This window comes from Indicator indicator, chromosome 1, assembly GCF_027791375.1.
Source record: "Indicator indicator isolate 239-I01 chromosome 1, UM_Iind_1.1, whole genome shotgun sequence".
Taxonomy (NCBI): Eukaryota; Metazoa; Chordata; class Aves; order Piciformes; family Indicatoridae; genus Indicator; species Indicator indicator.
In genome coordinates this window covers 31,438,577-31,582,755 of record NC_072010.1, presented here as the reverse complement: position 1 = coordinate 31,582,755, position 144,179 = coordinate 31,438,577, and the positions used below count along the sequence as shown (strand labels likewise).

At 37.3% G+C, this 144,179-nt stretch overlaps 1 protein-coding gene across 1 annotated transcript; it reads left to right on the top strand.

Annotated features, from left to right (window-relative positions):
* Positions 1-23,262: 23,262 nt before the first annotated feature.
* Positions 23,263-131,746, top strand: LRCH1 (leucine rich repeats and calponin homology domain containing 1). Its single transcript, XM_054399551.1, is given in 20 exon segments — positions 23,263-23,509; positions 80,203-80,347; positions 83,401-83,527; positions 87,838-87,943; positions 88,439-88,575; positions 89,742-89,869; positions 92,470-92,533; positions 96,941-97,046; positions 98,263-98,375; positions 100,833-100,900; positions 101,981-102,067; positions 105,301-105,390; positions 105,501-105,549; positions 107,833-107,880; positions 109,074-109,146; positions 113,724-113,828; positions 117,670-117,779; positions 121,066-121,203; positions 123,452-123,529; positions 131,540-131,746. Coding segments are annotated over 20 exon segments (2,226 nt in total).
* Positions 131,747-144,179: the final 12,433 nt, after the last annotated feature.

The window sequence follows — 144,179 nt, the reverse complement described above, 5'->3', positions numbered from 1 at the left end:
GCACCAGGGAGCTGTGAGCCTCTGGGAGCATGCAGTACAGGGAGAAGCAGCTCAAGTGGGAGCATATAGCCAATGGAGAATAAGAGCAGAAGGAGCAGGGGAAGTGCCCTGGTTTAAGTGACTGCTTTGAGGGCAAGCCTGGCCTCTGTGATGCTTGATATATTAGCTCCAAGCTGCACAAGCTCAGGATGGCTGTGTAGAGGTGCCTATTGTGGTAAAAGCCTGATGAGGTGCTCTAGCCAGTGGCATTATCCTACTAAATCAGTACCCTGCCAGTATGGGATGGGGCATGACCACAGGGCTGGTTCTGAAAAGTCCCTGGGAAGGGGCACATCACCCACTCCTTGCCATGGAATATCTGTGGTGTTCAAGTACACACAAGCCCCACACCATTGCCTCAACAAAGACCACAGCTCTTGCAATAAATTTGCAGTCACTTCTGTAAAAGGCACTTTTTCAACCCAATCCAAGAGGGAAAGATAAAAAGTTTAAATAGTTCTGAGGAGCTGAATAAAATTTTGGCCCTGCTGAGGAAAGAGCCTTCTCACAGCTTTTCACCTCCCTGCTCTCCTCCTGGGCTGGCTGTGGTGGGCAGTGAGCACTAATCCCTGAGAACTGTATGAGGAGGGTGAGCAGAGACCCACTGGAAGCCCAAAGCAGTCTTCATCCCTGTCCTTGCTAGTCCTCTTCCCCTTTATCACCTGGTTTGGGAAGGAGAAAAGCTGAAAATGCCTCTTAGATGCTTGCTTCAGCTTGGAAGAGGGAGCAGCTGGCTATAACACTGTGCTTGCCACCTTCTCTCTTTGCCAGCTGTGGGGTGGAGGATGCAGAGCCCCAGAAGCCATGAGCTGGATGATATGGGCTCAATGGAATGTGGAGTTCATGTTGGGACAAAAACATTGCACACTTGGTGGCTGTGTGGGAGCCACAGTTTGGACTGGGGTGGAGATGGTGGGTGCACAGCACAGGGAAGTGGGACAGTGGATTGGGGAGGGTTCAGAGAGTAAAGCACATATTGGGGCAAGTGTATTAGTGTCATAGAGTCATAGAATGGTCTAGGTTGGAAGGGACCTCCAAAGGTGATCTAGTCCAACCCCCTCTGCAGTAAGCAGGGGTATCCTCAACTAGATCATGTTGACCAGATCTCTTCTGAGCCTCACCTTGAATATCTCCAGGGATGGAGCCTCAACTACCTTCCTGGGCAACCAGGAAAACAGGCTCCTTTTGGGCTTTGTGTCATTTCCTTAATGGGCTTTTAAAATTAATTAACAGATAGAAGAATGAGACAATGCAGGGACAGCAAATTGCCAAGCCCTTCATGCACGTGCACACGTACCACTTTCAGAGTAGCCTGGCAGTACCTTGGTCTTCAGACAGCACCAAATTTCCCTCATCTCTCATTTCTCATTTCTAAGTGACACTCAATAGATGTAGTGGGCTTAAAAGGCAAAGACTAAAATTTATCTTGAAATTTCATCCAATACATCGCTCACAATGGGCAACATAAATGTAAGGTGGAGAGGGATAATCTGGGAAGGGAGTGACAAAAGACACTGTCACAAGATGAAGAACAGGTTGTCAGCAACACCTCAAAACACAGCTCTTTTCTTACTGCAGCTGCAGAAGGGACAAAATCCACCGAGATAAAAAATGGCAAAGGGTGAAGGGATGTCTGAGAAAAGAATGGTGGGGTGGGATAAGTGGCACTGGGAGCTACCAGTGAATACTTGAACCTTTCTAATAAGCATCAGGCAAGGAGGTTGTTTCAGAATGTATTTCATGATCTTGCTGTGATCAGTATTGGATCCTACATGCAAGAAGGGAAACCTTGAGACTCTGGATACCATGCTTAGTCAGAGCTAACAGGATGGTGAGAGCTAGAGGCATAGAGAGAGAACTGGGACAAGGCAGATGGCAGCATATAAAATGAGATCATCTACATCTTACAAGTGCCTTATTTCCCCTTTGCTTATAGACACGTCACTTCAGATACAGGCATCCCTCTGTAAAGATGTCAAATCAGATGACACTGATTTGTCCCCAGTTTCTTGCACACTCCCAAGCACAGAGGTAGATGTGGCCCTTGTCTTGCAACAAAGCCCCATGAAAAGCTTCTGCCTTCTGCCTCGCTGCCGCTGTGTCCCTGACATGTCCCTTTAATCCCTGGACAGTAGGTTTCATTGCTTGTGCATTCATTCCCAAACCCCTTTCAGGTGAAGTGTGTCAGACTTTAATAGAAAAGGTCTATTTTTTATATTTATAAAGCTAATGCAGCTAATTTTAGGGAACAATCTCATGGGCAGTTCACCCATCTGGTGTTTGCACTGGGCAGAGAGAATAGAGAGGAATTGCAGTGAGGTAAGTGGTCACTCAGGGTCCAGTTCAATAAATGACCTGGAATACTTCACCAGGTTTTAAAGAAAGTGGCATCTCCACTACACTTAGAATGGAAGGCCACCTCGCATGCTCATGCCAACAACAGTGCAAGGACTTCCAGCCCGAGCTGCTCATAGAGCTCAGGGGAAGTCCCTGATCCAGGATGCTGGGTGTATGCTGCTCACATACAGCTGCAACACTTCAGTCAGCCAGGAGGATTTGAAACTGAGGACAGCCTCTAACAGCTGGGATCCTCCCAGCATGAGTGGTCACTGACCAGTTGTTTCCAGCATTGTTGCTCTGGGTTTGGGTGACAAAGGCCAGTTTTAGACATCTGTCACTCCACTGAACCTGCCACTTGGTCCAACAATAATGATGCCATATAAAGGAGTCCAGCCTTTGTGTTCTGCTCCTACTCTGCAGCAATAGCCTAGTTTTCCCTGTCTGTGTGTTTTCCAAGTAGATGAGAATATGTTTCTGCAGTAGCTTGCAAAATTTAGAGGTTTTCAACAAGCAAATTTTAATTTGTACTGAGCTAAGATTAGATGAGATTAGATCTGTGCTGTTTTGCCACTTGATGAATGTAAATAAAGACCCAAATTCTTGGGCTTTAGCTCAAGATATGCAGCTAACAGTAGGCAAATAAAAAAAAAAAAAAAAAGGAGATCATGCTGACTGAACTTAGGAGGAACATTTTAGTACAAATTAAACTAGTATTTAAGTAGAACATCCCGAAGCACCAGGATTTAAAAGAAGGGCTTGTACAATAATTAGCTTTATCATTTATGATTTACCATTTTTTATGTAATTTTTCATTGTTTCTCATAGACTGCAGGTATGTTTTCAGTGGCCTCTAAACTTACACCCTCAGTGGCAGAGCATTTGAGGGTGAAGAACTGATGATGAGCAATGCTGGCAATCAGAAAGGTGACTTTTACTGGATGAGCTGGACCATGACCTGTTGTAACCAATAGACCTCTCTGCTAAAATGATTGTATATCCAGTTTCGTTTACACTTATAATGTACACTTATGGAGATCAGTAGAGTTGAGTTAAGGAAAGTGAAGGAGTATCCTACATCTAGATAACTCTTTTATGTGACAGAGGCATAATAATATCATGGCACTTCCTCAATTTTTGTGTTTCTTGAGCAGATGATAATATGTTCCCATAGCAGCCTGCATGGGAAATTTAGGTATGAATCCTTGATTCAGCTTCAGCTGTGACTGAAGTTGTTTTGAGACAGGTATGTAATGATTTAATAAGCAGATCTGCACATCTCAGCTTGTTGGATTAACTTGTGGTTGGCGTTAGAGAGGCAGGGCAAAGGGTGAGGAAAACACAAAAATATCTATCATACCACATCATTGTTTACTGAACCACTGCTTTGAACCAATATCTAGATATGAGTTTTTAGCTGTAGTTTAAAAAAAAAAAGAAAAAAAAAAGAAAAAGGAAAAAATCATTAAAAAATCAGGTTCAAATGAAGCTTGAGAAAAGTTTAAGTTTTTATTTTCTCTAATCAAGCTACAGCTCAAGTTTCACTGTTCTGAGATTTTACTGCAATGTAGTATATAAATACATTTATATATATATGCACAATATTATAATACATAAAATCACATTTATATGTCAAACAGTGCAAGAAGTATCCTCTTTTGAGCAATGCCCACACATTACAAGGAACCACTTTTGATTTCCAAGCTAATGCATTGTCTGTGAGGGACAACTTGCTGCTGAAGGGTCCCAGTGCTTGGAGCTGGAAGCATCCAGATTCCTGTGGTTGTAGTATAGCCCTGCCTCCATGCATCCCTTCTAACCCCCTCCATCCCCACCAAGCACTGTGGGAGCTGTAGTGGAGTCACTCCTGGAATGGGCACCAGGCCCTGGAGAAAAGCTAGAGCTGCTGGCTGGCAGCAGTCCCCTTGTGGAATCATGAACCTCCTAGAGTTCAGAAATGTTTCAATAAAACAAAGTAACTAGTTCTCTCGTGCTACTTTCTGCGTGTTTCTTTAAAAAAAAAAAAAATGGTGAAGGAGGCGCAGAAAGCCTTTCGCAGCCTGTCTGGGCACCCTCGCTTCAGGGGAGGTTGATGCTTCCTCCTGTTTGCTTCCAAGTGTTTACAGGGCAGCATTCAGAGACAGTCCTGAGCCAAAATTCAGCCAGATGAAGCTATTCTAAACAGAGTAATTTTAACTTAGTCATAAAAGCTGAAAATTGCTTGGAAAACTGAAACCAAATGAAAAAACAACAACCCAAAGGATTAGATATATTTGAGGTGGTGATCAGGAATATAAATAGGTTACTAACAGACATAATTTCCTTATGGCACAAACGTACACAACAAACTAAAAACAGTGAGAGTAAAGAATCAGTTTACCAGAAAACAACCTAAACAAAACATGGTACCATATGGAAACTTACAGCCAAGACACCAAATTAATCCCACCTCTGTCCTCGGAGTGGGACTTGGCTCTCCCTGTGCTTATAAATTATAAATGAAGCAATGTTTATGACAGATCAATGCCTGTGGTCCAAGAAACATTAAACTAGTTGTTAATCAAAACAGACTGTTCCTCTCTTTCTTTGTGTCCTGTATATAGAATGCTATGCTAAAGTAGTTTTAACTACTCATTTGGAGGTTTTAATGTGTTATGAAAATCCAGACAAAAAAATAATCCCATACTTGCTGATAAAATGAGTCTGTTAGGGGGCCTGCAAAGTATCCCAGTCAGCAGCGTTGGTCTCTCACATGGCATCAGCATGTGTGGAGGTGCTAAGCCAGCAGCAGTGTCCTCTCTCATCCTGCTAGCTCCTTATTCTTTTCTAAATGATTTTTGATATCTTCTCTGCTGGTCCAAACAGCCAATCTGACTTCCTTACCTCAAAAATTACAGGAAGAAAAAAAAAAAAAAGAAAGAAAGGGGGCATAAAAGGTAAGATTACTATAAACATCAATCTATTTATCAGTCTATTTCCTGGTGTGGCCCACTGCATGGATGCACAGATAACTCTGGGGGAAGGCAGAATAAATAGGACTGAGAAAGCTGTCACTAACACTGGAAGGAGCTGCTCTTCGAGTCACTCTGTCACTGTAATGGCTCTTTTCATCACTGCAGCTAAAAGCAATCATTACAGGCTTTTAAGGCTGGAAAGGAACTGGCATTCCCCTGTCCCTCGGTGATGCTTGCTGTGCCTTGCATCAAATACAGGAGCAAATCATACTGTGTGGCTGCAGCCTTGCTGTATGTCTGCTTGAGGATTGAACTTTTCCACTCTTTCTCCTCATAAAGTATCAAATAGCCTTGAAAGGCTGTAGATGAGTAATACCTGGGGATACGATTTTGAAAACTTCATTTGAACTCCATCTGCCCCTAGTATTGCTACAGCCCTGCAACAGTTGCTGTAAAGATGAATTTGGGCAAGACCCATCCTCACGAGAACATCTTATTTGCTTCTCAGTCCTGTAGCTCCTGCCTTGAGAGCTGCCCTGAGCACCCTAAGCCCCAGAAGACAGTGGCCCAGCATGACTTCAGGCTTAGCTCTACAGCAGGCAAAGCATCCTGCTTTCCTTATAGCTGACTTGCATTACATCACTTGAAAGGAAATAAAAATGCCAATCTGTTGCTGCCCATTGGGGATGTGCAAGGTTGGAATGTGGTACTGGTGTAAGAATGATAAAGAGTTAGTGAGCTCTATGCAGCTGAAAGATTTCTTTTTTTAAAGGTTATTATGCATGTAATATACAAAAACTTCCCTCTCAGGAAATAGAATATTATTGACAAGAAATACAATTTATGTTTCCCCTATTCTTATGTTTTCTCCCAAGTGACAGACATTGGTGGAGGTGTGATGGTGGCCTAGATGGGCTTGAGGCCAATAGAGCTTTCTCCTCTCATGGTCTGAAACATCCATTAATATAGATCTAGACTGGCTATTCAGAACTATCAGATTCTGTGCACGTTATTGTGCCTCCCTTGTAAAATTACTTTATAAATTAAATACAAATCCAGGGACAGACCTGAAGCATCTTCTTAAGCAGCCATAATCTCAAGAATACCAAACAGGTTACTTTTGTCCTGATTGTACTTACTATATTTTTCTGCTTTAAGAATTCAGCTTCCTTTCCCCTTTTACTTCACACCATAACATTCGAGTTCTTGTTAGCAACCCAGCGAGGATGGGAAGCCTCATGTTATGGACAGGAATCTGGAAGAGCAAGAGTAACATACTCTAGTAGGCAGCCTTGAGCAGGAATTAAGTAATAATTTCTGTATTTTGTTCCTTCTGTCCAGAAATGACTCACCCAGCGACACAGAATAAGTGGCATAACCCAGCTCTGGGATGTCCCACTCTAACACTGTAGTGGCCCCCTTCTCTTAAAGCACATGCAATTGGTGCCACCTTGACATGGGATTTCTACGTAGACTGACAGTGTTTCACAGTGCTCAGCCTGAGGAAGGTTTGGGAAGAAACCTGTTATGAAAGAGTATCAATTTGTTGAAACCGATTTTTTTTCCCCTGGGGAAAGGAAAAGAAAGGATTGGAGCAAGAAGAAAATTTGCAATACAGACTACTTAAGAGGAAAAGCTGCACCAAATAACTCAGCCTGGAACAACAGTTGGGACTGTGCTGTGCTTGAGTCAGAGGCAAGACATCTAGCCCTGTCTCCCACATCGCCACTGAGGAGATGTCCTGTGTTGATGATCACCTTATATTGATGTAGATATGTTAGAAATTAAGTTCTCTCTTTCATGCAAGGAAAAAGCTTTTCCATACCCCACTCCAGTGCGGCAACTCAGCAGGATCCACAAATTTCTTTCAAGGACTGAAGTCATTTGGCTTGGGCTGACTGTTGCTGTAGCTGGGTGATTGCAGGCACCTAAGCTATTCTTAGTACTTCAGCACTGCTGTTCAAGGTCAGTCTGATGCATCTGCATTGCACTTATGGCTCTGGATGCAGTGTAGGCATATGCTCCAAAAATGGGTCATAGTGAGATGATGAAAGCTAAATCACACAGCAATTACCCCCAGGATCTAATCTGTTGCACTAAGAATCTTAGTGCACTTTTAGACACAAAATGAGAATCTTTAAATGCCAATAGAAGGTATTAAAGTACAATAGCAAAGCCTGTGCAATACTAGTTCAAAGAGATTTGTGCTTTGTGTAGTCCCAGAGCAATTATTTTTACAAAAAACTTTAGGAAACCATTCAATAAGCAGCTATTAGCAAAGGGCAAGTGCCTGGTTTGGAATAAAAAATTAAAGCAAAATTGGGACAAGTCTGTAGTGACAGTCTGTTTTGTCAAAGATGTCTATGCAGAGCTGCTGCTTACCAGTACTGTGAGAGAATCCCCAGTATCAGGTGATGCTCTTCCACTCTTTGGCTACCCCAGCAACACAAGGACATCATAGCCCACAAGATCTGTCCTTCTACAACAAATCCTTTCTCATGACATTTCCACCTCTGGAGATCCTAAGGTCAGTGATATCCCACTTGTCCCAGCAGTGTGGATGTTCATGGGCTGAACGTCCACATCCACCTTCTGCTGAAGAGAGAGGTTGGAAAGCAGGACTTTTAACACAGCAGAACTGCAGGGCACAGTGTATAGCACACAAACAGGGAGACATCTACAGACAGCAGTTTAGCTCTGAGTCATTACTGCCAAAACACATGGAAACAATGTTTAATGTTGGTATTTCCATGTTTAATTCCACTGTCTGGGCCTTTTATCAGTAATGTAGATTATGAATACAGATAGGTTCAGAACAATAGAAATGTGAGACTGGGTACTGATAATCTCTTGTTAATTTTTAACAAAGACAGCAACATAGCATTTAATTTCTCAATGAAAATGACTCAGAAACCATTTGTTTCCAACGAGGCAGTTTAAAAGATGAAATAGAAATAGATGTTCCAACATTCAGCATCTTGCAAAAGCTGGGTTATGCACATGCTTGGTTATATTGGCATGCATTAGAATTTGAAAAGAATGGCAGGGATTTGGCAATTTACAAGCAGTCAACTTCCATCATACTTTGAATGCATGGACCTATATATTTTTAATGAGTGCTGTTATTACAGAGTTACATGGTAAATAATTAAGCTCTTCTTTACGCATTACTACTCATAAAAATTTCCTTAAAGTACTAGCTGCCAGGTGCTTTGAGGTAAATACCTGATTTTCATTTGCCTCCAGTGAAAATGTGTGGTAGACACAAGCAAGAAATAAAGACAGAAAATAATTTTGATGCTGTTGTTGGCCATAATCAACAACATCGTTTTCAGCTCTGAGACCTAGACCATCATTTCCATATTCCTGTCTATGCAAAAGATAATAGTGGTTCAATAGCCCTCACTAATAAAGAATATAATTCCTTTGGTTTTTGTACAGCAGTCTGTAGGATGGATAAAGGCCATTAAAGGGTTATTTTTATTATTATTCAGCACATTTTCCAAGGTCCAAGATAGCAATAAACTTGGTTTTTGTGATTACCTCTATGTTGTACAAAAAGATTAATTTGAAACTTGAGCTAAAGGCATTCCACAAGAAATAGTTTTGATGGTTCGTGAATCTTCAAAACCTTAAGCATCGCAAACAGGCAAGCAGCACAAAATACTTCCTCACTAGGATCAGATGCAAGAACTAAAGAGCTTTAGGGAAGGAAATTATAAATGTAAAGTGGTCTGAAGGGCTTAGTCATGAAGTAGAAATTTTGGTGAGGTTCTTCTACAATACAATGCACCCATGGAAAATTTGCCACACTCCACATGAATCAAGTACTGCCAGAAAGGAAAAGAGTAGCTTTGCATCCTTCTGACTCCCTGTTGATGGATTTCTCTTTCATTCAGCCATTTTCAGACAAAAATGCAACAAAGAGCTTGATCAATACCCATGTACAGATTTTTATGTTGAAAAAGATCTGATAAAAGTCCTTTATCTCTTCTGGAAGAATAACAGCTTCTAAGAGGAGAAAAGGTTTTTAAAAAGGAAAAAGGGGGGTGGGGAGGGGTGAAGGGAGGTGGAAAGCAGATACTTGTGCTCAGTGTGCACAAAATGAAGGGACCAGGGTTGCACTTGGCCATGATTGGTGCAAGTCTCAGACTCCCAGTTGTCTGTAGAAGCCCAATTCCAATGCACTTGAGCATGTAAGAGAACCGTATTGGTGCACATCTGCTGCAACTTAATAGCCTTATTATTTAGTGATTACTGGAACACAGAAAGTGAACTTCCCATTCCTTTTTTTCTTCTCACTGCTGGACTTATGTCCATCTGTGTGATTAATAGAAATCTTAGGGTACAATGTTTTCTCCCAAGTTTAAAATTTCTACAAGTTTCTCTTGTCTCCTGTTCCCCACTTGCTCTTTTTGTTCATAACCTTATACAATTCTCATTGATATTAATTTTCTTCTATCTGTTACAAATAGATTCTTGGTTACTAAAGTGGGGATCGATGTATAAAATCATCTAAACGGTATTGTGGTTTTACTTCCCTTAGATTTTTTGTGCATTTTATTTTTAAGTATTTTTAAATCAGTAAGTTCCATTTCATAACATCCTATCCTTTATTAGAAAGTTACCCCCAAAAGCTCCTCAGCTTGCATTCATCTCAGCAGTTGGTTTGTGCTTCATTGGTGCTCTTAGCTCTTGTCAGTTCCCCGGAGCTTCCAGTCCAATGTCCATGTAAATGCAGTGGAAAATAGAAATAAATAAAATCCTTTTCATACTTAATAAAAATTTTATGGGAAATCTAAAAATAAAAATATGTATATTAATAGTGGCACTGTCTATTGTTGTTTGTCCAAAGTTTCCCATGGTGAGCTCCTGTTTTCTCTTGCTTATAGCTTTGCCAAATGGTGACAATTGGAAATAAAAGTTTTCCTGCTGGGCATCTGCTCATTTAGCTGAAATTTAAGTGCATAAATAAAACAGTTCAGTCACTTCCAAGAATGTGGCTAGAAAATATGTATTGTTTTGATGATGTTAATTTCTGTCTTTCATTTGGAAACTCTAGTTGGGCCCCACGCATTACAGGAGGAACATGAAACTAACAGTAGATGACTTTTGTATATTGTGTATATCCAGAAAAACAAGCCCAAACACAGTCAACTTACAACCTTTTAGGGGAAAAAAATGCAGTTACTACATACATTCTTTGCCACAGCTGTGAGCTAAATACCTTGGAGAGTCTGTCTGACCTGGACATAATTCCTTCTGGACTGTGTAATTGAAACTCCAGGCTACCATGGCCTTGGGTCCTGTTTTTCCTGGCCTTTCCATGTCCCTCTTTTTCTGGCTTGTTGTGATGGTTTAAAACTGATACACTCGTGGTAGTGAGAAGAAATAATTTGTTTGGTTTAAATATAGGAAAGATGGGAACAATTGGAAATGGGAACGATTCTGGACAAAGATGGAAGTGAAGAATGGGGAAATGAGGGGAGATTTGGGCTGGTTGAGAAAATACAGGAGGCTGGAACTGCACAAGGAGTCAGGAATGGGCTGGGAGTGTAAGAGGTCAAATGTGAGTGTGGCTGGGGAGGAAAACATGTGGCCACTTACATGCAATATCCTGCAAAGCCCGGTGGAAATCTATGAGAGGGCCCTTTCTAGGGCAGGACTACTCAGAAGACAACCATCTTCCAAACACATGCAATGTCCTACAGACCTCTGGCACTTGGTGAGCCAGTCAGCTCTAGCCCTGGTGCTGACACTTCCTGGGGAAGGCAGGGAGCAGGGAATCAGTATTTTCAGGGTTTCTAAAAAAGTAAAAATAGAGAAGCACTTTCTCTGCTCTCCTACCTCCTTCCCCAAGCATTATGTTAGGAGAACATGCATTTTTTTTTGCTTCAAAATCAGATCTTTGAAAGGTAGGTATTTCTGGGATTCATACAATCTTTGTGACTTTAATTTATCTGCTCGCTCAGGCTTTATGTTACAGTCTCTGTTCATAAAAAAGAATTAATGGCTACACTGGAAAGCTTTGGTTGCCTGAGGGCAAATAATTATGATCTGATTATGTTCAGTATGGGCAAGCAGTGCATGCTGGCCCCCAATAGTGTATGTGTTTTCATTATTTTGTAAATTAAATTCCTGGAGGAGGGTTCAGTTGTGAGAAAAGTATCTGGAAGGTAAAACATAGAGGGAGAAATGAAAATAAGTACAGGAATTTGTTTCAGAAAAGTTTATTTAGTTGGTAAAATGTCAAGTTTTCCCCTTTGTCAACGAGGAACTAAACACCAGTCATGATACAGCAACAGAAGGAAATCAGCAGTTGAAAAGACATAATTTCTATAGTGAACAAAAAAGAAGAATCCATATAAGTAAGAAAGTATTAAGTATGGAAAATGGTAAATAAAGATTTCAGAAAATATCTACCAATGATGGCCAAGGACAGTATTCAATTATTAGGAACAATGACAATGTTTTAGGCCCATCGCTAGAAGCAGCATACAAAAATTATACCGGTGATGCAGAGCAGGCAGAAATACGAAGGAAAAAGGTTTTATTCAGAAGAGAGCATGATTTGTGTTTGCATCCTAGCAGAGTCATACACAACTTTCAAGACATCAGCAATTAAAGATATTCAGAAAACGCCTTGGAGCTGACAGTAAGTTCTAGAAGACTGGGAAAATACAGAGGCTGTGCCAGAATTCAGAGGGTGTGACGAGCCACTAATTATAAGCTTGTTAGCCTGACACCAGTTGTAGACAAAATGGCAGAAAAATGACACAGGGCTTCAAAGGAACTGGCATCTACTAATGTAATTGTTACCCATCAATATAGATTAATGAAAGTGAGTAATTGTAGAACAAGCCTCGTTCTACGCTTGAGGGATTTAGATAGTTGACTTAATACTGGATGGTGTTTTGTTAAAAACATGAGTGCTAGCCAATTTTCAGAGTTTTTATTGCAGATGTGTTGCAAATATGAGGCACACCTGGTAATTAACCTTCAAATATAGGCTTGTCTTAAAGTCAGTCCTCTTCACTTATCTGCTTAAACATGGCCTCACCAAAGCCAGTGGGATTGTGTAATTTAGAGATGCCGTGAATGAAAGATGCAGTATTGCTGTGATCAAGTGCCTAGCACATATAAATAAATACATCCAACACAGCTTGGGAAAGGCACTTCAAGATTTTTGTGTATTTTTCCCCCTCTCTGAATGTCAGTTTTAACAAACTGCAGTGACCAAAGTGAAGCACACTTGGCACAATCATGCACAAGAAGGCAGTCTGAGGCATGTAGAAGTTTACCCCATACAAGCCAAACTCATACAGGGATGGGGCCAAAAGCTCCCCATGCTCCAGTCCTGATGGGCAGTGCTTGCTGAGAGAGATATGAAAGCCATGTAACTTGTCACGTAAGAGATGTTGTTGCAGTAGGACTTGCTGGCTTGAAGGACAGTTAAGTGGCCACAGATAAAGGATGGTGTGAGGAGCTTGCTGCTCGTTTATCTGAGCTGGAGCTGTGTTGTATATACACAAATAAAGGTGATTTATCACTTCAGAACAAAACTTCTGAAACAGTTTATGAAATGTGCCTCATTGGTGTAACTACAGAGAGGGATTCTCCTCAGAACAAAAATTATTTGCATTATGGTTGCAATAACGTAACAAATTCCCAGCTTAGTATGTGGAAAAAAATATTGCTTCTCTGAAAGCATGGAAAACACAGATTTATTTTTTTTTTCCGGAGAAAAAAAATCAGTAAAGTGTTGATCACACTCTGAAATATCTCTTTCCTTTTTTTTTTAGGTAAAAATAACTTCTATTCCCTGTATTCCTTGCCTATTGGTCATGTGAGGGTTTGAATGCTTTCCCTGACCAGAACTTTCTTCTGATTTTTCCTTTTCTTTTTTTTTTTTTTCCCCCCAGAGTTCTGAGAACATTACTTACTAGCTTACTAGCTGTTTTCATCTTTTCTAAATAACTCTCTAGGCTCCTATAAAACAGAAAAGAGATATACCTTTGCCATCTATATGCCCAAATGAATTCAGGAAAAGGTAGGTCCCTGAAGGGTTTTTCTCAGGGACTTCTGCTATTTCTCTTTCATTTATTAGCACCACTGAGGATTAGTAATCTACATTACTGTTTGAGTGTTTTACTAGTAAGTGTTTTCAGTGCTATAGACAACACATGGAAAAAGCATCCTTATTCTAACTGCTCCATGCAGTGTAGGCTGTCCAGCCTGTTCTGTCTTTTACATATTAACACAGGTGTACAAATCACAGATGGCGGGGGGATGGGTGGAAAATTGCTTTTCCTTCCCCTTCTCTCCAAGTACACTTCACTTAGCTCTCAGTGTTCAGCTCCTATTGTTAAAAATAGTATGAGACATTAATCCTAAGAAAGCACTTGATGATGCCAAGGTGAGGGAGATGGCTCAAATAAAAGAGAGAGAGAATAGAAAAGGACATTATGGTGTCCTTAAATGGATGCACATTAAGAATATAATGATGAGTGCCCTTATGGATGGATTCTGAGTAAAGGTGAACATTCTCCACTCTCATTAGCTTCTGCAGTGAGGAGCACTTGTCCCTGGACACATTCCTGGCCTCTGCTACATGCAGGATATGAAGTTCTGGAGCTAACAGGTTCACCTTTATTTTGCCATGCCCAACAAGCAGGCTGCAATTCCACCTGCCAGTGAAAAGGAAAGCTGTCTCTTTGGGTGTGCAGAGAGGAGTGCTGCTTGCCCAGCACTGCAAGAACTGTATTTGCCCCATGTCAAGAATTTTCTATCTGTCTTTCACAGTCAGTCTTACTAGGAACATCACATACTGTTTCTTCCCAAGAACATTCTATTATTTCCATTGTCCTTCTTGACATTATGCCTCTTACTTCACCATATACACTCAGTTGCCATACATGCAAGTCTCTGTGTGTATGAAATATGATTTGATAGTTATAATGCAGAGATTCAGGCCAATATCTGTCTTTTTGAACAGCAGTGTGCTACAAGGTCTTCATTTGATGGGACTCTCCAGCATTTTTTTTTTGTTTTAAATAAAATATAATAATAAAAATAAATTTTAAAAAAAGAAAAAAAGAAATTACCCTAAATAACAATCAATTACTTTGACACCTGCAAAAAAATGCTCCATATAATGGTATGGTTTGGAAAAGGACAGGGAAAAGGGACAAGTCTCATGGTGTTTGGAGGGAGGCTGCTGAGTACCACTTTCCTAGCAGAGTTCACCTGACCACAAGTCCTGTCTGTGGCTGCCACCCAGCTCCTGTTGTGTCTAGTCAGTGGTACTTAACACACGAGATTTTGGAGTGATGTAAAGCTCACAGTCCTGTATTCTAATTGCAGAATACAGGCCTCACTGGAAGGCAGCAGGAATCTGCTGTGTGAGCATCTTACCTTCCAGATGCTGCAAGCCTGTGATGCACTGTTGGGAAGTGCTTTCTAGTGCAGGTGAAGCAGCAAAGTCACACCTGGAAGAGCAGTTCTCATCTCTTCCCAAGTCACGCACTCAGCATACCCTCTGCATTCTAGCCCACCTTATGCTGGTCTCCAGTGGTTCATTTCACAAGCTGGGAACTAATTGTTAAGTGACTGTTCACAGGACAGAGGTTTTGTTATATGCTGGAAGAAGACAGGACTGCTCTAAACCAAGTGGTATCATCTGTAGCTAATCGGGCGTAAAATGCCTCTAAAATTACGCTTATAAGCTTAATTGGTATAGAGTTACAGTAGTTATTGTAGATGTCCTAGAGGCTTATGATGAAACATGCTGAGTCTTTGTTTTTCTCTCAAATACACCAACAAGTGCTCTGTTTCTTGGTAACTATGCTCTTAGTCATGCATTTTCTTTGCAAGTCATTCAGAACATATTTCTTGAAATAGTGTGCAGGGCATCGTCGTCCTACTCCAGCTCTTCTCTTTGCTGTGTACCAAGGCAACATTACTTCATGGGCCTAAACATGTCTGTCTGTAACACACACAGCTTCTCTTTCATGAAAAATGTCCAAAAAGCAGTGGTTAAAACTGAGGGTCTATGTGACTTGCTCTTGAACAAAATGTTGCATATTGCCATCCTTGCTGATGTTTAGGGGCCATTAGGATATTCAAGGGGGAGGTTACTCTTTGCTAGTAAAAGCCTTATTCTGCCTGTGCTGTTGTTATGAATAACCTTTGCTTCAGTAGGTCTTGATGCCTGTTGGAAGGCAAAATTACCCCTTGGAGGTAAAATATCTAGTTGAAGAGGTGCTGGTGGTTGCAGGGATCCATATTTGTGTGCATTATCAAAGTATTATATCTGGCTATGGTCATGTTGTGGATAAAATTAGCCATTCAGGGGTTGCATGCAGTTTTTTTTTCCCCCAGTGACAGGTAACTGAGCAACCTCTTTGCAATTTTTACTCCCACACTTCCTGCTGCCAGTCAACTGGTATCAGCAATATGGCTGAACTCAATGCAGAAAAGGCGTAAACACAACACTGGTCGACTAAGATTAGTTACCTGACTCAAGACAGGTGAGTGGTTTGCAACCACCAGGCCATTGCTGATTCACAGCTCTCACTAAGTTCCCAGATGTCTCAAGAATTTGTTTATACTAGAGAGGGTGGTTTGTATGGTTTGAAGGGAAAATACTCGGGCTTGCATTCAGGTAGAGCTGTTCTTTTATCTTCGCTGTTGCTTTTGGAATTTAGGCCTTCACTTTCTCTTTATATGTCACAACTGTTCATCAGGGAGTGATTCCCCTTGGTTCCAGTGTTTTTGCTGTTAATAACATGGATACAAAGCATTTTACCTGCTGTCTTTCCCATAACCATCAACATGGGTCTTAAAAAGTCTTTGGCTAGTATGCTCCAACTAGAAACCAGAGTTCAACTGCTTGGCCAATGTCTTCTATTTTCTTGCATTTTCTGGATTTTGCAACAGAGTGAGGACTCTATTTCTGTTTGAGTTCCATGTATCTGTGCTCAAAGTCTGCCCTGTGCGAGAAATCAGGTTTGCACAGTTTTTTGTTTTGGTTTGGCTTGGTTTTGTGTGTGTGTCAGACATACAAACTGTAGTATTTCAACAGCATACACTGGAGGCATTGTGAGACAGTGTCTGTCAATGCTGCCTGATTTCTAGTGACAGTAGTCAGTTTTCTCTCTTTTTTAATTTATTTTTTAATTATTATTATTATAAGACAGGTTGCTTTTTACACTGATGGCTTCTTCCTCTACCAGACACTGCTTCAAATTTTTGCCAAAGCAAAAGACATTCCTTTCCCAGCTTAGGTATGTCTTTGTTCTACTGACCATGATGCAAACAGCTACCAGCTCTTCCTGTTTCAAGAGCAAGGCTCCCAACCCTGTTACAGTCCCCTGGATTTCTGCTGAAGTTGTGCTTCAGCAGGAGATCTAAGGTAAGCTTGGACATAATTACTGCTGTATCACATTGCATGTTGCAAGGCCATCTGAGAAACTTGGAAGAAATTCTGGCGGTTTGCAATTGCTAATAGTCTTTGAACTGAATTACTATTTCAGGCATGGGCATGTTACTATGCTGCCTTTAAATGTTTAGTCATGTGAAGTGTTTCAGGGATACTAAGTTTCATTTTGGTTTTAGTTTACCCTTAGGTCTATTTCCATGACAGTTTAGAGCTGATGATCTCTTGCAGCTTCTCTCTGGTTGCATCCATGTCTGGACAGCAGCATTGATACTGTGAGAGTGAGCCTTGTAAATGTGTCTAGTGCACATGGTGCTGTTCTGGACTGATCTTGCAGCAGTTGACCCCAAACACCTATCACTTAGTTTGTGTTTGAGCCTGTCCATCCATCAGCTCTCAGGACATGCCCAGGGAGATGCATTCCTGAGCTCCCAATGCTTGGCACTATTAGTCACTGGGACCAAGAGGTGCTTCTTTGTTTGTAGGAATTAAACAATACTGTCCTCTTATGTAGTAAACTTACTCAGATCTATGTGAGGATCAACTCTGCGTATCTTCTGAGCAGTGACTGTGCTTCTTACCCACCTTCTGAGCTGTTGGTTTATATATGTTTCCCCTCATCTCCTGCCTTCTATCAATTAATTCCTTCCCTCAGCCCCTCTCCCCCCCCCCCTTTTTTTTTTTTTTTTTCCCTCCCTGAGTATTCTGTGAGGCAGGTGCTGTATAGATGGATTTTTCTGAGCTATTCCTGGATATAACTTCCCCCCCTTCAAGCTCTCTTCACCAGATTTGCTGAAAGGGAGCTACAGTGCATTGTCTTCTCTGCTTAGGCTACTCATTCTGTTGGCATGTGCTACAAACTGCTTGTCCTAGCCACAGCGTAAGGCTTAGGAGCTTGTGCTTTAATTGAAAGGGACATCTTTTAATCTGTGCCACCTGAAGCTTCAGTCTGCAGGCTTTTTCTTTCCTTGTCTTGGTGCCATTACAGTCATGCTACCAAGGATTTATAATAGGGTCTTTCTCAGTGGTAACTGCTGTTTTGTGCAGCACCAAATGGAAGTAGCCTTGCAAGTTGAGTGACTCTCACTTTTTGTTTAGCATGAGATTTAATCTTTGTGTGTTATTTCTGTTGTCATGCAGGACAGATTGTCCACCTGGGATATTCATGTTAAGAACGCCCTGGTGTACCCTGACTGTGTAGGAGCTGCTCCATGCTACTGTCTTTTCAAGATTGCTCTAGAACATGTGGAGCATAAGGTAAACTTCTGCATGTCGAAGTAAATTGAGGCTCTTCCATTCCACACTCCAAAAATCCTTTATCCAGTGACAGGTACTCCACACTGAAGTCATGTACTACCTGCATGTAAGCCCTTACCTAACTCAAATCTTCAAAAAGTCATGTGAGCCTTGTTATTTGCCTCTTTTCTTCCAATTTAGAATAATAGAAATTCACTTTCAGACTCTAAAGCTCATGTTCTCCCCCAGCTATGGTACTTTCTGTACATCTCTGACGGAATTTTTCTTGTCACAGCCATTATGTGTGACTGAATTTACAGAACGGTTGACTCTGCAATCTTTTCCTTCTGCTACACCCGTAAGTCTTCCTTTTGCACTCCTTCACTCCTCTGCTACACTCTCCTTGTGGATGAGCATTCACTGTTTTCTTTTCCTTCTAGAGTTAGTTGTCAAGCTGCTGTAAGTCTCGCTGAAGAGTGAGACAAGTGCAAATACCATCACATAGGAACTGGAGATATCATATAGCTGGGAGCAAGGAATGGAAGAGCTGTGTGCAATGACAGCTTGCACTGCCTTAACTTAGCAGCCATGCCAGACTATGGACACTTTGCAATCCAAGAAAAGTCAGTATATGGAGTGTGGCCTTTTATAACCATCTGCTGGACAGGAAATCAGTGCTGCTGTGATTGATCTTTTCTTTTTCTGTAGTGTTTTGGGTTTCTAATTGTTTTGTATCTATAGGAACAGAGTTAGATCTGGCACAGCTCTCAGGCAGAGATGAGAGAAAATCAAGGCTATACAGCTTCAGCGATATTTTTTTTCGCTCCACAATCTTGAAAATGTTGGCAGCCTTCAAAGTGCCACTTCCAGGAGTTTCTACACAGTATCTGATAAGCACAGGTCATGGCCACATTACACCTCAGCCACTCAGATCAAAAAGCAGTTTAAAACAGACCTGCTTCCTGATTATTGGTGTGTGCCCTTGCTTTGCTCTGAGCAGGACTCTAAAGCTTTAACCCCTGCTATACTGTGTACCAGGCTAGCCCCAACCTCACTATATCCTAGCTGTCCTGATCTTAGGTGCCTTAAGGGTGAATGCTGTGCTGACTTGTCTGTGTGCACCAGCCAGGGGTCCTTCTTCCAAGCCCTGTGGTGCAGCCAAGGTGGACATGCCATGCTTCCCTGCGAGCAGGGGAAGCCTGATGGCTCCTTGACACTTTGAATACCTCCTAAAAGGGAGAACAAGCTGTCCTTAAAACGAGGCCAAATCATAGCTAGAAATCATTTTGTCTTATCAGAAGTGGGGGAGGAAGGAACATGGTGTCCCACTGGTGAGAAAACCTACCAAATCTCACCAAAATACAGGTCTGCTACCTGAATGCAGAGAGCTGATGCTGAAAGATGATTTTTGCAGAAAAGCTATCTGAATGTTTAGTTCTATACCACTAATTTTCAGGTAAAGTTCCATGATGTTGGATAATTAAATCCACAGGAAATCTTCTGTGCAAAGTAATTCACTGAGTTATAAAAATCAACAATATTTCATATTTCTCTAAGCATGAAAGAATATGGTATGTATTACTAAACTTGCATTTTTAAAAATGCCTATTATAGGAGTGTAATAAGCATGTATATTTTTATATATTTTATAAGTAACATTTCCTGATGGTGGAATCTTTAAACACCAAACTAACTTATTTACAAAATGCCATAACACAAAATGTATTCTCAGGTTCAATTATTCAGTTGTGGGTTTTACACTGCACATATAAAGACAGTTAAATGATTTAAGCACAGATCTAACATTTCCAATACAGCAGTTCGAGTTGGAAATACAGGTGCTGTGGTCTGTGGTTTTCCCACAAATGGGATTCTGAGTTCTCACGACTTGCTCCTCTGTCTGGTATCTTACCAGATGCTGTGGCTATAATTCAAGCAATCCTTGGCTCAGAGAGGGCTAAGGGGCCTCTCTCTTGTGCCCAGTCTCTGTGCTGTAGCCTCTTCTGGGATTCAATTCCCTTGGCACTTTCCCCCCTTCTGCCTTGGTCCAGGTGCAAGAAGTTGGGTGAAGTTGTTGGTCTGCTAGAGCAGGTTCTTCAGCTGCTACTTGGGCAGCATTTGGCTCTTGTTGCTTTCTGGGTGAGAACAAGGCAAGTTGCCCGACTTCTTGGCTGGTTTGAATACTGTCCCAAGACAATTAACACCCTTTGGTAAGGCAGAACCCTGATAACTGGACCTATGGGATGGGGCATATCCAATCATGGCCTATGGGATGGGGCATATCCAATTATGGCCAGGGGCACACAGAGTTCACAGCTGTGTTACAAAGTTAATTACAGGTGGTGCATGTTTATCTGGACCCCAGGGAGTGTCCAGGTTTGCACATTCACAAGTGCTTACAATGTTAATCACATGTGCTATACGTTTACCTTGGCCATCAGGAACTGTCCAGGTCAGCACATTTGCAGGTGCTTAGCCCATTGTCTGGGCTAGGGCATGCTTGGGGGTTTGACCCTTCAGGACAAGGCGAAGCCTGGCAGTTGCTCTTATTCACAGTTTACTCAACCTGAACTAATGTTCATCAACATTTTTCTTTAAACCAAGGAGAAAATGTAGCTGTTCTGTTTCTTTGTTTCCCAGCAGCAATACAAAGACTGCATGCAATCTGGAATTAAGCCTTTTAACAAATCCAAACCATGCGTTGACTAATGGAAATTTGTGGGGAAATTATCTTTAAACCCACCAAGATTTGTCAAAAGTAATGTGATAGCTGATCACAATTGTTGTGGTAACCGTTATTTTCCTCTTTGACTAGGGGCTGTTCCAAGGAATGGTGATGATACTCCAATCGCTCTCTGGAGCGCCCAAAATTTTCTCAAACTGGTAGAACACTGAATTTCTCATCCTGAAACCAAATATCACCAGATCAAATATGAAGAACTGGCATTTTAAATGTAAGGGGAGTTTGGACTGGAGTTTAGACTCAGGGCCTATATTTTAGGTGTGGTAGAAATATATTTACAGTAAAATAATTCTCTTCCAACCCATTTAACTTTTCAACTTTCCTTAATACAGGCAGTCTCTTTAAAATATCTGCTACAGTACCTGCAACATTTCCACAGTGATGCAATGGGTATAAAATTTAAATTAAAACTGCTGGTACTGAGAATATATCTTTGTTGTAAAGATCAAGTTTTTATTGGATATTATGATACTACTATGTGAAAAGATCTTCCTCTACTACCCTTTCTGCCTTTTAACCAGTGCTGTTTCTCATTGTGATTCCCAAACCTGCTATGATTTCTCTTGGTTTTCAGAAACTGAAAGGTATTTCCTTGTGGCAATTGTCTCTGTGTCCCCATAGCACTCAGTGGTCGAACTTCCAGAAGAGACAGAAAAGCCTTGGTTTAAGTCAGCCATTGATCACAACATGGTAACTGAGTGAAATGTAATGGCCTGTAAAATACAGATCATGGGTGGTGGTGTCCAAGTAGTTTTTTAGCTTTGAACTCTGTAAATCCTGTAGAAATATGAGACCTTGCTCCTCTCCTACTGCTGGGTTCAGCTTTGCAAAACTGCCAAAAGAGAAGGGGAAATAAACTGAAACTGATACCCCTGCCCACTCAGAAGGGTTGTTTCACTGAAGACTGAGCTGATTATGGTTTCTGTGCTTTGTCACTCCAAATGACAACTTTGAGTGTCACTCTTTGGCAAGTTGTTCCTGGGGGCCATGCATATGTGTGAACGAGTCCCTGCAGGAGAAGCAAGTCACAGAAAAGTCTTCTGCAGGGCAGATGCTCCTCAGGCCTAGTTCAGTGTCAACAGCCACTGCAGCTTTTAATTTCCAAATGACACCTGCAGCCTGGGCACAGGCATGCTTGCCTGCACGCCTGCATCGTGGTTTCACACCACCCAACCACAAATTGCCGCTCATCCAGTCACTTAGCCTGGTGAGAGATGGGAGAAGGAGTCAAAGCAAGACATCCTAGTCTCCAAACTGGTAAAATATGGGTTTGATGGATGGAAAACTCAGGGGCTAAAAAAATGATTTGAAAGCCACACCCAAAGAGTGGCTGTCAATGGGTCCCTGTCGAAGTGGAGGCCAGTGACAAGTGGAGTCCCTCTGGGATCAGTACTGGGACCAGTCTGGTTTAACATCTTTGTCAGCAAGATGGGCAGTAGCATTGAGTGCAAGGTTCTGCATCAGGGTCGGGGCAATCCCAAGTACCGATATAGGCTGGGCAGTGAGTGGCTTGAGAGCAGTTCTGAAGAAAAGGACTTGGGGTACTGGTGGATGAGAAGCTCAACATGAGCCAGCAGTGTGCACTTGCAGTCCATAAAGCCATCCAGATACTGGGCTGCAACAAGAGAAGAGTAGCCAGCAGGTCAAGGGAGGTGATTCTTCCCCTCTACTCCACTCTGATGAGACCCCACTTGGAGTACCACATCCAGTTCTGGAACCCCTATTACAAGGATCTGGACATGCTGGAACATGTCCAAAGAAGGGCCATGAAGATGATCAGAGGGCTGGAGCACCTTTCCTATGGAGACAGGCTGAGAGAATTGGGGCTGTTCAGTCTGGAGAAGAGAAGGCTCTGAGGAAACCTTATTCTGGCTTTCCATATCTTAAGAGGGCCTACAAGAAAGCTGGTGAGGGACTTCTTAGGGTGTCAGTGATGGGACTAAGGGGAATGGAACAAAACTAGAAATGGGTAAATTCAGATTGGATGTTAGGAAGAAATTCTTCACCATGAAGGTGGTGAGACACTGGAACAGGTTGTCCAGGGAGGTGGTAGAAGCCCCATCCCTGGAGGTTTTTAAGGCCAGGCTGGATGTGGCTCTGAGCAACCTGATCTAGTGGAGGTGTCCCTGCCCGTGGCAGAGGGGTTGGAACTTTTGAATCTTTGAAGTCCCTTCAAAACCTGAAAATTCTATGATTCTATGAAGTGGTGGGCAAAGCTCTCGGGCGGTGGTCAGCAGCAGCACAGCAGCAGGGTGCGCTGCCGCTAGGTGGCGCCGCAATGCCCCACCCTGCGCGCACGGCGGCGGGGGAAGAGGGCGGTGGTGCAGCGGGGCATGCGCAGTGGGTGCGCCTCGCCCGGGTCGTTCGCCGCCTCCTCTTGCGGTGCCGCTCTCCCTCCCTCTCACGGCGGCGGGGCCGCCACCACAGCCAGCGGGAGGAGGAGGAGGAAGGGAGAGAGGGAGCAGGTCCGGCTGCTCTCTTGGGTACCCCCAGCGGCGAGGCGGGCGAGGGGAAAGATGGCGACGCTGGGAAGCGAGTCGCAGCCCTTCCCCGCCGCTGCTCTGGCCGCGGCAACGGCCGGAGTGGGCGGCGGCGGCGGCAGCGGGTCGCTGGGTTTGCAGGCGCCGCTGAACCGCGGTCTGGAGCGGGCGTTGGAGGAGGCAGCGCACTCTGGGGGGCTCAACCTGAGCGGCAGGAAGCTGAAGGAGTTCCCGCGTAGCGCCGCCACCCTCAGTCACGACCTTTCCGATACGGTGCGGGCAGGTGAGAAAGCGGGGGCCCGGAGGGGAAGGGGCGGCCGGCGCCGGTATCTGCATGAAGAGGCGAGGAGAAGGTGGATTTCCTAGTGATTTAATCGCGGGGACCCAGCTTTCCATCCTCCTCCTCCCGCCCTCTCTCATCCTAGTGCCCCACAACCTCCCTTGGAGATTTTATTCATGCTTTTTATTCAGCCGCTGTGGCATGAGGCATTCGCCCTCCCCTGAGCCCGTCCCCACACGGAAACTGAGCCCTCTCCTAGCTCTCCGTGTACCCTATGCTTTCTTTATTCCGCGCCGCCTTGGTGTATGAGGTAGGTGTTTGTTCCCATATGGCTGGATCGCTACGCACTCTCCTCGCCCCCCCGCCCGCATTTGGTGAGGCAGAGCTGGCTCTCCCGTGGCACACTGAGGGAGTTTGTGTGTGGGATACTTGCTCGCACCTGTCTTCTTCTCCCTCTGGGCAATGTGCATCTCTGTGCCACCCTTCCCTGACCGCTGAGGCTTGACGTGGCAGATAGCCCACCTTTGAATCGGTTTCATGAGGAATGCGTATCGCTCGCCAGGTTGGATACCTGCTCCTTCCGTCCCACTGCATGTAGGTGGGCCCACCTGGTGTGGAGGGGGTGTGTGACTGTATGTAACCACATTAGGGCACTCATGTGCTGCTGAACATTTCACCTGCTTGTATGCCACAAATAGAGACATGTCCATAGGAACACTTGCTCTGCAGCTAACCCAGAGAGCATGCTGCCTTTCACAGACGCCACTTGTCTGACACTGGAGTTGACACCCACTGTTCTTCCATTACCGTCATGTAGCCATAGTTCCAGCTCTGTATGCAATGCTGTTTTCCAAGGTGAATGTGGAGAGAAATCCTCGTCTTCACAGGCACTGTACATGTTCTACAGTGAGGGACACTGTCAATGCAGAAATCTGTAGAGGGGACAGGCCTGACAGCCCTGCAGGCAGGAGTGGTGAAGGGAGGTGTATCCAGTCTGCATTTACTAGTTTGCGTTTCCCTTGCCCTCACATGCTCCTTTGAACATGAAATAAGACACACTTGTTTCTCACCTTAGGTGGCAGACTGCTACAAAAGGTCATGTCTGTTTTACTACCCTTATGTGTGCCAGGGGTTGGAGCCTAGCATGTTCTTTACATAGTGTCGCTAAGTAGAATAGCACAAATCCACAGTAGAAGAATATATTAGTGTATTCCTAAGATTTTTAGTGTACTGCCTCCGCATGCCCTTTTGTGTCCCCGTTTGCCTGCTGAAGATAGTTGTGTTGGGGCAGCAAAGAAGCGGACACGTAGTCGCTTGTTCTTGTCCACCAAACAGCAGGTGCTATACCTGCATGCAAACCTGTGATAACATGAACCCAAATTCTCAGTTACTCCAGCACATTTATGCCTTTCTGTATGTGCAGATGTGCTGACTGCATACTTAAATCTGTCCCAGCTACAAAAAAACAGTAATGTTTCAGATGTGCGGTAGGTGTCATATGTAATTGTTACTTAGCTTTGTCATTTGTTTGCTGCTGCTGAATGGATTTCACTGTGATCATATGAACACCTACATCCTCGTAATAATAAAAGATAAATATGAAGGAAACTTGATGAATGAAACTACCATGAATTGGTAGCAAGAATTGCCATGCTAAACCAGTAGCAGATGTGATAGTGAGAGGGATAAGGCATGACAGTGGAACTGGATGCAGTTAGAAAAATGATTTGCAGGTGGTTTTCCCAAGCAAAATGCTTTGTCACTTTCTTTTTTTAACTCTGTTGAAGATATGCCCTGATAAGTAGTTTGGAAATCCAGAAAGTTGCTTTGTTTGGCTTGACTTGATATTGATCCAGACTGTTAGTTGTGATTACATGTTAGTATTTGTGTATTAGGTAAGTATGTTTTGTACAAGCATGAGCTGTGCCTCCTATATATTAGTACTACATGCTTGTTACTTGCTTAAGTTTCATGCTTAAATTTTCTGTTCAGAGGAGAGCTTGGGAAAAAAGTAATCTTTGCCTTCAAGTGTTAATGTGCGTTTGTCAAAGTTTACATAGAAGACATTCAATGTGAAATTTAATGTAGAGTGAGATTTTAATTTTCATTTTGTTTGATATAAACAGTGGTGTAGAGCAGCTTATGTCTTAGTGTTGTAACAGCAGCAGCCTGTTTTTTCATTGTCTCCTTTTAGAAGAACTGTGTCTTGATCTATACTTACTTTACGTTTTTGTTTGTAACAGCATGTCATAAGTGTTTAGTGGGAATTGTTTGACTTGTGAATTGAGTCTTATGTTGATATATTTCCTAAATATCTGTGTTCCTTTTCACTTGTTATATTACATAAGTAGGATATATAAACAAAAGACATGCTGGCTTAAACTCAGATTTCTGAAGCTCTTGGGGCAAACTCTTGATGGGAATTTTCTCTCTTGCTTCCTCTCCATAAATGTTCATAGCATTAAAATGGTACTTCTGCTTCTTGGAATATGTCATTGCAATGAGTGACTTTTGCTTTTGGATTTGATGTGCTGATGTCTCTGAAGCCCTGAAACTTTGATGTTTGGGGTAAGGGTAGCCTTATAATGTTAAAGCTTCTTTTTGCTAAAGGGGGCTAATCTCACTGAAAAATAGTCAGTCCCTGATTTAGAGAAGACTAATTTGGAGATACAAGGATGGAAGCTCCTATCAAATAAAGCTTGCTTTCTAGAGAAGTTCTGAGTACTTTTAAGTAGGTCTGAGGAAGACAGAAATGTTAAACTTTACATTCTCTCTTCTCTCTATTCATTTTTTTCCCTGAAGTTAAAAGTGAAATTTTATATAGTAATTAGTACACTTATGAAAGGGATGTACCTTGATGGTTTTTAATGGCTGGAACTGAATTGTTTGACTTTTCAAGTTCTTATTGCAGTTGTATTCCATAGTAATCGTAGCAGCTTAACTATACCTGTCACTTTTAACTTGTGCAGTTTAGGTGACTTTTCTTTGCATTGAAGGCATCTTGCTTGTAGAGATATGATAGAACATTTCTTCTTCAGTCTTTGGAAGTTCTGCTAAAGAGCTGAATGACCTGATCAGATGAACTTTCAGGAGTAGCTTTGTGCAGAAGGAAATTTACATGGTCCTTTAGTGACAGACTGAAAGAGTTGGGGCTATTCAGTCTGGAGAAGAGAAGGCTCTGAGGAAACCTTCTTGTGGCCTTCCAGTATCTTAAGGGGGCCTACAAGAAAGCTGGGGAGAGACTTTTTAGGATGTCAGGTAGCGACAGGACTAGGGGGACTGGAGCAAAACTAGAAGTGGGGAGATTCAGATTGGATGTTAGGAAGAAGTTTTACACCATGAGGGTGGTGAGACACTGGAACAGGTTGCCCAGGGAGGTGGTAGAAGCCCCATCCCTGGAGGTTTTTAAGGCCAGGCTGGATGTGGCTCTGAGCAACCTGATCTAGTGTGAGGTGTCCTTGTCCATGGCAGGGGGGTTGGAACTTTTGAATCCTTGAGGTCCCTTCCAGCCCTAACAATTCTATGATTCTATGGTGTACTGTTAGAAGAAAAGACTTCTACATAAAGTATCTTGAGTTTAGTCAGATGTTTTAAACCACATCAGTGTCAATGCATTGCAAAGATGATTTCAAAAATAATAAATGCTATTCTTATCACTTTTATTACAGGCCGGGTTATGCAGAAGACAGTGGCACACTAATCACATAGTTCTTAGGTAATAGCATGCAATTATATTCCTCAAAACCACAGGGAATGCTGGAAGCATGTTAGTTTATAGAAGGGGAAGAAAAAGCCCCAGAGCTGTTACTTAAATTTGTTACTATGGCTGCCTGTATCACTTCAACCTCTTTCTGTAGGCTTTGGCTCTATTTCTGAAGACAAATCCTCTGAACCTTTTCTGGGCAACACCTGTTTCATACATTTCTATTGTGTGAGTTAGGCACATGGGGAAGGATGACTTGCTGCTGCTTATGATGATGTGGGAGGGAAGCAGATAGATTTTTTTTTGATCAAGTGTTAGATTGAAAATAAATACCCATTGAGGTATTTGAATGCTGGCTTGGACAGTATGAAATTCTGGAGAGAATATATAACTTTTTTTTGTACTCAAATTCTAGACTACTAGACAAAAGAACTCCTACCTGCAGTTAAAAAAGAAAAAAAGCTCTTAAATGGACTGTGCTCTCTGGACAATATTGTTGAAGACATCTTAGCCTGCCTGAGAGTATCTTTGAAGTAGTTGTTCGGAGTGTATAACTAAGGATTTGTTTTCAAGATGGTCCTAAACTCACAGTAGCACCTGAAGAGCTGTCTTGAGAACCTGTAGGGTTTTAATTTTAGATTTTGGGGCAATTTAACTTAAAGTTTTGACATCTAAGTGTTTCCTTTGGGGTTATGTAAAGGAGAAAAAACCCCAACAACCAAACCAAAACAAATTTATAAGTTGTCTTCCATCACAGTTAAGTCCAGGAACACCTTTACTTGTACCCAACAGTTGGAAGTTCTTTCTGCTTGACTTTCTGAGAAATTTGTTTCTTCTTTTAGGGATTGAATGTACTTCATTTGAGCCAGTATCCTTTCAGTCCTCTTTGCTAATAAAGAATTCTTTTTTTTTTTTAAAGCAACAATATATATTAGAGTGCCATAATTAGTTCTCACTAATTTTCTCCAACTCCTTTACTAATGTAGCTTTTCCTTCACTTTTGGAAATTCTCCTAATTTTAGCAGTAGATGTACAGTTGGTTCCATTTACTGAGAAAGATGTCACAGATACAGTCTAGTTTGTGCTGCTGCATGCTTTCGTGAACCAGAAATGGCCACCAAATGGACTGTTCTTTAGAATTTGGTTATTATTTGATCACAAGGGAAGAAAAGACATTTGGTATGCCCCTCTCATTTTAAGAATTCTCTTTGACAATTACTGCTTTGAATAATTATAATTCATCATCTCAGATTAATATTTTTATTACATTGTGGCTTTTTTGGGTGAGGCTTCTTGAGAACCTTTCATTTTGCTCATTGTATTCAAATTTACATCACTAAAAAGAACATCTTTAATTATAAATCTAAAACCAAAACAAAACAACACCACCAAAACAAAAAAAACCTACCCCAAACCCAAACCAAAACTGTTTATTCTTTATGTTCAATAGTCAGTCCTTTCCTACAGCCTTCCTGTGTTTATTTTAAGATTTTGAACCTTTCTTATTCTTACATAGATAATATCCTAAGTGTATGAGGAGAGGGAGGGAGGAGGAAGCATGTTTGTTTATTCTCACAAATGAATTAAATGTTGCCCTGCAGTCAAACTTATGGGATGTAAGTCTTTTTGAGATTACTATGTAACGTGTCTTTATGTCAAGGCTGAAAAAAAAAGATAAATCCACTTTGTATTCACTAGTATGTATCCAACAGTGTAAATGCAGTTTTGGACTGTAACTTCATAATGTGGTTTGTCTGGGCATTTCTATTAGCATTCTGATTTTTTTTTTTTCTCTAATTAGCAATGCTTTGTGAAAGAGCTTTACAAACACTAAATGACATTGTAAAAGCAGTGATGTGCTTAGCAACTTCTAACTACAAAATACCCTTTAAAGTCTTTAGGTCCTTTTTCCTTCCTGTTTTTCTTTGTCCTTTATTGCGTGTCATATAAAGGCCCTTGACTCCTGTTGAAAAGTCTATTAGTTCTTTTGTTTATAGAGCCCAGTCAATTGTGCTTTTGAAAGTTACCTCTTTTGTCTGGAGATTTATTCCTCCATAGCTGAAATCTAGTCAGTGACTTTGCAGGTGCTGCTAGTGCCACAAAATAAAGTGAATGTTACATGAAACAAATTAACAAATTAGGAGTACTCAATTGCTTGGTTACTATGTCAGAATGTGGCTTGAGCAGATTAATAGCTTTCTACCACCTAGTCTCTCTCTCTGTGGATGTGTGTCTATCTCCCTCCATTGTGTTTTTTTTTTTTTTCCCCCCTCAAAACTGGTGCAAGGTCTGAGAGTTAGGAGAGTTGACGGCCTAGAACTCTCATGAAACCTTAATTTCAGCAGGAGTAGGCCTTGCTGTTTATTGACTCTTTGCTCTTAAAGTTTAGGGTGGCTGTTTTTTTAAATAGCTCTACTTAGAATTGCCGAAGCCACGTTTGGCCGTGTTGTGCACTTAAATGGATGAAAAATGATTACTTCTGTAGAAATGTTGTTGCTTTGTGTGCCCTTGTTCCATCTGCTTTGGAAAAGATGGACATGGAGCTCCAAAAGTGGTGTTGTGGTAGTAAAGGTGCTGCAGGTTGCTTTTTAAATGTTTCTCATTGAACAACTGTAGTTCAGATGCTTGTAAAACAGGGAGAGTCTTAATACAGTTGCTATACATAGACTTTTGAAAACACCTAATGCTTTTGTGAGGGTAATAGACTACAGTAGAACTGGCTATGACAAAGTGCCTAGTAGAACTGTGACTTTGAAGAGGAAGGAGGCAAATACCAGTGTAATACAGGTCAGAACAAGAAAATGAGTAGAAAGAAAATACTACTTAAGGGTAGAATTGTCATACAAAGTGAATGAAAATTTATGAAGTACTGAGTGAAAGCATATGAAGTGGTGAAAGTGAAAGAAGGGAAAAGATTATAAGCAGGGAGGTGACCTGTATGGTCTTAATTGAGTGTAATAGGTTGGGATACATTTCTGGTTTCTAAAACACTGAGATAAAAATGGATTTTGTGAGCAGTTACATTAATAATTAAAATTTTGTGGAGAGAGATAAACATGGAGAAAATTATTTGACTGTAATATGCATGATGTTTATGGTTACAAATAATCATTTAAAGTGCATACTTTAAAAGGTTAACTGTTGAGTTTGTTTTAGAAGCTTACTATCTATTTGCCTGTAGAAGGAAAAGCTGATGACATTTTTTGCTGCTTACATAGTTACAAGAGCAACCAGGAGGGAGGGACTGGTGTTTTGCATATCAGAATGACCATTCAAGGAGGGTTGAGTGAGGCCACAGACTATTCATTCTGCCTGCTGTGTTCTTGCTGGCTCTGTTAGTGAGTGAGAATCGTGAACATTGCTTAGGCTGGTTAGATCCCTAAATCACAGTTCAAGTCAATCTGTTTTAGATAATTTGAATGGCACTTCAGAAACCAGAGGAATGTCCTTAGGGTGTTGTGTCAAGACCAGAATGATGAAATTACCTTATGCATTTATTGTTTTCCCATGTGTAAAACTGAAAATGCCAGAAATGTTGTCACCGTGTAGATCAGATCACTGTCCGAAGTGGAAATGGGTGTTACATCTCCCGACTTCCGACTACTGACCATATTTTGCAAGGTATAATGCACACATCATAGTAGTTCTTTGGCAATTAAGCTAAGCTTCTGGAGGAGTGATTTACTTTCCACTAAATCTGTCTTTGTCCATGGAATTCAGTTCTACAATTCTAGTGCTTCTCCCCAGCCTCTTTCCCCTAAAAGTATCTTGCTGGCCAGCTTGCCTTTTTATCACTTTCTTTCCTTGTATGGTGCAGAACACCATAATATCTGTAAGCCTCCTAACTATTTAAAAATAGAAGTAACAATAACAGTCTTTCATCCTTGTATCCCAGTCTGTAGGGGAAATATTTTTCAGGGACAGAAATAAAAAAGGGGGCAAAAACATGTGAGCGAGGCAATCTTGGCAGAGCCAAATGAGGGCTAGTTTTGCATTTAATTTGGAGCCTGAGGTTTGCAGCTCTGAAGCCGCATGAAACGTTTCATGTTCAGTCTGCTTGTGGGAATTCTGACTTTTTAGTTAAATGCTAGCTGATGGCTTCATGAAACCAATAGGAGGTAGGTTTTCTGGGTATGGTCAAAGCAGATACTGGGAAGTAGCTGAAGGTTTTGAATTGGCCTTTATGAGAAGCATTACAAGAACGAAACACCTGACCACCATGTTAACAGCGACCTGTGCTGCTGAATGGATAGGAATTTCATGTTGGTTTTCTGTAGCTGGGTGATTCCTTGGTGCAAGTACCAGTAACTCTAATATCGAGTGCAGGATGTGAACTTGTACAGGTGATTTCCTTGGTTTGGAAATACTGTCTTTACAATGGAGGGAATTATTTGTACTGAACAAATATAAAAATATGTTAGAAGATACTTGTCTGTTACCTTTTGTGTTTTTCAGTAGGTTACTTTATTGAAATACACCAAATGCTTGCTTATAAAAATTACAAATGTAGTAGAGATTATAAATATTTTGTATCTCCCTATAACTGTTCCTGCACTTTGCTGGATAAGCCTTTCTTTTTGAAATTGGTATTGCCAATATCAAGGTAGACTCGATACACTTGCTTTAAAAAAAAAAAACAAAACAACAACAAAACCCAAAACCTTTCTTTCTTTCCTTCCAAAACTACAGTACTGTAAAATGCAAGATGGGTAACATATGATTTCTATATGTTTTGATTTATCTGTATAGACTAGTTAGGTGTTTTCTACTAAAGCAGCCCTTCTGAGTATAAGGAGACAATCTTGGGAGAGCTGTTATTAATATGTGGGTGGGGGATTTAAGGTAAATAGTTTTTTCAATTAAACTAAATTCAGAAAAAAAAAGTTGGAAGTATATTTAAGCATGGCATGTGCCTTGATTTTATTATGCTGTAGATTATAACAGAAAGTAGCGTTCCAAAAATAGCCAAGTAACTACAAATGACAATTTAACTTTGATTTATTTTGTGTGTACGGGCATGCCAGGTTTTTTAACATCTGAAGTCTGCATCTTTGGTTTCATTATTTGCAGTGGCATCGCTCCTTTATAGAACTACATTAGACAGGCAAAAGGTAAAAGTGTAAAGAAAAAATCAGATGAGAAATAAACCCCCCTCTACATTTAAATAATTTAAATATGAGGAGAAAAGCATGAATGATAAGTTGGATCTGTTATTTGGTGAACAGAAAGAAACAGCATCATAAAAAGTGTGCTCAGAGATAAATTGGTCGTCATTGAAACTGATGGAGAAGTTTTGGAAAATGGGCAAGAAAGGGGGTAGAAGAAAAGTGAATCAGACATGGATCCATGGAAAGAAGTGGAGCAGAATGCAACCTTGGATGAGGTTTCTATGAAGTAAGGCAAGATACTCAAAATATGAATACAAAGTTGATATATAGTAAGAACCTTGTGCCAGAACTGAAAGATAGTAGAATTGCTAACATAGTAAACAAAGTTATTAAAATTACTTTTTTTTTTTTTTTTTTTTACTTTTTGAACTTTTAACTGTTTATACATTTAGTGACAGGAGAAGTAGGGAATAAAGCTAGTGAATATGTGACAGGTTGTGCTATTGCTCTGTAACTGTATTTTGAGAATAGTGAAGTCTAGTCTTTTTAAGACACTGCTTAGTAACAAACAAAGCTGTTTATTTGTTGGGGATTAGTGTCATTGATATGTAATTAAAAAATACAGTGATGAAGACTTCTGGGATGAGATTTCCAAAAAAAGATGAAAGGGAACTTCTCATTGGTTGGGAGGGGCTGGGGGAAGATGCCATGGTTATTAAACAGCATCTGTGATTGGTTAATGGGAGAAGCTTGAACCCAGGTTTCCCATGCTTGTTCTATGTTGTGTTGCTAGGGTTTATTTTTAAATGTTTTTAGAGTTCATCTCAGTTCAAGAAAATGTTTAGCCTTCCCCTATGTACGATGCCGTTTCCCTGCTCAGTAGTTTTTGCCTGCGATCCCTGTTCCAAGATTTGAATTTGTCTGGCCAAATGCCTACTCTCTGCCTGTGTTTCATTTACCAGCCAGTTCAGATGACTTTTGTTAGTGACTTTTTTTTTCTCCCTTGTACTGTCACTTGCAAGTTTTACCAAATGTGGCATTTTCCCCTGCTTAGTAATGTTTTTGAAGAAGGATGTATGATACAGAATTTGTGGGATCCATCTAAAATGTTTTATGTTTTCCATACTTTGTTTTATTTTAAGATCTATAAGTACTGTTACCTTGCTTGTATAAAACATCAACATACTTTGGCATTACACATAGTTTTTGATTTTTTTCTTTTTTAATCTTTCATGGGAAGTTGGTTTCATTTATTAGTCAAAATGTGAACAAACTAGTAGTGTTATACCAATTATAGCCAAATTATGGATGTTTCAGTTAATTACCTGAGTTTTCAAATCTGATGGAAAATTATCCTGGTGCTTTGACAATATGTAGTTTTCATCCATTATTTTTCTGAGGTAGTTTAGAGGATGAGAGAGGCTACTGAGTCTAAAATTTCTTAAAAATAAATTGGCACATTTCTTTCTCATCTTTGGAACTGCCTTTTTTTTTTCTTTTTTTCCCCCCATATGTATACTCAATTTCATTCATCAACTTCAATTTGCTAAAATTTTTGTAGAGGAATTTAAACAGCCTCTCTCTTCTAGTCTACGTTCAGGTGTGCTGTGTGTAACTTTGACATTTAGCCAGCCAGTCAGAAAATTCTAAAGATAAAGTAGTCTTTTCAATTTATTGTATTTTGATTAATGTCAAAGATTTTTATATAATTATGTTTAATATAATGACTTTAAGAGCTAATTTCTACTTCTAATTGGTCCTAATGTAGACCTTGTTCCATGTTTCTATTTAAAAGCTACCTTGTAAACTTTGCTCTTCTCAGTGAGTTATTTAATTTTTCAGTGATGATGCAGATTGGTTTTACAGTTTGGAAAAACTGAGGAACAGATATTCTGAATGGCTTAATCTAGATGTCAGAAGAGATTAAGGACAAAACTGTGAAAGGAATCTGACTTTAGTTTCCTGGCTTTTATTTTTATGTCCTAATTAAGACAGTGTAAGATTATCTTGAAGAATGACTGTTGAGGCATTTGAACCAAAGCTTTGTTCTGGAAGACATTGGGATAGTAGTAAACTTTGAAGCCTTCATTATGGTCTTAAGTCCTGGGAGTGATTTTTGTGTGCATTAGCACAATGCAGAAATGAAGAGCTCACTATATAAGCATCTGCCACAGAGGCATGATAGAATGATTCAGAAATATTCAGTCTCTAAGAGAATATCACTACAGATTTACAATCAGTTAAAAATAAGGTAATCTGAAAGAGTATTAACTTTAGACAAATAAAAAATCATTTTTTTTAACAAGAAGTACTGTACTTCCTCTGTCAGTTTTTGTATCTTGGTACATTTGGCTTCCCAGAGAACTGAAAAGGTTATTCTTGGCCTAGTGCCCAAGGCTAAAAATGGCTTCTGGAATCTTAGCACTCAGTTTGGTGTTGAACAGTTCTGTGCGGTAGTAACATAACTGCAGTAATTGGTAGCCTCACTGAAGCATTTTAGTTATGCACTTAAATGTTAAGCTGTGGGAGATGTGGCCATGTGATCCTTCCAACATCCAGTTTATCAGAAAAATTTAAGCCATGTTTATCTATGAAGCAATGGTAGCCTGAAAAAAATGGACTTTTGTATAAGTACTTGTTAAAGGGATGAGTGTAAGGTTTAGCCTCTACAGGAAAAAGCCTCAAAATGAAGAAATAAGTAATTGTACTGCTGTGGGAATAGAAAAGCATGAATATTGCATTTGAGACTAGATATGTGAGGAATGGAACATGTCTTTGTGTTTCTAGACAGTGGAGCAGGAATTACCTTTAAAAGTGTGTTACAAAGAGCCCCTCGCTTCCTCCCTTCCCCCCTTAAGATACAAATAAAAAATTTTCTTTCCTTGTCTTTGGGAAAATGACTTTATTTTTCAATGGTCTTGTCATAGAAGTATAAAAATATGTGCAGTTAGAAGATATTCTGTTCTAACTGCATATTCTGCTTGTAATTTATTTACGTTGGAAAAAAAACCCAAACAGATATATTTTGTGCTCAGTCTTAGTGCATTTACATATGTTATTAAATACATTGAATGATTTTATATATAAAAAAGGTTTCATCTATTCTGCATTTTGCATGCTGCTTTTTCATAAGTTTCTAAATCTTTCCTTGGTGCATGCAATAGGTGTAGCCTAAGGATAGGTCAATCAAGATATGTGAAATCTCAGGACGTAGAGAAAAATACATTTCTTTACTGGTAATTATTATTACTAAATTATTAAATTAAGATTATATGACTATAACCACTATATATCTTCCTTGTGGAACAGTATAATTAAATCCATGGGAAGCAGTGTTCCAAAAAGGATTTTTTTTTTGTTTTGTTTTATTAACAGAAGTTTTATTTTAAAGAAATTTCTCTAATGCTTCAAGAATATTTAATTGCTTCTGTTGTTCTGTAGCAGATATGTCTCAACTTATTTTATGCTGCTGTTTTCATTCTGGGGCTAGTGGCCTATGCTTGAAGCAGAGAATAATTCATGTGCCCTAAAAGAGACTTTTATGTTGATACAGTTTGACCCTTTGCCTGATACTGGCCATAAATTTGAGTCTTTGGATCTAGATCAGAAATTTATGGCTTGTATGTTCTCTGTCGATTTTAAAGTATGCCAGTGATAACAGCATGATGAATTACACATTTCCTTTGGAAATAAATAAAATGGCCTACTATTTCGTATTTTATCTTTTAACTTCTGGTCTTTTATCCTATTTTCTTCAACTGCGAGATCAGCTGATCCACTGTATGAGACATTCACTCTTTTGGAGTTGTTTATAAATTAATTTTGTCTTTTGCCCTTAATAAACTAAGAGCTCTGATTGATGAGGGGTAATTCCTGTTACTCTAATTTAAGATGCTATTTGCATTTGTCCATCTAGCTTCCTGCTACAAGGTACTGCCCTTTCAGCTAGCAAGGGCAGCAAGACTAAATGCTGATGAAAGTCAGTTTAAAGGAACAGGATAAGCTCTGAATTGTGGTGTTGAGGAACTGGTACAGGACTGTACCTGCTGTCCCTCTTCTAGGGAAGATTACCACAAACAGAGGAGGGGAGGGCAGAGTTGAGGCTGCTAATATCATGCATTTCTGCAGTGAATGTTGCAGTGGCTTGTGAGTCATTACTAACGGGAGGAACTTTTGGTTTTGTTCTAAAGTTCCTAAAACTTGTAATTTTATGAAACCTCTTAGGTCTTTGACTTAGTTATGGACTCAACAGCTGGACACAGTTGGGTTGGGATGAAATACATCTAAAACTTTTCTTGTATGAGATGCTTACTGTCTTCCTTGAGGATATTTTTCAGCTTCTCTGAATAGATGTTGGATTAATGCTCTACAAATGAAATAAAAATTATTGGTGTTCTGGTATGAACAAGTCAAAAAGGCTCTTATGGTGGTTCGGTATAGAAGTGTCATCAGTGTACAAACTTCAGCCTCTGATGGTGTTTTGTTTTTAAGGTATCAAAGTACTTTATCCCCTTGCAATAATTTTACACTTATCTCCTTTGGTTTTCTATGTGAACCTAAAAATGAAGGTGATTTCTAATGTTAAGGTTTTAAATCAAATACAGGAAAAGTTGCTTTTAATTAGGAATTCCTTTTTGAGTATCTGTTCTAGAATGGAGTGCTCAACAATTCTGTTTATAGAAACAGGATGTTTTGGTTTTGTGAAATGTGGATTTCTTGGGAACTCATTTTGAGAAACTGTTTGTCTGCCTCCACCCTTGGTGGAATGCAGATGACATCAGATTTTTTTATGTAGTGTTGTTACAACTAGTACATAAAGATCAGCTTTAGAAGCATCAATGACACAAAGGAATTGCATGCTAAGCAGTCGTAGTATTTAAGGTGAACTGGTGATCATATCTAAGGAAATAAAAATAGAGTAGATAGTGGTTTGGACTTTTACCTATACCATTTTAGAAATTCTAAATTATTGCAGAGTAGATTCCATTTTAGTTAATTTTGTCATCTTTCTAAACCATACGCCTTCAATTGTCTTTCTTGGGTGCAAAGCTGTGTAGTTGACCTCTTTTTGATCTCTTATCTGCAGTTTTCTGTTACTTGTGATAATTTTGGTTCAGCTGGCATTTGATTTTAATGGTACCTTTTCCCCGTGGAAACTTTTGGTTAAGGTCTAATTACAATTGCATAAAACCAGCTTCTTTCAACAGAATATTTGTTTGTAAATAACCCCCATCCTCCCCAAATAATGAAAAACCCCAAGCACTGAAGCATATTTCATTTGGTTGAGACAATCCCAAGTATCTTTAATTCCCAGGTATTCCTCTTGTTGTGAATTCCCAACATTTTCTCGGTGAAAGAATACTGAAGGTGATTAAATTTTGTTTATAACCTTGCCTGGAATCTATGCAAAATATAATACTCAAACACTGCTTTCTAATGACTTATTTACCCATAAACCTACTTGTAGAGTTTTGTTCCAGTCTCTCGTTGTTAGTCTGTCTAGGGAATGTGAAAGAAAGGACTTAAGTTAAAGTACTTTGGAAGTGTTTTTACAACACTTTAAAAGAAACCCTGATGGTCTTGGTTATTGTTTTCAAACCCTATTCTGGGTACATTTAGGCTTCTACCTATGGAAGACATTAATGAGGAACTTATAGTGCTCAAAACTGAAATGCTTAGAATATTAGGAGACACAGATTTGTTTAGGTTGATGTAGTGGAGTTTAATTTTTTTTTTCAAGTTTTGATGGTAACTGTGGAATGTCTGTGTTTAACATTATTAAGCTGTTTAAGTGGGTATGTCAGTAAATTTGACTGACTTGTTCGGGGTTAACCCCAACAGACAGCAAAGCTCCACACAGCTCACTCAATTTTCCATCAGGAGGTGGAGAAGAGAATTGGAAGGGTAAAAGTGTGAAAATTCATGAGTTGAGATAAAGACATTTTGATAGGCATTCTGAATCTAGTTGGTTCAAAGGGAGCTGGAGTATATCTTGGTCACTGTGACTGTAGCAGTAGAGATGTCTGTGTACAACGTGACTTTGCAATTATAGCTGATTTTGCTCACTATCTGGTATGAATGGTCTTGCATGTGATTCCTTGGTTTTAATTTGGACTGTCTTGGGGAAATTGTAGTGCTATATCAGCAGCAATGTAAATAAGAAAATATTAGGAGAATTTGTTCTTATGTTTCAGTATCTGAATGTTAGAAAATTATCTTCTGATATTTATACTAACTGCAATGCATCTACATTGTATGCCGTGTATTACTATATCATTTCATTAAATGTGGTTGTGGTATGTGAAAGTTCTCCACTTCTTCCTCCCAATCTGAGGACAAACACTTCCTTAGGTTTCTTCTCTTCAGTATCTTTAACGAATTACCAGAAACCGTGGCTATTAAAACAGTTAAAACCTGTTTTCTCAATCACATTAAAATCTGTGAGAGAACTCATCTGTACAAGACTACTTTTATGGATTCATCATATAGATAATGAAATACACTGAGGGCTGTTTTATTCAGCATCACTATTATTATGTGGGATTTTGTTTCATTTTGTCCCATATTATTAGGTGGAAGAGCAGTAACATATTTAATCAAGTGATGTCTTAAAATGTAATTCTCAGAAAACTACCTTCCATTAATGAAGTTTTCTATTCTGAAATGTGGTTACCAATATGTTTTCTACCCCATTAATGCAACATTTAGCAGTATTTCTGATGTTTTTTTAATTTATTCCCATAACACCCATCAAAGGCTATAAACTTTCTCAATGGTAGACTTCAACTAGCAAGAACTTTCATGTTACAACTGGAGAAGTTGATGAGGAACAGAACAGGCATCAGGTGTGTTGAGAAGTGACAGATTTGTAAATAATGTTTAAACGATGATAGTCCTCCAAGCACAATTTTTTTTGTACTTTCTATTGGCCTTTATGGAAGCAAGGAGCAACTCGGTATATGGCCACTGGTGAAACAGTGTAGCAAATGGTTATGGATTTACTCTCTTTAGCTCCATTGAATGGTTTTGAACATGGGTGTGGTTGGATCTCCTTTAACTGTCTCTTGTATTGACCTCATAATAAGCAGTAAGTTTTAAACAAAAAGGAAGTACAGTGGGGATAGTGATTTAGTTTATATCCTACTATATTTATAGAGTTTGATAGCATGTGTGCATTTTCCTTGGATGATTGCTCTGTGTTCTTTTATTTTCCTTTAAAATGTCAGTCAGTGTACCCGGCAGTAAATTAACCGCCGGATGTCAGTGTTCAAATAATATAATTTGAGTACATCATCTGAAATATTTGCAGGGACTTTGACTGGATTTTTACTGTGCTACTAGGTAGGTTTTAGACAGGATTTTTTTTGTTTTGTCTTTTGGTTTTTAATAATAAAGCTTTGGCTCTTGGTCACTCATAAAACCATTATATAAACCCTGAACTGAAAATACACCTTTAGCCATTTTTATTGCAGTTTACTAATTTGGAGCAAAATTTATAATTTACATACCACAAATCTGTTGTTTTGCACAATGTTTTAGTAGTTACCATGAAATGGCATGGTGACTATTATATTTGTACTGTATGTGAGACTAAAATGGCCAGGCTAAATCTTAGGATACCTGTTAGAGATTTGTTTCTCCCCTCTTGTTTTAACCTCTATTTCAAAGTAATGAAACTGTTTAATTCAATCAAGAGTTTGGTGCAAATACCTACTGCCCTCCCTCTGAGACTGAGGAGAAATGAAGGGAGCAGAAGATTGAGCCTGCCTTCTTTCTGCAGAAAAACCTCTTGAAGAGGAGGTTCTCCAAGAACTTTGCTTTCTTTTTTGGTTGTGCAAGAAAGTGGATCTATAATTCAGTATGAATTAGTTATTTAGTGAAGGAAAGCTTAGTTATTTAGTAAAGGAAAGCTTATGAAAACGAAAGTCTAATTACCTTGTTTTTGTCAGTTTTCAGTAACCTATGTCACTTGAAAGTGAAACTTAGAAAACCATTTTTTAATGCCAAACAATAACTTTCAGCTCCTAACAGGAGGACATTGCATTGCACTCAAATGCCTTTCTATTTGTGATTATTAATTTATGTCTGTATGGAAAGATATTTTTGCCTTTTTTTTGTGTGCCTTTTTTGTGTGAAGACAACCAAATGATCTGTAGTTATGTACCTGGCATCTTGTGTAACTGTATTTCCCAGAATGCTAATTTTTGTTTCAGAATATGTTAATTGGCCTGTTTGTGCCTTATTTTTTTTTTTTTTTTTTTACTATGGTGAAAGCTTACTTTGCAAGGGCTAGTCCAGTTGACATTTCTTAAGATTACCAGATCAGTATTCCTTGTTTTGGTGAGACTACCTGACCAATGCTTGTGCTTGTGAGGCTTCAAGGAACGTTTGGTTTATAGGTCAGTGTTACTTTTTTTTCCCCCCTTGTTTATGTATGTATGTAATTTTAAATCCATATGCTTGAAGTGTGTGTATGTACATAAATAATTCTCATCTGTATGGACATATGCTTGTGTGTGCCTGCAAATAGTTATCTTGCTCAAGTATAGGCCTCTCAAAGCCTTTGTAAGGGAGATAGGATTCTTGTTTGCCAAATGAAGCCACATTTAAGCAATGAGAATGTGTTTTCTTAGCAGACTATTCCTTGGGGTAACTATTGACATAAAAACCCATTTATTTTTAGTTTCATAATTATATGCAAGCAGAATATTTCAAATTATACCAGCTATTGAAATTACTGCTTACCAGAGTTTTGTATACAGCAGTTTCTCAAACCGTACTCTCTCATTTGCAGGGATGTGCAAGCACGTGTCCATAGGCACGTGAGAGAATTATGTATGCACATATACACACTGCAGACATATGGACTTAAAATTTGGATTTTCATTTTCCTGTAACTGATGGAAATAAGGCACATTTTAATGTTCGTAGTTTGAGAATTAGAGGTCTTTATGGTGTAGTCATGGGAGCTTTTCAGAATCAGTTTTAGAGCAAAGTTTGTAATTTACACAAATTATTTCTGTAAGTAATGTATATATTTCATTCTGAACTTAGTTGCTACTTGGAATACATACACATGGAAGTATGTGATTTTTACAGCAATTTCAGTGTGGTAACACTTCTACATGTTTAAGTAATAAACATATATATATGTATAAAAATAGCATTAGCTATTTTGCTCTGTAGTTAGGTATGTTATAGATTAATCTAATGTAAAGTACACAGTTGACTACTGAATTAAAATCCCTGTTCTCTTTACATAAAATACCAACAGAGTATGAGCACCTTCAAATTCTAACCTAGTCTGGGTTTTTTTTGTTTGTATCCTTGTGCAATTGTTTTTCTAAGTATGTCTGGCTACAGGTCAGACTTTGACACAGTCCCCAACAACATCCTTCTCTCCAAAATGGAGAGATATGGGTTTGATAGGTGGACTGTTCAGTGGATAAGGAATTGGTTGGGTGACAGCATACAAAGATCAATGGTTCGATGTCCAGATAGAGATGGGTGACAATTGGTGTGCTTTAAGGGTCTATATGGGGACCAGTGTTGTTCAGTATCTTCAGTGATAGAGATGGTGAGATTAAGTGCACCCTCAGCAAGCTTGCAGATGATACCAAGCAGCTGATAAGTCTGAAGGATGGGATGCCATCCAGAGGGACCTGCACAGTCTGGGGAAGTGGGCTGAGGAGAATCTCATGAGTCAAAGTGCAAGGTCCTGCACCTAGGTTGGGGCAATCCTTAATATCAATGCAGGCTGGGAGATGATGACATTGAAAGCAGCCCTGCGGAAAAGGACTTGGGGGTACTCGTGGATGAAGAGCTGGACATGAGCCAGCAATGTGCACTTGCATCCCAGAAGGCCAATTGCATCCTGGGCTGCATCAAAATAAGAGTGGCCAGCAGATTGAGACACATGGTTCTGCCACTCTGCTCTGGTGAGACTTCACTTGGAAGTACTGTGTCCAGCTGTGGGATTCCCAATGCAGGGGAGACATGGACCAACTGGAGCAGGTCCAGATGAGGGCCATGAAGATTAGCAGAGGGCTGGAGCATCTCTCCTGTGAAGACAACCTGAGAGAGTTGGGGTTCTTCAGCCTGGAGAAGAGAAGGCTTAGGGGAGACCTTACAGTGGCATTTCAGTATCTGAAGGGCATCTACAGGAAGATTGGGGAAGGAGTATTTAGAAGGGCTTGTAGTGATAGGAATGGGGGCAATGGTTTTAAACTGGAGTAGGGCAGATTTAGCTTGGAAATTAGGAGGAAGTTCTTTACAATGGGGTGGTAAAATACTGCAACAGTTTACCCAGGGATTTGGTTGACATCCTGTCGTGGCCGTGGGAAGCATGATCTAACTGGAGGTGTCCCTGCTAACAGCAGTTGGGCTTGGCAAGGGTCCCTTCCAACCCGATGCAATCTGTGAACTGATCTGTGAAAAGAAAAAAAAATTGCTTTTCTCTTCACTTAAAATTTCATTGGTTTTATGGATATTTCCATGTAAGTTTCAATATTGTGTATATCATTATTTCTAAGACTGGCTAGAGTCAGAGAGGAGTTACCTGACTTAAACACATGGACTGAGATGTTTATGACTGTCTTGTCCATTTTCTGTTTTTTTTTTTGGTTAGTTTTATATTATCATATTTTGCCTTTCTTAGGCAAAGGAAATGCTTTTATATTTGAGATACTTGATTGATTTCTGTTACTCTGTGTGTTGAGTCGTCCTAAAAGACAGTATTTTAAGTGATCTAATGCACTTGAGTATTTTTAATAAACAGTTTTTGTTCCTTCCCTAGGCTGTTTTGTATCATAATGACATTCCTTAAAAATCAGTCTCCAGCCACTAACTCTTGCTCTTGGATATCAGTTGATTAGTGTCACTATGTTACTTGAAGCAAGATGTGTTAATCCCTTACTCAAAGTTTAAATCTATGAATCTTACAGAAAAACTGCTTAGAAGCTGAAGCAATTTTTGTTTTTGTGGGTTTGTTTTGTTTTGTTTTTTAAAGCATTTATCCCTGAGGCAGATGTAATGGATGAAATTGGCAGTGAAAGTTGAGTTAGTTATACATCTATTGATATTTTTTTTTAAATTTATTTTAAAAATTTCGACAGAACTGTATCCAGAGAGAGATTTGTCTTTGTATACATTGGCATTTAGCACAATTTGTAAAAGTGGATCATGAAAGCAGAATACTTGCTGCTGGGGCCCCAGTCACCATATCGTTATAAATGTACAGGGATTTTATTTTTCACTTGTCCTGATTTAATTGACTGACTGCCCTTTTAGGAGTGTATTTTCAAACCTAGTTGCCTTTAAAAGTTGATGTGCCCCCTGCTGTGCATTAGAATGGGGTAAATGATCTTTTGGATTCTTGATCTGAACTAAAATGCTGCTTAGATTCACTCATTGTATTTTCAACAACATGTTTTTTTTGTTTTTTCCCAGGGACTCTAGTTAGAATAACAGGAGGATGTCCATAAAAGATGCTGTCGTTGAAGTATTGTGTCAAGCATAAATAAAAAAGCACTTCCTATGCTGCTAAAACAGGAAATTGGTATCTCTGTCATTTCTTTGAGGGAGAGAATACAGAGAGAAATTCTGATCTCTTTGAAAGATGAGTGGTTCTAATGCTTACAGAGCTGCTCTTACCTGGCTCACATTTGGCCATTGTTCAAATATTGTTTTAATAACTCATGCTGTTTGGAGTCAATTTCTCTCCTTGTATGTAAATTTGCAAAGAGGTAATAAAATCAGGTTTTCCCAGTTCAGAATACTTTAAATATGGCTGACTACGTTTTGAAAGTTGACAGGAGAAATGAACATTTGATTGTTTAATGATTCCCATAATTCTGTATTGGCTAGAACAGAAAATTGGATTTTAAAAAATTTAATATTTATTTTATGAACTGGAAACAGGTAAAGAGCTGATTTACATTAGCAAAGTTATCATGCAAAATTTAACTGTATCATAATCATGTTTTAAAAAGGTAGTATTTGGAGCATCATTGTTGCTAAAAAGATGGACGTACTTCTAAGTTCTGTCATTTTGGAGGTGTAAATTTTTGGTCTGTGGAAGGCAACGTGGAAACCAATGTTATGAGTTAGTTGATATGTCCTAAGAACGTTGTAATTAACATCTTTTAGCATAGCTGTGCTTCTTTTTTTTTCAGAGGACCACAGAGAGATAGTGCAAGAGGGGGAGCCCAAACAATATCCTGTTCCTGACTAGTGCAGGCCCATTACAGAAACTATCAGCCCATCAAAGGCCCATCTGTCTCCACAACGGTAGAGAAACCTAGAGGCACAAAGACAGGTGAGGAACTCAGATTAAGGACTTCAGAAGAAGCAATGCTGTCCCAGGAACTCTCAGCCCTGCCTTTTGGACTTATGTCCTGCCTTTGTTTTCAGCGAGCGCTGTGAGCTGCAGGGGAAAGAGCATTTTGGCACTGCACAGGATTTATTATGGCATTCTTTGGTGAGGAACCAAAGATGGAGAAAGGGAGTGATTTGAGGAGGAACATTTATGGGAGAATAGTGGTATTTAGGGGATAAAAAGGGCCAGTCACTTGTAAATGATTTACTGGTCAGTACCCTTGTCTGACTGTGCCTTGTACCTGTACCAATCTGGTTTATCTTACTAAATTACTATGTAACTCGTTTCCTGGGTGAGGAACTATTCTGTGCCTTTATGGGTGTGTGGGAGCCTGAGTTTTAGCACCTGGAGTTGCACTGTGAATTGGAGGACCTGTCTGTCTGTGTTGCCAGCAAATGGAGAGAATGAAAGAGAACTTGAGTGCCAGCAACCAGAGTGGGTCTGCAGGTTATAGAGTATATGGTGCCAATGACTGGAGTGAGGTAAACCGAATGCTGGCCACTGGCATGGGACCAGCCTTCAGCGGTCCGTGTGGTGCCAGTGCCTGGAGCGAGTGTGAAGTGTTCTGGCAAAGATCTAGCTAGACTAGGCAGTGAGAGAGTGAAGTGGTAAGGGAGCTCTGTGTGTGTATATATCCCTAAGAGCAAGTCCACAGGAGCAGCTGGTGGTTGAAGGATCATGGAAGTCCTAGCCAGATGCCCAAGAGACTGTAGTGTCAGGGTGTCCCTAGGGATGAGACCAGTGTATGTATGTACCTCTTCCAACATTGAGACCACAGTGGAGTTGGCTGTTGGGAAACTGGGGAATCTGATGAAAGAAGTCTGTCTCACAAAAATGAAATTCTTGTTAATGTTTGGTTCTGCAGTGGTGGTTAACAAATGCTTCAAGCCCCTGGTACTATAAGCTTCAAAAAAATATGGAACAATTTTTGCTGCAGTGAGTGTCTTTGCAGTTATCCTAACAATAACTGAATGTAATTTGTGCATAAGTGATGAAGCTACACGAATTTTATCTGGAATACTAGTGGGAGTATTTGTCCCTCCTAGAGTGTTGTATCTTCCTTTAAGTTCCTAAATAATAGCTAAGAATGAGTGTATATATAGCTACCTTTTGTATATGTGGAGTTTGAGGATTCCATTTGTATTTTAGCTGAACTGTGATCAGCACTGAGAGAACTTCTCATTAACCTCAGAACTGTTTATTATTCCTTGTAACAGAAGAGGATAAATTCAGGAGTAATTTTCTCAGAATTGTTTATATAGCAGTAAGCAAGCTTAAGGGAACAAAGAAAATTGAGGATGGCACATGGCTTTTGTGACAGAAGCAAGGGGAACTTGGGAGGACATTAGTATTTTTTTTTTTTGTTGTTCTTTAAGTAGGGATAAATACGTTATGTTTTTAAAATGGAGATTAATAAATAGATTGGTCCAACTCTTCTGTGTTAGAGGTTTAACTTGTTATCTAGGACTGTGAGATGGAGCTCTAGAGTTGTGACTAGCTTTTGAATTGTGTGAATGATCATTTTTATATGTGTATTTATACATATTGGAAGCAGCTTCATCTTGCACTGTGAGACACTATTGTTTTTTAAGAAAAAAGCAGTTGTAATTTTGAATATTTTCTTTTCTGAAACGTTTTTATTAGTGTGGTTAAATATTCATACATTTGGGGTTTTTTTGTTGTCATGGAGTCTTGTCCAACAAATTCTCTGCACATGTGTAAAAGCAATGAATTATTATAAATCTTACACTGTTTTGGTGTATTTGCAGATCGTTTATTTCGTTTTATTTTATCACTTTGGACAAAACTCAGAATATTTGTTAGAATGTTTGCCTGGAATGATCTCCTATGGGATCTTCTTGTGCTTACAGAGTGGTAAACCATTTTACTATTGGCTTGACTTTCTATAATCTAAGCATATTAAAATTTCTGTGGCACCTTCTCAGTTAATTTAAATTTTAAAGTGGTTTTAAAAGTCTATTCATCTTGTTCTCACCATGGAATTTGTCATTAATGCTCCATAAATTTAGTAGTGAACTGTGGTATATTTTTTTAAAAATAGCATTAAGGTGACAAAGCTTAGATAAATAGGCTCGATTTCAAAACTTTGTAGAACTTTTTATGGCTGGTGGTAACAATTGAAGCATGTTGAGCAGATATTTACCTAAAAGGTTCAGTTAGTTTGTTTTACTAAAGGTATTTTATTTATAGTGAAAAAGTCTTCATTTGACTGGACAGAGGAGTGTCTTGGTACCAGAGCATGGTTAATAACATCTTTATCTGTTTGGGTAATTGTTTTACTCTCCATATGAATACTCTAGAGTCAGAAAAGTTACTTGATTTCAATATCTGATTTATATTCAGGTTCAGAATTACTCTGTTAATTTGGATGTAAAGTGTATGTTTCCAGTATTTTGGAAATACTTCAGGTGGACTTTTTATTTGAGTTTAAAACCCTTTCTTAGTGCACTTGCACCAGTACCAACTAGTAATGTAAGTGTGTTTTCCGTATCTTAACATTTACATTTAGTAAGTGCTGGACAGTGTAACTCTTTCTGCCTGCAGCAAAGCCAAAAGTAAACCGAAAGTGTCTTGGATTCTTCAGGCAAAAGCTGGCTTCCTATCCTGGAGTTTAGACCTGTTTGTGTATGGTAAAGACAGGGAGATTCTGTCTCTTTCACCCCTTCCCTGCCACTTTCAGCAGTGTTACTGTGCACTGTGTGCTTCTACGGCCTGATATTTTTCCCTTAGAAAACTAAGATTTCCTCTTAGAGCATATTTCTGCAGGAAGACAGACAAATTTGACTTTGACCCTATTGATCTGGCTTGGCTGGCTTGTATTAAATATTAAATTTGGTTAATAAAACTCCCTGTGCACTTGAAGCAAATGTGTGGTACCTTTTGAAAAACTCATTTCAAGTTAGTCAGATAGTCACTGTGTTTCCAATCCCTGTCTTGTAAAACAGATACAAGAGCAATTTTTACCTGACAGAAGTATGATAAGAGCCAGTGTGACAAAGGAGGGTGGGGGATACACCAGTATCATGGTACTCAAGGTGATGTCATCAAGATATAAGACCAGGTGCTGGAATGAATGGCGTAAGATGAGAGAAAGGCTAGAACTAGGAATGAGAAAAGATGGGTTATCTTACAGCAGGAAAGGAGCAGTGTTGTCCCTCAACACCAGCTGTTTTAACAATTATGTATTATTTGCAATATTAAGCTACCATTAAGTTTTTCTTCTTGCCTCTTATTATCTTTTCCATGACCATAGTGTAGGGAAATTATTTAATTACGCTTGAATGCTTAAAAAAACCCCAAAACAACCAAAGCACAAACCAATATAAATTCTAAAATGCTGGTGAAATAATAGTTAAGCTGTCTCAAAAGCTTGCTGTTTTTTTTTGAGATCATATGTGTAAGGATTTCTGGCTAATGGCTATTAAGATAGGCAGAAAATGACCAGAGGAATAGTGACGAAGTGGAGAACTGAGTCAGCTTAATTTGTCTCAATCAACTGCCTCTAAAACCAGCAAAGATGACCAATGAAGCCATTATCTCTATTGCAAAACCTGCTGAGATGATTCAGTGGAAGAGATTCTCTGGAATGCTAGGCAAATTTGGGAGGGGGAGCTGTTGAATAAAGGCAGGTAGGATATATTGGACTGCTGAAAGGATGGAATAGGGGACTGAACAAAAGACTTTGGGGATTCTATGGATCTTTTATGTGTTGTTTCAGGCAAGGACCTTAGGTGGAAAAGAGAAAGAAGAGAAGGGTCAAAGTGAAATGCAGGGGAACAAGTATGTGAAAAAGAATAGAAGGGGAAAAAAGAGGCCAGTTGCATTTAAATGCTCAGCTGGTTAGTATGTGGGTTTTTTTTCTTCTTCTGTGAATGTCTTTCTGGGATGTGTGTGTGACTTGCTACCAAACTTCAGGCCAACTAGCAGGATAAAGTTCTGAGAGAAAGATGGTAGAGGAACTGAAGTTTTGTGAGGTAGTTATTAGAGATGCTAATGAAGACTTTTCTGCCTCTAAGAATTGACCTTTGGGAACAAGATGGACTTACCTGCTGTCTGTGTTTGTGTGGGTATTCAATGCAGCACTGTCCCCTTCTATTCATGTATGTCTTGTGCCATATTATCTACAATGTGTATCTCTGTCCATTTGAAATTACTGGAAAGGTGATAGGAAGCAGCAGCTCTTCTTGATCAGTCCAGGAGAGGAGGGAATCTTTGGATCTCTCAGTATTTCAAGTTTGGCTGCATCTAAGAAAAAGCTCTTTTGCTTCTTCAGTTAGTTATCTGGGAGGGATCCATTACAGTGTTTGCTGCTCTCAAGGCAAGTTTTCTGTGTCAGAATTGTACCAAACAGTGCTGAACGAAATTTTCTATGTTGGAGGCCTGGTGTTAAAAAAATGGTTAACACCCTGAACTGTTGGAATTTGATATGCCCTCTGGGTCATTATCACCTCTGAATGTTGGGGTGCTTTCACTTTTGGATCTTAATGTGCAGAGTCCTAAAGTTTCTCTCTGTAACAGTGACTAAACATTGTTACTGATTTAAGTGTATGGGATATATTTTACACAACAGCTTAGCATTCTGAGAGCTGTAACTGCAGTAAAATGACTTAATAGAAAAAAAATAGAAAATTATCAAGAAGTGAGACAGTATTTTTTTTTTAAGGCAAGAGCATATAAGAAACTGTTGCAAAAGTGCTTTAACAATAACACTGGTAAATGTGTACATATGAGTAGGTAAGAACTATGTTTTAGGATTGCTCTCATTCCTAGTCCTATCTCCCAACTGCTTCCAGAAGTCCTGGTAATATAAAACTTGTTTTCTGCTGAAAACTGCAGGAAATAAGTATTCTGTCAGGTGTGTTTGTCTTCCTTGCAATCCCAATTCAGTTGTCCCTTCAACCTAAGAAGGCCAACTGAGAAAGGAACTCAGCCATCCAAAGGGACAACTGATTTATGAAGCACCATGTATGTCAGGGGAAATAAAATCTGCAAGATGTAATTGGATATTATTTTATTTTATTTTAATCAGTTTTATGATTGGATTCTTTAGGGGAAGCTTTGAAAATCAGTTTTCTCTGAGGTGGAAATTTTGTATCATTTTATATTCTCACATTTATTTCATTGTAAACATTTCTGCAGTTAAGGTAAATTCTTTAGGAAAAACTTGCCTCCACACTACCAGATGTGATTAAAAGTAGTGTAGTATGAATTCCAGAAGCTTATGTTCTGGTTTTATTTATTGTATTTTATTTATATTAATGGTAGATTTATGGTCAGGATTAGTTTTGTTAGTGAACACAGAGTCTGAAGTAGAGAGCTTCTATAACGTGATTTTTATCTTAGAAGCCCTGACAGTTTGTTACATACCAGCTTTATGGAAACCAGTAATTCTTAGAAAGCTGATTCTGAATTCTTAGAATACTTAGTTCTTAGTCATCTGTTCCTTTTCCAGCTTAAAATGTAATGCTTTCCTGCTCCATTTCACTGTTTACTTTCTCTTTGACTGAGTGTTGAACTATCATGCAATAATGAAGAGAGATTAACTCATTTGTCATCTCCAGATTCATTAAATAACATTTTTTTTTTTTTTAATACCCTGGCTGGATAGTATGTGTGGCACCAGGTTGCTTCCTCTGCTTTTAGACACTCCTTAAACAAAGCCATCAGGGTTTGCCAAGTACTATTTCGAGTTTACCAGGTCTAGTTAAGAAATAAAATGTTTGCTATGGATTTGACAGAGTAAACGTGTTCTGTAAACACTGTAGAACTATGACTGCCAAGATACATAGCCTTGTTCTTGCACCTTATTGATTTAAGGCAACTGCTTCTAACAGTGATGGCATGTTGTACAGTAATGTGTGATGTGTTGCTTTGCAGCTCAAAGCAAAGATTTTCAAAGACCTTATTTGGAACCACTCTGGGTGGATGGTTGTGTTCTATTCCATACCTATGGGAAGGTCCTTCTGTAGTCTCGAAGCAATTTTAAGAGGTTGGTTTGTAAGAAGTTTAAAGAAAGGCAATAAAAAACTTGGTGTTAGTAGGTTGAAATGATCAGTGTTCCTGCAGCTCTGTATGAGATGTCTCTTTGATGTTTGGGCACATTTTGCCAGCAATAAACATAATAGTTATTGAGGCCTGTATTGCATACTGTCCTGATTCCTGCATTATGAAGAAAAGGATGTGTTACCCTGTGCTAGTAATTTGAAAGACTCTGTGTGTGACTGTAAGTAAAAAAATCAACCAAATAAAAAAGGGTGGGGGATTTGTATAACCTACTCCTTGTGCAGTTGTCAAAATATTTCTCCTGTGTGACAGGTGGACCATTTGAAGTTGTTGGGTTGAGAAGTTCAATCACTTTCTCTTGATATGTTTTAAAAAGGATGTGAAAATTTCCTACTAGTAAAAGATACAAAATGTTTTGGTCTTAAAAAGACCAATATATAAGCCTATATAGGATAATCAATGAAACAGTAGATGCAGCTGTTTTTACAAGAAACATGGTGGAAGACAAACTGTGGTGGTTCAGTTACCCTGGAAGTGACTGCTGTCCAACCAGCTGGCTGGGAAAAAACAGGGCCTTGAGAGACAATGAGGGGTTAAAAAAAGTAATATTTAAGTCAAGCTAGCATTTGTTGTTGTATTTAGAAAAAAGCCTCTGTATCAAAAATGAAATGGGCTTTTGACCAGGTGCTCACAGAGCTGCCTTAGTTGTTGACGCTGACAGCAATGGACAAATCTAGCTGTTCCTTTTCTCTTCCCAAAGCATGTGTCCATTAGAGCATGCTTTTTACCGGAAACTGTGATTTAGACTTCCTGTAGTTCATGAAGTTATGCCAAATTTCAGAAACTCCATGAGCATGTAGTTCATGAGTTGCAGCCTCTTTTAACTTTTTCCCTCTGGAATTTCTCACCTTTTAGTAGCTGTGTAAGCCCAAAATTTGATCTTGTCTCTGACTAATTCTGGGTCAACTTTTTTTCTAGCTTTAGCTAGGTATAAAACAGTTCTTGGACGTCATTCTGTAATAGTAAGGTGCTATCAGTTTATTTCAAAGACTGTGTTAAGTATTCAGTTCAGCCAGGTGAGTTGAATTCATATCAACTGAAGGAACATAATTCTGGGACTCTTTTCCACTTTTTGACAAGTTAGAAATCAGATTAGGAGATCCTGTTTGGTTTTACTGTACATATGCATGCTGTTTTGACAAGCGTATAAATGTTTTCTGGATTGATGAATCTTCTGTTTAGCAAAGCTCACTAAAGTTCATGTAATATTCAAGTCTGTATTAGTTACTACCTTTTAAAATAATGTTGAAGACAAGGTTTTAGAAGCATTGAAATAGTGACTGGTTTTATCTAAACTACTTTTGCTAAAAAGAATGGGAGGTTCATAGAAGGGAAATACCAGAACAGAAATCCAGCCCTTGGTTTGTGATGATTGATCTTGAATATTGTATGCTTTGAATTAAGAGGCTATTATTAGAATGTTAAAAAAAATTATTAATAAGCAAATTTATTGGTAATTACAATGGAACAGTTTTTAACAAGCACTTAAAAGCAATGTTAAACATGCTATGCAAACTTGTACTTGATCATGTGCTTTAAACCATTATTGACTATAGGGCTGTTGCATGCCTAATAATATTTTTTATCAAAGAAACTTAAATATAGTTTTTGGGTGGATGCTTTGAGTAGATGGATTCTGAAAGAGAAACCAAACCAGAGATCACTAAATCTGCAGCCTACAAGAAAATATGTAGTGACTAGCTGTTTCTGGGTTGGTTGGTTTGTTTTTTTCTTGACTTTGTAGGGAAAAGAATTTTGCTTCCCAGGCTGATTCAGAAATTGTCTCTCTTAATACCCATAATCTCTTACAAGGCCTCTGAAAGGGTCTCTTCTGCATCCATTTCAAAGGCCACCATTAGTTCTGTTGTGCATATTGTTATATATTTAGGAACAAGTTCTTTACCATGAGGGTGGTGGAACACTGGAACTAGTTGCCTAGGGAGGTGGTTGAAGTCCCATCTATGGAGATAATTCAAGGTGAGGCTTGGCAGGGTTCTGGGCAGCCTGATCTAGTTGAGGATGTCTCTGTTTACTGCAGAGGGAGTTGGACTAGGTGACCTTTAGAAAGGTCCCTTCCGAGTCAAACTATTCTATGGTATTGTTGCACAGCACGCGTATTTGTAACCAGTTTTGCCCTACAATGTCCTAGTTTCTCTGAGCTATGGTTAGGGGGCATTTGTGGATTTAGAGTAAAGAAGGAAATGTGCAAAATATTCCCCCTACCCTCCCCAGCTTGAAAATTCAGTTGAGAATCCATCTAAATGAATTTGTGTAACAGAAATTAGTTACAGTAGTTCACAATGAAATTATATTTTCTTTATGCTTTTACATATTCTGCATGTTTTCTGGTGGTTTCAAAACACTAGGTGTTTAAGACTCATGTGTTACATTTGGTAATCCTTTCCCACATATGAGATCATCTTCATTTTTGGTCATTTGTTGGAAATGCAGCCAAAAAAAATAAAACAATGCAGGAATGTCAGAAGCATGTGTGCTGTTGCTTCAAAGGAAGACCCTGGCTTTATTCATTATGTTGTGCCACTTGTGACATAATGGCTGGAAGTTTTCCAACACTAAGGTTTCTCCCATTAGTACTCCACTTTGATATAGAAAAAAAGAATGCTGCTGTCATATACTACAGAGAAATGAAGAAATTCAAATTGTGCTTATCATAAGCAAAGATGAAAATAAAAGATTATTTTTTGATATGCTATTTAGATTTTTTTTTTGGAAAGTCCACAGCATTGCAGTATCAGCATTACCTTAAGGCCCTCTTAGGTCTTCCAAAGTTGTTAATAACTGTAAAGGTGGGGGAAAAAAGAGAAAGCATCCTGTTTCTAAAGTGTAAAGTTGGAAGATTGAAGAAAATTCAGTAGCCCATACAAAGTACATGGGATGTAAAATGTGTGTATCCTCTGAGTAAAACAGGTTTCTTGTGTAATGAGAGTACTGAATAGCTTAAATGCAGTTGAGTTATGGTTGTAGTGGAGTCTGAACTTGTACAGAGAGCAAGCCTGTTAGTGTTACTAGGGAAGTGTGGTTGATGGTTTTACTTGTCTGCCTGTCTTAGTGCCTTAATAATATGTTTGCAGAGATAGTTGCAAAATACCAAGAATTAGGCAATTTGTTTCTCATTGGCATTTCCTGTAGGTATGGTGCATTTATTGCATTTGATTGTCTGCATGATACGTTTAACGCCTTCAAAGTATTTTCTTTATTGAACGGTTAGCAAAATCTAATAGAGGAGGGCAATCCTAGTGACCTTGTAAAAATAAATCTGGTGGGTGTCTTGTAGCTTCTTCAGTTGTACTCTGAAAATACTTAAAATCCTAATTAATGAGCGACTCTGGTTTTCCTGCCACAGCCATTAGGCTGTGCTGCCATCCGATGAGATCTGGACAGGCTGTAGCGCTTTGGTGAAGGCAAACCTCAGGAAGTTCAATAAGGACAAGTGCAGGGCCTTGCACCTGGGGAGGAATAACAACAGGAACCAGTACAGGTTAGGGGTTGCCTTACTGGAAAGCAGCACCATGGAGAAAGACCTTGGAGTCCTGGTGGACTCCATGGGACAGCAATATGCCCTTGTGGCCAAGAGAGCCTGGCGTGCATCAAGAAAAGTGTCCAGCAGGTCTAGGGAGGTCCTTTTCCCCCTCTCCTCTGCCCTGCTGAGAGCACACCTGGAATATTGTGTCAAGTTTTGGGCTCCCCAGTTCAAGAGACACTGGGATCTGCTGGAGAGAGTCCAATGGAGAGCCATGAGGATGATTAGGGGACTTGAGCATCTCCCCTGTGAAGAGAGACTGAGAGTTCTGGGGCTGTTTAGTCTTGAGAAGAGAAGACCAAAAGGGGATCTCATCAATGTCTATAACTATCTGAGGAGAGGGTGTCTAGTGGATGGGGCCAAACTCTTTTCAGTGGTGCACAGTAATAAGACAAAGAACAATGGATGCAGACTTGATCATAGAAGGTTTCACCTCAACATGAGAAGAAATTTCTTTGTAGTGAGATTGAAGGAGCACTGGAAAAGGCTGCCCAGAGAAGTTGTGGAGTCTCCTTGGGAGACTTTCAAAACTCACCTGGATGCATTCTTGTGTGGCCTGCCCTTGGTGATTCTGCTTTTGGCAGTGGGGTTGGACTCGATAATCTCTGGTGGTCTCTTCCAACCTCTCACATTCTGTGATTCTGTGTTAAGAGCTGTTTGTACAGTGAATCTTGGGATTTTGTTTCTGCTTTCCACTGTTTATTTTTTCCCTATGGAAACGCCAGGATACTACATCTTTTGCAACTGGCAAGTGCAATTTGTCTTTAACTTTCAGGGGTGAAAATGGAAATCAGTACTGAATTTGATTGCTTTTTAGTATTTAGCATGCAGCTGTTTCAAACATTGTTTCAAAAATGTTTGTGAATCTTTTCAGTAGCATATTTTATTTAAAAATGCCCCTCCCTTCCCCAACAAAAAACAACAGTTTGTTTAGTTTTATTTATAGCTCTGTTAACTTGAGTCATTCTGCTCTGGTACAAGAATTCCACAACTTAGTTGCATTCCTCAGGAAACAAGAATCTTGTACTTGCAATGAGGTCAAATACAAAAGAATTAAATCATGACTTTCATCAACTTCTTTTACCTCACATAAAACCTAGAATTCCAAAAGCTTAAGTTTGTTGTACAGCTATATGCATGAAAGAATGGGGTTTGGTTGGTTGATTTTTTTTTTTTTTTTTTTTAAACTAACACCGACAGTGATGATGCTGCTTGATTTAAGTTCCAAGTTTGCAGGGAGCCAGTTGCATTAATTGGAAAGAGTTGAAAGAAAAAGTCAAAATTTTTAGGTATGCAATTGTAAACCATAAAATACTGCACATATATTTTAATGGATTATGCACCTAGACTTTGTGTTTCTTACAGATTTGCAAAGTAGTTATAAGATGTTAAATGAAATACTGCACTTTGTGCCATATAAACTACTTTCTATGTTTTCTCTTAACTAATTACTCCAGTATTTATTTCAAAATCTAAATTTGTAATCTGTTAATAGCTTACAGTGGCTGCTTACTTTGTTTCTTTCATTTAACCAATGTAATGCAAAATTTGGAAATGTTTCCTTGCTTCTGCCTTGAGTGATTTCATCCCCCTGCCCTTCAGTCTTCATGTTAGAAGTTCAGCTGTAGCCTTTTCTGAAAGGATTTTGAAACGTCTGAGCTTGTAAGGTTGTAGTGTAAGAAGTTCTAAGAGGGATTTGAGAACAAGAGTTGGGCTGTTAACCAAGGCTGACAGAACTGGGATTGTTTAACCTGGAGGAGGCTGAGGGGAGACCTCATTGCTCTTTACAACTACCTGAAAGGAGGTTGTAGTGAGGTAGGGGCTGGTCTCTTGTCCCTAGCAGAAAATGATAGAATGAGAGAAAATGTCCTCAAGTTGCACCAGAGAAGGTTTAGATTGGATATTAGGAAAACATCTTTACTTAAAGAGTGGTCAGGCACTGGAATAGGCTGCCCAGGGAAGTGGAAAAGTCACCATCCCTGGAGGTGCTAAAAATGTGCAGACATGGCACTTCAGGACATGTTTTAATGGCCACAGTGTTGTGTGGTTCACAGCTGGACTTGGTGATGTTAGAGGTCTTTTCCAGCTGAAATGATTCTATGCAAAATTTTTGTGTCAAAGATGAGGTGATGGATGCCGCATCCCTGGAGGCATTCAAGATCAGGCTTGATGGGCCTCTGAGCAACCTTATCTAGCTGGGGATGTCCCTGCTTACTGCAGGGGGGTTGGATTAGATGACCTTCAAAGGTCTCTACCAACCCAATTCATTCTGTGATTAGATAGCTTCTTGTTAATCAAGTAAACCTTTTAATGTAAAGATGAGGGGAAAAAAAGTGTGTATTAAAGAAACTACTTTGATGTGATTTGAGGTGAGGTTAAGTACTGTACCTGAACCAAAAGGTACAAAGCCAATACTAAGCCTGGGCTTATTCATTCTGCTGCTTTATTTTGCTTGTAAGCTGGACCACACAGTGGAGAGGATATTGCTGACTTCTCTAATAACCTCATCACCTACTATTTCTTTCTTTAGATGAGGCTTTGTTCCTGTATGTGAGTCATGATGGTTTTTTTGTGTATAATTCTGGTCTAAGTTTCAACTCTTTCTGTTCCTGGCAGACATTTCTGAGGCAGGTGACTGTGTGAGACAAAGTCTTGTGTGATCTGGGAGGTGCAACAGTCTGCCTCACTTGCATTGCTATGCTTCTGTTGATGAAAGTGATAACTGGGTAAAGATGCTGTTAAGGATCATATATTATTCTTTCACATAATTAAAAATTTTTCACACTAAATTCTTTTTTGGTGTTTGTGATGAAGTAGCTCTTCAGAGGAGAGATGTTTTGAATCAGGAGACCTGAAACCACATGGTCAGACTGAAGTTTTGTTTTCACAATTAAAAGAGAAAAATACTAGTGGGAGCGGCATGGATTTAGATTTTTTTTTTTTTTTTTTTAAACCATGGTTACTGTGCGTGGGCAGTGCTGGCAAAACAGTGAGGACAAAGTACTTCTGTTCTTCTGAGGTAAACTTGCTGAGGCAAGACCTGTGTCTCTGTCTGAGACTGACCTTGTGTTTAGTTTCCCTAGAGGTGAAAATTTTTTAACCTTACTCAGCAGCGATGAACAGACCTGAAAGCTTGTGGCTGTAAAACCAGTTTGGAACTAACTTGTTAAAATGCAAATGTTTTTAACCTTGCCTGTTTCTTCATTTATGTGTGTAAGCTGTTATTCTGCAGTATGAAGCAAAGTTATGTGATTGTTATAATTTTCAGTATTTTTTCCCTTTCTTTTAGATCTGTTTTTGCTTAATGTGGTATGTGTAGGATTTCTGATGGTGCTGGGTATCATGTCATCCTGTAAAAGCAGGCTAGCATAAGATTTTAAAAGGTTTTTTTGGTGGGTTTTTTTTTTTGTTGTTGTTTGTTTGCCCTTTTTTTTTTTTTTTGTTTCAGCTGCAGTCCTAGGACTGGAATTTCACAAAGCCAGGAATTTTAGCATATGACTTCATATATTGTCAGATGTTTTGAACAAAAATTCTGTCAGAAAGGTGGCTTAATTAGCACATTTTGTTCCCTGCCCTTCGCTGTCTGATTGGAGGGGAAATAAATTCTAGCTGGTGTCTGCCAGCTTTAGGAAAGCAGGGAAGGTGGCTCACACTTCCTTCTTTTGGTACAGTTCTAGTTGTCTGCTTGCAAATCCAGTATTATGTAACATAGTGCGTGGAATGCTGGATGATGATGATTTATTACTGGAAAACAATCCATGTTTAATATAGCAAGGTTTGATAGACAATTGCACCTGTGGACTTCTGCGTGTTAAACATCTGCCATGTGTGGTTCTCCAGCTCTAGAGTTAAGAACTTTTTAGACAAGAGTTGGTTTTGTTGTGCAAAATGTATGTTAGCTATTCATACAAAGTTAACAATCCTCCTATATGTGGATGTAGTTTTTTTGGTACTGGTGTGCTGTTTATTATCTTATTAAATTAACGTGTTGCTGGGATATGAAAAAGCTCTTTTTCCAGTCCATTTTTAGGAGACTATCATTACACTGAGTGGCTGCAACCATTTTCCATTAGAAGTCTTAGTTCTTTTCATTTATATGTCATCTTAAAATATCAAGCTGTCATGCATACAAAACTTGCTGTGTTTAAAAATCTTGAAGTATATAAAGGCATATTAAATGCCTGCTTTAACTGTAAGATAATTTTAACATTGAACTAAAAAGTGCTGGATGCCAGGTTTGCTGTGCAGATGGCACAGTGAAATGGCTAAAGCTTTGCTTTCCGTTGTTGTGCAGCTAAGGGACTATGGTAAATCAGTGAGCTTTAGTTCACAGAATTACCAAATCACAGAATACGTTTGGTTGGAAGAGACCTCAGAGATCATCCAGTCCAACCTTTAGACCCAGTACTGAAGGGTCAACACTTAAACCATGTCCCTAAGAGCCAGGTCCATGCACTGCTTGAACACCCCCAGGGATGGTGACTTCACCACTGCGCTGAGCAGACTATTCCAATGATAATTCAGTGAAGAAATATTTCCTAATATCCAGCCTAAGCCTCCCCTGGCACAGCTTGAAACCATTTCCTCTAGTGGTGTCACTTGTCATCAAAGAGAAGAGGCTGGCCCCTTCCTGGTTTCAACCTCCCTTCAGGTACTTGTTGACAGGTACATGTTGAGAGTGATGTCTCCCCTCAGCTTCCTCTTCCCTGGACTGAACAATCCTAGCTGCCTCAGAGTTTGGTAATCAAAACATACTGCTGTCAATTGGCAGTTTTAACAAAGCTCATGCTCTGAATTTTCACAGGCTTTGACTTCATGTGAGGTTTTCATATCCTGATGAAAGAGAAGAGCTTGTAGCAGTAGCTGTTGCTTACCATAGTAGCCTGTCTCAGTAATCCATAATCTGTGTGCCTGGGGAAGAGAACTGACTAGTTTAATTCATATTCTTACCTCCCCAGAACATGTGACCAATTTTCAAAATTTTGCAATTGAGTGGCTTTGTGAAGCAGAAGTGTCACCTTTGTTTATAAGTCTTTGGTGCGTATTTCTTTCAGAAAGTGTGTGTAGTTAATTTTTTAATCCATAGAATGGCTTAGATTGGAAGATACTTTAGATATCATCTACTCCAATCTCCTCACCATGGTCAGGGACACCTCTCCACTAGACTCAGCTGCTCAAGGTCTCATCCAGCCTGGCCTTGAACACCCCCAGGGAGGAGGCATCCACAACCTCCCTGGGCAATCTATTTCAGAGTCTTGCCACCCTCATACTGAAGAATTTCTTCCTAAGATCCAGTCTAAACCTATTCTCTCTTAGCTTAAAACCATTCCCACCATGTTCTGTTTCTAGACATCCTTATGAAAAGTCCCTCTCCAGCCTTCCTGTAGGATTCCTTCAGGTACTAGGAGGCAGCTCTAAGGTATTCCTGGAGTCTTCTCTTCTCTAGGCTGAATATCCCCACCTACCTCAGCCTATGCTCATAGCAGAGGTATTCCAGCCCTTTTATCATTTTTGTGGCATTCCTCTGGACTCACTGCAACAGCTCTTTGTCATTCTTATGATGGGGAGTCACAGTAAACTCTTCTAGGAGTTCCATGTTTGTGTTTTGTTTGTTTTGTTCTTCTCACATTAAAGACAGTTGAATTATCCTTCCCTACTGACTGCATTTGTTCCAGTACTGACTTTGACTCTTCTATCCTGCCCACCAGATTACCTTCAGCCTGAAGAACCTTAAACTCAGTGTTGCTGCTTTGGAAATTGTTCCAAAGCTGTTATTACTGTTTTTTACTCTTATTTGGCTATTTTAGTTCTGACTGTATTCTTGTGGTAAAGAGGCCACTAGAACCACATGCAGTTTCCAAAATGGAGCATTGTGAAAAGTAGTTTGCTGTTTAGTCTGTTCGTGCTTCTTTCCTTTCTTGTTTTTTTGAATGCTTCAATTACTTTTGCAATTTATATTGAGCACTGTTCTGCTCTTTCATAAACCTACTTTAATTCACATCTCTCTCCTATGAAATAACATACAATTCAGCAAAAGGGGGGAAAATGTGTCATCTAGCTTTGCTCACTGAATGCATTCTTTTAGGGCATGGAAAAACATTAAGCACACTGTAAACAATGCAAATGTTCTAAAAATACTGGGTTTTTTAATGGGAACTTTATATTCTGCTAATATCTTGCATTGTTGGATGAAAATTTTATATTCCTGTTTTTTAAAACCCATTATTTGATATTTTGAGTTAGATTTCCACTCACCATATGCATTGTTTTTGTTTCATTCATCTTCCTGTGTAGCACTGGTTGCTCAGTGTCATGATGTCATTTGACAAGGCTTAACTTGGCTGTTGTTTTTACAGCCAAGAGAGGTGTAGTATTATTAACTTTGTAATTATAATGCTTAACTAGGTCATGATCTAGCTGGCTGCTATTTGACTTAAATGCCAACATCACTATTGTCTTATCAAGAATATATAGAGAAATGTATGTACAGTTTAACAGCTGCTCTTCAGTTCTCATTTTGAACACAGCAGAATTACTTTACAGCTTGCAAAACAAATGTTAAAAGCTGATATCATTTAGAAGTATAAAAGCTTCTAAAACCTCTTCGATCTAACCCTTGTAACTTTTCCATGTGTTCTTCTCATTCAGCTAATACTCTTTTTTTCATCTTGTAGTTCTAGAAGAATGAAGCTGAAGGCCCAGTCATCAGCTCTTTTATTGACTTGCATGCATGCACACAAAATCCTTTTACCAATTTGAACCATTTCAAATAAGGGGAATGTTGAGGCAGTCCTAACTTTTCACTGGTTTGGAGCTAAATTCATGGTAGATAAAGGAATTCTTGTTAGTGTAGTGCTAAAAGACATTGCTGGAAATGATGCACATGGGAACTTTTCAACTGTAAGCTTAGTCTGACCTGGAAGAAAAAGCAGTACTATATACAGTTTCTTCTCATAATGTTTCTAAAGTTTATTTTATTTATTAATTTAGATCCTTAAACCTGTGCAGAACAATTTGTATTATATCACATTTCTGTGATAGTATTTTTAATTTCAGTATTGTGTAAGTAAAGTTTTTTAGTTTCACTTAGGCAATATAATAACTCAAACATTCTTTTTGGGATTTCTAGTTAATACAGATTAGATGGTTGGGCACATTCAATGCTGATGTTCTTTGAGTTCATTCTGTGGGTTTCAGTTGTTCTTTGTCTACAGAACTTCACACTTCCAGCCAGCAAGGACAGGGATGCTAAAGTTATTTTCTATAGGGAATAATAATACATGACAGCTTTTATTTATGAAGTTCACTGTTCAGTAGAGTAAAAAGCAGTGCATTGTGGATATACACAGTACACTACTAAATGAACTTGTCCTATGGAAGTAGTGGTATAAAAATAAAGTGAAACTTCTGTTGCATATTACTAAGTACCAGATGTCTTTTGTTTTTGTAATTACTTTGCCTGTACTGAACTTAAGTAGTGTCAATAACATCTATCTTCTTTACTTCTCTTGAGTTGTTGAGTGTTTGCTATGGATTTTATGCTTAAGTATTCAAAGAAACAGCTGAGACAGTTCAATTGTCTCTGTAGAAATGTACTTAGAGTGTTATTAACAATAGCACAGTTAACATTTTTCCATCATAAATGCACTACTTTGAACAGACTTGCACAAGAACTTCAGAAATTTAAGATTCGATAACGGCATTTCGTAACGTATCAGCTACTGGTTGTGATCTGAAGTGAAGTCATTTAAACTTCTGAAGTCTGTACATTGTGCACATACTGGCAGTCATTTGAATCTGCATATGATTTAGCTGTGCCTGGAGTCCTAAAATAGCACATTTGTGAAGTTCTGTTTTTATGGAAAAACGTGGAAGAGGCTGAATTTTAAAAAATTATTTTAATGTTAGCCAACTTCCCTGGTCATAGATTATTTTAGGAAAATATTAACGGACTATGTTGATCTATTGAAAATACCTGGATAATTGCTGTTGAGTTAAAAAACTGTCCTGGAGAGGAATCAGTGCTGGTATAAAATAGAAAATAGAGTGCTGTGATCTACAGCCACACATATATCAAAACGTACATTTTGCTTAGACCAAGAGTAGAATGAAAGTCCCTTGACCTCTTGCCCTGGCATGCGTGTCCCTGCATGGTAGTGGAGATATGAGAGTTCCAGCCCAAATTACAAAGTAAGTATGAAAACTAATCCTATGAGCGCTATGCATTGGACTTGAAGAGGATACATTAATCTATATAGTTATTTGGCCTTTCCAAACTACTTCAGTCATTTGGAGTTTTTTTTGTTTAGTTAATGCACATCTAAAACTCTTCTTAATAAACTAAAAAAATTAGTAGTTCTTCTAACTCTTGAATTCAGTAAAGCAAACTTTTAAAACGCTATTTTCATTACTCATCAGATGGGTAATTTTCCCTCAGTATATAATAGGCAAAAAAAGTTGTATGGGAGTTCAGAATGGATTAATTTGTTGCGTTAATAACAGTTCCGGCTACTGGCAAGAAAATCTACGGAGTAAAAGCTTCTGGCTTGGTGTACTTGGGAAATTGCTGTGGTGGGGATAGTACTAGGGATCATGTAACCTTTGTCAAGAGTGTGCAGCTGAGGAATCTAGCCAAAGCAAACTGAAGAGGATTTATGTAGAAAATTGGATGAGCAGATGCTGTGGACAGTATAACTAAATTTGAGATGAAACCTCTCAGCACGTTCTGATTTCTGAAAACCGTTCTAGATTCTATATCAGACTGTTTTTTGCCTCATCAGTGTCCTGCAAAGAGGACAATCACTACCACCATATCCATATCATGCAAAAATGATAATAATATAGAGTCTGGTCTGTATTATCAACTTCTTAGTGATCTTTGCAGTTTGTTGAACGTTACATGAAGTTAGGGAACTTTATAGTGCACTAAACTTATGACACTGAAAAATTGTACTTAAAATTTATAGTTGGTATGCAAGTTATTTGAACAGCATTTTCACAATTCAGTGTAACATTGGTCATGTTGCAAAGTCAGTGTTGGAAACCCATGTGAAAACAAAGGGTATAATTCCTCAGTCCGTTGGATTTTCTTTGAAGTACTTAAGACTGGAAAGCTTCTAGAAACACCTTAGAAGTTTATATAAAAGTCTGGAAATAAATTTTGAATATTATGATTCTAACTTCCACCAGCTGCCTCTGTAGTGCAGTCTTATACATAGAAGCTATAGGCATTGGAGTTTCAGTTACAACTTTTTTACTACAATACTTAAAAAAAATCAGTATATGACTTGCTTAAAATGTATGAAGTACTCATAGAAATCTTAAAAGGCACTTTACAGTACTGCTTCATTAGTTTTAAGTGAATTTAAAGGCTTAAAAGAGAGCTTTAGCCTGTCAGAATTAGGCTTTGAAAGCTGCTAAAAAGAGTGAAGGAAAGCTATGGAGTTGTTTGGTTTGTTGTCTGTCAGAAAAAGGCTATTGTTATGTGTTACACCTTTTAATGATAGAGAGGTTGTGGTTTTGGAAGATATTGTTGCTCTGTGGCCAAATTTCAATAAGCTATACTGAAAGCTGTTGCATGTTGGTGCAAAAAAGTAAGGATGGAAGAGCAGCTGGAAATGAAGTCAGTCTGCCACATGCAAATAATCTGACAATCTGTATACAGAGAATGCAGAAACAATTTAAAAAATGTAGACTTCTCCTGCTGGCAATAAATTCCCTTGTCTTCAACTAGAAGCAGCTTGAGGCAACTCAGTGATGCTCTTTTTATCAGTACTGGTCTTTATGTTCATGTGCCAAAAGAAAAGAAATATGTTAAAGGAGATTTCAAGTAATTATTTCTGTGCTTAAGGACAATTTTGTTCACACACTCCCTTGCGTATAATATTACATGTGTAATGATACTACTACTAAGAATATTATAGCCTAAAGAGTTTGTATGTTAAGTGTCACTGATGCTTTTGAGAGTTGTTGTTGTTTTTTTTTTTTTTTTACCCATGTTGGTTTATAAGTGTAGCTAGCACATGCAAGGACTGAGATGTCCTCTCCTCTATTTTCTTGTTTCAGTCAGTGAAGAAGTGTTCTTGTAACAATCGTGTAGTATCTGAATTGAAATTTATTTTAAAGAAAGACAGAGCAGTCTGGGTGTGTTTGGATTGTGGCCATATCTACTGGAGAAAAAGTGTAATAATTAAAAGGATTTTTAAAAGTCATCTTAGAGCAACCTTTTCAGAGATATTTAAAATTAGACAGTCTTATCTGTGGGAGTTCTATTTTTTCTAAAACCAATCTCTATGTCATTATCTTAATTTGTTCAGGTTTCTCTTAAAACAGATGCACTGTGTTCCTAGGCCACCCTATTACTAATTCATGAGAGGAAAGGACTACTTTCAGTTTTAAGACACTGTATTCTAGCATTCAAAACCAGGGTGGTGGTGACTTTGCATTTTTTCCCCTTCACTATGAGTAGCATGAAATTATCTAGGAATGCAAACTCTTACAAAACATACTGACAAGGAAGAAAGTAATCTGTATGCATTGCACATCTGAACTAGAATGGAACTGAGTGGAGAAGATGCTTCATATCTGTTATTGTCTCTGAGGCTTTTTTCCATTTTTTTCAAATGAAAATGTTAAAATATGTTTTCATGTTTTGAGGAAAAATCAAGACAAGTGTGTTGGTGATTACTGGTTTCATTGAATGTTCTCCTGCTGAAGGAAAAGCAGCAGAGCCCTGACTGCCTTCCATTTCTTTCTGTCAAAGGCAATGACCTCACAGATCTATTAATAACTCTCATTGAATCATTTCTTGATCCATGTCCCTGAAATCTTTTAAAGTGTTATGTCCCACATGCTGCTGAAGATCACTTGTTTGCTGAAGCTAAGCCAAGAGAAGTTTCCACCTCTCATTCAGTGCTGCTATTCCCTCTTCCTACTTTGTCTTTAACATTTGTGTACAGGGACTACAGCAGGAATTCACTGTATTTTTTGTTATAACATGCAATGTCCTACGAGTTCTGTTGTTGCATGATAAAAGGGATGATGGTCCAGGTGTGTGTCAACCTTTTTCTATTCCTAACAATGTCCTCTTTGATGGCCAGTGTGCCCACATCGTCTACTCTCTAGGTACAGTCTCTAAAGAGACTACACTTACCATGTCTGAAGGAAAGGCTGTGTTCTATCCTTCCTCTGTGCATGCTAGTATTTGTTCTCTTTGAGAAATATTTGCATATAAATCCACTGTGTGTGTATATATACATATAGTTAATAAACGTGCTTGGAATTTGGCTACAATGCCCAGACTTGTAGCTTACCTTGACTCCTTGCAGCAATTTTCCTTGTCTCTCAGTAAAAAACAAATAGTGGAATAATAAATGAATCTTCTCTGATGGAGGTGGTTAAGGTTGTTTGCATGCATTCTGTTGCACTGGGAAAGACACATCATGAAATGGACATGCTAGTGGGTGCATGTATGAGTTGTTGACAGTGACTGGCAGTTGACAAACGACTGATGTTGTTTCATATCGGAAGAATGTCCCGCAAGCATAGTGCCCAAATACTTTATTAAAGTAAGTTTGATCTGTTCATACTTAGTTCAAGAGTTTTATGGTGTAAAAGAGGTTTGTTAACCTCTAAAATAAACCTTAAATATAAGGCTAAGCAACCTCTTTTGATAGAAGTCTATTTAACCTCTAAGAAGAGCTTTGGTAGTAGAAAATGTTAATAACCCTATTTTGCATTAATCATTAAGGTATGGCTGATGGAAGGAAGGATATGGATTTTCTTCAAGTGCTTGACAAAAGCAAACCTAGGAAAACTTGGTTATAAATGGCAATAGAAGTATGTTTCAAAATAATCCATCAGTCATAGTGGACTGGTTATTTGCTTAATTTGCTAAAGCATCATAGCTTTCATTTTGGAAGCATAACTGCGAGTTGTAATGCTAGATACACTTTACATTGACTAACACTTCACTGTTATGAACCTGTAATAGAAATGTTTTCTTGTAAGCAAGAACTTGATTTTTTTTTTTTTCCCCTGTTGCTTGGTGTTTCTCTAGTTTCTTCTTTATTGTCGACTGAAGTAGGTAACTTATACTTGAGTCAGGGAACTTTGTTATAGAAAGAGTTTTCTAGTGTCAGGTTTTTTTCCCACCCAGTGTCGTGCTCCTTAAGCGCTCTTATTTCTTTGTGGTGAGAACACAGACTTATGACACTAATCGGGGTATAATTAGTGCTTGAAACATTCATTGTTTTATGAAGAATGATCCAGAAGAAAGGCAGCTGAAAATTTAAAGTAAATAAGCAAAGTGTCTCCCTCAAGTCATGAGTTCATCACTGGTAATTAGTAACGGAAGAAAACATAGATATGACACTGGTAAAGGTGGTCAGGCTGTTAGCATAATGAATCTTAAACATCTTATTTTGTCCTGAAGTTGTATCAGAAGACGCATTTCATAGTAATTCTTAATGATGTTGTACATGGCAATGGTGTAAAATAATCCTCTCCTGAAGGGTTATGCCCCACTTGTGTTCAAGTAAGATGATGTGAGACTGAAACAGGTGCAGAAAAAAGTCTACTTAGTCAGGAGGTTTTGCAGAAGAGTTATTGGGAGAAGATATTTTTCTCATGGATATATCACAGGAAAAAAGATGGAGGGAAAGAACTAAGGACAATCTCTGTCTTTAGCCTTAGGTATTCATCTAGATGATCACATAAAAAGTGGGCTACCAATTAAGAAGAAAGCTTCTTGCCTGTAAGGCACTGGAGAAAATTATGGGAGAATCTTAAGCTTGCTGGCATTCTGGCATTTTAAAATCTCGAGAAGCTGAATTTAAAAGCAAAAATGAACCTTTTAACAAAGTTTTGCCAACTTTTAAAAGTTTTTCATTTGTCAGAAGAGCATGGTATATAACAAATATTTCTGTTCCCAGTCAGTGGTTAAATTTAGCTTTCTGAGAGATCAAATATGGTTGTGTACATAAAACATCAACTGATAATTTATAGCACAGCAGTTATGTATATAACTTTGTGATAATGTAATCTTGAATAACACCTTCAATGTATCTGCAGGTGTGCTGGCAGAGGGCTCAGCGTGAGCCACATTAGAAGCTTTTTGTCTGAGTTGATTTTCTGCTATCTGTGTCAATCTTGAATAAACAAACTACAGAGATGAGACTTTCATTAAGTAAGCATAGGAAACACATGGGGCTATGTGATAATGTTGTGTCTTCAGAGAAAGAATTAAATGATTCATAATTTCTGGATAATCAGAAGCTGGGGTGTTTTTTTTTCCTGTTTTTTTATTTGTTTGTTTGTTTGTTTTTTTTTGTCAAAAGTAAAATGTGCTTAGAATTGCATGTTTTGCTAGTGAATCTCTTTAGAGTTCTTTCCAAAAGAATGAATTCCCTATCCAAATTTTAAAAGAAGTAGGGGGAGAGGGAGAAGGAAGGAGAGCTGAGAAGTTTATGCATCAGTCACAAAGAGTACCCAGTTTTGGAGTAAGTTCAAATGAAAATTCTAGAGGTTCCTGTAAACTCTTGAGCATTTAATTTTTTTTTTTGTACAAAGAGGCTGAATTGGTTGTGAATTAGAGAAGAATGCAAGACTGTTGCTTTTCTTATGCAAAAAATAAATTGCAGTCTCAGTAGAATGCCATGCGTTTTTTGCAATTAAACCCACAATTCTCTCATTAGGTATAACCTCCTCTTATATTGGCCATGACTGAAGTAATTGACACTCAAATACTGAGTGATGAGAATGTATCTGGTAAGAGTCAGAGTCCTGTCAGGAGTAGTTTTAATGTTGGCTGAAATATGACAGCATTGACTGAATCATCAGTGAATCACATTAAGGGGTACAGTTAAAAAATAGCAGTTACTGAGTCAGAATATTTAGGAAGTACAGTTATCAGTTACTAAATTAGTGAGTTTCGCAGTGAATTAATTAATTCAATATTGAATTAACTTGAAATTGCTGACTTGGAGTTCACAATATCAGTGGAAGTTTAGCCCCTGAGTAGTAGCAGCAGTAGTATAAGATCAGCAGGTTCAGCATCTTGAACGACTAGACTCAGCACACTCACTCGTGGAAAACTTGTAATAAAGATTTAAAAATGTATATCCTGGTTAAACAAACCAATCCAAGAAGTTAAGTACTTCATAAAATCCTTTGCACTTTCTGCTGCCACAGTTGAAGCTGTATCCACCAAATCTTCGAGTTCTAGTACTGAAGCTTTTAGCTTGATTCCTCTTTTCACAAAATTTGACCTAGACTGCAGCGGCTCGTGTGCCAAACTGGTATTTGTCACTGATTTGGGGAGGTTCACAGCTTGTACATCAAAGACTCTTCTTTTTCCTAACATGAGTAATTTGCCCACAACTGTCTCATTAAAGCGTTGTTGGATTTTATCAACAGAAGAAAGCAGATTGAGTTAAAAAAAAAAAAAAAGTATAGCAACAGTGTACACTGCAGTTGGTAGAGTTCTTAAAATATCTAATAAGATCTAGCAGACCTGACTTACACTTTCCTTCTTCCCATCAAACTACAATAACTAAAGGGAAATAATGCTGCCTGTCTGCTCTTCACAGGACTCCTCATTATCTACCTGTAGGGGTCTAATTTGGTTCTGAATAAATTGACAGTTGTAGTCTCTTCAGGAGTAGGCACTGGAGTAGGGAGTTCTTTATATATTGTTTTTAATTATCGAAGGGGAGAGCAAAGTGAATTAACAATTTTCTTTCCCATTACTGCTTTGCTTGCAACCTGTCTGCTAACCCATTGTTACCACATTGAGTACATCAAGAAAAGAGGAAGATGCAAGGTAAGATACACATAAAAGCAAGACGGAATTCCTGAAGAAAGAGAGTTCAATCCAAAATTATAGAAAAATATCGCTGTAATACTTAAAATGTAAGATGGAATTTAGACCTCCTGAATGGTAGTTTGAAAATGGAATGAGTAAGGAAGTAGAAATTAGTCTGCACCAGGAATTGGAGTTGCAGGCTAGGCTTCAATAAGCTGTTTAGATGAGCATTAGTCATTTTTGTGCATTTCAGAAGACTGCGAAGTGACCCATGCTCCCCCCACCCTCTCCCAGAAAAGCCAACAAAAACCCCAAGACCGACCAACCAAATACAAAAATCCCAAACCACAAACAAAGCAAAGGAAATTAAAGCATTCTTTACACACCAGAAGGAAGCATTCTTTTGTCTTTCCAAAATATACATTGCTATGCAGTTGTTACATACTGACAGCACCGATGTTTGCCTGTGGTTGCAGACTGACCCATGAGTGCCATCGATGCCTGCTGGCATATTCCCACTTGTGTTCCCAGGAAATACTATGGCAAGTGTAAGGTGGTTTCTGCCTGCCCACTCACAGGCACTGGATTGTTTATAAGTAGAGGGTGTGTGTGTATTTTACTTCCTGCCTTGTCTTTTTGCAGTCTATGTGGATGATGTCTCATCTTCTAAAGATGTTAGATTAAAATCCTGATGTAAACTGTGACTTGTTAAAACAAGTTGACAAAACAAAAAAAAATAAACAAGTTGCATGTGTTATCCATCAAACCCAGCCCCTCCCCTGACCAAAAAGCATCATAGTGGATGAAAGATCTGTTTTGGTTTTGTTTTTCCCAAAGAAGGCAAGGTTCTTTTGATTCTGAAGAAAAAAAGCAACAAACAAGTTAGAAGGTTGAGAAACAGTCTTAAATACATAGGATAGCAATCTTGGTTCAGAATTGACAGGTCTGTAGTTCTAGTGGATTTTAGTTTGAGTGTTTTAAGGATAGAGACACTATGTACTGTGATTGTTTTGAATTCAAGTAAGTTTTTCTCTTATCTCAGCCACCTGATTTTTTTTTTTTTGGTATTATTTATTACAAGTTGATTTATTTGTTTGTTCCAGGGTTTTCTTTCTTGGTACCTCAGTCTCTGGTAACGTTTTCAGATTCCTGTTTTGTTTAGAAATCTGAAATATTTCTTAGCCATTTCTTTCACGTGTCAGACCTCCTGTGTAATAGCCATATAATTAGCTCATTGTTTAAGGATGTACTCAATAGCCTTAGTCAGTTTTTCAAGTATAAAACATATTTGAGTTGATAAACTGTTACAATTAAATTGCACAGACTTCAAGAGTCACTGTAGGAGAAGTACATGAATAATATAGATAAAGCAGATTAAACCTGGCATCTGTGGGAGATAGGCAGACAGAAAGGGAAGTGATTAGATGAGTAATACTCTGCTTTCCATGTCACTGTAAATTAGCATCAGGTAGCTTTTTCATGTCTTTGCCCACATGTCTTTGATATACAGAAAGATCAAACAACTTTTGTTCATTTTTCTGTTCATAGCAAATTTTCTTACAGAATGTGAGATGGTTCATGTGTAAGAATGAATTACAAATAAATAAATCTAGTATTTCAGTCTGTCAGGTGTGAAAAATAATCGTCTTCAGAGTGGAAGTAAGTGAGCAACTTCCCAGGAACTGGTTTATGTGGTACTTTTAGCAGATAGTAAATGTAACTCTTCTTTGAGCAGGTCACCAAGGCAGATAATGGATAACATAAATAGTATCTTTTCTTCACAGCCTGAGGAAAAATAATAATGACAGGTGTTAAAATAGACAATGAAGTGAAAAACAGACCCTGACACTGCATTCAGCTTGTTTCTTCTAGTAGTGTTGTCTGTGGGGTAGAAAAAACTGTAGACCATTAGATTATGACCTGCTAGTTTTGAGTACATCATGTGGAATTCACCTGTGGAAGTGGAAGGTATTGGTTTGCAAAGCAGACACCATTAAGAAAGGAGATCTGTTGCTGAAGCAAGAGGCTTGTCATGGAAGAGAATAGAATATGTCCATGAAGGGATCCACCACTATCTTTCAGATAGAATACAGTTAATTTTTTTTTTTAATTTTTCTCTTTTAGCCAATAAGTGGAAGTAAGTTGCTTGACTGTAACAAGGTTGTGTGCCTGTGTGTTTATACATGCACAATTTACACCTTCTTGTACATTTGGTTTGAATATGGTGAAAGATGTGGTTGCTGTTCCTTCAGAAAAGAATTTTGTAATCCAATTAGTCTTGTGAGAAATCTCTAATATACCTGGAAGTCCCCTTATAGCCCTGATCTCACAGCATTCCATGGAAATAATTAACCTGTACCTGTGATGACTGAAGCAAATTTTGAGGACTTCTCAGTATCAAGGTTTACTTTTAGTTTTTGTTTTCCCAGAGGAGACGGAGAAGTTTCTGCTTTCATATGTCGGTGGATGTTCACTATCAAAGTGTTTTTTTTTTCATATGCCAGCATAAACAGTTCAGGCAGTTCACTGAAAGACAGTAGTGGTGTTCAACTGGATAGCGTGTGGTACGAGTTTTTGTTCTTCCAGTGCTCTCCATCAGCCTACTATAAAGACTAAAAATGGTGAAGAACAATTACTTTTTTTTTTTTTTAAACTGGGCAAACATTGCTTCTTACTGCTACCGTGTCTGAGACAACACCTGAAATACTTAAGTCCTGCTGAGGCCAAGTGGTGCAATACTAGAATGATACAATCCATTAATCCTTCTTAGGGTTGGTTGTTTATTAAGGAGTGAAAACTAATGGCTTCTATCCTCCCTCTTGTGCGGAAGGCGTGGGAGAAGGAGGAATGCTTCCTGACCCATGAACTGGGTTTCATAGCACATGTTATTAAAGGTCATTCTGTTGATGGAAGGTGTTTGGTGTCTTGATATTTTTTCCCCATCTCATGATACAAGTTTTTAGGTGACTGTACTGGATTTACATGGCAATATTTTGGTATGTCAGAAGCTGCCCCCGTGTCAAACAGAGCTAGTACCAGCTGGCTCCAAGATAGACTTGTTGCTGGCCAAAGCTGAACCTATCAGCAATGGTGGTCATGCTTCTGTGATAACATAGTTAAGAAAAGATAAAAAATGGTTCTTCACATGGCAATTCAGTGAGAAAGGAGTGCAAAATATGTGGGAGAAACAGTTCTGCAGGTGCCAGGATCATTGAAGAAGGAGAGGTGCTCCAGGTGCTGAAGCAGACATTCTACTGTAGCCCATGGAGAGGACCATGGTGATGCAGGTTGTCTCCCTGCAGCCTGTGGAGCACCCCACGTTGCAGACCTGGTGCCCAGTAGGAACTGTGACCCATGGAGAGGAGCCCACGCTCGAGCAAGTTTTCTGGAAGGACCTGTGACCCTGTGGGGAGCCCATGCTGAAGCAATCTGTTCATGAAGGACTGTATCCTGTGGAAGCTCCTCAGGCCAGAGCAGGGGTAGGAGTGTTAGGAGGAAAGAGTGGTAGAGATGAAGTGTTTATGGGCTGAACCCAGGTCCCATTCCCCTGTATCACAAAGGAGGCAGGAGTTGAGACAAGAAGTATAGGAGTCATGAGCGAAGTTGAGGCTAGGAAAAGGGTCTGGAAGGAAGGTTGTTTTAGCTATGTTATTATTTCTCACTATCCTACTTTTTTACAAATGGTAATTTTCTTGGTTTCAGTCTTTGTTGCCTGTGACACTAATTGGTGTGAACATTTTCATTGTGTTTCTCCCTGTCCTGCTGAGGAGAGGTGGTGGCCAGCCAAGATCAACCCACCATAGTCCCAAATCTGTTTGTACTTGTGTGGAGATCTGCAGGAATAATCCAGTTGCTTTTCAGTATGTTTTCAGGGAGTCTTAAGCACTTCACACCAGGGTCATCTTCAGTATCTAAACAGAACCCCCTGAGGACCTGGTTTTTTTCTGCCAGTCTTAATCCCAAACCATTGTGCTAAAGAGGAAGAAAAGTTTGTCTGATACAGGCCAAATGTCGCTATTGTTGTACTACAGTGAGCTCAAGGGTACCTCAGATTCCTACATCATCTGAAGGGAGGTTGGGGAAAAATAATGTGACTGTTTCAGAATAGAGTTTTTCGTTTTAAGGGCTTGACAGCATTAGACATCAGTGCAGTAATGATTGCAAGTGAGTAGCCTTATTTATCATGTTTTGAAAACTGTCTCGGGCAATAGGTTTACCTCCCATATTCCTGTCCTTTTCATATGCTGTGGATGTTCTTTAAAAGAAGAAAACTTTGACAGAGGCACCGTTTCAGGTTGTCGGCCAAATCTGTGAGATCAGGACCCCCTCTAGTGGTGACATCTCTGCCAGTCTTCATGAGAAGCTGTTCTCAGCCTGTTGGTTTCCTTCAGTCCTGCTTTTTTCTCCTACCTGTAAGCCCCATGTTTAGATCCCGTCTGATAACTGGTGAATATATATGATGTCATAGCAGTAACTGTAATAAGTTAAGTAATAAATTGGGTTCGTTCTGACCATCAGCGACACAGAGAAGTCAGTGTTGTGTTGTATACCAGTAGTTTTAGCTCTTAAATTTATCCATGTTATATCAGGACATGTATTAGGGAGAACTTGCATGTGTTGAATCTTAGTAATGACAAGGAAAGTGGATACAAAAATACATATGTGATGATGGAGATTACTACACCTGTAGTGTAATCTTATCTGTGGCTTTGAGGTAGAGATTTTTAATTCTTAATTTAACAATGAGAGACAGATGAAGAAGGAAAATCCACAAACAGTGCTCCAAAAAGTAGTGCTTAAGAAAGTCTGTGGAGCATCAGCATTGCTTCATAATCTGCTCAAAATAATTTTCTTGCAATGTCTGTACATTTTTATGTCTTAACTGCTTGGGATAAATGCACTTTCTACATGTTTTGAGTCAGTAGTTGTACATCTAGACTCAGCAGTGTTGATTAGTATTTAAATGTTGTTAGTCATTATATGGTACTATATCAGTAGTGATGACTTTCTTGGGAATCAGCATTGCAGCTAATTTTTTCTCAGTCTGTTACAAGCTGTAGTTTCAGAATGAAAACCCCAACTCCATGCACTGCTACATTATATTTTTTTTCTTATATGGAAGCAGAATTGTTTTAAATTTATTGGGTATTCTTAGTTGTCTTTTACTTGTCCTTCTGTCTGCTAAATAACTTAAACGGAAATGTCACTTAGTGAAGAAGTGCCATGCACTTTTTGTGGAGTCATTGTCTTGAACAAACCAGAATGCATTTGCTGCCAGAGTCGGTGGAGGTTTTTGCTCCCTATTTTTTTTTGGTTTGGGTAGCATCACTGTCAGTAGAAGTTGCTGACTACAGTAAAGGCTGTCTGTACGTTCAGAACGTTATTAATACTGGCAGATGGAGAGGGCAAGTAGTCGAGACAAGGTATGCCACTGTGTGAGATAGTGGTAAGTTGTAGGGCATTTCTTTAAAGTATATTGCATTTTATAGTGCTATTATGGTGTTTTTGTGTATGTAGTTTTTATAGCTTTTTTTTTTTTTGGTGTTTATATAATGCATCTTTTCCCCAAATATATAGCATTTGCCTATAAATGATGTATTTTCCTTCCATTTTGAGAGAAAAATTGTGTAAAGGCTAGAATGCAGTAATTGCTTCATTAAAAAGCATTGACTTTGATTCTGATAGGCACAATTACATTCATAATAGATCACTTGTCTCCTTTGTCAAGGCAATTATGGGTGGGGGATACAGTGTTGCCAAAGGTGTGAAGTGCACTCAAGTAGATAATTTTTTAAATATCTGACATAGGGTGCCACCAATTTGTGGTTTCAGTTGTCTATGAAAATATATCTCCCTAACATGGAAACACAGGCTTCTCAAAAGCCTAATAAAAACACAACTTACAGTAGAAAGGTAAAGCTCCGCACAATGGTGTCATGCCATGTACAGACTTCTTTATATATTTCCTAGCATTCTTATTTGCATAATTTCCCCATGAAATCAGGGTTGGACCTACAGTGAATTACTTGAACTCTTTGTCAAATCCAGTTCAGACATGTCATTTGAATACCTTGAATGGTACCTTAGTACAAATGCAAATAGCTTCTTCAGAATAATTCCTGTCTTTTATTCATTAAGTGTTGAAGACTACAAAAATAGGAACTTGGTGGGCTGGAGTTAAGCTTGTTTGGGTTACTTATTTACCTTGCATTTTCTTGCTTTCAAACTCAAAAACAGATGTTTATTTTTTGTTTACATAAAAATAAACCAAACCTGCTCAATGGTGGTAAGATTACAATAGACAAAAACTGAAATTATGCAGATTTGTGTGTTAGATGTATAAATTCATGGTGAATTTTTTTATAATCTGAAAATTGCTTCTTAGTAAACTTCTTTCATTATGCTTACATTTGATTATAGTAGTACACATGCATATTTAATTAATGAATGCCAGAAAAAAAAATTTAGCATTCGAACTATTAGACGTTGGAATAAACTCCCAAGGGAGGTGGTGGATTCATCTACATTAGACAGTTTCAAGGCCCATCTTGACATCTCATTTAAGCTAGATTCTTACCCTGAGAGGTTGGACTAGATGATCCTTAAGATCCCTTCCAACCTGGTATTCTGCGAATCTATGAATGACTGTTCTGAATTAAAGGCTTAAATTGTTTAGCTCTCCCATTTTTATTTAATAATGTATTAATAAGTGGAAAGTTGGAAATCGGAGCACTTCAGTAACTTTATGGGAAGAAGTGTAACGATACGGCTTCTAGTATTATTCTGGTTACTCTGACAATAACATTTTCATTTGTGCAGTGGCAGTGTTTTATACTATGAATAAATCTGTAGTGGCAGTTGATAATCTTCCTGTAAAGCGTGAAGTCAGAAAGGTTCTAGTCAGTGGTGGCACTTCATTGTGGTAGACATACTCAGAGCTACAGCAATTGAAAGGTTTTGCCCTGAGGATGGGAGTCTACTATCACTGGTATGATGGCAACATGGACCCTGGCTGTGCAGTGTGCCAGTCGCCAAACAAGGCTCAGAGTCTTCTGTTAAATCCTTATTTACAAGTCTGAACTTTCTGCTTTTTATTGTTCACTGTCAGCTAAGGAAGTGCTTATTTTGTGTAGTTCCTGTCTAGCTTCCAACATAGTAACATTTCTCATACAAAAGCCATGTCATTGAGCCAGAATTGTGTTGACTTGTTTAAAGATCAAGATTCCATCTAATATTTTTCTAAACTGGCTTGTTTGGTTTTTTCGTGTTATGTTACTTTATTTTGGAGTTTTAACAAACTTGTTCTTGGCAGGAAAAGATTAAGTGAGGCCAGATGTAGTTTAAAAATGTCTTTATGTCACAAATTATGAATGGAGTATTTAATTTAGAACAAGAAGCTCACTTGGGTGCGTGGCCTTCTTCCTCTGTATTTTTTCTTTTGTGCCATCTGTTTCATGATGGAAGTTAGAAGAAAGAGTTACCTCAGGTGAAACCTACCTACACTCTCTTGACAACCATGAAATGTACTGCTACCATCATCAAATCATCAGTTTAAGTCTGCTTTGTGTTAGATAGTTTAAGTAAACTCATCAAAAGTCCTTTAAACACCAGCAAATTCCATCCCTCTGTTAATTTCTGTTTCTGCATCAATAGCCAGTCTGTACAGTAACCTCATTATCATTAATTAACCTGAAGCATTATTCTTCAAATCAAGGGGTGGGCGCGTGTATAACAGTGGTTTGGGAAGTATAGAGTTCAAGAATTACAGTAAGAAAGGAAAGGTTTGCTAACTAACTGTTTCTGTACATGAAAATTATTTTCAGAAGTTGCTTAAAATTTAAACTTCTACATTCTTCTTTTACCCTAAATAATGAACCCAAGTAAGCCTTTGAAAAATATTTTTTCAGAAAGCTTATGAATTGTGACAGAAACAAGATACATGCATACTGTGTTTCTCAGTATGCTTAAAAGGTTCTGCAGTTTTGTTAAGGTTTAACCCTTGTATTTTATTGTAGAACTTAAAGTAAATCTGAAATATATACAAACTATAGTAAGCTAAGGCAAAAGTACCTTCATATAAAGTAATGTCAAAATAATTGTATAAACTTTGGAGGCTTCTGTACCTGTTTATACATACTTCTAAGGTACAGTATAAAATTATTGTGCAGGCTGTTTTCATTTCTGAAGGCATGTGCTTTTCTCTATGGTGTTTTCAGACACGTCAAAGCTGCTAGGGTTTCTTCACAGCAGCATTCTATGCAGAGGCTCACATTCATTCTAGGCTTGAGGAAAAACAATTTCTTCTTTTGCTTCTATTTAGTCAGGAAATACAGTGCTTGGCAAAAATTACTGCCACTAGTTAATATGATAAGCATTCTGTATGTCAGATTCTATTTCAGTGCTCTGTTTCTCAAAGGCCTTGAGATTCCCTGATATTCTGATACTTTCTAGCAGCGTATTACAGCAACAGACTCTAAGTTACATTAGAGTGTCATTATATGAAGTGCACAGTTTTTATTCCTCTGCCTTATGCTGCAATATAATTTTTAAAATTATAATTTGGTAAGCAACAATAGATACAAATGTTGAAATGCTCTTAAACTGTGATAATTAGACAATAACAAATACCTGACTTCCTTTGTTGTAAGTTAATTCTTGAATTCCTTTGTTGTGTACTTAATGTGTCCTGTAACCCACAGTCCTGAGGGTGACAGGAAGGGATTTGTCTGTTTTCATCTGTGGGTTTTTTGGCTTGTCCCTCAGATTAACAAAGTTAAAGCTCTTGAGGAAAAAAAAAAAAGATAGTAATAAAATGAAAATGAAAAAAAAAAAAACAAACCCACCCACAACATTTTACTGTCATAGTTATGTCTGTTATAGCGACAGGGTCAATCTAGTTACTGTTCCACTTTCTGAAGGTACTAGAATCTTTCAAAGGTAAGTCAGATATGGCAACAGTCCCTTTTATTTGATGTGAAGGTAAATGAGAACAAGTGTGAAGATGTAGTTGAGATCTCAGGCTGTAGTCTTAGGAGCTTGGGAAGAGGTAGCATTTTTGTGTTCCCAGCTTTTGATCTGTGTATCACTTGAGAGGGATCACATGAAGCATCTGTTTACTATCCAGTACATGCCATGCAAGTTGTCCTCAGCCAAGGCCTAAAGTTCAGTTTGCTCTTCTGAATTTTCCTGCGCCTTGCCCTTCAAAAGAGGAAACAACTAGTATGTACATGGCAATGTCACTGCAGAAAAGCATGGTTGAAAAAAAAGGGAAGGTTTTCATTGCAACTGAATTATAAAATATGAAAATCCCCTGCATGATTCAAAATTTTACAGAATGGCAGTCTGTTAATAACTGACAATAAACATAACTGGGAAGGCAGCAGGAGAGGGAGCTAGTGGTAATTATGTTGGAATGCCATGTTAGTAAACAAGTGCTCTCATGATAAACAGAAAAGAGTAGAGAATTAAAGCAGAAAAGCAGAGGAACACTGAAGTGCTTTCTTCCTCTTTGAAACAGTAATAACAGCCACTCAAATAGGGAATGCTGTAGTTTGATGGCAGAAGTGAAGAAAAGGAAAAGCTGATGTGATGCTGCATCTAACTGATATTGAAGCCTGGAAAGAGAAAGCAGAGCAGTTCGAACAATGATATGGTATAGTAACTCAGAATTGAATGGCTTAGGTAGAGGTGCTCAGTTCAACCATATAGGCATTTAAGTCAGCATGGCTGCTTTCAGGTATTTCACTTGTAAGCCACTGCTGTTGTCTTGGTTGAGGATGGAATAATGAAACCAACTTCTTTTTGGAAGCAATGAGGTGAAGCAAAGTGGAAGCTGACAAGGGAAATAGAGCATACTGAATTTCAGCTCCTGTTGCAGGAGACTGGTAGGAAAACTGAAATGGTAACACCTTCCTACTACTGATAGTTTTGAACTCAAGCTGTGCTTCTGCACAGCAAACTGACAAGTCTGGAACTTAAAAAGATCTTCAGAATTCTGCCTGTTGTTCACAAAAGCAAAGAATTACTTTATGGCCCTAAAATGTTTTGTCTGCTTTTTCCATTATGTAGTTGAAGAAACTAAGCTTTGAAGGATCAGGGAGGAGGCTTAAAATAGTAGCGGTGAAGAAATGAGATCATTAAATTCTGTTTTCTCCTTGTATCCTTCCCATCAGACATTGCAGTTTTTGCCTAGGTACATTCCTGTTCCTTCCACCATTCTTCAGGTCAGGTTATCTGTCTGGAAGTATGGGTAGGTGGCATTTGTGCACTTTCTGATAAGAGATGTTTGTTCTGCAACACTGCTTAAACATTTCTTTGAAGGCAATTAATTCAGTGAACAGTAACATGCATTATTTTAAGACTTGAATTCAGATCTGTATTACAATACCTCATTTTTCATACTATGGTGGTTAAGGAACAGAGCTCGGAAAAATAGTCTTCCTACTGATTTTCTTTTGTGTCTGTGTGGTTAAAATGAGACAAGGAGTGAATATATTGGTCAAAAAACTTCTGTAGGTACAAACACTCACTTGGAATATTATAATCCATCATTGTTGTCTCGTGTGTGCTTGTATCAAATCCATTCCTGAATGTCAGGGCGTTCGACATTTTTAGAGGTAACATTCTTTTATAATTGATTGAGATCTAGGAAATGCGGATCAATTTGTAACGATATCTGAAAAACTTTGTTTTAAGAATTTAAAGTCATAACCCTTGTTGTTTGTTTAAAAACTGTCATTATTTACAAATGTCTAGCTGTGTATTTGGGTATATTACACGAACTTTGGAATCTATATTTGGTTCTGTTTGCAAGTATTTCCTCAGCATATGAAGTCCTGCAAATAATTACTTTTTATTAGACTGAATAAATTTTAATTGAATGTTTGCTCTTTTGTATACAGTCTGTTTCATTTCAAGATTGTAAAGGCTAACATTAGTTTTATTTTGCTTAATAAGAACATTGGCTTAACTTACATTTAGGATTACATTTATGAATTTATTTTAATATACTTTGAAAAGCTATGCTGCTTTATCTTTCTGGTGGCTCAAAAACATGTACCTTCTGTTTTTTTTCTTCTCAGATTTATCCAAGAATAGATTAACTGAGGTTCCTACAGAGCTGTGCCATTTTGTGTCACTGGAAACACTAAATCTATACCACAATTGTATTAAAATTATACCAGATGCCATAGTAAACTTGCAAATGCTAACTTACTTAAATTTGAGGTAAGTTTAACTTTGTCATATTTTTTTTATTTGCAAATGTTCAAAACTTTTTTTTTTGTCTGCATTTTATGTTTCTGGGACAACTAACTACGTTTTTCATTTTATTGAAATGAATAATGCAAAAACTCATTGGCTGAAGATACAGCTCTGTTTTGAAGGCATTGTAAAGGCCAAAATGTAAACCTAATTATTTAAAGAAAGGCAAGTAATATCAATCCCTTTCTTTCCTTTATTCTTCTAGCAAATTGAGAATGCTAATCACATCAGCAGAATCATATTCTTTTAATTCCCTTCTGATGATAAATATTGTGAAACTTGATACACTTTTTGTAGGTACAAAGATGGAGGGACAGAGACAGAGGATTAAATAATTCTTTTTATTATGGAAAAAGTATAGTCACTGCCTTATTAGAAGGAATGGGCAAAGAACTAGACACTTCAGTCTCTATTAAATGGGAAATGTGTGAAAATGAATTGGTGTGCAGGATTGCTACTGGTTACAGTGCAAGTGAATGCACAGTTGCTTTTGAGAGGGGGCTAGTTGGCACTTTTCCAGTTGGGACAAGATGTGGAAGTTTCTTTGCAGCTGAGTAGATAAAAATGGTAATAGTGAAGCTATAATAATCTGGTCTTTCTGCACATATGTTTGAGTTAGAGGGCAAAGTGGCCTTTGGCCTTTAAAATTCAAGGTACAAAAGCTTGATCATCAGTTTTGTAAACACTGAGAGTGTTTCTCAAGCCTTCCTGTACTGTTACTGTGCTGGAGTTTTGACCACTGTGGAACACTAATTGTGTCACTAAAAACTGAAAGGGGAATGGTGTGTCTTGAGTATCTGCACATATGAAAGGAATAGGACGTGAAATGTTGAAATAGTGTTTGTTAGATACACTCAAAGAAATTAAGACTGGATTAAGTTAAGTTTATAACACATTGTAGTAAATTTAGTAATTGGAACAAGCTCATTTGAACTCAATGTATTAAACTACTGAATTAGAAATCAACATAGTGATGGAATTTGTGTGTATCGTCACAAAATCAGAACAGTTAAAGAGTTACTATCATGTATCACAGTAAATCAGACAAAACAAAAACGAATTTTTCAAGTTTGACTGAGTTAGATCATTTCCCTCAGTTTAAAGTCATGATTCCATGATGTTAGTTGAACACAGTAAATGTCCTGTAGAAGAAGGAAGTATATCCTTGGCTTTCTAAACATGTTGCTTCTTGGCAAGAAAAAATAATGAAAATGTAAAATGCATATTTGTCTGCCTGTTACTAGCACAGCCCATATGCTTAATTGCACTAGAAAGTTGTGCCAAGAGATATGCACAGTCTTTTGGGCTTGATAGATACTGTTCATGATTTATTTAAACTAATGATGATTTACTACTTGGTTGCCCTGGCTCTGCGCTGTTCCTTATCTCTTAGTGGGTTGCTTCTAAATTCTGTTAAACTCAAAAATAATTTTACTGATTATTGTTCTTTTTGTCTTCTCTGCTGCTTAATGTAACTTTTTTTAGATTCTAGGCCTCCCCAGTTTGAGTTCTTTAGAACTTGATTATTTCTATGTATTTTTTTTTTTTAAAGAATAAGTTGTGTCTTGGTCTACAGAGACACAAGAATTGACAATTCTGACTCCAAAGTAAGCATTGATTCTTTCTTTCAATTACTACTGGTTAGTAGTTGAATTTCTCATTTTTAATATCCTTGAGTTTATTTGATGCCCGTCTCTTGGCCTCTGTAGCACAGATGTGATGATAATTTCCTTTGTAAAACATTTTGCTGTGCGGAGCATGAATATGTTAAGAAATGAAGCTTTGTAGCAGGGCCATTGGATTGGCAGTTGAAGAAATGTTTTGTGACTTGTGGGATTTTGATTTTTTTTTTTTTCCTTTTAGTTTGAAGTCAGTGTTGCAACTCTTACTGAAATTACACAGGACAATTTTTGCCATCTGTTTTCAGAGTTCATCAAGCATGTTTCTTATCTGGAGCCTTAACAGTCATGCAAAAGCTAACTAAAATAATTCTTACTGGGGTGCAGCTTTAAGTTATTGTTCATTGTTTTCCTACAGGTTAATACCCGTAAAAAAAAAAAAAGTAGTTATATTTTATGAAAGCTTCTAAATATTTGGGAAAATGAGTAGTTAACATGTTATTCTGTTGAGCTTAATGGTTATTCTGGGAATTAATCCACAGCTCACAAGAAATTAATGTTTTAATGTATCTGGAGATCACCGAAGGTTATGGTATTTGTTCTAGCTTCTTGAGTAATTGTTGCTAGAATGATAACAAATATCCAGAAAGTTTGTTACCTTTTATGGTCGTCTTTTGCAACTTCTCGTCATGAAAATCTGCTCACCTTTTATTTATCTATTTATTTATTTATTTATTTAAGTTTCAGAAATGTGGTAAGGTGAATAAAATGACTCATGTCAATCTTTAAAAGTCATGTTAATCAATTTTATGAAAAAGTTACATCCAGAGATAAAAAAAATGCTCAATATGAGCCTTGGAAAGTAATAAGCCATTGACAGTCCCAGAGTTTTTTTGCTCTATTTACTTGGGTTAATATCATAGAGCAAGAAGTACCAAGTAATCTTGAATTATAAATGTGCTTTAAAAGAATTGAGACAATAACCATTTTATATGTAATTTATTTATTTGTCTTTAGTTAGAGCAGAAGGCATCCACTATATTGCCACATAAATTCCTGTTTATATGAGAAATACTGTCTCAGTTGTCATTCCTGACTTTATTAGGAAGGGAAACAGCTGTTTGAGGTGACAGCCAGATTTGTTACGATTTTATTAATCTGATATAAAGTATTTTTTCTAGAGTGGTAAATTCCACGATACTGTTTAATCAGTAATGTGGGTATTTTTGATGTGCAAGTGTTTTATTACTGATAGCCATTCAGAAATGTAAATTTTATCTGCATAAAATCTGACCCATGAAAGTGAAGGAATTTTACATCTCTCAAACTTTATGTGAGTATACAGTAGAACATCACTGGTGGCTTTAATGGTTATTTTTTTGTTTTGTTTTGTTGCAGTCGAAATCAGCTTTCTTCTTTGCCAGCTTGCCTGTGTGGTCTTCCTCTAAAAGTCTTAATTGCAAGTAACAATAAGCTAGGTTCCCTTCCAGAAGAGATAGGTCAGCTAAAACAGTTAATGGAGCTGGTATGTTACCCATCTTTTTTTAATTTTTTTATTTTTACTTCATTTGTATTTAACTAGAAACAGTAACATTCACTTTGCAAATATATTTGAACAAATGCCTAATACTATAATGCAGGTTAAAAAATGAATTTTTGAACTTTTGAATAATAGTTCAGGTTCTTCAGGACTTTTCTGTACAGCATCATCACCTTTGCTTCATTCAAAACCCAGCTTCTAAGTTCATCAACTTTACCAGTTTTACTTGCCACCTTCCCTGGCTCCCTGTTTTGCTGTTTCAAATTTATAATTCTGGCATCAGACTGCAGAGCTGTGCTCTGCAGAGTGCTCTCTTTGTTTCCTTTCTCTCTGTTTATTACTATCTGCTTACCACATTGCATTCCGCTACAGAAACCGATCTTATCAATCTGTTTTAATTTTATTTCACTGTTTTTGACATGCAACCTTCCTTTCCTGGAACACTCATCTAAATTTACAAAATTATTATATTCCTCTTGTTTTCAAAGATGACCATACAACTACTGTTTCTGCAAGCAGTAGATCATCTGTAATATGTGAGAATATGAATGGTACCTTAAGATTTATTTAATTGAATGTCTTTTTAAAGTTTGTGTATGGAAAATCTCCACAAGAGAATGCTTCCCTTTCTCTGCCTTAATCTTCCTCTTTTGCATATTGTAGGCTGTGACTCTATAAGTTCTTTCATATCTAATTTCCCCTCTAATTTCAAGTTTGAGCTATCCCAGTAAGGTCAGCTAGCATTGCTGATAGTATAAGTGTTTGGTAGTTCGAGTTTCTGCATAGCTTAGTAGTAGGCCCTATCCTTGTTTTAGAAATTTGAGAAGTTAAAAACTAACAGTCTGAGAATTAGCATAGATTACACCTAAAGGAGATAAGATTGTTTTGTTTAAGAAAAAAAAAACAAGACACACACACAAAACCCAAAAAAGCAAGCAAACGAACAAAAAACTCCAAAACAGCAACCAAATTATATGTTTGAAATAACTTCTGGAATACTGAATTTTTATATTGCTTTCAAGTTCCAGTGTAATTTCAGTGTAATACTCTTTGTCACGAAGAACACAGCAACTCCTGCTCTAAAAATATTTCAAATAAGAGGCTATAGCAACATGTCACTCTGGTAGCCTAGAATTAAGAAAGCTCAGGAAGGTCTGATGCTAGTTCTTTGTGAGAGGGAGATGGGAGAAAAGTGAATAAAGAGTTGGTGTTGAATTGGGCATGGCTCTGTTCAGATGACCTGATTACTTAGTTTGATGCCACCATGAGTATTTGATAGATTTCCAGTTAAATGAGTTGCATTATTTAGCTGGAAAGGACTAAATTGTAATGTATTGGGAGACACAAATAGTGGTAGGATTGAGAGCCAGGATCTGTAGTGGTGTGTATAATATGATGCGGTTTCATAAGGTGATCATTGTTCTAAAATAAGTAAAAAGGAAAAAAAATAAGATGAAGTCATGCTGCAGTTGTTGCACAAAACATTCAGCTGTGTAAGAGCAATGCCAGCCTGAGTAGTCTGTGGCCTCCAAGAAACACTGTCACCCAGCCCTTTGGCAGGGCACATACACAGTGCTGGTTTTGAGCTGGCTTGAAGGATGGATCTTGAGAGGTGACATGCCACCTGGCTGCATGCAGTTCTTCATTTGCTAGGGTTTTGCCAAGCACCCTCAGGTTCCCAAAGTGTTTCCCAAGCTGCGTGCAGTAAAATACATGTGTACATAGCAAATGGATTTTTTTTTTCTTACCAACTTTTTGATGCAAGGTTTACCTGTTTAGTCACTCTAGAAGGATACAAGTGCAGCTTACTGCAAATTAGGTCAGATCTTTCCAGCTGACGTTTTCCCCCTCTCTCCTTCAAAATGGGTTAGGCAATTCTTTCCCTGTTACCTGTATATATTTATATAAGTTTAATCCTTGTGGCATAGAATGACTTAGATATTACATGCAGTAAATTTTCAGGTGTTCTTTTAAGTTTTTCGGGTTCTAGGTTATTTGACAGCTGTCTTATGTGTGTCAAAATAACATATAAATTAGCCCCCCTGCAGTATGTATTACAATTATTTGCAAAGTTTGGTTGGGAAATTTTAATTTGCAGCTGTGTAACTCAGTCATACCTCTACTGTTAGCCCTGAGGATGGGTGTAAAACTGGTGTGATAAGAATCTGAAACTTACTTTCCATCAAAGAAAAGTAATTGTTCTACCCGAGCTATCAGATGTATGTTAGAATTTGAGTCTTCATCCTGTCAGGCAGTATTGCACTTCTGCCTTCTTCAGGTGACAGCCTACTCCTTTTTTGGGACTATGCTGTCTCGCCTTGGAAGCCTTTAAATCTCTCAGCTGGCATTTAGTTAGGTCTTTGAGTTCATTTGTCTATCTAGGTCAGGAACCTGAGCAAGTAGGACCTACTTCCATCTGTTGCTTAAAAGGATCCATGTATCTTCTCTTTACCTTTCAGTATGGCTTGTCTGTCACAAGAATCTACATGCTTTGTAGGAATAACAGCTCAGCCAGGAGTCACAAGTTTTAAAATGGATGTAAGGAGGGAGTTTACCTTAATTTGCAGAGTACCATATTTGTTTTGCTGTTTAATTATATTATGCTGAATTTTGTTAATTTAAAACCATTTAAACTTTACCATAAATAAAAGAGAAATGATGATTTTGTTTTCATGACACAAGAATTAATGTTCAAATTTCAATATACTTTGCATTTATCTTGAGAAACTGTTGTCATGGCAGGACATGGCCTAGCTGATGACAAAAATAGAATTAACACAAGAAACCTGACTTTCTGCACACAGTTATTCCACGGAACTTGAATAGGTATTTGCACTTCATTTGGCTGCTGATGTCCATGAAGTGAAGTCCAAACTGCTGGTGGCACAGTTCCTTTAAAAATCATCACCTTGTAAACCATAGGCATTTGACTTTGATAGTATTGCTTCCATTACTACCCAAGTAATGGGAAGGATCAGCACTGTTACTGTCACATACACGCTCATCAAGTCTAATAATAATCAAGAGCATAGGTATAACTAGGAATAGTGTCACAGGTCTTTGTTTTCCACAGCTGTTCCACACAAGTAATGATAGTAATTTAAAAAATACTTGGACTGCAGTGTTTAGTGGAATAAAGGATACCATTGTCTCTAGAGATCCTGTGAATGCTGACATGCTTTCATAACAGATCAGTCTTATTGAGGATGTTATGAAAGGTTGAAAGTGGACATTGTTTTTGAAGCTGCACACTCACACTGCCAGGGTTTTGTTCTGTTCTATTTTTTATTTACTTTAAAATTCTCTGGTTCTTTCCCTAACTAGTTCTGATCTGTGTGCGTAAGTGCACTTGGTCTAGAGTTTCTCTGCCACAAGGTGACTTGAAATTTAAATTCCATGCTCTAAAAACAGACCATCCAATTATGAAGTTGTTTAAAGTCAGTAAATTAAAAATAGGACAGTAAAGCTTTAAAAATAAATGATCTGAGAACAGCACAATTAACTGTACTTTGTGGCAACTTGGGCAAAAAATGTATTCATTAACTGGGATTTTTTAATTTCCTTATCTAAAAGCTAAAATAATTTCCTGACTGTGTTTTGACAAGGGAAGAAAGCTTTGGCACCATTAAGGTTCTGTTACACAAAGAAACTTATCTAATACAGCGAGCAGTATAACCAGATCACATTTTATTTTATTATAACTTTTAACTAGTTTTCAGTCTGGAAGACAGTTAATGTAATGCTTTTGACTAGTATTAAAGCAACTATCTTCTAAGAGATTACTTAGAAATATGACCAGTTTACAGGAATTTCCTAGTCTAAAGCTACCAGACACTGTATAAATCCATTTGAATCAATCAAGATAATAGGAGTCAACATCCTAAAAGTATGCTGTTGGCTATTTGGGAAAATAGCCAACACTTAGCTTTCATCCAAACATGTTTTGTTTGATACCATGATGGTGTATTCATGGAGCCAAGTTCTTCATATGGATAAAAATTAAGAACTAAAGGTAGAACATCTTAAGCAAATGGTTTAAAATGTTTCTATAGAAATGAATTTTCAAAATTATTTTTTCTCCAAATAAGAAAACTTACCAACTCAAGGTTTGTAAGAAATGTGTAAACATGTTCTCACGTATATAGTTTTGCTTTGTGGAGACAAGACATAGTTGGTTGCATGTTACCAGGTTAACACAGTGTTAGAACATTAATAGCAAATGAGCTACAATTTCACATCTGTGTATATTTGGGAGCCAAAAGTTCCTTATTTCTATTATTACTGTTTTGCTGTAGGATGTCAGCTGTAATGAAATCACAACTTTGCCACAGCAGATAGGCCAGCTGAAATCTTTAAAAGAACTGAATGTCAGAAGAAATTACCTCGAAGTTTTACCCCAAGGTAAAAACAGTCAAGCAAAAGATTCTAATAATTTTAAGGCAGCTCTTTTTATTAATATTTTGCAAGTGTTTTTAATTATATAAGTAAACATGATTAAGAAGTGGCAATTACTTTGTGTTTAAATTTGTTCCATTTGAGTTTGCAGAATACAACACTCAATGGTAATCACTAGTTAACAGTGAGGCTTTTTTCATGATCTTTATGATTCTAGGCATATTTTAAGTTACACAAGTATTTAGCTATGAATGTAGTATGAGAACTGTCATCTGAGTTTCAAGAAGAAAAAGTCAGTGTATTCATTTTAATATTTATTGGCGTGTATATAATGATACCACTCTCTTCATTTCCCGGTGTAGAAGTGAGTAAAAGTTGATCATATTCCTGCCTGAGTTTTTGTAGTTCCTGAATGCAAAAGAAAGCTTATTCAGAAATATTTATTCTTTTAATGATAAATACAAATATAATGCCTCCTCTCTCTTTTTGTGTTACTTTTAGAACTAGTACAGCTTCCCTTGGTTAAGTTCGACTTTTCCTGCAATAAAGTGCTTGTGATACCAATTTGTTTTAGAAAGATGGTGCAATTACAAGTATTACTGCTTGAGAATAATCCTTTGCAGTCTCCACCAGCACAAGTAAGTAAAATCTTTAAATTATGCATTCGTAGTGAGCAGATGATAACATATCATATCCTATAAAATGTCACCATCTACATTTGCAGGCTTCTGAACTTTGGTTATCACAGATGTTAGTTGTTGAGACATAAAAAAGTCATAGAAAATATCCAGTGTTCAGTGTCTAAGTCTGTGCATTGCTTGAACCAATACGAATCTAGGAGATTTCCATTCTGTTAGCTGCCTTTTTGTTTTTGTCGTTCCCCTCTGTATATGAAACTCAACATTGGTGTGTGTGTAGAATTTTGATAGAGAAGTGAGAAACTACCTGGATAAATTTTCTCTCCATTAATAAGAACACAGTTCTAGAAATCTAGTGATTTCTGACTAACTTAAATATACAAGCTGTGTAGATCATTACCTATAGGAAATTTATTTTACTTACAGAGCAAGTTTATAATGAGACTGTGATACACAAAGAAATCAACCTTGTATTCTGAACTTTAGGTCATTCTGAGAAATTACGACAACCTTTTGCTTGCTGCTTAATGGAAACTTGGTTGTAAATTCAAACTACATCTCTGACAGCCACAGTTGTTCTAGGCCAACAGCTGTTGAAATACTTGAGTGCCTTTATTACATTGGAGAAATGCTTTTAATAATCAGTAGTGATGCTGCTCCTAAACACAGAGCAGGTTTCAGCAAGCACTTGAGTTAGACACATTCAGTTAAAGGGAAAAAAAATCTAAAATGCAGGTGAAGTGCATCATAAAGATGCTTAGACACTAGCAAAAATGATACAACTAAAAGTATAAAAGGCATACTGATTAAATACCATTATTAACTGATTTTATAAAGTAGTTATTGAGTTTATGGTTAGTAATAAGCCAAGTGATACATACTGTCATAATTCTGTTTGAGAAGCTCCTTTGGATTTTTTAATATAATACCTTCTTTTCTTGATTTCTGTCATACTGTCTGAGGGTACTAGTACATGGAAATAATTTGTCGTATAATTCTAGTAGTTATCAACTTTTTAAAAAAATGGATAAAATCCCTTTTCCTTTATGTGATATCTATTGTGACAATATCAGTTGATTTTCAGGGAGTTCTACACTAACTGACCTTTGGAATAAATTATGTTTTTCATTCTAATTTTAAACCTAACTTTTTTTCTTGCCTAACAGATTTGTACCAAGGGCAAGGTGCATATATTCAAATATCTGACTGTACAGGCCTGTCAGATTAAAACAGCAGACTCACTGTATCTTAATGCCATAGAACAACAGCATTTGCCTCAGCCTGTGGAAGAGAGGTATGTATGAAAATCTCACTTTTCATGTAACACTTAGAAACAAAGTGATACAGCTTTAGCTTAGAGAGTTTTGTTTGGATGATATTTAGACTGTACTTTTCTGAGCAGAGATTTTTTTTGCTTTATTCTGGTGAAATCCTTGTATGAGTTCAGAACAAAATAATTTTAACTGTCAGTTCTGTTTCAAGATAGCATATTAGGAAAGAACTTACAAATAAACTGTAATTTAAATCTAACATCTTACTAGTAGACTAGTGGAATGTATCTTGAAAATAATCCACATGGTAATATCATTAGGTGTTGGAACTTTCTTGTAAATCTATTAACACGTGAAGTAAGTTTTAATTTCTTGTGTTGTTCTGTGATTAATATGTTGTTATATATCTGTCACATAGCTCTTTTAAGCTTTTTTGTTAACTCAGAGGCTTATCAATCCAGCAAAGAGAACTCCATGAATGTTGAGACCCTGTTAAAGTGAAATGTGCTAATTTGGTAGCAAAATGAAAGATGAAATCTTTAATGTTTTGCATCAGGCATCTAGGAAATGTCATCTTGTGTTATGGTTTAATGACAGGAAGTAGCCACTCCTTTCTATTAGAATATCTATAGTTTATTGGAAACCAGCTTTTAGACAGCTTTTTCTTTGCTAACACAGGAAGAATAATATAAACATTCATAAAAAAGTGTGATAATGCTTTATTTTTTTCGAAACAAGTACTCAATTATAGCAAAATGTTGGTGTAAGTAAAAATCAAGATGTTGCTTATAATACCCTTAGGGGAAAAAAAAACCAAACAAAGCCAGCAACGAGACATCTGTTAAAGAACTGTTACGGACTCTCCTTTTCAGTCATCTAGACAAGGTTTCAAGCAAATAGTTTTCCTCCATGTATTTTTGGAGACATATTTGTGAATTTCGATCAGATAAATGACAAGGGTGGGAAGAATCCAGGGTGAAGAGTTAAGTTTTACATTTGGGAAATACATACTTACTTCTATTGTTCTTTTAGTGCACAAGAAAATTGACAGGAAAACAATGTCCTGTGTGATCCTTTGGTCATATAGGAGCATACAGGTTAGGGTAAGCAGATTGTACAGAGGAGGTACCAGTTGGTAATTAACAGCCGAGTGCTTTATCACATAATAAATACTACAGTTTTATTTTAGAGAATAACATCATATTTCTAAAGAAAAAACGTTACTTGTTAGGTTTTCCATAGGAAATTTCTACACTAAATCTTTAGTGTTTACTGTTAAGACATAATTTAAGATTAGGATTAATCAGATACTTTATGTGAAGGCTGACAATGTTCTTTTTAAAAATTGTTCTTTCAATCTCGATTTGGGATTATGTCTTTCAGGATTGCAAATGAGAGGTTAATCATAGAATCATAAAATTGTTAGGGTTGGAAGAGACCTCAAGGATCATCTAGTTCCAACCCCCCCTGCAATGGGCAGGGACACCTCACATTAATTACATCAGGTTGCCCAGAGCCACATCCAGCCTGGCCTTAAAAACCTCCAGGGATGGGGCTTCTACCACCTCCCTGGGCAACCTGGTCCAGTGTCTCACTACCCTCATAGTGTAAAACTTCTTCCTAACATCCAATCTGAATCTACGCACTTCTAGTTTTGCTTCATTCCCACTAGTCCTATCACTACCTGACATCCTAAAAAGTCCCTCCCCAGCTTTCTTGTAGCCCCCTTCAGCTACTGGAAGGCCACAATAAGGTTTCCTCAAAGCCTTCTCTTCTCCAGACTGAACAGCCCCAACTCTTTCAGTCTGTTCTCATAGGATAGGTACTCCAACCCTCTGATCATCCTGGTGGCCCCTTCTCTGGACACGTTCCAGCACCTCCACATCCTTCTTGTAATAGGGGCTCCCGAACTGGATGCGGTACTCCAGGCTAGGTCTCACTAGAGTGGAGTAGAGGGGAAGAAACACCTCCCTTGACCTGCTGGCTATGCATATTGTTTAAAAAAGTTAGGTGATGAGAATATTGCCTCTAATAGTGTACTTCAGAATGAGTAGAGGTCATATTAGGTAATGAAACCAGAAGAGAGGGCAGTTGCCATTAGGAATTTTCTTCAAAACCTTAATTTCAAAGTCTATTTTAAAGCACCAAAAGGAGGTTTCTGTGTTAATAATTAATTCAAGCCTCAGGGACATACCAGTTCATTTCTCATGCATCAATGGTTACAATTAAACCAGCTGACTACAGTTTGAGTTCAACTAGTTTAGTTGCATGTCCCATGGATTAATGACTTCAACTGCACTCCTGTGCTTTTTAGCTAATAACTAAGCATTTTTGCCTACTCTGTAGAGAAAAGTGATCTTTATAGCAGATGATTTCTATTGTTTTCACAATCTTTAGGCTAACTAGATATTCCCTCTGGTCAATTTTACTCTCACCAGACTAAAATTTGTAGTTTTTAACCACAATAAGTTATTTCACCCTCTACCATTATGACTGGTTGGAATTTTGCTTTCATCAATGTGAAACCAGGACTGAATTCTAATGGTAAATCATATGACAGCTTTTTATTGAGTTGTTTTGTGTTTTTTTTATTCACATCTAGCATTGATGACATCTACCCAAGTAAAAAGGACTCAGATTCAGGTGTTGGTAGTGATAATGGTGACAAACGTTTGTCAGCAACAGAGGTAAGTTACCTGAATTTGTCTGGCTCCCCTTCCAGCATCCACATGTTGACTGCATTTTAAGCTGTGTAGCAAAGTGATTGTTTTTAGCCACCAAAACTCTGCAGCCACATCCTTGGCATGAATGTCTTACTGAGAAATTGGTAAAACAAAGATAAATGGAGACTGGGATATGTATTTTTCTTTTTTGTCTGTACAATTTCTGGTGAAGGCAGTGAGCTTACATATGGTCAACAACATACCAATTGTGAAAATTCACTACAGTTCTCAAGCAATTCACATAATCTGGAGAATAAGGATCAAAACAGAATGGACATCTGCTGTTTCCAAAAAGTAAATGGCCTAATAGGTTATACACCTGGCTTCTACTCACGTTTTCTCTCTGAGTGATGACTGTTTCCTATTGGGAAATAACAAGAGTTCAGTCTGCCTTGTCCTGCTATGACCATCATTGTGTCAGTTTGCTGTAGTGCAGAAACTTTGCAGATCTTGACGTGTTTACATGCTCTGGCAGTTAGGCAGCAGTGGGAATAAGCCTTCAGAATTTTTTCTGAACTATGTTGTCCGACTGAGCAATGAGAAAGGATGAGTTCTGAGACTGCTGTTATCCTAAGCAGTTAGAGCTGACCTTCTTAGACTTTATTTTTGAGGCACTGCTGAGCTGAATAGGGCACTAAATCTGGTTAGAGTTGAACTGCATAAATAAGGAAATAATTTGCCATTTGATGATCTTTCTGAAACGGACAAATAATGGAATTTGTGGTTTGACTGGCTGGGAAAAAATGGGGTCACAATAGTTGAATGAGCTTCTGACTACTTAAAATGATTTCACGCTAGTTGTTTAGTGTTTCTGCCCTTCAGTGAAAAGAGATTCTGTTGCTTTTAAAACAAATGAATAAGGAATCAGGCTTAGGTACTGAGTTTGTGATTATTAAAAAGCAAATTGAAGATAGATCCACTTATGCCCTCATAATTTAAATACCCAAACCACCTATAAAATAACCTACAGGGATTTTTAAGTATTTGGGTGAGTTTCTTGCTAGATGGTAATGAAACAAAATGATTGTGATTTCTAGCCAGACTTCTAATGGTTTTCCTCCAGTTGTAAAAGCATGCAGGCCATTCAGACTCAAACTGTTTTGCCATTCTTACACTTCCTGAAGCTAAGTTAGCTTGTTAATAAAACTGTTATTCCAGAAATTTCCTCTTTAGCTATAAATAACACCTTTAGAAAACAGATCATCTTTTCTGTAATCAAAATGTAGCATTTGAAATGCTGCAAAAAAATCTTTTAAAGACACAAAACAGTAAACCAGTATGTTTTCATTAGCACAAATGCTTTTTATGTGAGAACTGTTCACTCAATTCATGCCTGCCTGCCTGTTGCTTTAATAATGAGAAAATAGATGCTGAGATCAGTAATCTTAAGTGTATTTGGTAGTAAGTTCACCACTCACTTTTCCTTCTGATGTGACCTTTAATACCTGTGTAACACATGAGAATTGTGCAAGAAACATTGGCACGTTGTGAATACAGATCCACATACTTTAATTTCAATCAGAAGTCTATAAGCAAAACATTTGACAAACATTAAATAATCACTGATCATTAAAATACAGTTCTGGAAGGTTTTTATGAATACATCAGATACAAAAAAAGAAAACAAGCTGCAGTTTATTCTGAAGGCTAGTGGCTCTTGAGCTTCAGCTCTTTTACAGACAATACTGCAATGTTATTTTGCATTTGCGTAACTTAAAAAATGGTAACTTAAATGAATCACTGGTTTGAATACTAATGTGGTTTTTCTAAAGCTTGCTATTTAGGTGTAGGGAGGAGGCCCTTGATGAAACGAGCAAATTACCTTTCTCTGTCTAGCTTATTGGTAGAGTTGTTACAACATCAGTTCTTTAGAGCTATAGTCATCTTGAGCATTTCAAGTGAAAGATATTCTGTAGTGTTGCTGTAAAATTGATCACGGCAACTGGAAGGCAAATTCTGCTGTAATGCAGCACACTCATGTACGTCATCTTTTAGGAACAGTGTAGCATTTTGATTATTTTTCCACCTACCTTCAGCATTATTTTTTGCTTAGTGAAAATTCATTAGAACAAAAGGATACTTTTTGAGATCCAGAGCGTTGCTGCTTTAGTGCCCATAAGGATGACAACACATTAGTACTGGCAGGAATGTATATGAAGAATTTCAAGAGTGCAGCATCTGAATTAATTTTTGGAATAACTTCAGGTGGTATTGATTGTTGTATCACAAAATCATTTTGGTTGGAAAAGACCTTTACCATAATCAAGCCCAATCATTTACCCAGCACTGCCAGGTCACCACTGAACCACGTGCCTCAGCACTACATCTGTGTGGGTTTTAAAGCCCTTCATGGATGAGGACCTCACCGGTGTCCTGGGCAGTGTGTCCAAGATTTGACAACCCTTTTGGGGAAAAAGTTGTTCTTCATGTCCTACCTAAATCTCTTGAGGCCTATTTTCTTCTGTTGCTAGCTGAATGAAAATAAAGCAGTATTTCACCTGTGAAGAAGTAATGCTTTTGTATTATTACAGACTGCTTTGGATAGTTTGTTTCATAATGTACTGACAGGAAACACCTGGAAAATCAATTGCAGAAATTTGTAGGCCCTGAGAATGAGATGTAGCCTGTTACAGGAATAGTTTTCTATTTCCAAATTGAATGGCTCTTAGCATTTTTTTACACCAAAATTCCAAAATATTTTCCTAATAGCTGAGTGTGACTCTGCTAAGAAAAGCATCTTGCCTGTTTTAGAGTTCAGAATTTGTCATAATGTATATGAAAACATTTTACTGTGCTGTTTTCAGATGATAGTTGGAAATTAACAAAACATTAATCTTTAATCTAGAAAAAAGTTAATGCTTAAATGTCACATGAGAGACATCCTGAAAGAAAGAGAAGACATTGTAACCCTGGTTGACTGGATGGATTTATACTGTCTCTTTTTCTTTTTAAGGCTCAGGTTTTGGATCTAGGCAATTTTGAGCTTAGAATACTTGGAGTATTTCTGTTTGAGATACTAATTTGCTTTATTTTAAAATAAAATTTCCTGTAAAATTTAACATAGTTTAAAAATTACAAATAGGAGGAGTACTTCAATGTTAGTTGACTCCATTATGAAGCTTCAACATTTCAACCACATGTATCTTTGAAACTTTTTTTTTAAAGGATTGAACAAATCGAACAAATTTTGCTCAATCCCATATCACAAAATTTAGCTTCAGTATTTAAAAAAAATTATACATGGAACATGAACAGTGTAAAGGTAGCAAGAATGGCATAATTATACTAGAAGCTAGCAATAGTGGAATTGGTTAACTGATTGTCTGTAACAATCTCCTATTCCAGTGCAGATTTCATGTTACAATGGACTGAACTGATAAACAGGGAAAGACCATTTCCTATTATTTTTAATACATCTTCTTAAAGGATATGGAACAAACTGCTATATATGTATTATAGCAGATATGTATGTGCAGTGTAGCAAGTTACCAAAACACAGAGCATCTAGAGAATGAGCAATGCCAATGGGTTTGTTGGGAAATATATTTGCAAAGCTGTGAGAGATTGTTGTAGTGGCAAGCCCTCTATCTCAGGAGAGCAAAAATAAAAACTTGAATGCTTCTGCGAACTGTGCTTTTGCTGTAGTTCAGCTCAGGAGAGAGTGCAAGTAGGTTCCACTGTGAGAAGATAACTGCTAGTTCTGCAGAACATGAGGAGCTCTAGTGACATGGGACAGAAGCAAAGATAGTGTGTCAGTGTTTTCCTTGTGTAGCCACTCTGTAAAGTCATGGACAGGGTAAGTGTGTAGATAAAAGTAATATGTTTTAGTGTATCAACCAAGACAGCTGAAAAATATGAACTTTTAGGTCAGCGAAGAAAAGCTACTGTGCTTTTTTTCAACTCTACCAGTTAATGGAATAAAAGGTACTGCCTCAGACCACAAAGTTAATTTTGCTTGCTTTAGTCATAAAATTAACAAGATGCATGGTAAAGCAAGGGAGAAGAGTCTTAGATGAAAAGAATTAAGGACTGTGATACGAGGCTCAGTTTTCATGCAGAGTGGCCATGAGGAGCCTGTATTTTAGCTGTCCCAGGAAGGCACACAGAACAGCAGTGGTGTCACTGCAAGTAGAGAGCTGGTGCAGTGAGGAAGATAGGAAAAGAGGACAGATTAATTGTTCTGTTTGGCAAAGCTGCTGTGAGGATGTATTCAGTATGACTACAGCTTTTCTACAAAATGATTTGGTTATGTTTGATGCTTTCGTATCCTCTCCCATTTTAGTTTTCCCCACTTCAGTGAATATGCTTCTTAACATGTACAATTTTATCACTCTTTAAGCTGAAACTAATCTTTCTCTTATTTCTTCTTAGCCATCTGATGAAGATACTATCAGCTTTAATGTTCCAATGTCAGACATTGTGGAAGAAGATCAGGTGCTAAAGGAAGATTCAGGTCACCATGCTAACTCAAGAAAAGGTTAGAATGTAAAAAATGTGGAATTTAAATACAGAGAAATTCTACTGATAATTCTATGTATAGGACTGTAAATTCATTTTGCAAAAGTCACAGCCTGTGTCGGTGTGACCAGGCTAGCCCAGTCTGGAAGCAAATGAAGGCTGTATTTACAAGCAGAGTCTAAAATCTACGATGAAATGCAATGAATATGTACAAATATACAAAATTCACAACATTTACAAATATATACAATCATCAGAAAAGCACAACCGATCTCCCTTTGCTTCCCCCCAAGGGGACCCTCCCAAAGGGGACTCCCTCTCCCAGGAGCTTACCCCCCAGACCCCCTTGGACAGAAAGCAGAGTTAGTTAAGCAGAAAGTTAACTTAGCTGCCAAGGTCAGTATGTGTTATCTTCAGCCAGAAGAGAAGAAGAAACAGCAGCCAGACAGCCCAGCAACTGCCCCCACTGCAGAACGCAGAATGTGCAGAGTGCCTACTTTGTTTTGGGTAATAGTTCTTAAACATTTCTATCTATCCAATGGAAGTGTTTAGAACAATCGTTATTTTGATTTCTTACACCCAATAGTGACTTATTTATACTCTTTCACTTTCTCTGTTCTGAACTTTGCAAGGAAAAAATTAAAAAGACAGTTTCAAACCATCACACGGCCCAATAGGTATCAATCTTCTGGAGTCTACAAACATAATTTTTAAATGAGTTCCTTGTTATCTATTGCTGATTTTCCGTGGAATTTTAAGTGTTTAGTTTTGCACTGGATGAATACCTTAATAATATTATTTTTCTTCCTGATATCCTACTTGAGGAACAGGTATTTTCACTACCATTTGCAGTTTAATCTTTTTGTGATAAATGCCTGCCAACCCAAAGGACATGTACAGTCATGTAAAAAGGAAAATAAAACGTGTGCTGCTTAAAACTGCTACTTAACTGACTACATCAATGCCCTTTTTGTGCTTGTGAACTACAACTGTATGGGTCCAAGGTATTGATTTATTACAACTTTAAAATAAATTGCCATCAAGTAAGTTAAGACTTTTACATTTTAGTTTTTTAATGTGCTTTGAATTTAAGCTTTGGTTTTGAGCTCTATAGTTACATATATTATGTTATGTATTCTTTGAATTATATGTAGTACATACAAATTATGTTGAGTAAGAAAGGTTGAGCTGAAACAGGAATCATTCTTCTCTCTTTTTTTAATTGTTGTTGCTAGTGGACTTCCATCAAGGATCTTCTCACTTGATTGTCAATGATAAGTCAAGAGAAACAGGAAACCAGTTTGATGAATCGGATACACTTACTACTGAATTTATGAGTTACATTAAGGCAAGTTGTTGATGCTTTTTAAGAGGGCGGGAAAGTATCTTCACTACTTTTCTTAAGTAGTAGTGTCATTCTTAAGGAATGACAATCTGCAGACATTTTAGTGAATGAGACCACAGTAGGTATTTGTTGTCCTAAAATACACAGAAGATAAAAATAAGCAGGTAGGTTTAAAGTGATTATAATTAATCTAGGAGACCATTTTACTTAAAACGTTCTAGCATGAGTTGAAATTATCCTTTAAATATGCTTAAGGCTTTAAGAATTGTCAGATGTCTACTATTTGCTTCATATTTTGGACTGAAAAATGTTTGCATTTGTTATAGTAGTAAAACACAAGGAGACTTTCAGTGTTAGCTGTGATGGCTGAAATTATGAAGTAATTTTATAGTCTTAAAATACATTTTTGTAGTAATAAAACTCATGTAGATCATCTTCATCTACAGAAAAATAGTGTTTAAAAACAAAAGGAATAACCCCCCCATCAACAAATCTTACCTTTTCATAGTTACTGAAAGTGTGTATCAATCCGAAAACTTTATTTACATACTAAATACATGTTGCTTTTAAAAATTATTTGGTTACAAATATAAATGTGAGTTCAGTAGTGTCGATTATTAGTTATTTGTAGTTGCTGGATGTTTAGTATGCTACAGGTTATCTTATATTGGCCTTTTCTTTTCTGACTTTTATACTGAAATAAGATTGAGGGATTTCTGTAGATAGCTGAAATGTTACTAGTATTTTAGACAGCTAAAATACTAATAGGGGATTTTCAGCAAATGCACACATTTGAGTTGAATGAACTAGGTAGAAGGGAATACTTTCTTCCCCCCCTCCTCCCCCGACAGAGGAGTACATATATCTGAAACTATTGTATTATGTATATACTTTCTATTTCTTTCCCTCATTCTTGCTTCTTAATTTTGGTTTTTCTGTAGTGTAACATTTGAAGACTCCCATAATATTATCTAAAATAATGTGGTTCAGTAAAATATAGATTGTTGTATTGAATTTTGGTGTAGGAATATTGCCAGGGATTTTTAATTTCTTTTATTTTTGATATCATCTTAACTCTGTGGCAGTTGAGATCAGCAGTTGATAGCTTGAACAGGTAGCACATCTCTGTTTTATTCTGAAAATTCTGAATTTAGGGAATTTTTGTTCTTGTGCAGATTTCTGAATGTGTTATGTTCTTTCATTTATATTTAGTCATGTACTAGAATGCCTTTAGGGACAATGGGGTTCTACTAAAAGTGACTTACCAAACCAGACATAAAATATGGACAACTTGCAATGCAAAAATGAAGTTTAGGCTTGGAGGATTTTTTTAATTTTTCAAATGTTAGTCCTAATTTGTCTGGCTGTGTTTACCTTAGCTATGTAGTTATGCCCAGAGACTGATGATCACCTCCTAGAAAAAGTGCTGCATTTTTGTCATGTTATGGTACCTGCCCTTCTGATAGGAAAAATGAAGCACTTCATTACTGTAAGGAGAAACAAACAGAAAAAGAATGGCTTTATTCATTGTACTGGGGATTGACACTGGGAAAAGGGCCATCTTTGTGGAACATTAGAGAAGTGACACATCTTCAGTGACACATCTGGCAGAGTTGGATAGCATTTATTGGTACAGGGTGATGCAACCGATGTGCCAAACATGACACAAAAAAGGAGAAGCTTCTCTGTTTTCCAGTATCCATTCTCTACTGGTACAAATGCACATCCATTCAGTGGGCTTCCATCTTTACTGACAGCTGAACTACTTTAGTGTTCTTGCCTATCTGAAAGGAAAGAGAAAAGAAAATTACAAAGCAACAAATGGAAGCAACAGAAAGAGTCAGGTTTTCTAATAAGTAACCATTCATAGTTACAGGTAGGAGAATGGAAGCTCTAATTTATACCTACATTGAACCTGAAGTGACTGGTTGACTGATATAAACTGTTGCATGCAGCTTGTGTTATGGTTTGTTCTAAAAAAACACAATACTTGTTTATGGCTGTTAATAAATTGTCAAGTAGGAATCCTCTTAATAATTATAGAGGAAGTGCATAATTGCTATTGCTTGTGTATTTGGAATATTCTTGCTCTATAAACAGATCTGGTCATGGTAAAGGCAAATAAGAGGAGAGTTAGGGTCATAGTTATTTGAAGCATTTTTGCATGTACCAGAAAGGCACAAATTAAATCTGGGACATAGAATAAAGAATTCTCATGATGCTTGACTTTATTTTTCCCATTAATTGAGGCTTAGAGCTGTTGGCCTTAATAAAATCAGTGAAGATATTGTAATCGGTATCTTAAAAGGGTCTAGAGCGAGGAGTGGAGCAGAAGTGTTGAATTGTTTCAACTGGTCACCCTCAACTGTTACAGAAATTAGGTCACTGCTGATTCTGAAAGCAAAATTTATCTGCCTCCTTAATTGTGAAGTTCAGTTCTCAATATCACTTTGCTTACAGAGCAGAGCAGCAGAGTGTGATGAATTACTGAGAATAGAAGAGGACACACAATGGCAAACAGACGAAATGTAAGTATTCTTTATGTATCTGTAAATAATTAGCTAGGTCCTTTAATTAGATTGACCAGAACTGACATTTCAATATCACATAGTAATTGTGTAGACTTGGAGGTATGACAGAAGTGCAGCCTTGCACTTTGTGTGTACTCAAATATTTTTCACATCATTGCCAAATAGAGTGGATGCTATGTTAAAGCTAAGTAATTTGTATGCACTGCTAACACTGTAATTTTTTTACCTATCTAGATAATGCAAGCTTTTTAATTAGGTATTTTGATATTTAGTCTCTTAATGTGATTGATAAAAAAGGAATTTATCAAAACCTGTAAGATTTAAATTTAATGTAAATTTTAAAAAATATATTTTTAATTGGAAAAAATACCTCAGTCTTTTTTTTTCCTTTGGTCATAATTTGAACCCTGAAGCAGTCATCAATTCACAGACATTAACTCAAGAACAAACCAACTGAACATCAGTTGCTAATACAAGTGCATAAGAAAAGGAGATTTAATGTGGCAGTGTACTGTGAAGTTGTAACTCATCAGAACAGTGGAATCATATATGATTTCAAACAAAAAAATGAAGGAAGGAAAGAATAAGTACTTTCTGAAAGAGCCTTAATGACAGAACTAACAGGAGACTGTTAGTTTTGTTTCCAAAAGAATGGCAAATATTGAAAAGCAAAAGAAAGCATGCTGGTCTATTAGAAGAATCACTGTATTTAGTACTTACATTGAAACAATGCATGTAATGAGTGCAGTTAGTGAAACAATGCATGTAATGAGTGCAGTTATTAAGAGCCAAATACTGATAAATTCTCAATTTTAGAAGTCAGTCTAATTGCATGCTGAGAGTTTTAGTTCATCACATTTGTTTATGTATGTATTAGGCTGGCACACTTTAAGGACAAAGTGCTGGAGAATTTTTTTTGCAAGAAACTTTGTATAAATTCAGCACATACTGATTTTTTCCCCTGAGTAGTGTTTGCTTGTCAGCTGGAAGATACAGCTTACAAACTGAAATTTAGACTACCCTTCATAATTGCTGTTGTACCTCTTTTGTTTTGAATGCTTTTGTTTTCTATTATAGAATAAATTTATCAGAAGAACAAACTCTTGATATAGCAATGATAGAGCAACTAAGAGAAGCAGTAGATTTATTACAAGATCCCAACAGGTATGCGTACAGCAGCTGATGTGTTAATGTAATTAAAACTGTTGTGAGTGACTTCAGAGTTTTTTTAACCGATCATTGCAAGTTCTCTGGGGTTACGAATTGCTTTGTTAGCATGGTGGTGGTTTTCAGGAGGCATTTAGATAGTTAAGAAGGAAACTTGCTTTGTCTTTTGGAGTATTCCTAGTAAATAAAGAAGGATATTAGCTATAAAAGAAATCTGTGTATAGAGGTGGAGATGCCCCTTAACCATTCATCTTGTATACACTACTGTGATTTTCTGAAGTTTTGTCTAGGATTGTCACATTTCTTCTAGGGACTGCAGGAATCTCCTCTGTGCTTATTCATGCTTGGTGCGTTTTGTGGGATGTTCTAGCTAAGCTTCATTCCAATTCAGTGGAGCACATAAAGCAGGTGCCTGAATAGGTGGTGGAGTTTATGTAGTTTCCCTCTGAAGTCAAAAGGAGAAAGAGCAAGACGCAGCTAGAGAAAGTTGTTTAGCTTTCCGCAGTCTGGAGAAGGCAGGGTTTTGTAGTTCAGGTGCCATGTTTTAAGTGTCAAAAGTCAGGTAGAAGGATTCTGGATCTCTGATTAAACAAAGGAATAAGTATTTAAAAGAAAATAAATGCTCAGCCTACTAAAAAGGACTGACAAGACCAGTGTAGGTAGTTCTGTCCAGATGCTTGCTATTGCTTTTCTTTGTCTAAACACCTTCAGAAATTTACTAACCGCACTGGAAAACTAGGTTCTTCCAGCTTTGAGTATCCTTGCTTCTTCTTTCTTTGGCCTGGTCACTGTAGCCATTCATTCTGTCAACTACACTGTTCACTAGTTTAAATGCCTATTTTGTTCCCACTTTTCCACCTTGCAGATCTTTGTACTTCTTAGGTGTGTCAGTGTGAGCTGAAATTCCCCCCCCACCACCGACAATAACCAGGTTAGCTCAGTCTGGAAGCAAATGAAAGCTGTATTAACAAGCAGAATCTACAATCTATGATGACATGCAATGAATATGTACAAATATACAAAATTCACAACATTCACAAATACATACAATCAACAGAAAAGCACAACCAATCTCCCTTTGCTTCCCCCCAAAGGGGCCTCTCTCCCAAGGGCTTCCCCCCCAAACCTCCCTGGCAGACAGCAGAGTTAGTTAAGCAGAAAGTTAACTTAGCTGCCAAGGTCAGTGTGTGTTATCTTCAGCCAGAAGAGAAGAAGAAACAGCAGCCAGACAGCCCAGCAACTGCCCTGACTGCAGAATGCAGAAAGTGCAGAGTGCCCCACTTTGTTTTGGGTAATAGTTCTTAAACATTTCTATCTATCCAATGGAAGTGTTTAGAACAATCATTATTTTGATTTCTTACACCCAATAGTGACTTATTTACACTCTTTTGCTTTCTCTGTTTGAACTTTGCAAAGAAAAATTAAAAAGACAGTTTCAAACCATCACAGAAATTCACTCCTGTTAGTATTTCTAGGGAGACAATTAACTTCCTTTATTTTGGATCGTGTAGAGGATACCTGAATTCTTCAATGATATACTAAATAATCACAAGTATTTTTGATTAATAAAACATCATACAAACTAGGAAAGCTTTTTAATTCCTGTGTTTTCTGTGAGTGGTATACTCTTGCTTCTGCACCTCATATGAGATCTCTTACTTTGCGGGAGAAAAAAGGAAAAAATTTGGTTTGAAAAAAAAACAACATTAAAAAATACTCTGTCAGTCAGTCTTATAAATTTTGTCATTTTGGTTTTTGTCATATATTGCATTAGTATTTCCTCCATATTTATTCCTTATTATTAGAAAAGGCAATAAAATACAGAAAATTAATCTGTATTTCCATGCATATTCAGATGTGTTTGCATTACTAACACTATAGTAAATTTGAAATGTGGTTTTTACAAATGGCTGATTATGTCGTGCATGTCTGTATCTGCTGCTTTTTTATATAGTGTTTCTATAATATATAGAAGAGAGGGGTTGTGTCTGCACTTTCTTTTTCTAACCTTAAAATATGAGTATATAGTTTTAATTTACTCAGCATGTTGTGTAGGCCTTTCAATGTACATCTCCTATATGTTAACATCCAGACATACTCAGCAAGGTATACCTGGGTGTCTAATGTTTGACAAATGATGCTGAAGACTTTTAATCCTCTGGGCCATGTGTTCCTCATAACTTGTTTTCTAATTGCAGGACTACATGGCAGTTTGTTACATATTTTCATTGTTTAAAGCAGTGTGAGGAAATTTTGGTTTTCATACTGAATAGTTTTTATGTCTTTATCCAGATCCACAAAGGAATTAAAATGCTTCCATTGCTCCTTGGTTTAAGATACACAAAAGCTTTCACGTACTTTTAGCATGAACATAGAGTGTGCCAAAATTTTTAACTTCCCCCAAGGAGGTTTCCTTTGTGCATCAGTATAACTCTGATCACCTAGTTAAGTAACCAATTCCAGCCAGAATTATCTTTGTCGCACACTGAAAACTACTTAGGAGATGGAAAGGGAAACCACTATAGCGGCTGAAATAGTGGGTGATGCTGACACACCTGAGATGTACTGAGCAGAGCTCAGCGTAGAGCATATCAGTTGGAGCTATTCTCACTAATGCATGTTACTATTCAACTTGTAAAATGGTTGTTTGGTTACTGCTGTCCTGCCGTTATGCAAAGTCTCAAATCTGCATAGCCTATGTGCACATAAGCAGCATTTCAGTTCTGGAAAGGCAGATTTCAGACTCAACCTGTTTTTTCAGTATTTCACATGTTTTCTTGATTCTTATATGCCCTTTTCTATACTCACTGCTTTCAGATCATTGTCTGTTGTGAATTTATTGTTGCACTGCTTTATTTTCATCCACTTTAAATTTTAATTTGAGCCACGGCTGCAACATCTGTTTGAACACAGGATGCTATAGGTTGGGTATAGAAATCTACAGTCTTCTAGACAATGGCATGCTTGTTGGTAGTAAACAGGTCCTTTTCTTTTGATGCAAGCCATTGCTCAGGGTGATATTTTGCAGATGAGCATTAACATTGCTTTGACTGCACTGGTGACCGTAAAGCATCAGGAGGCATTTCAAAAAAGTTAAGAGATTACACTGAGCAGGTTAAAGCCATTACTATAGAAGTATTTGATACATCCATTTGCTTGAAATTAAATACTGATCAGAATGGTTTCCAAAGCTGTACCCCAGTGCAATGTTTTTATTTCAAACCTTTCAGATTAAGCATGGATATTTCAGAGAGCAGTGGTGTGAATCTGTATCCCATGGAACCAGCAACAGCTTTAGAATTTCAAGAGTCTACAGTAAAGTGTGTTTATCTACCTTTTTTAGAAATAAAAGTAATAAATTTGTTAGTTTTGTCACACAAGTTTCCACACAATGAATTACATATTTGCATTTGTTTATCTTTATACATAGCAGTCAAATGCAGATGGAGATGTCTTCACTTGGTCAGGTACGTTAATGAGTGTATTATTACAAAATATTGGGGGGGAAAGACAGGAAAAGAAACAAATTTCATCAGTTTGTTTCAATGGAAGGGGGAGAATTTAGTAGACCAGAAGAAAAAAATTAATTTTTCTTTAATGTTTTTATGAAATTGTTTTCATTTTTTAAAACATGCACGTATTTAAGATCTTTCTGGGTTTATCAGTTATTTTTTAATCTTTTTTCCCCCTCTGTGTGTGTCTTTGATGTATTCCAGTTCATGGCTCAGCTATGCATATTCATCTATCATCGCACCCCCCTGTCTCCCTGTTCTGGTGTAGGAAAACAGTACATTCATTAAAAATAACCCCAAAATATTGTGTAAACTAAAAATGTTTTCCCAGAGCATTGTCACTGTAGTTACAGAGAGAATGTAAAGAATGGTTTTGAGTTTTACCATGTGATAAATGCTGCTTAATATTTGATCTGTATCCTGACAGGTGAACTGGTATTGTTTATGAAGTACTTTGCTTAGATTTACATTACCTACCTGTTAGCACTGGAACTGCAAGTATGTAGTATCGATATTTCTTTGTTCATGTTTCATCACAGTATTTGTAAGAAATACTTGTGAGGTAATGTTATGCAAAAAAAAAGATACGTTTTTCTTTGCAGCGATGCAGAGTCTGAAGAGTTATTTATCTTACAGAGAGAAAATGCTGAAGAGGAACTAGAATTTCAGAGGAGGAGAGATTTGATTATGGAGAAAGCAAAGCCTTGTGAACAGGGTGAAAAATGGTCATTGAATCAGGTATGGAGGTGTCTGGGTGCATTAAACATAGAAACATTTACAACGGATCATTGCATTTTGTGAATTTGCATGTGGAAATAACAGTGGATTTAGTCCCATTGGGTTTCTTTGCCTTAATGTGAATCTCAAGGTTAGCCTTTTTTGATTAAGACCTTTTTCTCAGGAAAAATGTCACCTCAAACAGATGTCCAATGAAACGATTCCTCTTCCTCCTCACCCTCAATACTCTTGTAGTTACGTAAATGGATAAGTTTTTGTTAACAGCAGTATTTTTAACGTGTTTAATGTTACAGACTGTATATAGGTTGACAAGATAGTTTTAAAGTTTAAAAAAATGTTTTGTGTGCATTGCAATGATCCATCAATAAAAAGCTATGAAAAAAATCTAATTTAAATATTTGGTACATATGTGAATACTTCAGAACTTGTTATAGGGATTTTTGTGGCTGCTTTTGCCAGAAGATTCTGAGAACAAAATTACGTAACATTCTGTCTATCTTGGTAGTACATGCTACATTCTGTGTAGTACAGGAAGCACTTGTGATACCACTTGTGCTACTAAATTAATTCAATTTAGCATAAATTCAAAATTCTGACTAGTAACCTGCATGCTGTGAGGAAGGCATCACAGGCATAATAACTAGCAGATCCGACACAAGAACATTGTCCCTGAGTACAGGAGTGCTCAGGCATGTGAGTCCCCAGGAAGAACTGGCTGGGATCAGATGAGCAAGATTTCTGTTTATTCTAGGCAATACTGTGGTTGAGGTTGTAATATAAAGGATGTCTAAAGCTGAAGCTTGAAAATTAGCCAGGAAAAGTCATGAAACAAAATGGGTGTGTAATCTTCTTTCCCATCTTGCTAATATTTGGAAATCAGTGTGACTGTTGGCACCAAGTGTTCCAGGTGCTGTCATTTATTTTTTTCCATTTTTTAATCAATTAAAAAAAAAAGGCACTAAATAAATATTTTAAATTGAATTATAATTTGTTTTTACTTATACTAACTGTTTCTGCTGACTGATTTATGATTGATGCAGAATTAATGATTGTATTTCATATTTATTAATGTGATTTACATGTTTCCAATTTAACTGTAGCAGATGTGGTAACAAAAGGTATGTTATTACAATTATAAAAATAACTGCTTACAGAATACTTTTCAAATCTATGTTAAAAGAGTATATTTACATATTGAATAAACCCTTGGTGGTAGTTTAATTACAAAATCTGTGAAACAGAACTGGATACTGCATTTGAACTAACAAACATTAAAACACAGCTGTAATTATTTAGGATTGAAAATGAATATGAATGACAAAGCCATGCAAATAATTTCAACAAGTTTTTTAAAAATGTTGTTCAGCTATTTATTATTCATGAAAATTCATTTGTAAAAAAAAGAATGAAGTATTAATGTGTACCTGAGCATCACGGGTAAAATATCCTACTGTGATGTATCACTAGTATAGCTGCTGAAATGGTCTTTTTCTTTCCTTTTCAAACATGCAGAATGATCTAATTGTTTGGAATACAAGTGGGCAAACTTCTCACAATGAGGTAAGACTCGAGGACCATTTGTTTGTCTCTTATGTTTTGTATGAGTGGTTTGTATACAAAATGAAACATGCAATTGAGTATCACAGAAAATATGATTGAGCTCATCAGTAATGGCTATGTGATTTATTTGGCCTGTGGTTTATTCTCTTAAGAATTTACTAGGGTAGAAAATAGAGTTTCTGATAAGCTTGTTTCTGAGTTCTATAGTTTAGTATAAAACTTTTTTTTTCTGCTACATATTCTTTTTTTTTTTCCTTTGACTCTTACTTTTTGGACAAGAGTTTCTATTGGTTTCAGTGCAATTTCTTCTTGCACAGTCGTATTGTCCTTGATTAGCTTTCAGAGAGGAATCTGATTTTATTGATCCTATCACTTTCACAGTGTGAATCTCAGCAGAAGGTCTGTGGAGAGCTGCTTAAGGAGATGGTTTTATTTTTCACCCTTCATATTTTTTGTACTAAAAAGTAGAATTTTTTCCTCTGCATTGCACTGCCTACAAACATCTTGGAAATTCAAGGGCACCTACCCACCTTCCACCTATCTTAGTCATGGGAGTCCTATAATTCCTTGTGCAATGAGGAATCACTTTTTGAGTAAGATTCCCACTTCTATTCACTGAATAAGAATTTAGTTATAGGGCTCTCTCTCTGTTACCATGTTGCCTCATCTTCCCTTGTATGCTGCTACTCCATTCTTCCGGCTGTATGTGTTGCCCTAGTTCAGGGTCAAGGGTGATCTTGCTGTGAGGTGTATGCTTAACTTCCTCCTTCCTAATTTTTAGGCAGAAATTCAGCATTGCATGTACAATACCATATAGACTGGTAATGAATTCTGTGAAAGAAGCAAGCTTATCAGAGGAAAAAATGCATCTTGTCTTTGTACTTTTAAATGTACTATGCCACAAGTGTGTTTGATGGAACCTGGTGATTACATGGCAGAAAATGAGAAATAGTTGAGCTGATTAATAGCTGGGGGGAATATCTTGCAATCTTTGGTCATAAACTCATCTTTTCCAGCAAAGGAATAGGATGCAATTAAAAAAGAGAGATTATCATAGATTTGAGGCTGTATTGTAAACAGATTATGGTGGAATAGCTGTAGCATGTGGTGTTGTTAACTTTTGCATTTTATATATCTCAGTTATGCTGAGATATTCTGGATGTTACTTAGATTTATGTTCTTGACTTGCACAGAACAAGGATAAAAGCCCAGCAATGTCTCCTACTGCAAACACCACAATCCCTTTTGGCCTGAAGCCACGATCAGGTAATGTGGGAAAGAAAATTAACCAATTTGTGTATACTTGTTGTTTAATGTGTTATTAATAGATGTTTGTAATATTTTTTTCCTTAAGAAGGCAGTGATGAAACATTTTCTGTACAACAATTAGAAGATTAGAACATTTCAAGGTTGATTTGAGTCAAGATTGAATTTGTGAAAAGAATGTGTTTAGCACTGTTCTATATTAGTCAGTTTTAATCCCTGACAAATAAATTAGATATTTTATGAAATTATATGTATGTTTGTTTAAAAAAATGTGTGTGTGTATATATATAAATACACATATTTTTATACGTCTATACATATATATAATCTGTGCTGGCATACTAATTGAAATATGACTTTTGCTTAATTAGTATCTAGTGATACAGTTCAGATTTTGTGTGAATATTACACGTGATTAATTGGGCTTGTTTGGAAACGCTTATGCATTGCTCTGAAAATTGCTCATTGCAGCAAATCTTGCAGTAGTTATGCTTGTGTTAGGATCAAGCATAATAGGAAGAATAGATGTTTACTTCAGAGCAGCTGAGTTTAATGAATTTGCAATGCACTAAATTTACATAATCATCAGTCCTTTAACAAACAGCAGTTTATTTAAAACAAAAAAAAAAAACACATAAAACCAACAAAAAATCCCCACCTATTGTTGTGTCTGAGGGCTTAGGTATTCGTTTAAAAACAGTATTAGCTACAAGACTAATTCAGTTTTTATCTTCTCTGTGTGGAGGTAGCCAATATTAAGTCGCCTTACATCACCTCTAAAGAATAACTGTAGGTTTTTCAGTATGTTTCAGTGTCCTAGGACTTATTCTGGTGTCTTTCATCCACTACAAATGGCTTTAATCAAATGCTGGTAAACCACTACAAGCTTGTAGTTTCAGTAATAAAATATCTCAACAATTATGGCAGCAGTTTCACATTTGAATGTTTAAGAAATTGTACCCATAGATTTGATTTTTTTTTTTAAATTTTTTAAGCTTTTAAAAGCACCAAAAGTGGTATCGAAGAAACCTTGTTTCATGGAGAGATTATTTTAAATTTCTCTGGTAATTACAATATACAGTTTGACAGATCTGTTCAGCTGCATGTGTTTTTTGGACTGTTGAACTCTGGCTCTGTTCTTGTAGGTTTCTGATGCTATAGAAATGTTCTTAATTATCTGCATATTCAAAGTGTGAGTTAAATGATGAGCAAAAGGATCCGTTTGGATTTGGAAAAAATAAAACATTGAGTAATATTGCACAGTTGTGGCAACATTATGCTAACAGTGTTAGAAGAAAGACATGCGAAGGCAAACAAGCCTGTGCCATGTTTACTGCTTTCACAGGAAGTAGCCTGTGTTCTGCAGAGCTGCTTGCAGAATCTACTGCCAGGGATTGGAAGCAGTGTTGTGGGAGAGAATACAAGGCTTGTGACTTCTTACTCAAGAGTTATTTTAACACGTGCTTCTGAATCTTGGTTTATAGGTGAGCCAAGATGCCTTATACGCAAGGACTGTAATAGACATGAATAAAATAGCCTAGTGAATCTTTTTTTGTTGTTGTTGAGGATTTCTGGGAAGACTAGATTGCAGTGGTTGCAGTCCTTTACAATCCTCTAGCTTGCATGATGGAAGACTAGATGTGCATAACTCCTACAGTTTTCCCCCTGACTATGTTGCAGCTGTGTATAGAATAATTGAATATCAAATCAGTTGGCTATAATCTATTGGTTTTCTTCACTGTACCCATTCAAATTAATATCTTTGAGTCCCTTTGAATATAACAATTCTATAGTGCCTTTTGATCACAGCTATGGGTTGCAGAAAAGTTGATAATCTGTGTTTATTTTCCTTTCCATATCATACACTACTGAGTCACCAAGCTAGAGCTGTTATGGCACAGTCTTTGACTTTATCACATAATATTTCAATGAGGTTACCTTAATTTTTTTTACCATAGTAGGAGAGGAGAATTTGGCAATGCTAAAACTTCAGGTCCAAAGATTCAGGTCCAGATTGAGATAAAAAGACAGTTCATGAGCTGTGTAACACAATGTAAAAAGATGAAACCTTGCACAGCAGTACTGGAGCTGTGTATTGTTTTCTCTCCTGTTCCTGCTCTAGAATAACTTTAAAAGTAGTATTAAAATTTGTTTTGCTATCATATAAGAACAAATTATAGATAGAGGTAGTACATGATTGAAAGTACTGGCATGTTTCTGGATCCTGGCTGCTTTCCCAATTAAAGCTATTTAGTTGTCCATGTGTCTAGCTTCTTCACTGTATTTCCTTTAAAATTTTTTACAAGTTTTGTGTGAGCTTGAACCATTCTATCACTGCTCTAGAGTTGAGCTAATCTAGGGGTCCAGCAATTACGTGATCTGGGAAAGTTTTTCAGCTCACTTGTAGTTCAATAGCTTTTTTTACTTAAGTTCTTCATGGCCTTAGGGGAGTTTACATTTGAATTACTTATTTTGATAAATCTTTTAAATCTGAGTGCAAAATGGAAAGGACATTAAAGTGATCTAGCTGAAATGTATACACTGTGTTCTGTGGAAAAAATGGCTGCAAATTTACAATGGAAATAAATGGAGCCATCTCTTCATGAAATGTGAGACATTTTTTCACTGTGTTTATTTTCATCTGTTTTAAATGAATGTTGCTTTCTATTTGACTTTTTTTTTTTCCTCCCCTCATCCTTTCATAATGATTTATGTCTCTTGGAAAGGTGAAAGGAAACTGTTCTAGACTTCTGGTAAGGTTTCCAATTTTTTTTGAAATACACATACAAATGGAAGTGCTTCCAGACGATAAACCGCAGTAGCTTAAACTTCTGCCTTAGTACATACTGTGGTAGTACATCCTGATATGTGCTCAGGACTGGATGTCCTTTGATTCTTTCATTGTAAAGCTAGAAAAAAACATAGGGAAAATTCATATTTGATGGCTAACATGGTGCCCAAAGAAAATGTTTTGAAAGGTAATGAATGTGTTTTGACTTCTTGACAGTTTATTTTCAAGAGTCAGATGTTTACATAGACGGTGAAAAGAGAGAGGATTTTTAATTTTTTTCAGAATAGTTCCTCCTGTATTTTAAATACTTCTGTAGATTGTGAGCTTCTCAAATCCACATTGACAAGAACCAATAATCAAAAGTTTTGTTAGAACCATTATTTTGCCCTTGGGAATTGCTTTTATCTCTTAAAAGGAATCACTTGAAGTAGTTAATAGATTTAAACTAGATTAGTTTAAATAGATTTGATTAATAAAGTGATTTAAATATTCAGAGTGGTGCTAAGTGTTAAAACTGGAGTATTGCAAAGCTCTTGCCCCAATGTCTGTGGCATACCAGACCTTGAAGCCTGAACATCTAGTAATACATCTTGCAGTACTCAAAAATTTATTTTTTGCCTTTGATCTGTTTCATAGTTTCTGCTGAAAAAAGATGGCTGAAAAAGAGATAAACAAAAAAATAATACCTTCAGAGACTAAAGGAAGCATTGACAGAACACTGAATTAATGATCAGTACAACTTAATGGTATTTTTTCCTCTTCTGAGGAACAAATACGTGTTGTGATAACTAGTTGAAGAAGAGAAGGCAGAATGGATAGAGCATAGGGACCATACTGCTGTACAAGTTTAGCTCCATAATGAATTGATGAATGGTAATGAACTATAGACATGGCATGCTTTTAACAGTCATCTGCTGGAAAGTCTTCAGACCCTGTTGCAGCTTCTGGGGAAAAGTGGAATTTTGCATGCTTTAGGGAGCTCAGCTGGATCATTACTGAATTTGTATGTGTTAGAAGACTACAGTTCAGGCTTGCCAAAGCTTATGGTGCAAACCTTGGGATCACCCTTTGGAGATACTGTGTGTCTGTTCTTGTCCTTGGAAAGTCTTTAAAAGTTGCAGAGGACCAGAACTTTCCTAGGATGGTGGACCCTTTGAGGTTTTGGACTTATTGCAAGAAATATAAGTAATGCTACACCTGTAGTGTATGTACTTGAACAGAATGAAAACCCATTGGATAATGTAGCAGCTACATATCAAAATCAGCTAGGAAGTTGTAATAATATTTTCATATGGAAGTACAAATTTTTTCTTTGTGGGAGGAGATGTTCTTACTACATAGTTACAAAAAATACCAAAGTTCTTATTCTATAAACTTTTCATTGGTAAAACTTCAGACCTGATATATTTACCTTCTGATTCACAGTGTAAAGGTTTTTGTCAGGCTATAATATAAAATCTATGGGTACATTTTTCTTACAACTCAGTTGTAATCAAGTTATGTGAAGTGCTATGGTTACAGTGATCTTCCTAAACCTAACAACCTTAACTGCGCATATAATGTATGATTTACAAGTACTAACATATAACTTCTCGTTCTTTTTATTCTGCACCATCTTTCATTCTTTTCTCAAAAATTACACATTTTGTATTAATCACCTTTGAATTACATCTTTGTCATTACCATACAATCCTGATGCCATATATGAAATACTGCTGCCCCCTTTTATTTGCCCTCCGGTCCTTATACCACCATGGCTGGACTGGCTATCACTCCCCTCCAGCAGACCCATCCCTCAGTCTTCCTCCTATCTCCTTCAACACACTTACACAGGCACAAACATGGGACAACTTTAGCTACAGTATCCCATCTGAAGGAGACAGTGACAATGGTAGGTGTTCCATAAATAATTTACTTAAGTTTGTGTTTTCAGAAACCTGAATATATGGCAAATGCCCCATGTGACTAAGGACAAAAGGCAATACTCTTGAAGGAATGTTTATAAGACTAAATACCTCAGAGGAGGTAATTTACTGTCAAATATTTCATATCAAAAGTAAATCAGTGAAGAGTGTCACTGTTTTCAAGTCTTGCAGAACAACTTTCCTCATGATATCTGCGCAAAGAACTATTTCCAGTATAGGCTTATTTACTTACTTTACTTTTTCAAGGGTTTATAGAAGTTGTATTCAAAGAGCAAATAATTTTGCTACTATCTTTTCTGTTTGGGTTTTTTTTTTATTTTATTTATTAGTTTTTATAATTATTGACTGTTAAAGAAAACATCCTGCCTCCCATCTGCATTTATTGATGCAGGTGCATAACTAACTTAATTAGAAGAAGAATCCATGAAGAAACAAAGCTGAAATAATCATCTAAGCAAAAGTAGTGATTCCTGTCCAACAGAAACTTTTAGTAAGCTGTCAAACTTATCTGTACAGAGTGAAGGTCAGGTATATTAGTGGACATGGTTACTGCTGCTTTGTTTTGTTTTTCTCCAGGCATGATTGTCATCATATATTGAGTCATGGCACTAATATGCATATTTGGCCATGTTTGGGCTGTCTGGGTTTTATACTGCATTAGTAGTTCAATGTCAGATGGAAGAAAAACTCACACAATTTAAACTGCTTTTAAGTATTTGATAGACAGATGAATTTTTACTTTAAAGTAGGATTCTTGTTCTTTCAGTTGCCTTAAATTAGAAGGGTTTTTAGATATTAGAAGGTAGTTGAACCACCAAAAATATTAGATTGAAACCATGACTACAAATCTTGAATGATAAACGCTAACCTCTAGTTTAGAATACCAGCATTCTTTAGTTCAAGCCATTACTTGACAGTACTCTCTGTTGCCACAATGTTCTTGATTATAAAACCATAAAAGGCAGCATATGTGAGAAATCAGCTCCATAAAGGCAATGAGTATGGAATATAAGAACCATGGTAACGTTAAGTTGAAAATGTGAATTTAGTTGATGATGATATGAAGCTAACTTGACGTTTCACTGATGAATGCTCTAACAGAGGAAGCTAGTGGTACTTCCATCAGTACAGAATTTGATCTCTGTGAATTTAGGTTTGTTACTGTTCTAAATGAAAAGAGCAATACTGACTAGCATTTGGAACAAATAGATGTCTTGTCATTCAAATCTCAAGCCAAATGCAAATATTAGAGTTTATTCACTTGAGCTGTTACAAGAGAAAACTGCTTTTACAACTTCTTTTTTTTGTTTGTTTGTTTCCTTTTTCTTTAATCATGACTGTTGCTTTTCTTTCTAGTGTTATCTGGGTATAAGTTTGTTATCTAGGGTGTATCTTTGTATTGTAAGGAAGAAAATGGACCAGAGACCATTCTCTGGTGCTGAGGTTAGTTGGTATGACAGGATTCAAATCCATAGCCAAACACTTTCTCCAAAACAGGATGGCTGCATTTGAGATGCCTTTGGGGAATGTTGTTTGCATATGGTATTCTAGGAGCCCCAGACATTGTGTAGAAGAGAGATGGCTTTGTGATGCTCTTAAACATGTGGTTCTGTTGTTTAATCTATTTTATTTTTATTTAGAAACTTTTAATTGTAGTGTCCCACTGCCTCACGACTAGCTTGCCTTTTTCCTTATGTTGGAATGTATGTCTCATTCATGAACAGAATTGAATAAGTAATGTTGATATTTATTTTTTGTTGACAGATGTTTGTAGTCTGAAATGGGAAGGAACTAGATCTTGGGATGTTCATACTGATTTAGCAAAGGCCAAAATAAATTTGTGGCCAATCTGGATGAAGTCTATAATAATACTGATACTTGCAAATATGAATGAATACTTCTCTAGAGAATTGTTTGAAATGATGCTGCTGCTGCTGCTACTAAAGCTACAGTGGCATTTAAATGCCATTTAAATATGACGTAACTTTTCAAGCATGGTTTTATATTGGTATTTTATCTGAGAGAGGCAGCAAAGCTCAATATTAGAGTTGTACAATAAGCTGTTTCAAAAATGAAAATCTTAGAAATTACAACAGTTTTTTAATTAATATCATAAGAGGTTATAATTTGACCTCTTAAAAATTGAGAAGTGGTCTCCAGTAAATTGTTACAGAGTTGATCACGCAGAAATTTTAATTCAGTACAATTCTGGAATTTAATAGAAGTATTGGGTAATAGTTTCTGCAGTTTGAATATTTGGGAGTTGATTTTCTTTGTTGTTGTTGTAGCCATAGTAAAATACGTTATTTACTATGTGATTTATTAAATAAGATTTTTCAGTATTTCAAATGGTTTCATTTTCACCACAGATAAGTACTTTCATCAGAAATGTACCAATGTATCAATTAAATTACAGTTATCTAAATCAGGAGGTAACGCTTTTGAAATGGTGTAGATAAATCAGATATATGGGATTGTTATACTTCGTGGCAGTAGCTACAGCTGTTAACAGCTTTTTTATGTTTGGGCATATGCAGTCTTAACCAAATGTTAAGAAACACTAATCTGTTGCTACACTATACTTTGGGAATAGAGTTATATTCTGAGCTTGCAGTTTGCCTTCTACAAGCTAGAGATTAAAATTGACAAAACTGAGACTGAAGTGTAGCTGTATGTAAAACCAGAAGTTTCTAGACATCGTACTTTCTACTCCATTAATTGTTACTTAGGATTTCATGTTGCATTCAGTAGAGGGGAGGGAAGGTAATAACACAAGCCACTTTCTTTTAAGCAGAATCATTTTCCATAATATTCAAGTTGGCCAATAATTTGAGTGGTAAATGCATGACGGTTGCATTTCATGAAGCAAAATTGCAAACAGAACGGCAATCAGGTGACAGCTGCATTTTAAGCACACATTTGAACTATTAGACATTGGAATAAACTCCCAAGGGAGGTGGTGGATTCCTCTGCATTAGACAGTTTCAAGGCCCAGCTTGACAGGGTGCTGAGCCATCTCATTTAAACTATATTCTTACCCTGAGAGGTTGGACTAGATGATCCTTGAGGTCCATTTCAACCTGATGTTTTATGAATCTTTTTCTTTCAAACTGTTCAAAACAGTCGTTAATCACAAAAAAAAGAAAAAAAAGGACATGTAGATGTGCATATATGCAGGGATTTAATGCATTTATTTTAAGCAACTATATATGGTCAAAGCAATACCGTCTCCAAGACTGGTGAGAGGAAGCACTGCAAAGAGCTTGTGCAACGCTACATTTGCTATGCAGCTTTCTAATGTAGGCAGACTTACTGAATGGCTAAGTTTGCCTACATTAATCTTTGCTTGGTGGGTGAGGTTTTTTTGGTATAACTTTATCTAGTGTGTCCTGTGTGGGAAGATACTCAATCACAGCTTCTTATGCAATTCAACATCTTGGAGGAGGGGTTTCTGCTTAAAAGAATAAGAGGTATTTCCTGCCTTTAGATACAAATTTTTGTACAGATCAAAATCTGTTTTAAGAACAGTGACGGTGCTTAATCATCCAACGAAACTAGCCTGTTAAGGTTAGAACTTGGCTGAAAAATTACTCACTGCATTGATGTCCCAGGATGCCATTTGGAGCAATATGAAAAGAATTTCCATTTATGATTGTAATCCAGGATCACGTTTTTCTGTCTTCCTGAGGACAAAGGAATTTTTTAAGTTTTTGCTGGAGGCAGTGCCTAAGGAATTTGCTTCATTATAAATTAATAAATCAAGGTGTTAGTTCTTAAACTAAAATGTGTCTTCTTTTAAAATCATAGTGTTCTTAAGACCACAAAGAAATCTGGAATCCATAGACCCACAATTTACAATTCGAAGGAAAATGGAACAGATGAGAGAAGAGAGAGAGCTCGTGGAACAGCTGCGTGAGGTATCTGAGCATTGGTAGAATTAATTTGTTCTGATGGAATCTGGTTTTTTATTTTTCTTTGGCTAAGTAGAATATTAAAAAAAGGTTAAATGAGTCCCTATTACTTCTCCAAATCACACTGATGAGACTGTTCCTGAAGTGCTTTATCACAATCAGATGTCTATTCATCAGGAAGGGCTTTGTAAAAGTGGGAAATAATAATGGGAGTTACCTGAACAATGTACAGTTAAACAGTAGGCCTTGCGCTGGTGGAATTCACAGTGTAGGTAATTTCATCAGAAAGGATGAAGTGATCGTTTGGGTGACAGAGAAGTCTAGAAACTATTTCTTAACAGCTGGAGAAGTCTTCAGTCTAGCAATTAAAAGACATAACGAAATTTATTAGTTTAAACTGAAGTTAGAAACTTTTTTTTGAGGGAAATAACTAATACTTGAACTAACTTTCTCAGAAATTACATTAATATTTCATCACTGAAGATCTGAATATATAAGATGGTTTTCTTGTATATTTTCTTACATATAGAGCATAGAGCCTGCTGCAAAAATTGCTTTTTGAGGTTGCATAGGGTCTGTTACAGAGCTCATACCTTGTTTTAGTGACACCTATTTGCATTAAAAAAACAAAACAAAACAAAACGTGACAAGCTCTGCCACAGGGAGAGCCTGATGCAAAAATTGCTTTTTGAGGTTGCATAGGGTCTGTTACAGAGCTCATACCTTGTTTTAGTGACACCTATTTGCATTAAAAAAAAACAAAACAAAACAAAACATGACAAGCTCTGCCACAGGGAGTATTGTGACCCTGAATCTGTCCAGCTTGCAGTTATGTCATGTTACCAACAGAAGTGATGGTATTGTTGCACTTCTTCTATTTCTTTTTAAAGTTACTACAATCATGTAGCAAGTCCCAAGTAATTGTTCCTAAAAATAATGTCCTCAGGGTTCCTGCCTTGTGCATTAGTTCAGTTAATCCTCACCGTGCAAAGTGGAACAAGGTTATTTATCATACTAGGCATGATCATGGAGACTTAATAAGGATCTTTCTACACTGTATTAGGAATTAACAGCAATACTGGTTTAATGCAGTATTGACCTTCACCTCAATGCACTATCCTTCCTTGCCCTCACCCTGAAGCATTGTGTCCTGAATTGAAAGTTTTGTTGTCTCTTGCGAGAAGCTTGATGACAATTCAAGGAGTGGTAAGAGAAGCTAGAAGATTGACCCTGTGTAGAAGCACATAGTGAATTTTTTTTTTTAATTAGTGAAGTTTATTTAATCATACTGGGCCCTTTAGCAATAGAAATAACTTCCAGACCATCTCATCATGCATTGTACAAGAAAAGAGCCCAGGAGCTGTAAATAATTAAATGTATACTTATTGAATAAATTTGATTATTTCACGTTAGAATTTAGTGAGACCCCGCAGAACCTGCAGCCACACTCAAGTTGGGCACTAAACAGAAAAGAACTATTACAGTTGTAAATGCATTATTACCTTTAGCTCATACGCTTGACCTGAGGCACAAATTGTGAGAACATTAGTGTTTCCTCCATACATTTCCTCCTTTTCCTTAGAATGTTGTGTTTTTACAGAAATTGTTTTATCTTATAAAATCTGGGGTTTTTTCAAAGGCATACATAATTTTTCCTCCATTTGATACTGCAGGCATGCAGAGTCATTTCACACAGTTCTCATCTCAAGAGTGATTTGCCTCTTACACTTGAGCAGAAGAGTCTACAAGAAATGCTGGTTAATTTTTGTTACTTAGAGGGTAAAATGCAATAGTTTTGATACGCTAAGTGGAAGAAATTTTATGTTGCTGTAGTGTGGATGATTTTTGGAAGAGAAAGCAGTTTTTCAGTGGTGACAAATTTGAAATAGAATGAATCCACTTCTTCCAGTCTTCCATTTCAAATAGTCTTAAAACATGAATTCTAACAGCAAATGGCATTGAACTACTGGTGTAGGTACACTATGCTCATAAAAAAAAAAATACACTGTGATCAGTACTAAATAGTCTCCCAACAGTGAAATCAGTGTTTTAAGAGAAGGATTTTTAGTTCATTAATTTATATAAATCTGTTAGTAACAAATTTGGGGAGGAAAAAAAAAAGTCTCAGAATGGATTCTTTCTGTACATATTTTATATACCAAAAATGCTTTCTGAATTATGAGTTAATCCAGGTTGAAAATAAAATATTACTTTATTGCATGTGACACACTCTGTTTGGCTCTAGTGAGTACTCGAGCAGTGTGTGTAATAAAAGAAAAACTGGGGAAATATGAAATCCCAAAGTGAGTTCAGTGGAGGCTACTTCATGGTAAGGGTATGCAAACAAAGGATGTATGAGGAAGTACTTAAGACCTGGTTTTCTTTAGCTTGGGGAAGAGAGTGCTGAGAATATCATGTCACTGTCTTCAGCTGCCTGAAGGGTAGTAATAGAGAAGATAAATCCAGGCTTTTCAAAGATGCATAGTGAAAGAATGACAGTGGCACAAACTTCAGAGAAAGACATTTTGAGTAGCTACAAGGAGAAAATTCTTTGCAATAAGGGTGTGAAAGACTGAAAAAAATTGCCTGGAGATGTTGCAGAATCTTCTTCCTTGCTGATACCCAGATGTAAACTAACCAAGGCTCTGATCTCACTTCAGATTTGTTAGACCAGGTGACTTTCAGAAATCCCTTCTAACCTACACTCTCCTTTGTATCTGGAGAGAATAACTAATTTTCACCTACTGCACCTAGCATAGATAGAGGTGATGTATTAGTAGAGAGTAATTGCATTAAGGAGGCTCAAATAGGAATAGGAAATGCCTATTTTAAGATAATGGAAGTAATTATCTCTGAGAGTTAATAGGAGAGTTATCTCTAAGTATAGTGTTGGAATATTTTCAAGATTGGAGCACAGTGTGGGAAACTCATCAGGTGTCACAATCTCATTGTAGATGTTTTTTCCCTGTAAAGCTCTCAAATACATTCAAAGTACAAAAAAGGAAATTCCACCTAAATATAAGGAAAAAATTTTTTACTTTTAGGGTAACAGAGCACTGGAACAGACTGCCCAGGGAGTCTGTTGTGACATCTTCTCTGGAGACATTCAAAACCTGCCTGGACATATTTCTGTACAACCTATTCTAGACAAACCTGCATTAGCAGGGAGTATTGGTCTAGATGGATCCCCAGAGGTCCCTTCCAACCTCTACCATTCTTTAATCCTGTGATTTCTGTTTTTTCCCCTTCATCCATTTCTATAGTAAAATGTGCATGTGTTTTTCCTTTGCAGAACATTGAAACAAGACTAAAGATTTGTTTACCTGAAGACTTGGGCTCTGCTCTGATGGACGGTGTAGTTCTGTGCCATTTAGTAAATCATGTTCGTCCTCGGTCTGTAGGAAGTATTCATGTACCTTCACCAGCAGTAGTAAGTCTGGTGTTTCTTGTTCTCTTGGACTGTGAGGAATGTTAAAAAAAAATACAGGTTTATTGCCAAATGATACTTGGTTACATAAAACAGATTGCTCTTCAGTGAATGTTCTTTGCTCTTCAGGACATTTACATTATTACAAATCCAAGTGTTTGTTGTGTACTTTCATATACTGAACCACACACGTCTATAAGTGAATGAAATTGTTCTATCTCTCTGATCTAGCAACAATTCAGATGTATGGGTTTTTTTTTTTTCCATAAAGGCCTTTTTCTTCAGCATAGTATGAAGTTCTATGATTACAAGATTTGATTCTGAGACCCTTTTAAATTTAGTCCCTTTTTGGTTGAATGAATACCATGAGGTTAGCTTTAGCAATGTGTGCTTTAGCAGATGTTACTGAAGAACTTGGAGCACTTGTTAGTGTATTCTTCCTTTTTGGTTAAACGTAGACATTACTCCTTGCAGTGGCAGACAGAATGAAATAGAAACAGGTGCTCTAGTGGTATAGTATTGACTTGCCAAACCTAAGGAGCTAAAGATTTCAGCACATGAAATTCATGTAATCTCTGTGTGCATTACTTGAAATCTAATTTTCTTAGTGTCCTCTCATGTTTACTGATGTCTTTTCCTTGGATCATTGTTCTAAATTCCACATACCAGACTGGTTCTGAAGAGGTTTTGTTTGCTTGCCTTTTTTTTTTTTTAATGTACATGTTGTCAAAAATTTGCCTCATACAGCACGTGGATTTCAGAGACAATCTGTGAGAACTTACAATAAGGCACATGTTAAGAAAAAGACATTTTCTCAGATGGCCTAGTGAATTTTTACTGTTGCTTGGTTTTAAATTACTTCTCTGTTAAAAATATGGCATTGCCAAAATGCAAAAACTTGAGTTTCTGGGGAAAAAAAATAAGTTTTGCTGCTGAGCATTTGAGGATTTTTTTGATTGTTTATTTTGTTTTGGTGTTTTTTTTTTGTTGTTGCTGTTGTTTTGTTATTGTTGGGGTTTTGTTTAAGATAAAAATCTTATGGTTTTCTTCTGTAACAAACAAATATTTGAAATCCAGTTTCATTTTGTTTTGACTTCCTATTGATGATGTTCTCATCCTTGAAACAGTATTCAGATTACTTTAGCCTAGAAATGTAGTTCTTTAAAGTCTGCTACTGTAGTGAAGTTGTGTTTTAGGTGGGTATTCAGGAGTTAACAATGATTGATCTTGCTTTGAAAAAGTAATATAGTGATTTCTTTTTGTTTGGATTTGCTTTTGTGTTTTGGGGGTTTTGTTGGGTTTTTTGTTTGTTTTTGTAGTAAGGTGTTATTTCTGTAATTTTGGTGAATAGTCCTGAGAGAGACAAATCAATTTGGAATCATACAGTAACAGGGAATTTTTTTCTTAAGAGACATTAAAATTGTGTACAGTTACTATACATTTGTGAGTACCTAAAAAAAAAAAGAGCCTTTTACTTAAATTGTCCTTGTAATCCTTTGTGTTCACTTGCTGTCCAGAGAATGAATGTTGTCTCTTGCAAGTTTTAGAGCATCACAAGCTGGAGGGTGAACAAGTGGAGCTAAATGTGCTGGTGACTTTGATAATTAAGTAGAAGCACATAGCATCCACAACTTATTTAGTCAGATTGTATTTGTAGGCAAAACATTTTTAGTGTAATATGAAAAAAATACTTTTATGCATTGTTTCCAGGTGAAATATGCAAATGGTGCATCAGTACAAGAATAATGCAGTAGATGAGTTGACTAGAGCCACAAGGATGATTAGGGGACTTGAGCATCTCCCCTGTGAAGAGAGACTGAGATCCCTAGGGCTGTTTAGTCTTGAGAAGAGAAGACTGAGAGGGGATCTCATAAATGTGTATAAATATGTGAGGGGTGAGCGTCAGGAGGAGGGGGCCAGGCTCTTTTGGGTGGTTCACAGTGATAAGACAAGGAACAATGGGTTCAAACTAGAACATAGAAGATTTCAGCTCAACATGAGGAGAAAATTCTTTACAGTGAGGTGACAGAGCACTGGAACAGGCTCCCCAGGGGGGTTGTGGAGTCTTCTTCTGTGGAGACTTTCAAAACCCACCTGGATGCATTCCTATGCGGACTATCCTAGGTGATGCGGCAGGGGGTTGGACCTGATGATCTCTTGAGGTCCCTTCCAACCTCTGATACACTGTGATACTTAATGAATGTTTTTGACTACTTTTGCCATAAACCATTTTTTTTTCTTGCTTTTACAGCCTAAACTTAGCATGGCCAAATGCAGGAGAAATGTGGAAAACTTTCTGGATGCATGTAGAAAACTGGGGATACCGGAGGTAATTAAGTCTGTCATTTCTAGATGATTAAAAATGCCAAATGCACAAATTACTTCAGTGCTGAGGGATAACTTTATGAACTATAGTTTTTCAGCAATAAAGACATAGAATGAAAAGATCTAAATAATATGGTTTGATACTACTTTAGTTTATTCAAATGGTTCATGTCACAGCACTTAAAAATGGCAACTTTTGTCTTAAACTAGTAATTCACTATTGTCCCCAATACATCTCCTTATCTTTGCCATGGAACATATATAAGGAATGTGGTAATTAAGTAGTGTGTAAAATGTAGTTAGGCTAATTTTGGGCTGATTTTTACATTATGCAATATAACTGCATTTTACCTCATGCTTTTAGAATACTGACTGCATTCTTTTTAATTACTGATTTTCCTTTTTTTTTTTTTCACAATAATAAGTACTCAAGTGTATGCATTGTGAAAGTGACTAATAACAATCATCTTTTGTACTGAAACACTTCCACGGGGGGAGGGGAACCTTTAAGTATGGAAAATACATGAGTAAGGTTCTGTAATGTAGATATGTTTCAGAAGTTTGAAATATAAAAATTGAAAGGCTTGATATTTTCTGCTTTTTAGGAATGGCAGCTTTCATCATGTAATTTATTCTTACATTAATAAGGAAGAATACTTTCATAACTAATGTAATGAATTCAGTATCTGCATTGGGAATATTTCAAAGACTCCCCTATGGTCTAGAAGTACCAATTCAGAAAAAGTTAATTTCAAATACATGACCCTCAAAAGGAGGTAAAGGGTAATACAAGGACTTTTTAATCTGAAAACATGAAAATTACATGAGGTATTTTCACTCTTGCCTACATATGTCAGTATAAGGAAGACAGTTCTTTTCAGTCTGTGTTTCAAGAATGTTGAAAGAAAAGAGTATTTTGTGTCTATTTCCCACACCATCCGCTTGGGAGGCAGATGGTAATGCAAAGATTCCACATTGGGAAAGAATTCCAGTTTGAATTCTTTATATTTTATCGATGTTTTAGCACTTGATTTGGGGGACAGCAAAAGCAACAGATAATTTTTTGGGGTTTTTTTGGTAGGAATTCTGAGGGGGAGAGTTTATCTTACAGCTCCAGTGAATGATTCATCATAACTTTAATTTGAGAAATCAGTGTAATGGGCTAGGTTCTAAGTTGCAATGGTTAATTTAGTTCTTGTAATTATGTAATCTATTCGGTAGAATGATTTCATATTCACGTTAAAATTTAATTTCAAAGTAGATCAAAATCTCAGTGCTGTGGACTTGGAGGCACAGAGTGTTTGTAAGCTGCTCCAAAATTCATTAGTCTTCTGATGTGTCGTAAATTATTCAGTGAATTAGTATACAAGTAATTTTTTTTTCTGGATATAGCTTGTTGGGAGAGAAAAGACCAAGAGCTGTTTTCATTGTTGTCAAGAGATCTTTCAGAAACTGAAGCAGAACAGAAATATTTACAAAGATCCTTGCAGTGCCATATTACAGATGCATAAGCCAAACATTTTCTCTGTGTTTATTTTGTATTTCTTTAAGTAAACTTTCTGGAAAAATACTTCTTTGTTTTCTGTGAAAAGACATTTCTATATATTTATTACACCTCTTCTTTAATGCTTCTGTTGTAATTAGTGTAAATTTTTTTAGGATTTCTTAAACTTTATTTTATTCAATTACAGTTGTTGCAGTGTTGCACAAAGTCTTAACCGATCTGGTTTATATATTAACCATTCAATGAATCTAAGTATTAACTTCACTTGAGGGATAAAAAGCTCGTTCACTTAAACATTAAATAAATATCTTGCAATTGTAAATTTCTGATAGGACTAAAATACACTAAGCATGTTCTTTTTGGTCTGTTGGCAATTTGCAATGTATATGCTTGCTGTGTATTGTGGAAATCCACCATGTTGTGGAAGTAGCAGGTAGGTGATAGAACTTTACTGTGTGTTGGAGGGACAAGTATTAGGAATGCATAAATTGAATGATATGGCAGTCAGCTGTCAAGGTTTTTAAAGAACTGCAGATGATGTGTTTACTGCTGTTTCAGGTGGTTGAGTTATACATTGCTTAATAACTATCTCTGTGCAAGCCAATAAAAGGAACTCAATGAATTATTTTCTATTTTGAAAACAACTTATGGGGCAGGAAGGGGTTCCACTTTTGGATCCTAATGCCTATAGTTATTAGGTTTTTATGGGATACCTTTGTCCATATTTAGTTCTTGACATCAACTTGAAATTCTGCTGCACATTTGTTTTAGGTTTTTTTGGGGTTCTTTGGGAGGTTTTTGTTTGTTTGCTTTTTAGGTTGGTTGAGTTGTTTTTTTTTTAATTTTTCTGTTTTGTTTAAGGATTTAACATTATCATGTTTCCTGTTGGTTTGTTTTCATATATTTATGGAATGGAGCAGAGTACATTCTCTATCCTGTAATCTAAAGGTTTAGAGTAATATCCTGTCAAATCATGTGAAGTGAAAACAAGAATATAGCTAAGTAATTACTCTGTTGTGCTGATGTGCATGGTCTCTTACTTCTATGGCTTTCAGCATTCAGTTCTTGAGTCAAGCCTACTTTCCCCGGAATGATCCTGGGAAGCTTCATCCAAGTGTAGAAAAATAAAATTGGCATCCATCATAAGTAGGAGGAATTGGTACCTTGACCAAAAAAAACCAAACAAAAAAAAAATCACAGACACAAAATTCAGGAATATGAGCTTTGCTTTGTAATGACCTGGTACATGGATGATTCTGAAAGCCGTTAAATGCCTGATGAGAATTGCAGTACAATGTGTGACATGTAAAAATCACTTTCTGTTAATGGCCATATGATGCTCCTGATCACAGGGAAAGGGGATGTTTTAAACATACAGTTCTGACCCTTTAATAAGGAACTAAATTGCAAGAGGCTTACCTCACTGTAGGCTATCAAAAGTGTGAGACTTGTAGGACAAACAACTTGTGTCCAGTTTTGCCACTAATGTTGCCTATAGAGCCTTATCAGAGATCTTTGTAAATGATCATTTTTCTGAGACAAACCAAAATTTTTCTTTGATGTGAGAAAGGGATGTAGCAGGTAAGCATCTGAAAGTCTGAAGATTCAGAAAATGTCTGCTGTGACCCTCAGGAGGTATGTGACAGATAAGGTGCAATATTTGTCCCTTATAAAAGTCAAAAAGACTTTATTTTAATAATGTTTTCAACTAAAAACTATCGAATTGCTTAATCTCTTCTGTAATAGTGATAGAATGACAAACCTATTTTTGGCTGATACAGGCTGAATAAACAAGTGGTAGTGGATGTGTAATAAGTAGGAGGTGTGTGCCCTGCTGCATTTTTCAGAATGACATGCAGTGCTTGATGTCATTCACTGCAGTAGATTGTGTCATATGAACGCACTACTGATACCACCTATAATGCTTATCCAGTCCACCTGTATTGCACCCACCCTCTCATGTTTTCTGGGTTTAAAAAATAAAGCTATTTTCTTCTCTTTGTGTGTAAGGTTGGCCTCCAAAGTGTAAAATGTACCAGTTCTAATGGAGTTTTACTTTTTTTTTAAGTGACATCTCATCCCAGAAATATTAAAATTGATCATGAGAGTCTGAAATATTACCCCCATGAGTATGTATGTAAAGTAGTGGAAATCTTCTGGTTTCGACTGTTCTGTCATAAGACTAGTAAAGTATGTATAATAAAATATATACAAACATATATGTAGAGAGACAATAATAGTCATATACATTTCTTCAACTTGTCAGTTATAACATTGGAATCAGTATTTGTGCTAGTAGCCAAGAAGTAGAATTTCCCATTTAATTTGCAATTCATTAACTTATTTAAGCTTTAGCTTTCATTCTTGCTAGCTGTAATCTTGGTAATCTATATTACAGAGCATTTTGTTCTCATGTTGTTTTGGTAATACTAACAAAATGAAAAAGTAACTGATTTGTAGTGGGTTGAATAATACTTTATTAAAAGGAAGATTTGGACCAAAAGAAAGGTGTTAATGCCATACTTTATTTGAAAGGCAAAATCAGCAAGTTTTGCTCTGCATTTCTCCTCAATTATAAAAAAAATATGGCATGTCAGAAGTAGGACCTTCTAAGCGTTTGTAAGAATGGAAATTGAACAAAGTAATTTTACTGTGAGCCAAAACGCTGTTGTCTTTTTACAAAGAAGCCAATTAATTTTATGTTCTGCAACTTAGACTAATGTAATAATCTTAACAATATAGGCACTGCAGCATATTTTGGCCCTTTCTACGGCCTCTTCAGTTCAGAGAAATTACACAGAGCTATTAAAAAACAAAGAAAGAGGAAGGAGACTTTGCCCACATACACAGACACACCTTGTCAATCTTAATATATCTTGAAAAAAACAAGGTAGACTTAAGTTATGTTTAATGCTGGAATGGTAATTTCCATTGATAAAGGGTAGTGATAAAGTAGTTGCAGCAGGTTTATTGAGCTTATGTGTTCCAGCACGTCAGTGGCATTGCAGCATAATTTAGTGGGAAAGGTTATTTCTTGGATGGCAGTGAGAGATTTCCTCCATGTCTCTCTTAAATTTTCAGTCAGCTCCTTGGCGTACACATACAGAACAGGAAGGAGTGTGATGGCAAGAAATGGCTTTTTAGATTACAAGTTACCATATGAAAAATCAGATTACAAAAGGCCTCTTGCTCAGACTTCGATTCCTGCAAGCAGGAGCTATTGCTGCGTCTCAGCTCCTCCTATAAAAACTAGGTGCACTATGTTGCAATGTCAGAATTAGCCTAAAAATCAATATGACTTCTGTTAATGTAAGAATTGCTGAATAAGTAAAACAGGAAAAAAAAAAAGTGACTCTTCTGTATGTTAAAACTGGCAGAACAAAGTAAAAGAAGCAACCAAGCAGAGAGTGTCAGTGTTTTATCTTCTACCTATTGTTCAACTGGTAATCGTGTTTCTCAGTTTAATGCAAGGTATATTTTCATTACCATTTTATGCTTGCTTTCTGATCAATTCACATAATCAGTTACTTCTCCATAGTTTCATCATGAGACATCCATGAAGTTGCAGTAAGTTTTACCAGGTATGACTCCCTTCTCCACCCTTTTGTGCTGGACTTGGTAATGTACACTGTGTGGCTTCCAGTATGGAGTTCAGTGGTTCAGTATGCTGGCATAATTCTGAGGTTCCTTTCATTTGTATTTTGAGTATAGTGCATAAACACTACTGACTTTGGGGGTTTTTTTACTGCACTTCTGCAAACTTCACTTTTTTTACCAGAGTCAGAACTGGAGGAGGTTGGTTTTGAAATGCTATCTGTTTTCACAGTCACTGCAGGAGCATGTAGAGTGAGGGTGGTTTTTGCACACAAACAGCTTGTTATGATCTTGTCGTTCCACTTTTGTCTTCCTGTGTTTATTCTGCGTGCATGATTTTGGCAGCTACATGATTTAATCATGTAGCTTCATAGACATAAAAAGTCTTCATAGACATAAAAAGCTTCATAGACATAAAAAGTCAGTCCATAAATGTAATGATTAAATGTATGAATGTTTTTAGTTCTTACTAGTAGTAATTTCAGTATCCAAAATGAGAAGGGCAGTGCTTGTGATGGGTGGGTGGGTGTCTTTGAGACTTGAGGTGGGGGCCATGTACTTTTTCACTATTTCATGATGTCACATTTCAGTTTGGTATTTTCATTTCACCACATCTATAAAATTCTGGTACCTTAAGTGGAAATACCTTCACTATCACTGAAAAGTGACATTTTTTGTTTTCTTAATCGAGACTTATATTACAGACATTTAAGATACATTCACTATGAAGATTTTTACTTAATAAGTTGTGAATGTTCATCAGTTATCAGAGGACACACACAAATAAGCAAAAATGATGAGACATTCCTCAGACTTTCCCAAGTTTCACAGAATTTCACTAAAGCACAGCATGACTGTTCCCAAAGGTTACTTCTTGCATGTGTTGGCTGGTTTTGTACGCTTTGGCTTCTCCTGTGTGCTGCTTGGTATGTTAATCTCTGATTAGCAAGTTCTCTGGGCTGCAGAAATTCAGCCTATTGCCAGCTCCTTCTCAAACTGTGAAATTACTTCCTTCTCTGTTTGATTGTAGTGGGGATTATTTGGTAGGTGTAGTGTTTGGACAGAAATGTGGAGAAAAATATCCTTGGTTTAAAGTTCTGACTTTCCTTTTTTTTTTTTTTTAAATAGAAATTTAATCTCAGTGTATCTTAGCTATTTATTTTGGGGATATATTTGCACCAAGTAGGAACTGAGTCTTGTGGCTGTTCTAAAATTAATCCAGCATTTGCTGAGTTTATTGGTGTCTTTGGTAAAAGTGAAATATATTGCACAGTTTGTAGTCATGGGTAGTTTGCTTACCCTAATACTAGTTTCCTTGGTAAACATTTTGTGGATGTAGATGTTCTCAAATACAGTACTAGTCCTATACCATTTTTAAACAAGATCAACATGTTTTGTTTTGTGGGTTTCCATCCTTTAGAAAAAGCCAAATACAATTACATTGAAGTTTACTATTTCAGTTGAAAAAATTCTGAAAAAAGACTGTAAAAATAGCAGTGCTGTTGCTAGGCAGAGTGGTTTTCTCCTTCTGTGTATCTGGCGGCCTAAGTAACAAAATTTACATTTTTGCTGCTTTTAACTCTTGTTTAAAGTTAGAACCAGTCATGGTATTCAAGGTCAGGCTCAGCAAGGCTCTGAGCAATCTATCTAATGGAGGATGTCCCTGCTTTCACTGCAGGAGTGTTGGACTAGACGACCTTTGGAGGTCCCGTCCAACTCAAACCATTCTATGATTCTATGCTTCTGAGGTGACAAACAAAAAAAGAAAAAGTGTCTCTTTTTGATTTGTGTGTGGATGACAGCTACGACTTCCACATTTGCTAGTCACTTTTTGGTATAGTAGGGCCTTTACAATGTTTTAAAGTCTTAATTTATTGCCAGCTAGACCTGGAAACTTTGTGTTAACAAAACCCAGACATCTAAACTTCCCTGTCTTCATTCATTGGAAGTACTGTCAGTTCATTAAGCAAGCGAGACTGAAAAGTTACTAAAGAATTGTTGTGTTCCTCTGAAACAGGGAATCCCTTCCTTATTTCATATAATTTCATCCAGTAAGTATTTGCCGTCTTTGTTTGCAGCAAGGCTTCATTTGCAATGTGAAATGGTGTATCTTAGATCGCATTTTGAAAGTACTAGTTTTTGTTTGTTTGATTTTAATGTTAAATATATTGTATATGCATATTGATATTACGTATTACACTTCGTTATTTATATAGTTAGTCTAGAGTAAATTGCTGCATGAAGTTGTTGGTACTTTCCAAAACAGTAAGAGAATCTTAACCTGCTAAGTAACTTCTGCCTAAGGAATTTACTGTCAAATTCTTCAGTTTAGGAACTTTTATTAAAAGTAAGTATAGTTAGCACTACACTGACTTTTTCAGTTTCCATCCCAGGGTATCATTTAAGATGATATTTGAATATCAAGTTTTAGATGATTGTTAGAAATTTCTGCATACTTCTAAAAATTTCTTTAAGTGCTTTTTCTCGAGACTTCATGTTGCTGCTGCTTGTGCTTTTAACAGCTTTCTAACCCACTGTTTGCTCTTATATAAGTTAGATTTTACAGCTGGTTCTATTTAAGCATTTGAGTAAGGCCCAGATGGACAAAGGTGTGCAGATATCGTTGGAATAAGTGGATCACTTGCATGTCCTCACCCTTGTGAATCTGGGCTTAATTTTGGAAGGATTTGAAGGCCTGAGCTCTTCTTTCTTAACATTCTGATATTGTATGATAGCTTCAGTATTTAGAGGAAATAAGGCTGGGATGTCTATAGACTAAGTCGTTACTAGGAAAAAAGCTGCTCCTACATGTTTATGCTAGAATATTGTGATAAGTTATTTATCTATATCTTTCTATTTTTCTATTTTTAATTTTATGCACTTTTTTTCTGTTCTAATGGCTGCCCTTCGGGATAGGCTGACCTCTGCTCTCCGTATGACATCCTGCAGTCGGATATTCGTCACATTCGAAAGACTGTTGATACTCTGCTCGCCCTCGGGGAGAAACCCCCACAATCAACTTCTACCTTTCGCTCCTGGGATCTAATAGGCTTTTGTCTTTTCCACATACTTTTTATAGTCTTGATGTTTATAACTTATCACTGGAATGTGCTAACAGCATAACCTGTTCGCATGTGCACACAAACTTTCTGCTTTGTCTCTGACAGATTACAGGTACTTAATTTCCTTCCTTTGTCTTAAAAACTTCTCCCTCTCCCTTGCTTCCCTTCCTTATAATATCTTTATTAATCTCTTGAAATAGAGGAGAGAGGGAGTAGCATCTTGAAGGAAAGTCTCATCTCTTTTTCTCCCCTCCACCTCTAGTTTAAGAACTTACATATTTCTTTATTAATAGTTTGGGGGTTTTTATGTTACCTAGACTACCCACTAAATGTGTTAAAGCAGTGAAGCCACTCTTATCACACTTTGGGTTTTTCACAAGCTAAACAGAACTGAGTCTCTTGCTTTTTGTGAAAATCCAAGAAGATATTGACACAGTTGAGGTGACACTTCAGCAGACAATAGTATTTTCTGAGTTGGTGCCAATTATCTCAACATGCATTGTGTTAAGAGCGCAAAGAGATCTATCTTTCAAATTACTCTCATTTTTTTAATCCTTAAGATTAACAAGAGTACTGTAACTTTAAAGATTATTGGTCATCTCTACTGTTCTGGTTAAATTCCATACTGGAGTAGTTATGTTTTCCTACTTAAATTTTGTTTCCCTCATGGTTCCATAGAATAGTCTTTTTCTTCTGTTGCACAAAGCAGTGCTGAACTGCTTTTGAACAGTTGCTATGTTACACTTCAAAGATGATTGTAAAATAGTAGTGGGTATGAGAAACCCATAAGAGGATGTTTCAGGATGAAGATCATGGAGTAGAGTGTGATACCATAAGATAATTTGAGACTGAGCTGTTAGAGTCTTGTATCTACCATTCTTATGTTTGATGTCAAGCAGGTCACATCACTGTCTTGTCTCTGTTTCATCACCTGTGAAAAAGTAGGAAATGTTTGTTTGTTTGTGTAAAGTATATAAAGAAGACAAAGTAGCTTGGAAAATAGATCACCTGGCAGGACCTCCTGCATTTTCCATCTTAGGAAGTTTTAAAGAGTAGATTAGACAAACATTAGCCAGGAGGATGTTTCAGTATGTTTGAACTCTGCTTGTGGTTAGAGTGCTGGGCTGATGGCCTTCTCGTTCTCTGTTCTGTTTATCTATTGTAAAACTTGAGTAACTTTTGTTTGTTTGTTTTAGTCCTTAATTAATTATGGAAATGAAAATTGTTTGAAAAATATAAAACCTTGAATATAAACCTATATTGGCATTGCAATATTGGCCTAGATCCTTTCGACTAAATTCATAATTCAGTCTCAGGCTAGCTTACCAAAAGACTTCAATTTAATGTCTGTGAAAGAAATTTTAATTTCTTACTCTCCATTATATCAAAAAAAAATTGCCTGTAGACTTTTAGAGAATAATTAACATAAGAACTTGTATCTTACTGATTATTCTGGCCACATGGTTACAATTTAGTGCCAAACTACAAATATCCCCATTCCATAGATGTAAAAAAGCTTATAAAAAAACTTCTAAATGCAGTTCCATTTCTGGTTTATATATCTTAAATATATACATACATAGATAAAATATATAATTAGATATGTATTTTAAGATGGAAAAAATATTTCCAGATGATGGATACATCTTTTTTCTTCTTCTTTTTTTTCTTTTTTTTTTTTTTTGAAAGGGCTTAAAGTCTAGGAGCTTCCAGTGCTTACATATAACAGAGCTATTGTAAAGAGTGTCTTCTATGACCAGGTTCTTTATACTTGAGGATAAGTTACTAGCTACTTGGGTGTGTAGCTGTAGACTTGCAACTGCATCCTGCACAGGCTTGTCTTTTAACTGTGTACTTTGCTTACTCAGAGCCAGAGCTTGACAGTTAAGCTTCTGCTTTGATCAGATCTTTGCCTTGATTTTGGTTGTCTAAACAATGTTGCTTTTCTAGTGAAACTGAGAAAGTGACATAAAGCTTGAATCAGTTCAGAATCTATTAATTGAATGATTCTTTATAATCCAGTGCTGCTATTTGAGGCAGCAGTGATGCCTCGTCTAGGGCTGGGATTTTATTCCTGCTCCCATAGTGGTAACCATGTCTCCAGGCAATGCCTTGTGTTATGCACTCCTTATGTAGTGGCGATCTACATGTATGAGTATATATTAACTATTTTTTTTTTAATTGGAGACTCAGGTGGTGAAAACTGTTGCTACCATCCCATAGCATGCATCTGTTTTATTGTCCAATATTATGTCTGATTATCCACTGTATCCAGTAGCTTTGGGAGGGACGTAAGAGATGTAGTAGGTTGGTGTGGTTTGTATTTCCGTTGTGCAGAAATGGAAGTTTGTGTCTTCAGTGGTTTTGAGTGTGTTATCAGACTAGGTGCTGTGCCAGTGTAGACCAGCTGAACATACCCCACTCATAATGACAGGTAACTCTTAAAATTGTCCAAAGTTTTACTTTACATATGCTTACCATGCAAACGGAGTTTTCTCTTAGTACAGAGTACATCTTCTCACTGTTTTATAACTATGACAACACACAGTAATTGAAGTGTAACCTTACAAACACTTTCTGTAGTTAGTTGAAGCCATCTTGAACCAGACTGTGAAAACTGAATTTACTTGCCTCATGATGAGCACAGCCTTACTACTATGCACAAAGTTTGTCCAGTTTTGTATTTATTTATTAATCAGTTATTAATAGCACTTCCAAATATACACACATCTTGTGGGGAAAGCAGTAGTAAAATATAACTTCCATGTTTTTCTAAGCATGACTATAGTAATGTTTCTCAAAATATATTTCAAACATTATGCAGATGTGGAAAATGTCTGTCTGCCCATCCCTGAAGCCACTAAACGGAGAAGTAGAAACTAAAACCTGAATGTACTCCAATTGGTTCATTACTAAATTCAGAGTAATTCTCCTATGCTGCTGTTCCTGTGGCTTTGCTACTTGGGAAACCAACAGTTAACTGACAGGTGGTTCTTCACCTACTGAACCCAATATTGGGACATGCAGTTAATATGCAGTTGGAATTTACTGCTTGCAGCCAGTCAGTCACATGATAAAGTTGATGACCTAGGGTTTAAAAAATGTATGTTGTAGTTCACCCCCATATTCACTGATAACACAAATTATATTTGCTCCCCCATTTCTTTCCCCATTCACTTACTTTCCATTGAGATGGTCATCAGATGTTTTCAAACTGATTTTTTTCGCCCTTTCCCCTTCCCCCCTCAACTGGTCTACTCCTGCTGTGCCCATCATGTTGACTTCTCTTTTGTCCTATGGAGGTCATCTCATCCATACTGCAACAAAGTAATAAATTGTAGTGGATATACGTGCAGATAAAAGGGGTGTGCACTGCATTGCAAGAAGCATTTTGATGTGCGGGTTTGGCTTTCTTTTTTCTTTGAGCAAGAGAACAGAATTTTCAAGTGCAGTGTACTGCAGTGTAGTACACTTTAACTGCCTCTTTCTTGTACAGTAACAAACTTCTGTAGCTGAAAGCTGCATATAGATCTCAATGTGTGCCTAGAAAGTTTTCTGAAAGTGAATGGGGATTTGATTATACCTGAGCAAATATTCAGTCCAGTTTTCTACTCAAGATACATTAATAAGTTGCCAATATTTTTTGCCACACTATTGTTTTTTCACAGAAGGAAACATTCTTTGCTTTTCACTCCTCTTACCATTCAAAAAAAAAAAAAAAAGAAAACAAGAAATAAGCAGTCACGTATGCAGGTTTAGGAAAAAATGGTAGAGCAGGTTTTGTGAACCTTTGCTATTTCCTTTATTTCTAGCACATAAGCTGCATTATGCAGAAGGAGCACTATGAAGTACTGTAAGGTAATTATGCATTCTACTTTGTTTACAAAACACTCTTACTCCATCACTATCTCGTGGAATGTAATATATAAGATTATGGTATAATTGATATTTCCCCTGTAAGTATACTTTTTTCTCTTACTGTTTCATGTGTGTGTTTATTAAGCTTCCTTGCAGTTTCAGCTCACTATTTTCTTAGCATGTCAGAATGAAACCATGAGGCGTTTTGGTAAAAAAAAAAAAAAAAAAAAAGTCTATTTTTAAAGTGTTCTGGCTCAAGGTCAGAATTTGTAGAAGCCCAGAATCCGCAAATACAGTTTTGTAAATATTTGCAATTTATGACAATTGTTTTGAAGATGCACATATTTAGACATCTAGCTGACTGTGGCTCCAAATACGTAATTGCAGCTGCAGTATTGAAGGTCTGGGGTTTTGGGGATTTTTTTGCTTTGTTAAACCTGGTCCTAAATGTATACTTTACAAAACATACTAATACTTCCATTGGAAATTAAAGAAAAAAGAAATCTGAAATACACCTATAACCTGAATTACTGTGCTCTTTTTTAACCTTCTCTTTTGTACTTCAAATGGCATTTGGGTACATACAGCCATCAACAGTAATAGTGGACAAGGAAAATATATATAAAAAGACATCATTTCAAATTGCCTTAGATATGTGAAAAAAAGAAAATATCTGCTATAGTTTTTTCAAGTCTTTAGGAAGAAAATTTGTCCTTAACAAAATTTCAAAGTTTTGTATACTGACATAAATTTGCTTAAATGTAAGGCCCTGGTGTTACTTTCAGTGACTTTCCATTTCAGGTAGTTGGCTCCAACCATTAAATGCTTGGGCATTACGTTGAGTTTTTTGTTTTAATTTGCCCATCTACACATTCCAGTATTTCATTGGTTTATGAATTTTTTTTTAGGGTTTGTTTTTCTTTTTTTTGTCCCCTGTAGATCTGAAATCCCATATTCTACAAATACAAGGAAGAAAGGGAAGGGCTCTTGCCAAATGGTAGAATTCCATTTCTTTGCATCATTGCTAACAAAGGCAGTTGGGCCCTGTTGTTACCACAATGTGGTCATTTCACTACTTGCCCATTTGATGTAACAACAACAATTAACTTGTTTGATAAATCCTTACTGTAACTGAATTGACAAGCTGTTTGCCCTAGCATAAACCAAGTCAAACCCTTGTCTTGACTTTGAAGTCACCTGATGCCAAAGAAAATAGATATGTATGTGTATTGTGTCACGTATCCTCGTGGGATTAGTGTCCTTCTGTGTTCCTGATTTTCTTCTACACCTCCTGAATAGTTTTGTTCCAGGATTAGAAGCTTGCACATGTGTGTTTGTGGGTACAGCTGTTTACTGTTTTCCTATGTTGCTTTGTTGACTCAACCTCCTGGCTGCTGCCTCCTTTTTGTGCCTTTCTCCCCCTCCCATCAAAGGGAGTTTGTTCTTTTGTTTCATGATGAGTTTCAAAACATTTCATCCATTCAAAACAGCTATGTGTCTGTACAAAATTGGATTGCTTGCAATGCTTCCCTCAGGTGTTCTTGGACAGAAAAAAAATACATAAAAAATTTAGATCTTCATTTTTTTAGTAGATAAAGAAGACAAATGTTTGTGCTGCTATGAGTGAAGTGGCAGCCCTTCCCTAAGCACGTGTTTTTAAGGATTTTTAGATGAATCTTGAGAATTGGAAGACAGTTCTTCTGTCTGTCTTTCTGGATTTTGTTCAGTGATGGTTTCAATGGGGGTACTTTTAGTGAGACAATTCCTACTAGTATATTGAAGAGTTTTGGGTTTGATGCTAATGTAGAAGGGATGACAATCCTACCAAAGGTGTGAAAAAGTGGGTGAGGTTGATCCTCCTAAGAGTCATGGGTGAGTTCTTCTTTTGGTTGGTCAGGCATGTTGTTTCACTATGCCAGGATTTAAGAAAAGTTTTGAAATCTCCATCTTTTGCAGTTTCACAGCTGTCAGTGATTCACAGAAAGTGTAGCTTCAGGGACAGCAGCTGAACTTAAAGACTGGGACCTTGGGCCAAGGTTAGCTGCTATTATGCAGAAAAGCTAAGTTGATTGTCAGTGTGCTCTGGATTCTGTCCTTGGCAGGATGTGATTTTCCTTATTCTGAGAACAGCTAATTATATTACTCTAAAGCTGTGATTTCTAAAAGTATGTGAGGCAGAGCTGATGAAAGTCACTTACAAAGTGTTGAAGAGAGTGATTAGGGCTTAGATAAGAGAATTGATTTCTGACATGTTAAGATGAAATTTGTCATTTTTAGGAGATGGTGTAGGTCTCATTGTCAGTTTTGGAAGTCCATCATAGCCACACGTTTAGCTGCAGACTCATGAAATAATAACCAAGTTCCACCTTCTGCTTTAGAAGAGAATGCTGTCAATTGTATAGCTCTCAAGCACTAATGAAGAATGATGTATATTATAAAACAGTAGCATGCTGTAAAACTCCTCACTCCTAGAACACAACTGGAGAGTCCTATTTTTAAAAGAAAGTACAGCAGGGGGAGAGAAGTTGCTCTATGCAATCTGTATTACTGTACTGTATTTTTTAAAATTAGATAATTCATTGTCTTTATGAAGAATAAAACCATATTAGATTTGAGGTTGATGTGAAATGGGGCATACACCCATCATGCTTTTAGCAAAAATGTGCTTATAAAAAATGGCAACATTCCTAGCCTGAAAGCATGACAGAACAGTTCTGAGTGCTGTAAGTTGCCACAAAAATTTTAAGTATAGAATTTAAGTTTTTCTAAATGAGTCATCCTTACCTGTGTCTTTTTCATCAAGTTTGGTTTCAGTAGAATTCAGATTATTCTCAAACATAAATATCTGGCAAGGTAGTGTGTTCTGTGGCTGGGGTTTTTTGGTTCAATCCCTACCCTTCAGTCTTGTAATACTAAGGATTTAGTTTTCAGATACTGGATTAGGGAGGCATTGTTATTTAATGCCTTTTGCCTAGCATGGAAGACTAATGAAATATTGGCATGGTGTGGGTCACCCCACCTGTGAAACAAAAAATGTAGTGTGCAAGGGTGCTGGAAAGAGCCTGCAGAGAATGGAGAGAATGACATGTCACTGTAGATGTCTGATTTGCATTCTCAATAAATAAGGGGAATATAATCTTTAGGAAAATTATCAGAGAGGATTGTAAATTTTTATATGAAGTGTCCCAGATACTAGATTGGTAAAATATTTTTAGTAAAGCTCATGCATTTGAAATAGACATTGGGGTTTTTGTTTGTTTTGGTTTTGTTTGGTTTTGGGGTTCTTTCCTTTTATTTGATACCACTACCTCTACCTTCTTCTGTTAGCTTCTCGAGTGCTAATCAGGTATGTGCTAGGAGTTTGCATTCTCAAATACATTTATGTATTCCTCTGGAATTTTTTTCCAGAGGCATAAAAGCTGGGGACAGCCATCTCTGGCAGCATGCAGGTCAGTATCTCGGCCAGAAGAACAAACAAGAATGAACTGCAGAACTCAGCGTGTTGACTTAAATGACCAATTTAGGGCAGGTTTGGGATGGAAATCTGGGTGATGAACAGAAATGGCTGCAAGGTGAGGATATTCCTTTGTGCTGACTGGGCAAATAGCTGCAGCAGAGAGGAACATGGTTGCAGGCAGGAATGAGAAGCAGTTGCCACAGGTGTTTGGTCAGTGTGAATCAGAATCCAGAAACTCAATGGAGGTGGAAAGTTTGAGTTAGCAGATCACAAGAATGTTGCAGCATTGTCCACATGGAGAACTGTGTGCTGCCCATCTCTCACAGACCTTACTCAGCCAAGCTCCTTGAAAATTATGTTTGAAATTGTTAAAACTTAAATCTATCTGACACAGTAGGACCTTAAGGACTGACATTTAAGGACTTTTTGAGGCAGACACTCTATCCATGTGTTTGTGTTTAATAATGTTTGTTTTTTTTCTTATCTGTATATTTTTGTCATCCCACTTACACTTTTGGTTTTCGTGTTGTGGCAACGAGTATCACAGTTACAATTATGGTTTATGTGATGTAGTCCAGCTTTTCCATTTTATATTTGTAGACCTGCTGCCTGATTTCACAATTTCATGGATTTCATTAATGGGAATACCCAGTTACATTAGGAAAAACTTCTGGTTTAAAGAACAATCCCATCATGACACAAGACTACATCTCTCAACAAGGCTTTCCATATTTATTCGCTGTGGGGGGTGTCTTGTTCCATGTAGGAGATACAGTATTTAATGCTTGACAGTCTTCTGGTGCAACAAATTCTGTGGACAGCTAGTAGGTTTCATCCCTGGTCATGATTGTTGTGTCCTTATGGTAAACAAAGTTGATTCCTGGATATTTCAAAATAACTTGCTAATCACTCAGAACAAAATGTTTTTTCCTTTAATGGGTGGCTTTCGAAGGTGCATATCCTGGGACCGAGACCCACCTGTCTAGAGCTCAGTGGCAGAACTGGTTTTTGACTGATACAGCCAGCCTTTTGTCCCCAAACCCACCCATATGTAATAACAGGCAAATGCCACGTTTCCTTACTATGTAGGTGAAAGCTTGGTGTGTACTTGCTGGCCTTCACTCTTGATTAAGATGCTTACATACTTTACTGACCACAGAACACGTTGGTTTCTGATGCTTAAAATATTAACAGATCTCTCACTAATTCATAGGTATAGATAGAGCAAAAGCAGAGACTTTCAAAATAACAGGAAGTTCTTTATAATTAAAAGTGGCAAACAGTTCCTGCTTGTTGGGCATTGTGTTCTGACCATGATCGTGTAAAGCGAGGTTTTGCCATGTTGAATATCCTAATCTTTACTCCTTTGTTTGTCTTCTTCTAGGAGAAGCTCTGCCTACCACATCACATCCTAGAAGAAAAGGGCTTGGTAAAAGTGAGCATAACAGTTCAAGCATTGCTAGATGTAACTACAGTGAAACAAGCTTTATTCACATGAAGCTACTCTCTCTGCTGTTACCAGCTCCACTGTGCCATCAGAGAATCAAAACACTGCCCATCTTTCCAAACTGCATTGAAAACCCCAAACCCCAGTGCTCCAAGAGTATTCTTCTTACACTTCTGATTTTAAAATTGTCCTTCAGACTGTACATGTATGTCGAACTGCCAACCAGAAGCTAAGCAGAAAACATTTTCTAGGGCAAACTGATGCTTCACTGCTTTTATAGCTCACTTTGTACAGTACTTACTCAAACAGCCACCTCTCTGCCACTTAAAAACGTGCGCAGTACACAGCTGTCTTGCAGCAAGATACCTTTGTATTATTCAACTAAGAATCATTGTAATCATTTGGGGGGTGGGCAGGGGGTGGAGCAGGGAGAGTAAATCGGACTTGTACCACGTTAGGTTTTTTTTCCTGCAGTCGCTTCAGGCTATTGCCTTTTAAAGATATCCAGACATAAAATATTTATATAAATATTATTTATTAGTGAGTTGTTATTCATCCTTTGGATGCAAAATGTAAATTAGGAAACTGTATTTTATTACTGCTTTTTTGTGGTTAAACACTTTATTTTAATATAAATATTTAGTTATTTTTTATTCTACTTGGTGTGCAGTAGCTCTAGATCTCCTTAAATTGTATTTTCTAATATGTAAGATTAAAAAAAAAAAAAGCAAACAAAATAGGTGCTTATATTAAAAGGACAGCTAGCTGGAATGGCATTCTTTATTTGTTCAATTTGCAGAACATTGGTGAAAAATCAGTCTGCATTCCGTTGGGTTTCCTACATTCCAGTAGCACTTTTCTCCCCCGCTAGACTAAATTGGCTGAAACTGAGAGCACACCCATTTCATTTGTATATAGATGTTTCAAAAGAGGAAAAAAAAAAAGGAAAAAAGGAAAAAAAGGAAAGATGTAAACTTGAAAAATAAATGTGAACAAATATTTTTGATTGCTTATTTTACTATGCACAAGACATTTAGCTTTTGCCACAGAAAAATTAATGGTGTGCATTAGGATCATGTGTCTTGAAAGCTGATTTTGCACTGTAACTTGATTTTCTTTGGAAGACTACAGCACTACAGAACAAATAATGAAAAATAGCACAAGAATATTAACAAGATGATTTTCCAGGTAGCAAAAAAAATTAACTTTTTTTTTCAATGATTCCTTCAAGAAGAGATAAAAATATTAAAATTGCCAAAGGCAGCCTCAAAGACCTGGTCTTCCAGGTACAACCTGCTGGGTACAGTGCTTCTCCTTGTGGTCTCTCGTTTTCCCCACAGACCTAAGCACAATCTTCTGTAGGGTGTGTTTGCAGGATCAGATCTCTAATCCCACGTCAGCAATAGAAAATAAGGTTCTTTCATCAGTACTTTAAATTTTTCAAAGAGGTTTTTAGAAGCATAATTTATTATGCATCTAAAACATCTCACACTGTCTGGAACATCCATTTTTCTTTTTGGAGGAGAAGCTCAGTGATGTAGCTTCAGCAAGCAGGACAGGAAAGGTGCATGTGGTGAAAAGGCTCTGGCTGTCAGGGCTCAGCGGTGTGCATACGCAGGTCATTTGAAATACCAAATGGCAAAAAAGAGGCAAGGCAGGGGGAGGACAAAACATTCAAGCAATACAATGTGGAGAGAACTATTGCATAAAGATTTTTTGGAAGAATGATGCTTACTTGTCACTACTATGAGTATCTAGGCAAAGCTACACGCAGAATCATGGAACCATTTAGGTTGGAAAAGTCCTTTAAGATCATTGACTCCAACCACCTGTTCACAGATACACCAGTATTCCAATAGGAGTTTTTTGATGGTTAATGCCATATTTGAATGCAGACTATGCATTTTAACACCACAAATTGCCAATGTGCTGGTATGAACTGACAGCAACCTGTTCAGAGGAGGAAAGCAGGCTCACAGAGGGGGAGACCATACTGTATGAGTGGCATATCCACTTACTTCAACCAAAGCAGAAGTGTTTATTTTGTAGAGGGAACGTTGACTTAAAATTGTGATTTTGATTGGCAGCTAGCAGATTGTTTCCTATAGAACGTACTGTGCACTTTAACACTAAATTAAAATGTATTTTAGTATTTTACAGAGCTGCACAAATACCTGTTTTGTCAAAAAGCACGAGCAATGTAAAGAAAGTAAGTTTTCAAGTCAGAGTTTATCAAATTTTAAAAGCATTCAAAGATGGAGTATAAAAATAGGAATATTGATTTCTGCATCTTGAGGGATAAAATGCAGGTTTCCTGAGTATTTTTTTACAATGTGTATATATATGGCAACACGAAGCTTTGTAATTATTATTTTGACAAATCTTGGGTTTTCATAATTAAAATTCTGGGTTTTTTTCTCTGCATAGTGTCTTTCAGTATTTGCTTGAAGTTGGCTGTAAATAAATAAGCTCTTAAATATTTTGTAATACAGCTTTTTTTTTTTTTTTTTTTTTGTTGTTAATGCAGTCTTAACCTGTATGGCTAAAAAGAGAATTTTCCTCACTCTTTCTTTGTACACTATTTATATGTGCAATAAAACATGCATGGCAAATCAATACTACCCTAAGCAGTGAACATAATGTATATAAGAAAGCCTTTACTGTAGTTATGATTAAAACTCTTATTATTTGTAGAAATCCTTTAATGACCTTCCCTGTGACTGAAGGCTTGTTGTAAAAAAAAAAAATGCTCTTTGGAGAGCTCAGCACCGGGAATGATGGGTGAAGGTTTGGGGATGGAGAAGGTGACAAGATGACACAAATGAAGGAATTTTGCAGCTAAAGTAGGGATAGAGTCCAGCTAGCAACCGCTGGGTTGGTGATTTGGTATTGGTGCCTGCAAATGAGCTTTGCTACTTCTGTTGCTTAAGATCTGCCAGCAGTGAACAGCAGCAGCTGATAACTATTCTCTGTTCCCGGGGCTGGGTGACCTGATGGGTTCAGCTCAGGGAGAGAAAAGAGATTTCACCTGCAGTTTGCTTCTGCTCACACCATGTGAGTTGTTCTTTTTATTCCTTCCCACTTCTCTGCCCAGTTGTCCTGGGTTAACACAGTTTGCTCTCACAAGGCCCCCTCTCTCCCCACACAGATGGGAGGGAAGGTAACACAGAATAACCTCTGGGTTGAGATGATGAAGAGTTGAGATAAAGAGTTTTAGTGGAAATGAGATAACACAATGCACAATTACTTTAGCCTATTTGCAGAAAAGTGCAGCAAAATGCAGAAGCAGCAGCAGAAATCACCCCAACCTCTTGTCACACCCTGACCTGCAGCCTGCCCAGCAGAAAACACCAAAACCATAAGCAGCAACCAGAACAGAGAAACTTTTTATGTTACAATCTGAACTTCAAGGCCATTGATACTTTGTTCCAGCCAGTACTTTCATTCTGAAGCTGGCGTGATGGCAGCAGAGTATTGAGTAGCAGCAGCAGATTGAACTCAACCCATGACAACAGTGCAGCATTTTTCCCTCCTTGCCCTCCTTGCCAAGATTATTCTGCAGGCTTTTGTTTTAGCAAACAAAATCTGATTATAGTGAATCCAAGTAATAACAATCAGTAATGTTTTCTGACCTGGGGTAGCCCAGTGTGACTGGGCTGTGCCAAGCTGCTTTACCCTTCTCTAGTTTCTGCAGAAACAGGTAGTAGACACTACTACTTGTAGGTAATAGTG